The sequence below is a fragment of the Denticeps clupeoides genome, chromosome 3, assembly GCF_900700375.1.
Source record: "Denticeps clupeoides chromosome 3, fDenClu1.1, whole genome shotgun sequence".
NCBI lineage: Eukaryota > Metazoa > Chordata > Actinopteri > Clupeiformes > Denticipitidae > Denticeps > Denticeps clupeoides.
The window spans coordinates 32,096,014-32,215,346 of NC_041709.1; the positions used below are offsets into that span (position 1 = coordinate 32,096,014).

The 119,333-nt window shown below is 47.4% G+C and overlaps 10 protein-coding genes and 2 long non-coding RNA genes across 26 annotated transcripts in view; 2 read left to right on the forward strand and 10 right to left on the reverse strand.

Moving 5' to 3' along the window:
* The window catches only part of LOC114785660 (axin-1-like), a 12,028-nt gene extending 216 nt beyond the window's left edge, over nt 1–11,812 (forward strand). Inside the window, exons 1-12 of one of the 6 annotated variants that reach the window (XM_028972133.1) lie at nt 1–702; nt 3,306–3,426; nt 3,533–3,637; nt 5,026–5,937; nt 6,466–6,609; nt 7,285–7,381; nt 7,741–7,878; nt 8,481–8,908; nt 8,999–9,178; nt 9,280–9,534; nt 11,217–11,366; nt 11,482–11,812. The exon at nt 1–702 is cut by the window's left edge and continues 216 nt beyond it. In XM_028972133.1, coding sequence (XP_028827966.1) covers nt 5,054–5,937; nt 6,466–6,609; nt 7,285–7,381; nt 7,741–7,878; nt 8,481–8,908; nt 8,999–9,178; nt 9,280–9,534; nt 11,217–11,366; nt 11,482–11,608 — 2,403 coding nt within the window. In that variant the 5' untranslated portion in view covers nt 1–702; nt 3,306–3,426; nt 3,533–3,637; nt 5,026–5,053 and the 3' untranslated portion in view covers nt 11,609–11,812. Of the gene's footprint in view, nt 703–3,305; nt 3,427–3,532; nt 3,638–3,664; nt 4,244–4,285; nt 4,431–4,557; nt 4,754–5,025; nt 5,938–6,465; nt 6,610–7,284; nt 7,382–7,740; nt 7,879–8,480; nt 8,909–8,998; nt 9,179–9,279; nt 9,535–11,216; nt 11,367–11,481 lie in introns of those variants that run through there. The other 5 variants (XM_028972138.1, XM_028972132.1, XM_028972137.1 and 2 more) reach the window with 5 other exon arrangements.
* A 1,665-nt stretch (nt 11,813–13,477) lies between these two features.
* On the forward strand, nt 13,478–33,502 carry gtf3c1 (general transcription factor IIIC subunit 1). 2 transcript variants are annotated; one of them, XM_028971965.1, is made up of 37 exons: nt 13,478–13,754; nt 16,197–16,418; nt 16,916–17,092; nt 17,226–17,369; nt 17,969–18,065; nt 18,151–18,274; nt 18,393–18,551; nt 18,627–18,742; nt 18,839–19,178; nt 19,250–19,434; nt 19,510–19,622; nt 20,301–20,454; nt 20,678–20,781; nt 20,865–20,998; nt 21,095–21,310; nt 21,401–21,546; nt 21,659–21,756; nt 22,062–22,158; nt 22,346–22,523; nt 22,686–22,794; nt 22,877–23,006; nt 23,341–23,422; nt 23,520–23,681; nt 23,773–23,915; nt 24,306–24,448; nt 25,158–25,239; nt 25,361–25,473; nt 25,572–25,631; nt 27,721–27,814; nt 27,988–28,157; nt 28,837–29,196; nt 30,272–30,516; nt 31,378–31,655; nt 31,745–32,135; nt 32,567–32,600; nt 32,703–32,895; nt 33,084–33,502. In XM_028971965.1, exons 1-37 carry the CDS (start codon nt 13,534–13,536, stop codon nt 33,330–33,332), a joined length of 6,063 nt encoding a protein of 2,020 aa, XP_028827798.1. In that variant the 5' UTR covers nt 13,478–13,533; the 3' UTR covers nt 33,333–33,502. The 2 variants fall into 2 exon arrangements, with proteins under 2 accessions (XP_028827798.1, XP_028827799.1); XM_028971966.1 differs by having other exon boundaries at nt 31,378–31,520; nt 31,970–32,135.
* A 62-nt stretch (nt 33,503–33,564) lies between these two features.
* Nucleotides 33,565–48,351, reverse strand: LOC114785678 (SEC14-like protein 5). Of its 3 annotated transcripts, none has more exons than XM_028972191.1 (15): nt 48,100–48,351; nt 44,485–44,634; nt 44,279–44,410; nt 43,882–44,010; nt 42,178–42,415; nt 40,961–41,073; nt 40,224–40,253; nt 38,895–39,173; nt 38,736–38,806; nt 38,420–38,591; nt 37,728–37,862; nt 37,533–37,643; nt 37,010–37,249; nt 35,842–36,002; nt 33,565–35,194 (listed from the first exon to the last, which is right to left on the reverse strand). In XM_028972191.1, exons 1-15 carry the CDS (start codon nt 48,160–48,162, stop codon nt 35,089–35,091), a joined length of 2,130 nt encoding a protein of 709 aa, XP_028828024.1. In that variant the 5' UTR covers nt 48,163–48,351; the 3' UTR covers nt 33,565–35,088. The 3 variants fall into 3 exon arrangements, with proteins under 3 accessions (XP_028828024.1, XP_028828023.1, XP_028828025.1); XM_028972190.1 differs by having other exon boundaries at nt 37,509–37,643; XM_028972192.1 differs by lacking the exon at nt 40,224–40,253 and having other exon boundaries at nt 37,509–37,643.
* A 4,326-nt stretch (nt 48,352–52,677) lies between these two features.
* Nucleotides 52,678–56,079, reverse strand: LOC114785911 (uncharacterized). The gene is made up of 5 exons (XR_003749109.1): nt 55,559–56,079; nt 55,382–55,457; nt 55,161–55,305; nt 54,912–55,064; nt 52,678–53,559 (listed from the first exon to the last, which is right to left on the reverse strand). It is a non-coding gene; the product is annotated as an uncharacterized LOC114785911 (long non-coding RNA).
* Nucleotides 56,080–58,715: 2,636 nt separating this feature from the next.
* Nucleotides 58,716–62,391, reverse strand: LOC114785910 (uncharacterized). 3 transcript variants are annotated; one of them, XR_003749107.1, is made up of 6 exons: nt 61,764–62,391; nt 61,184–61,510; nt 61,007–61,082; nt 60,798–60,930; nt 60,537–60,689; nt 58,716–59,184 (listed from the first exon to the last, which is right to left on the reverse strand). It is a non-coding gene; the product is annotated as an uncharacterized LOC114785910 (long non-coding RNA). The 3 variants fall into 3 exon arrangements; XR_003749106.1 differs by having other exon boundaries at nt 60,786–60,930; XR_003749108.1 differs by having other exon boundaries at nt 60,786–60,930; nt 61,184–61,534.
* Nucleotides 62,392–68,526: 6,135 nt separating this feature from the next.
* LOC114785702 (zinc finger BED domain-containing protein DAYSLEEPER-like) lies at nt 68,527–72,018 on the reverse strand. 2 transcript variants are annotated; one of them, XM_028972222.1, is made up of 4 exons: nt 71,879–72,018; nt 71,316–71,551; nt 70,002–70,663; nt 68,527–69,805 (listed from the first exon to the last, which is right to left on the reverse strand). In XM_028972222.1, the coding sequence occupies exons 2-4, from the start codon at nt 71,487–71,489 to the stop codon at nt 68,710–68,712; spliced, it is 1,932 nt and encodes a 643-aa protein (XP_028828055.1). In that variant the 5' UTR covers nt 71,490–71,551; nt 71,879–72,018; the 3' UTR covers nt 68,527–68,709. The 2 variants fall into 2 exon arrangements, with proteins under 2 accessions (XP_028828055.1, XP_028828056.1); XM_028972223.1 differs by having other exon boundaries at nt 71,316–71,510; nt 71,879–72,000.
* Nucleotides 72,019–73,567: 1,549 nt separating this feature from the next.
* LOC114785651 (uncharacterized) lies at nt 73,568–82,342 on the reverse strand. The gene is made up of 8 exons (XM_028972115.1): nt 82,132–82,342; nt 81,142–81,300; nt 80,969–81,051; nt 80,808–80,883; nt 80,540–80,714; nt 79,752–79,840; nt 76,814–77,014; nt 73,568–76,560 (listed from the first exon to the last, which is right to left on the reverse strand). Exons 1-8 carry the CDS (start codon nt 82,150–82,152, stop codon nt 74,854–74,856), a joined length of 2,511 nt encoding a protein of 836 aa, XP_028827948.1. The 5' UTR covers nt 82,153–82,342; the 3' UTR covers nt 73,568–74,853.
* Nucleotides 82,343–82,897: 555 nt separating this feature from the next.
* On the reverse strand, nt 82,898–88,127 carry LOC114785724 (cytochrome P450 3A56-like). Of its 2 annotated transcripts, XM_028972260.1 has the most exons (13): nt 87,959–88,127; nt 87,747–87,840; nt 87,602–87,654; nt 87,394–87,493; nt 86,388–86,501; nt 86,220–86,308; nt 85,987–86,135; nt 85,769–85,896; nt 84,875–84,950; nt 84,616–84,776; nt 84,303–84,529; nt 84,038–84,200; nt 82,898–83,127 (listed from the first exon to the last, which is right to left on the reverse strand). In XM_028972260.1, the coding sequence occupies exons 1-13, from the start codon at nt 88,024–88,026 to the stop codon at nt 83,044–83,046; spliced, it is 1,506 nt and encodes a 501-aa protein (XP_028828093.1). In that variant the 5' UTR covers nt 88,027–88,127; the 3' UTR covers nt 82,898–83,043. The 2 variants fall into 2 exon arrangements, with proteins under 2 accessions (XP_028828093.1, XP_028828092.1); XM_028972259.1 differs by having other exon boundaries at nt 85,769–86,135.
* Nucleotides 88,128–91,924: 3,797 nt separating this feature from the next.
* Nucleotides 91,925–95,244, reverse strand: LOC114785835 (uncharacterized). 2 transcript variants are annotated; one of them, XM_028972469.1, is made up of 6 exons: nt 95,052–95,244; nt 94,052–94,228; nt 93,861–93,958; nt 92,808–92,877; nt 92,562–92,721; nt 91,925–92,422 (listed from the first exon to the last, which is right to left on the reverse strand). In XM_028972469.1, the coding sequence occupies exons 1-6, from the start codon at nt 95,058–95,060 to the stop codon at nt 92,100–92,102; spliced, it is 837 nt and encodes a 278-aa protein (XP_028828302.1). In that variant the 5' UTR covers nt 95,061–95,244; the 3' UTR covers nt 91,925–92,099. The 2 variants fall into 2 exon arrangements, with proteins under 2 accessions (XP_028828302.1, XP_028828301.1); XM_028972468.1 differs by having other exon boundaries at nt 94,052–94,231.
* A 1,877-nt stretch (nt 95,245–97,121) lies between these two features.
* On the reverse strand, nt 97,122–102,734 carry LOC114785728 (cytochrome P450 3A30-like). The gene is made up of 13 exons (XM_028972267.1): nt 102,650–102,734; nt 102,322–102,415; nt 102,177–102,229; nt 101,807–101,906; nt 101,609–101,722; nt 101,443–101,531; nt 101,182–101,330; nt 100,927–101,054; nt 99,513–99,579; nt 99,223–99,383; nt 98,911–99,137; nt 98,668–98,830; nt 97,122–98,521 (listed from the first exon to the last, which is right to left on the reverse strand). Exons 1-13 carry the CDS (start codon nt 102,715–102,717, stop codon nt 98,396–98,398), a joined length of 1,539 nt encoding a protein of 512 aa, XP_028828100.1. The 5' UTR covers nt 102,718–102,734; the 3' UTR covers nt 97,122–98,395.
* A 2,651-nt stretch (nt 102,735–105,385) lies between these two features.
* On the reverse strand, nt 105,386–109,869 carry LOC114785731 (cytochrome P450 3A30-like). The gene is made up of 13 exons (XM_028972273.1): nt 109,646–109,869; nt 109,432–109,525; nt 108,396–108,448; nt 108,074–108,173; nt 107,782–107,895; nt 107,608–107,696; nt 107,373–107,521; nt 107,135–107,262; nt 106,979–107,054; nt 106,591–106,751; nt 106,271–106,497; nt 106,028–106,190; nt 105,386–105,886 (listed from the first exon to the last, which is right to left on the reverse strand). Exons 1-13 carry the CDS (start codon nt 109,711–109,713, stop codon nt 105,803–105,805), a joined length of 1,506 nt encoding a protein of 501 aa, XP_028828106.1. The 5' UTR covers nt 109,714–109,869; the 3' UTR covers nt 105,386–105,802.
* A 2,073-nt stretch (nt 109,870–111,942) lies between these two features.
* gpank1 (G patch domain and ankyrin repeats 1) lies at nt 111,943–115,545 on the reverse strand. Of its 2 annotated transcripts, none has more exons than XM_028972421.1 (3): nt 115,408–115,545; nt 113,175–113,774; nt 111,943–112,527 (listed from the first exon to the last, which is right to left on the reverse strand). In XM_028972421.1, the coding sequence occupies exons 2-3, from the start codon at nt 113,750–113,752 to the stop codon at nt 112,071–112,073; spliced, it is 1,035 nt and encodes a 344-aa protein (XP_028828254.1). In that variant the 5' UTR covers nt 113,753–113,774; nt 115,408–115,545; the 3' UTR covers nt 111,943–112,070. The 2 variants fall into 2 exon arrangements, with proteins under 2 accessions (XP_028828254.1, XP_028828255.1); XM_028972422.1 differs by lacking the exon at nt 115,408–115,545 and adding an exon at nt 115,231–115,393.
* Between the last annotated feature and the right edge of the window lie 3,788 nt (nt 115,546–119,333).

Here is a 119,333-nt window from a genome sequence, read left to right on the forward strand (position 1 = left end):
CGTATCGCCACCTCCGGAGCCAGGTGAGGCGTCGGCCATTTTAACTTGTCGCGGCTGCTGGCTGTGGGCTTTGGAACAAAAAGAGCGGAGCGTGAACGGGATTAGCATTGATGCTAGCAAGGACGAAGAGGAGGGAGGACGAAGGTAGGAGGCCGAGATGGAACAGCGGCCACTGGAAGGGGGTAAGAACGACCCTGTCGTCCATTTGGGACACAAAGAGAGCGGCGTCACTGAGAGGACGTCCAGCTGTGCCCTTCTGTAGCCCCAAAGCAAGTGGGATACAAATTTTCATTTTTCGGGGGGGCGGGGGCGCTAAGCGGCGTCTCCTTTTTTGTGTCCTGTATACAAAAAGCTGCGTCAAAATGAATCATACCACCCTAAATCCTATTAATCGGAACATCGGGGAGGGGGGCAACGTACTCTATATAACATACCCCGTCCGTCCCCCCCCCCGCGATACAACATGACGGGGAGTCGCCGACGCTCTCAACTCGACCGCCTAATGACGTCCTTGGGTCGAGGAACTCGGCGGAGGGACGAGGAGCGGAGACAGAGAAGCAGCGACGAGAACAAGAGGGAGAAGGCGCCGGAGGAGGCCGGCGACGATCAAAGATGGCCGCCCAGCCCGGCGCGGGACGCCCATCGGCGTCCATGGCTGGACGGTCGGCGGGACGCAAGATGTATCCGAGCCGAGTCCCCCGGGTAGGTGCACCGTCGTCATTGTTCTTCGGACGGGGGGGGGGAAGAGGGACCGCGGCGGGGCTTCCTTTCTTCCTTTTATTTCGCGGCGGGCCTGGTTTCGGCGCGTAGGCCCCTTTTCATTTCAAAAGCAGCACATCAATTGCTTTGACTGCCTCGAGGAGCGGAGGCTTAATGTATCAAAGAAAACGACGAGCGCTCCGTGCTCGCTTCAAGATGCCGGTTCTCGCCTTGAACTTTCGATTCCCTGACCACGGAATGCCGTCGCCGTTGCCATATCTCGCCAGTTCCCACTCCTGAATAGAAACGCTTGGATTCAGGATTTTTTTTTTTTTTTTTTTTGTTTCTGCCCCCGACCCGGGCCGAGGGGAGGAAAAAAGAGAGCAGTTTTTTATAATAATAATAATAGCAAAACAATATTCAAATAAACCGCAGGAGGTAAACCCTCTTAATCCACTGAGACTAATCCACTCTGGATTCAGGGTTTATTAGCAGGCAGATATTCAGGCACCTCAATGGACATCAGCGGGACACCAGCGCACGTTTTGTGACAGTCTTTCAGTTGGCTACAGCAAAAAAAAAAAAAAAAAAGCAGCCCTCCATTTTCAGTTTTTCCTTACTTTGAATCTAAAAGACTGAATATTACATCTTCAAATTCCAACCACAAAAGAGGTTCTGGGAGAGCGCTGCGGTAATAAACATATTCCGATGACCGTATTGGATGCATTGTAAGAAGAAGATAGAAGAAGAAGAAAAAAAAAAACCCATCTGAACCCAGAAGACTGTTTCGGCCAGACAGAAACGCCGCCATTGTCTACCTCGCTCGCCCAGGCTTAATGAAGATTTCACTCCCCCCCGAGCATCTAAATGGCCTTTTGTCGGCGCGTACACCGCGCCGCAGATAAGCCTATTTCAGGGCCTGGCCGTGTGACGCTGGAAATCAGTGCTGGCAGGTGTGACCGGTGTCCATTTTTTTTCCCTACAACATCTTACCTGAACTAGTTTAGTGCTCTTGGGTCTGTAGTTCCCTGTTAATGACAAGGACAAATACTGGACATTGAACAGTCAAGTCGGCTTTATTTCTAGAGCAAACCGGGGAGGGCTGAAGAGAACGTCAGAAAAAGATGAAGAGTACAGATGGGTTTTAAGAATGAATAGATAGTGGAAAAAAAGGCTGATTTTGCAACACATGATTTTTGTAGTTGGGAACATTAATTCTGTCATTTAATGACAGAATGACATTTTATTTCCCCCTGAGTATATTTGTATACGGGTTATATTTACACCCTTATCCAGAGCGGCTTACAATCAGTAGTTACAGGGACAGTCCCCCCCTGGAGACACTCAGGGTTAAGTGTCCTGCTCAGGGACACAATGGTAGTAAGTGGGGTTCGAACCTGGATCTCCTGGTTCATAGAGTGTCTTGCCCGCCATTTCACATGTTTCAAATTGGTTGTGTATGTTAAATGACATTTCACCAGATTTACAATCGGATCTGATTAAAAAAAAAAGTGCAATTAATCTTTTAAGAGTCCACTTGATTTCCAAATCTCCATATTGTGTGTTTTTTTATTTTTTTTTGCACAAACGCCACCACGATGATCCTCACATTACTTGTCATTATTCTTTTTGAGTATTTTTGATATCCTCGTGCGGCCATGCTTGATTAGGGGAATGTGTATTGTGTGGCAATAGGTGTATTATATGTGTGTATATTTGGGGTGTTGTCTAGTATTTGTGTTAATGTCTGCTCGGCTGGAGCCGAGGCGCCACTGCAGAGCTTCTCAGCACTCCCCAAGTCATTGACCTTTGCGCCCCCCCTGCACACCCCACCTCCCCAAGGATCCCTCCAAGTCCCCCACCCACCTAGCATCCTCTCCCCGACAGATGGACACAACTCGCTCACTAACCGCCGTCATATTTCATTCATGAGCGCGAAGTTGCTAGATTCCCCTGCTGGAGTGGCAAAGGTCAGGCTCATTGTTTTACCGTCAGCCACATTCGGGCTTGTGGATATTGGTGGAATTTCAATGACTCTGCAGCAAATCTGGTGGCTGTTGATGTACAAGTATGTATGTACACACACACACACACACACACACACACCTATTTTATATATATATATACACACACACAAAAACGTACATATATATGCATCTAATAGTATATGCTGTCTGCGCAGCCGTTACAGATAAATAAAGTGTGTTTTAATAGCGCATATATATATATATATATATATATATATATATATATATATATATATATATATATATATATATATATGTACGTTTTTGTGTCCCTTTCTGTCTCTTTAGCCTTTAGTCTCATGTCAAATTATGTTATAATTATGTTACAATTATGTTATAACATAATTATAATAATGTGCTTTTTGGATTTAACAGTTTCCAGCCATTTATGTCTGCAGACAATTCTTTTTTAAATTGGGCAAGAGAACATACAAAAATATAATAATATATATGATTTAATATATGTAATTTATATTAAGCGTCGTTCTGAACGTTTTGTTGTAAGGGTTGTAATAATCCCTCCAGGCAGAGGCCAACATGCAGGTCCAATAAAGTCTTTTTTTTTTCTCGGTCTCTCAGAAGAGACATGCAGAGCGGAGCGGGGCAGAGAGCTGACCGTGGCGAGGAAGAGGAGGAAGAGGAGGAGGAGGATGAGGAGGAGGAGGAGGGTGCAGGAGCCAGCACCTTCAGCTTTCAGCAGGTATGAAAAGCTCACGACGAACAGCAGACCGCAGGCATCTCGCCCGAAAATAAAAAAAATAATAATAATAATAAAAAAATTTTTTACTTCTGCTGTGAATTTCCAGGGAAATGGCGAGCCTGCCCTGGAAGCGGATTGACGAGCGTTCTCTCTCCACGCAGGCGGTGAAGGTGGAGCCTCGCGTCATTCTGGAAATGGACGAGGAGCGGAGGTGAGAGACAAAAAAAATCCATTATTTATCTTTAGTATAAATGCGTGGCGAGATCGGGGTGCAATATTGCACCGTTTAATAAAAAACTGAAACAAAAGGGGCTTATGTCTACAGACATTACTTCTGAACAAATGTGGAATATGGACCGACAGAACAGAGTTCAAGAAGTATTTTAAAATATTCTGGAAAAACGAATGACGGTGTTTAACCATTTTCACTCATTTTTCCCGTCCCGTGTTTTGGCTGTAGTGGTGAACGTGAAGGATATTAGTTATTAGAATAATATCGCCTCTCATCGAGCCAACCGGCATCGTGGCGAATGTAAACGGAGAATGCGCACACTGCGCGGTTTCCACGCGTGAAACCCGGCGTCCCGTCGGCGCAGTTCCAGCCTTGGCCGCGGGGGGGCGCCGCCGGACGGCCCGCCGCGATCCGCTCTCGCTCGACCAGCGTACAAGTGTTGGTAAGACGCGACCATGGCGAGAGCTGGAGGCGGCCGTCGGCTCGCCGCCCTTCGCCGCTGCCCCGCGGCCCCGAGCGCACACCCGGGATGCGATTCGCCGAAGGCGGCCTGACGCAGCGGCCCCGGGAGACGGGCCCCCGCGGGTAAGAACTTTCCCCCCCCCGCGCCGCGCCGCGGAAGTCGCGCCCCGGAACCGCGCCGGCCTGCGGGCCGGAGAGGCCCCCCAGTCTGGAGTTTGTTGTGGGCGTCCCCTCCCCCCCCGGCCGCGATGAATGAGCGAGGGTCCCGCTCCGAGGCGCCTTTCCTGGGAGGGCGCCGCGCCGCGCCGCGGTAACTTTTCACGGAGCCCGGCCGGGGCGCCGAGCAAATCTCGCCGCCGCCGACCAACAAAAGGCAGTTCTCGCGTTGTTTGGCGCTGGCTCGCCGTCGCCAACTCGCCAGCGTTTCGTTGTTAGCGCTTTTTAGTGTGTGTGTGTTCTGCTGCTGGTGCTAAGCTAGCCGCGGGGCACGGCGGCTCTGGCCGCCGACGTCGGCCTCCACCCCTCCCGGCTTCCGCGCAACTTTCCGGCGCTCTTTTTCGAAGTCCGGTTAGCATTAGCCGCGGTGGAACCAGGACTAGGCCCGTGGCCGCCGAGGGGTCTCCGCCCGCACAGGTAGCTGCGAGAAGCCGCCGCGACAGCGTGCGCCCCGGGGCGGCATTTTTCTTGGTGATTTTGCACTTTGCGGCCAACGTTGACCGACCCGGAGCAAAGACGGCGTTTTATACTCGCGCGTTTTAACACTTTTTAAGCGACTCTGGCGTTTTGCACGCAAGCCTTTGTTGTGGATTTTAAGGACTGTCGCGATAATGTTATTGTGTCCTGCGCATGCGCGTTGTTGTTCGGTGGGGGGCTTGAACCTTCACTTTCTCTCTCTTCCCATCCAGGATGTGCCACTTTGCAGCCTGAGCGAGGATGAGTGTCAGAATAAGGAGCCGCCATGCTGACCTGGGCGGTCGCTTCGACGAGGACGCCCCCCGGCCGCCGGTCCCAGGGATGGAAGGGGACCTGGCGGTGGCCGACCACGGGAGGCCGTGCCACCACGGCTTGTACGCAACCAAAGGGGACTCTTTTAGGGCAGAGGGGTCGGTGGCCACCCCCCGACGCTCGGACCTCGACCTGGGCTACGAGCCCGAGGGCAGTGCCTCCCCCACGCCCCCTTACTTAAAGTGGGCGGAGTCGCTGCACTCGCTCCTGGACGACCAGGATGGCATCCAGCTCTTCCGGTCGTTCCTACAGCAGGAGGACTGCGGCGACCTCTTGGACTTTTGGTTCGCCTGTGTGGGCTTCCGGAAGCTTCCAGGCGGCTCGGGGGACGAGGAGAAGCGACTGAAGCTGGCCAAGGTCATCTACAGGAAGTACGTCGTGGACGGTAGCGGGATCGTGTCGCGCAAAATTAAGCCGGCCACCAAAAGCTTCATCCGCGACTGCGTGATGAGGCTGCACCTGGACGCCGCCATGTTCGACCAGGCCCAAACGGAGATCCAGGCGCTGATGGAGGAGAACACCTACCCGCTGTTCCTCAAATCCGACGTGTACCTGGAATACGCCCGCGCGGGCGGGGAGAGCCCCATGCACTGCGGCGGCGGCAGCGGCGGCGCCGAACACGGCTCGGCGTCGCCCAGCAACCTGAAAACCCTGCCCGGCTACCTGCCCACGCTGATGGAGGACAAGGAGTGGAGGGAGGAGTCGGAGCAAGACCACGCCCCCGCCAGCCGCCTCACCCAGCAGCTGCTCATGGAGACGGCCCCTCACCGGGCCACTGCCAACAGGAAGTACCCAGAGAGCTTCGAGTTCAGGTGCGTTATGTCACTTCCTGTTTTTCAAGTAAATTACGCTTTAAATTTGTAATTTTTTTCCCCAAAAAGTCGCATTTGGCCGTTTAACGAGGTCCGTCTCCGTCTCTTATTTAATGAGCTTGTTTGCTTCGGCCGAATTTGCTGCATCTGACCCGTCACCTCGGCGCTGGAAACACACCTGCACTCGCACCCAGTCCGCCGCTGATCCCAGACCTGCCGGCGCCTCGATGGAAATGGACCTGACCGGTAGGCCCGGCAGGCGCCCCGGCGTTTCCCCAACAAGGGCCATAAATAAGTAAAGGTGTTTACGGAAGGGGGCGGGGCCCGCAGCCCCTCTCCGGGATCTCGGGGCTCACCTTGGCTCGTGGCGAAAACGCCGAATAACACGTCGTGGTTAAAAAAAACGCGTGTACGGTCCGACTCTGATTACAGCGTAATCGCTGCGAGGAAATTCCTCCGCCGCCACGTTGCTGGATTCGTGCCGTATTGATTGTTCTGATTCGTATCCGTTTCTCCCCGCACCCTCAGCAGGCATGGCCCGTGGAGGGAGCCGGTGAACCCGTACTACGTCAACATGGGCTACGCCCGCGCGCCGGCCACCAGCGCCAATGACTCGGAGCAGCAGAGCATGTCCAGCGACGCGGACACCATCTCGCTGACGGACAGCAGCGTGTACGTCCTGCCGCCGTCCCGTCTAGGACACGACGAAGATGAACTGTTGATGAACCTGTCGTGATTTCACGTAATGGTGAAAGTGACGTGATTGTCATTGTGAGACACTGCAGCACAGCACACGGTGACACAACGAAATGTGTCCTCTGCTTTTAACCATCACTCACCCTTGGTGAGCAGTGGGCGGCCATGACAGGCGCCCGGGGAGCAGTGTGTGGGGACAGATCGGGATTCGAACCGGCAACCTTAAGATTACGGGGCCACTTCCTTAACCGCTAGCCGGGGTCCCCACACACTGCCATTAAGTGTGATGTGTTAAATGCAGAGAACACACTTCGTAATGTGACACCATGTGTCTCAACATCACTATCATAGTCCAGTCGCCATACCTGTCCCTCCTGGATGGCTCCTCTCACGCATAGATGGACGTTTTTTCCAAATTTACATTTCCAGCATTTACCAGACGCCCTTATCCAGAGCGACTTACAACCAGTAGTTACAGGGACAGTCCCCCCCTGGAGACACTCAGGGTTAAGTGTCCTGCTCAGGGACACGATGTTAGTAAGTGGGGTTTGAACCTGGGTCTTCTGGTTCACAGGCGAGCGTGTTACCCACTAGGCTACAACAGAATTACGTCACACTCGCTCATTTGCGCCCTGTGCCTGTGTCCCGCAGTGATGGCGTCCCCCCGTACCGCTTCCGGAAGCAGCATCGGCGAGATATGCAGGAAAGTGCCAACGCCAATGGGCGCGTGCCCCTACCTCATATTCCGGTGAGTACACGCCCGTATCTTTTTAACGGCGAGGCAGGAATGTGTGTGTATGTATTTACTTATTTATTAATATCGGTCCCCGTGGAGCCGTCTTCCCGTCGTGCCGACAACAGTCCGGAGTAAAACCCACTCCGGGATAAAAGGGCGCATTTAATTTGAAGAAGCAGCAGAAAACGCACGCAGTCCCTCCGTTGGGAGCGAGTCCTGGAGCGGTTAATTGGGGCGAGGACGAGGCGCGTTGCCCCGGGCGACACTCTCCTCCCTGCATCGTCAGCGTGTCCGAGCGCGAGGGGAAGAGGGCCGACTTTCGTCCGCGCCGCATTTACGAGGTGTTCCGCTCTCTGTGCCGTCCCTCGCAGCGCACGCACCGCTTGCCGAAGGACGTCCACGTGGAGCCGCAGAAGTTCGCCGCCGAGCTCATCAGCCGCCTGGAGGCCGTGCAGAGAGAGCGGGAGGCGCAGGAGCGGCTGGAGGAGCGGCTGAAGAGGGTTCGAATGGTGCGGACGCCGTTCCGTCGCGGAACTTCTCGCGCTTTATTCATATAGACACCGCACAGCCACGTAAACGCGGAACTCCTTATATATTTGTAATATCTGTCAATAGATCGCACACCCCACATTTCTATATTCTTTGCCCAACGTCTACAATCATGATTCACGAGTCAAGTGTAGCTGCCGGTAACGGGGCGGCGGTGGCCTAGCGGTCAAGGAAGCAGCCCCGTAATCAGAAGGTTGCCGGTTCGAGTCCCACTGAGCAAAGCACCGTCCCCACACACTGCTACCCGGACGCCTGAGTGAACAGTCATGGCTGCTCACTCAGGGTGATGGGTTAAATGCAGAGGACACATTTCATTGTGTGCACCGTGCGCTGTGCTGCGGTGTATCACAATGATGATCACTTCACTTTAAATGGGGGAAGAAAAAAAAAAAGGTCGTCATGTGAGCACTATCCGGGATAAACCCCGTTTTGGTCGTGTTGTTTCTGTTTATCCGTTATGTTTGTTTTCAAGAACACACACACACACACACACACACACACAGTTCTGCTACCAACTTATTCAGTACCAGTCAAGATTGTGACCTGATCTGATGAGCTGCAGGAGGAAGAGGGTGACGACGCAGACGTCTCCATGGCTACCACCGTCTCCAGCAACCACAAGCTGCCGCCGGCGCCCGCCCACTACGCCCCCCGCTACCCGGAGGCGGCCTACAACGGCATCCCGTCTCGAGACGTTCACGACGAGGACCCCGAGAGCATCCTGGACGAGCATGTGCAGCGCGTGATGAAGACCCCCGGCTGCCAGTCGCCCCGGTCCCCGCCCAACAACGCCAGCGCCTACGGCCACAAGCACGCGTACCACCCGCACCACGCCGGCCGCGAGCCGCTGGAGGCGGACGCCGCGCCGCGCCTGCAGAGCAGCTACCCCTGGAACGGGGAGGGGCATCACTACGGCGGCAAGGGCCGCAGCTACGGAGACGGGCACGGGACGGCGCCGGGGGCGGGAGCTGTGGACGCGCTCGGATACGGGTAAGAAGCGCCCGTTCCGCCTTCCATGAGCGAACCGTGCACAGATAGGCGTGTGTTTTGAGATGGGAAGGGCGTGTCTCGTCTCTACAGCAGCAAAGGCAGCACGCTGTCCCGGCGCGGCCTAAAAGCAAAAGACGTGGCGAGGAGCGAGGAGGGGCGTGGCCTGGACAGCCCAGTTTCGCTGGAGGACTCGGACCAGAAACTGAAGATCTTGCAGTGGATGATGGAGGGAGAGAAAGAGAGCGGACGGCACAAGAAGAGTTCCCACGGGTACCCCCCACACACACACACACACACACACACACACACTTTAATATCGTGGTAATAGAGATCATTTCATGACTCCTCCCCTTTTCTTTCCTTCGCGGCAGGTTGGGCGTCTTTAAACGGGGCCAGGCGACGGAGGCAGGCCGGCCAGGCTCAGGGGCCAACGAGCGAGGAGGGGCCGGCGCTCATCAGTGGGCGGGGCCAGGTCTGCGCGGCGGCCACCAGCCCTCCCACCTCTTCATCCAGGACCCCAGCATGCCCCCCAACCCCGCCCCCAACCCCCTCACCCAACTGGAGGAGGCCAAGCGTCGGCTGGAGGAGGAGCGGAGGAGGAACGCCGCGCTGCAGAGCAAATCGAGGTGCTTTTTATTATTATTATTATTATTATTATTATTACAATTTTTATAATATACGTTCTCTGACGTCTTCACAGAGGCCAGGCCTGCCGATATGTATTTTCATACTTATTACTTTATTTAGAAGTGTTGGTCCAACCGTAGAGCTGCCTGTACCGCCATTTCTGTTTACTGGTAACCAGAGGAATTTCCATGTTGCCAGATGTTTGGCTTTTCACTCGCTCACCTCAAATACCCTTTTTGTTGCAACCTCGTCGGTAGTTCCTCATCGGTAGGGGTGTTGGAACATATTGATTCAGCAATGTATAACTAAACCTTACGTGGTGACATCGTATTGATACAGGCACATCAAATATCAATGTTGTTTTATACAGATTTTGTCCACCGGGCATTTTCTTTTGTGAGGTCAGCAGAGGCGAGAATCGGCTCCACTCCTGTAGATGGCGCTGTACAGCCGGATACTCTGAACTACTGCCTGGCAGAGTGAAATAGCAAAACATGACAGGCCGACCGCAGCAAGTTGTATTTCTGCTCTGCTTTTACTGTAGAATATCGTAGGATGTACAGTATCACAATATACCGTGATTCGTATTGGAATCGTTTACAGTTATCGCATTTACCAGACGCCCTTATCCAGAGCGACTTACAATCAGTAGTTACAGGGACAGTCCCCCCCTGGAGACACTCAGGGTTAAGTGTCTTGCTCAGGGACACGATGGTAGTAAGTGGGGTTTGAACCTGGGACTTCTGGTTCATAGGCGAGTGTGTTACCCACTAGGCCACTACCCCCCTTTCGTGAGATTTAAAACCCGTACCGGTCGACATTGTGAGTTTTGAAGTGATCACTCTCGAGTTAACCAGCGCTTGAGTTCTGGCTTATGATCAGTTCCTTCATTCCGGTTTCCGTGACCGCGACCGTCGTTCCAGGCCACCGTTTTCCTGTCTTTTAATCAGGAGCGTTGCATTAACGAGTGCGCAGGCGATAAATAATATAATAATTCTGCCCCATGCCGAGGCTCCCCGCTGTCCCGCTGGGTGCGCTCTGATGGGAACGATCCGGAACGCCGCCCTGTGACTGGCAGCCGCTTTTTTCCTCTGGGGGGGGACGCCGTCATCGTCTACGTCTGCGTGTGATGTCGGCGTGGGTGGCTTTTGTAACGAGGATAAAAGGCCATGTGATCCTCCTTTGGGTGGGGGCTTGTCTTGTCTGATGTGTGTGTGTGTGTGTGTGTTGTATAGCTGAGCGACTGACTTCTTCTTTGAAGACGTCTCAAAGCCCAGATTTCCTCAGCCGGGCGTGCGGTTGGAGGGAAAAGGTCCCGAACAGCAGGGGGGAGGGGGAGTTGTGTGTTGTTGGGCCGAATATGGGATTTGTGGAAGATACTCGATCATAATTCATTGAAATCCAGTTGCTTATAAGTGAAAGTGAAGTGATTGTCATTGCGGTGCACTCAGTGAAATTTGTCCTCTGCATTTAACCCATCACCCTTGGTGGGCAGTGGGCGGCCATGACAGGCGCCCGGGGAGCAGTGTGTGTGGGGACGGTGCTTTGCTCAGTGGCACCTTGGCGGATCGGGATTCGGGCGAGCTTCCTTAACCGCTAGGCCACCACCGCACTTCTTCTGTGGAACCCACTGGTCTTACTGGATTTAAATTTATATATATTTTTCTGTTCTTCTCCGCAGACACAAGCCGACTAAAAAGCCGCCATCAGAGAACCTGACAGTTGCCTACTACTTCTGCGGCGAGCCAATCCCATACCGGACGTCGGTCAAGGGAAGGGTCGTGACCTTAGGCCAGTTCAAGGAGCTGCTGACCAAGAAAGGAATGTACAGGTGAGAGAAAGAAATCCCAGAAAAACACGGTGAATGTGGCCTATCAAGCCTGAAATTCCATGTACAGATCTCTTAATGACCTTTTAAAATATATATATATATATATCTGTTGCAGGTTTTATTTCAAGAAAGTGAGCGACGAGTTCGACTGCGGCGTGGTGTTTGAGGAGGTGCGGGAAGACGACGCCATTCTGCCCATCTTCGAGGAGAGGATCATTGGAAAAGTGGAGAAAATAGACTGAAGACGAGTTTTGAATGCCTGCTGAGGACGTGAAACGCACACGAAACGAGAAGTCGGGGGGGCGACGTGAGAACGACCGCGTCTTCCATCTGTTCCTGAGGGGGACGGCCCTGCGCTCCAGCTGCTACGTCGAACTGCGGTGCTGAACCCTGGAGACCGTCGTCCTGGCGTGGAGGCTTGAGGACAAAAAAAAAAAAAAAAAAAACGTTTACTGTACTCAAGCTCATATTTTATACCACCTATTAATAGGGGGATAAAAACATATTTTTTTTTCTCCTAAAACAATACATTTCTAATCTACAGCTGTTTCCCATTTTCCCTTCCTACAGGTACGCGTGTGTATTGGTAAAAAAAACCCAACATTATTTTATTACTTGTAAACTGGGTTTTTGGCCTCGGCGGCGTGTTGCCATGTCTGATTTGAAGATTAAGGGCTCGCTTCTCTCGTGGCGTTCATGCAAATTTGCTCATTTGCATTTTAACAGCATCGAGCTCCGCCTGCTTGCCACGTTCCCCGCTGCGTTCGTCAGTCATGTCGCCCAGACGTCCTGAAGATGCGATGGGGATGTAAAAAAAAAAAAAAAAAAGGGAGATGCTTTGGCAGATTTTTTTTTTGTTCCTCCCTGTCTGTCCGATCTTTGTCACCTACATTCAGTACAAACATGAATGGGACCATTCAACACCAAAGAGTACCGATTTTTATTTGAATGTCGGCATCACCGCAGATTTCGGGTGATTTTTTTTTTTTTTTTTTTTTTTAATAAATGTCTTCGCCAGGGAAAATACTCGAAACGACGGCTTTTAGGAAAGGGCATCTGGTATAGAAAAGCGGGCTGGGTGCCCTGTTCTCGCTGCGCTTCACGGGTCTCCTGCCGCATCCTGGACAGTGCCTTGTTTTAAGCTTCGGACAGCTTCTCTATCTGCTAGCCATTATTTTACCCCCTTTTTATCGCTCCACTCTGTCTTTCTCTGTGTGTAATTGCTGTATATTCCTCTGTCTGTAAATATGTATAAATTTCCGTAAAGTCCTGTGTCTTATCGGATTTTTTTATTTTTATTTTTTTTTTGGTCAAACCACGCTGTGTGAAAGTGACTGAATCTGTACAGGGCTGTTTTTTTTTTTTTTTTAAGTAAAAGGTACTTTGGTCAATAAAGAAATAAATAACGTTAAAGTCTTGTCTTCATTTGATAATGTCAGATAACACGAGGGTGGTGGTAGGCTCTTGGGAAGACCCAGGTTCAAACCCCACTTAAGACCACTGTGTCCCAGAGCAAGACACTTAACCCTGAGTATCGCCGGGGGGGACTGTCCCTGTCACTACTGATTGTAAGGCGCTCTGGATGAGGGCGTCTGGTCAATGACTTAAATGTAATTTAACATTACACACAACTTGGCTAGCCATGACAAGTGTCCGGGGAGCAGTGTGTGGGGACGGTGCTTTGCTCAGTGGCACCTTGGCGGATCGGGATTCGAACCGGCAACATTCTGATGACTAGGCCGCTTCCTTAACCACTAGGCCACATATACTGTATTATAGTAAATGATCCTCAAGCCTGACCTCTGGGTTTTATCCAATTGGAATTGTTTTCCAGTCTCAGTCTAATTAGTATTTAAGAGAGTGCTGGTGCCAAGAGTGAAATTTGTCAATTATGCAAGTGTCCTGTGGCAAAAAGGATCATTTGAGATCAGCTAAATGTTTTTATATAATTAAGTACATCTGAAGGAAAATACTTTTTTCTGTTTTTCATCTGTAAACTGGAACTCATGATGGAGAAATATCCGCGTTCAACTCCACTCCGCCAGGTGACGCTACTGCGCCGTCGACGGTGGACGTATGACGTCAGGACGCGTGTCAGAGGTCATATTTCTGGGCTTGTTGACATGGCAGCGGACCGTGGCTTGTAAGAAGCCGGCGTAGGGACGCTATGGACGCGCTGGAGGTCGCCGCGGACGAGGTGGCGCTGGAGGGCCTGGACGGCATCACCGCGTCGGGGCTGTGGACCCGGCTGGAGAACCGCGTCCCCGAGTTTTTACTCAGCCTGGACGGCGCGACCAAGGAGCATCTGTGGAGGTCCCTGGTGTGCAACCCGGAGATGAGCTTCTACGAGAACCCGCGGGCTCGGCGCCCGGTCGTGCTGTTTGACCGGTGAGTGGGAGTCTCTGGGTCAGCGGTGGGTTCACGCACAGAACGTCGCTGTATTTTCTAGTTGTACGAAAACCTACAACTACATCTTCAGGAAGTCGTGTACGTCTGTCAGAGTACTTCTCACTCTCTCACTCACACACACACCCTCACTCTCTCACTCACTCACTCACTCACTCACTCACTCACTCACTCACTCACTCACTCACTCACCCACACTCACTCACCCACACTCACTCACCCACTCACTCACTCACCCACTCACTCACTCACCCACTCACTCACTCACCCACTCACTCACCTCACGCCACGCACGCACCCACGCACTCGCACCCGACCGCACGCAGCACCCGCACGCACGCACCCGCACGCACGCACCCGCAGCAGCACCCGCACGCACGCACGCACGCACGCACGCACGCACGCACGCACGCACGCACACAAACACCCACACGCACGCACGCACCCACACTCACGCACGCACCCACACGCACCCACGCACGCACCCACGCCACCCACCCCACCACCCGCACGCACGCCCCGCACGCCACGCACGCAAGCACGAACGCACACGCACGCACCCACGCACCCACACTCACGCACGCACCAACGCACGCACCCACACGCACGCACACCACACGCACGCACGCACGCACCCACACACTCACCCACACGCACCACGCACGCAGTCACCGCACCCAACGCACGCACGCACCCACTCACTCACTCACCCACTCACTCACTCACCCACTCACTCACTCACCCCACATCACTCACTCACCCTCACTCACTCACTCACCCTCACTCACTCACTCACCCTCACTCACTCACCCTCACACACCCTCACTCTCTCAATTTGTGCAGCTGATAAATTGCCGAAAATGCGAAGTAATGCAGCCACTGTTCCGCCCTTTTTTTGCTGTCTTGCCAGAATTTGCTACCGTAGCAGAAATGTTCAGTTACATCTGTTTGTTTTTGCAACGTTTCCAAAATTTCTTACCCACACTCCTGAATGGTCATCTGTATAAGGATTTATGCTGTAATAATAACTTTCCTGTACTTTATAGGGCGTAGCAGTTTTTTTTACGTAGTTTTATGCTGCCAGAAACTGCTTCCTATTGTTTTTAGTGTTTCTTGTGCAGATGAATGTGCTTTTGACACTTTTTGTAAAAAAATTTTTTGCAGTTTCCTCCCCAAAATGTTGTTTTTTTTTAAAAGAACAATTAAACATTTGTCTTTTTTTTTTTTTTTTTTTTTTTATTAAAATAGATTCGGCTCAAAACAGCTTATCTTCCACTGTATTGAAAATATTGATCATGGAGGCTGATGCTGAATAGAATTGTATTACATCTCATTGACTGTTGAAACATCGGCAGACATCGAATCGCTGCCTCGCAAAATCGAAATCAGTCCAATCAAGTCGTAGTAGTATAAGTGCGGAATAGCGACGTTCTTTCACCAACAAAAACAACTCGGCCTTTCTCGACCCGTACGACGCGGACACGCAGACCTAGATGCTTTTGTGTCGAACATATGTAATTCTAGGCTAAACAACGAGGATTTACTTTTCTAACTAAAGCCAAACCCACAGTTTAAAGTAGTCCCATCAAGCAAATGAAATAAACGAGTACAACGAAGTTTAATGGTAGAATTTCATCCCATGCGCACAGAATTCGAAGTGCGTAAGAACGTAAACAGTATAATAACAGGCCCCTCGATTGTGTCTAATGCACGAAATAAACACAAATATAACATTTACCACATCTACCAGACGCCCTTATCCAGAGCGACTTACAATCAGTAGTTACAGGGACAGTCCCCCCCTGGAGACACTCAGGGTGAAGTGTCCTGCTCAGGGACACGATGGTAGTAAGTGGGGTTTGAACCTGGGTCTTCTGGTTCATTGGCGAGTGTCTAACCCACTAGGCTACTACCACCCTACAACAAATATAACAAATCATTAGTAATGTTTAAGATAAACCAGGTATACATACGCTTTTGGCGTTTGGAGATTTACGGCGTGACGTGGACGCGCGCAAGTGCTGCAGCGCTTGGAAGCGGTTTTTGGCGGGTAGCAAAAAAGGGCAGAACACCGGCTTGACTCTTCGCAAGGTTTCAAAGCGACGGCAAATTAAACCGTTTCCTGTCTTTACATTTGGAACTAGCGAATGGAAGAGCGGCTGAATTAAGACGCGCCTTAGTCAGTAGTGACAGGGACGGTCCCCGTGGAGACACTCAGGGTTAAGTGTCCTGCTCAGGGACACAGTGGTAGTAAGTGGGGTTCGAACCCGGGTCTTCTGGTTCAAGGGCGAGTGTGTTGCCCGCTAGGCGGCCACCATCCCTCTTTTCCTACAATTTACGGGCTGTAGCAGCTGAAAGTTGACGGACGTATTTGACTTCGTGAAAGTGGACATTTCTGGAGATTTCTTGTTTTATTTCTTCTAGGTTCGCAGAGATCGACCCCGACACGGGAATCCAGGAGATCCGGCGGGTGTCCGTGGACCCGGCAGCCAGCGAGGACGTGTACCCGGTCCACATCGTCCACGACCAGAAGGACGGAACGCAGGGGTCGTGCCTTTATTTCGAGCAACGGAAAGACGTGAGCGCGGAAATCCGGCGTGACCTGGACCTGGAGCCACGCGTCACACTGGAGGACGCGACGGAACGGTGAGACATCAGTTGACCTGTGACCTGTCAGGCTAGGATGTCGGCCATGCTTTGGGTAACGCAAAAAAATGGCCACAATGTAAGCTATATGTCATATGGACATTGTGGGACAAAATATCCACAGAAAGATGTCCACATTTGTCCACAAAAGTAATTTCTTTATTTAGTTCAGTAGGTTTGTAGTAACCTGGTGGGTGAGACACTCACCTATGAAGCAGAAAACCTTTAAGTCCCAGGTTCAAATCCCGCTTACTACCATTGTGTCCCAGAGCAAGACACTTAACCCTGAGTGTCTCCAGGGGGACTGTCCCTTTAACTACTGATTGTAAGGCGCTCTGGAATAGATTTGTCATTATATAATTCATTTTGTGACCCAGAAAGAACGTTGTGCAGCTGGCGCCCCCGTACTCGCCCCAGGTTTTCACCTTATTGTTTGTGTCCATTGTACTTCCTGATGTGTCTGTGTGCATTTCTGCCCCCCCACCCGTCTCACTCAGGTGGGGAGAGAAGCTGACCATCGTGGCGTCTCAGCGGCTCCGCTACCGCACTCTGATTGGTCCAGAAGGGGACCCCGACCTGAAGCTTTCGGACCCTTCCTACTGCATCCTGGAGAGGCTGGGCCGGGCGCGGTGGCAGGGCGAGCTGCAGAGGGACTTGCACACGAACATCTTTAAGTGTGTACTCATCCCCGCTCCGTCTGACCATATACTCCCGGGAAATGGGGTTTTGCAGTATTTCAGATTGGAATATATATATATATATATATGGGGTGAACGTCCCTCCATCTTGCTTGTGCTTTCCGCTCAGGACCGATGCGGGGAAGCTGCATTACCTGAGGAAGTCGCTGAGCGACAACGGCCTGATCACCATGCAGACGCACCTCATCCGCCTGCCCACCGGGGGGCACCAGTGCTCCATCCTGCTGCTGCTCAGGCGCTTCCATGTGGACAGGTGAGGTTAACCCTGCTCCTTCAGGAGATGTCAGGCAGCCTCTGCACACTGTCATAACCGACCAGCGGAGTCCAGAACCAACAGACTTCCAAGCTCTTTTGTCCCACGTTCCGTCAAACTCGTCACTGGGGGTCAGGACTGGGAACTGAATGAGAGACGAGGACAGGGAGGAGCCGGAACAATCAGGCTAATTAAACTTGCACAAATTGCACAATCAAACATTACTGACTGTGCAGTAAGACACATGATCATTCAGTTAACCTGTGCAATAAGGATTTAGTTATTACTTGTATCCCACCACTAGTTTATTGCTCAGTGTCTCTGTGTGATTGCTGCTTTTATACTTTTAATCAAAATTTTATTTTATTGGGTTTCCTATGTCGTACATATCTTCTTATATTTTATGGCACTGTAATACTAATTGGAAGAGCCATCCCAAGGTATTAATGAAGTTCTACCTACCTACATGCAGAGTAATTTTTTTATATATGTATGTGTATGTGTATGTGTATGTATATGTGTGTGTGTCATAATGTCGTAAATTTTATATAAATTATTTATTATAAAATCATTCTAAAAAAAAAAAAATTCCTTTCCAGGAGGAGCAAGTATGATATTCTGATGGAGATGACGTCCAACATCCTGTCCTCCCTGCCGAACAACACTGGCATCGTGCTCAGACTCCGAGACCAGCTTGTGAGAGCCACACTCTTATTATTATTTTTTGTTCTTGTGTGTGTGTGTGTGTGTCTGCTACTTCCTCCTGTCCCCGTGTTTGCAGCACATCTCAGATCGTACCTTTAAGCGTGTCTACCAGTACATGCTGGCCTCCAAGCTGATCCAGCTGGTGAACCTTCCCCTCCATGACCTGACCCCGGAGGCGGGGCCTTGTAAAACCCAGAAAGGTGTGTCAGTCTGTCCCAGTCCTGCAGCTCGGGGGATATTATATTTTGTTCACTTCCAACAGGCATTTACAGGCATCTGTAAAAATGATTCACTTTTGGAAATGCTGCTGTGCAACAGGAACGGACATCATTGTGCGCTGCATCAAGCTTCTGAAACCCTACGGGAGAAAGGAGGACGATGAAGATGATGATGAAGATGCAAGCTCCAGGATGGGGGGCATCGTCTCAGAGGGGCGGGACGTAGAACGAGATCTCATGCACCATGCCTATGAGATTGGTCCGTTTTTTTTGGCTATTATTCATTTGAACACTTGATGTTCGTTGTTGTGTAACGTCTGATTGGTTGGTGCAGTGGTGAGGGCGGGGACGAGAGGCATCTCCCAGACAGACCTGAGGGGTCGCCTGAATGTCGGCAAGCTGGAGAGCAGGATGATCTGCAGGGTCCTCGAGAGGAACAACATGATTAAGGTGTGCAGAAGGTTTCATGAACCCCTTTTTTTTTTTATCCAAAACAATTATCAAATGGAAAAGTCGTTAGACAGGGATTAAATGAATGATCTGTAGGGCTTCATGGAGGACGAGGGGCGTCAGAGGACCACCAAGTACATAAGTAAAATGTTTGTGGAGAAGAGCGATCTTAACCACCTTCTGATGAAAGAGAAGGCAAAGAGCGAGAAGCTTCGCGTCGGAAAAGAATCCATCGCCATGGAGACAGCACTCACCGAAGCGGCTTCTCAGTCGCATGCCGCGGCCCAGTCCGTGGAGGACCAGGCAGACGGGGCTGAGGAACATATGGTGCAAGAAGAAAAGAAAAAGGGTAAAGGCAAGGGCGGTGGGAAGAAGGGGAAGAAGGCGGCGAAGGTCGGCACGGGGCCTCTGATGAAGCACTCCACGCCTCTGAAAAGTGAGTAGCGCAACGTTCCTCAAACGTTCCATAAACGTTCTTTCTCCTGATGTTGTTCTCCTGCTGTGCAGCAAAGTCCCTCCCGCCTCTCGACGTGACTGGCGACACGACGTTCCGAGGGACGGAGCCCAGCGAAAAGGATGTTGAGGAGGAGCCAGACCTCACTCTGGACATCTCCGCCACCCCCGCCTCCACCTCCACATGTCACGCCGAGGACGAGAAACCTGTAGTAGAGGAGGTGCTGGACCCAAGAGAGGTAGGTCTCCCGCTCTTCATGAGCGATGCTGCTTTGCGCTGCGGGTTTTAATTTCGATATATGTCTGTCTGTCAGAAACTGCCTCTGCCCAAAGGTCGTCTGAAGCACCAGACCTACAGACTGCTGAAGCGTAAGAACCTGATCATCGAGGCAGTGAGGAACCTGAAGATCATCGAGAGCGTCTACACGTGTGTGGCACCTCTTTAAAAACATGTGTACTGAAGTAGACAGAAGTCTTATGCTCTTTACGTGCGTTGAGAGTAGGAACTGGATTTTAGATTGAAGCTGAACATTTGTGCGTGTAAACAATTTCCATCAGTCACATGGTGTCTAAGCGTGTAGCATGGTAGAGCTGTAATTGGACTTAAACGGTTAGGCCCAACCTGGTCTGAGCGCCATCTGACAAGTCAATTTTTTATGTACAAACCCGGCATCAAGCTTCTGAAACCCTACGGGAGAAAGGAGGACGAAGAAGATGAAGATGCAAGCTCCAGGATGGGGGGGCATCGTCTCAGAGGGGCGGGACGTAGAACGAGATCTCATGCACCATGCCTATGAGATTGGTCCGTTAGTTTTTTTGGGCTATTATTCATTTGAAGACTTGATCTTCTTGATCTTCTGACAAGTCCATTTTTTATGTACAAACCCGGCTTTCTTTGCGTGCTCCGGGTTTAAAATATAACCAGCAGAAGTCCTCCACATCCATTCTCGCATCTCTCTCGCCATAATTCAAACGCATCACCTGATGAATAAAACAAATTTACAAGCAGAAAACCATACGGAAAGGACCGGTACCATAGACCGGAAATTTGCTGTAGAATCAGCGATTGTGCAAGTGTGCGATATGAGAATATTTTTGTTTTCAGATTGCAGAAGATGTTGATCGACGAAGAGCGCACGGACGGCGTCAACACGAGGGTGTGTAAGAAAAGCATTATCCGACTCATCCACACCCTGTCCAAAGAGGGACTGCTCCGCCTCTACAGAACTACAGTTATACAGGACGGTGTACAAAAAAAGGTATATTTTTCTGTTTGTACTGATATGTCATTTCCACCATGTAAACTAAAAATGTAACCTCAGAAATTGTCCAAAAAAATAATCAGAATAATATTTCCCTGTAACGTGAGGAGATTTTACTCCCCATTGTAAGTACATGGACACACGTGCACTAGTTTGTATGTGTAACTACCGCCATGTAAGCTTATATTCTACAAGTAAATGAACACTCTCCCCGTCTCAGGTGGAATTTGTGGTCCATCCCTCAATCACTCCAGATGATCCTCTGGTGAAAAGTGCAATAGAACAGGTCCGCTTCCGCATCTCTGGTTCTTACTCTGTCGTCAGGTAAGAGAGAACCATGTGTGTTTACACGGGCATAAGCCGATCGCTCTGTCACAGTGCCCACAATGCTCTCGCTTTCATCTCAGGATGAAGGCATTGGAAGAGCGGAAGTTAAAAGAGAAGGAGAAGCGCGTCGTCAGTCCCAGCCATCCCAAAAATGCAAACAAAATAGAAAAGAAGATGGGAGTTCAGCCCCTCAAAGACTTCCGCCCCACCATCGGTCAGATATTAATGAATTTATTTCTATTCTCTTGATTTCTGAGACGTACACAGCGTGTAGTAATATTGGGCTGTGGTTATATATGTTTCTTCTCAGTGCCGGGCTACGGACGATCGCTGGGCTACCAGCCCAAGATGCCTCGTCTGCAGCTGGTTCACATCTTCCTGTGGTACATTATCCACGGCCACCCACTCAAGCAGGGTGGTCCCAGTCAGACCGATGACTCCGAGCCGCAGGCGAGCACCAGCTCGCAGGAAGTGAGAAATGAAGCCTCGGCTGCTGTGGATGGCACTCCAGCCGACCAGATGAAAGGTATGCTCCTTTTTTTTCCCCTCCGTGTAGGAACAGAGCAAGTGCATGTGTATTGTTCACAATGAGAACATTTATGTGTGTGTCTCCCAGTCTATGCAGATGAGATTAGCTGGAAACGCTACGTACCCCCCACTCCTGTACACACAGAGTACACCAGTGACTGGGCCCTGACCAGTGACATCCTCATCGCCCTGCCGCTCTCTCTGTTCATCCAGATCGTACACATCAGCTTCAAGGTACACACACACACACACACACACACACACACACACACACACACACCCATTTCACACTCGTTTCAGACACAAAAGTAAATGCTTCTCACTCTCCTTCCTCTCTCCAACCCAGGTTGAGGGGCTGGAGGAGTATCTGAATGACCCTGTAAAGAAGCACTACTTAATCCGATATCTTCCCTCCAACATGAAGAGACAGCTGCTGTACAAACGGTACACACACACACACACACACACACACTCACACTCTGTATGGGGTTCCTCATGGATCCATTCTTGGCCCCTTTTTTTTTTTTTTTTTTTTTTTTTTTACTCAATATGTTACCACATTTTATGCAGGTGACACCCAAGTTGTACCCCTTCGTAATAATTCTCTACAATCTATCTTGGTTGTGGATGTCCTTAACGTTTTATATATATATATATGAGTGTGATTTCTGATAAGTCTTATGTTTAGCAAACAAATAAGCTTTGTTATCTCTAAATTCTATTACATAAAGTTAACTTTACTTTTTCAGGAAGTACGTCTTCAGCTTCAGTCAGTGCCTGGAGCGCTTGTGCTTCATGGGGCTGCTGCAGTTTGGGCCCATGGAGAAGTTCCAGGAAAAAGATCAAGTACGAGACCACTAGCATGTATCAGAAATACATTTAGTATATATTTAAAAAATGTTTTCACAGATTTATTTATAGTAAAAATAAATCTGTAAACCGTGACCAACCGATTTCTGTCAAGTATAGAAAAATCACTTTGTTTAGTTTGTCTGTTTTGTTTCCCCCCTTTTTAATTTTTTTTTTCTTTAAGACATTTGTGTACATGAGAAAGCACGCCACCATTGTGGACACCACACTGTGTGAGCCGCACTACAAAATGGCATATGAGATGCGGCCTTTTGAGCGCCGCCGCTACGCGTTCAACACGGCGCACGACCTCGACAACTTCTGGTTCGACCTTATGTGCGTGTGCCTCAACACGCCGCTGGGTAAGGGAGCCGTGCTTTCTGTGCTTAGCTCGTGTGACTTAACTCATGGCTTGCAAGGGGTTCTTTCAGGGTTGAAAAGACGAACGCACGCACATACACACACACACACACACACACACACACACACACACTTGTTGTATATTCACTTATTCTTTTGTCCAGGTGTGGTGAGACAACGACTTCAGACCGGTGAGGAGCAGGAGTCAGAGGATGCTCCAGACAAAGAGCAGCAAGGTCATCACAGATACAGCAGACTGCATTATACAATCAAGTGGGTACACACACACACGGTTATTTAGCTTTGTGGGGACCTATGATACAGCATTTAAGGAGTCCCCTCTTGTGCCTTACAGGGGCAGCGTTGAAATCATTGATGATATGGGCATCCCTGGCGATGGGCTGGGGGCAGGAGGCCTGGATTCAGACTTTTATGCCCATTTGAAGCGCAACTGGATCTGGAACTACCAGATAAACGGGCCGCAGGTAGCGATTTACACACGTGCACACACAAACTTGCTTGTAATCAGTTTCAACTGTTTTTGCTACTTTCTTTTACATGACATTTGTAAAATTTGTTTGACCATGTATGTTGCATTGTATGGAATAGGTTAGCAAGGCTAACATTTTTATTCTAGTGTTTGCTCAGGTGATCTTTTGAAAGTGTCCAAATCAATCCAAATTCAAAGGCTACATGGGACTCCAGGCTGTAGTCCCGGGCTTTACATGGGACTCCACCACGAGGAGGACAAAAATGGTCATTTTAGGAAAGTGACCAATAACCGTCGCCTTAAAGATTTCTTATGTTTGATCTTTACAGGGATCCTTCAGCATTGAAACCAAATCCATAAGACTGCGGAATCTCCTGTCCACACACAAGCTGTCCAAATCTGTGCCACCGGGTGAGGCATAAAACTGAAGTGTCTGTGTTCTTTGGGATTACGGAAATGAAAGCGTGCGTTTCTGAGACTCGTTATTCTTTTCCAATTTTCCTACAAGGCACTGAGAAGGTGAATCCACCCGTACTGCAGGAAGAGGACGTGCGTGTTGCCATAGAGCCCAGCTCTCAGATACAACAGAACCATGGTGGGAAGAAGCAGAAACGAAAACGGCTGAAAAAAGACGTGGGAACCAACAAACCGCCCAAGAAAAAGAGACGAGGTGGGGGCGCACCCTCACATGGAACCTTGCCCTGTAGATAACGGACCATCCATTGGCTCAGCGTCAACCGGGGTTTCTCTTCTTGCTGCAGCCACAGCGCGACAGAGGCAGTTCCTGGACGAGACGGACAAGCAGGCGCTGCAGATGATGACCCGTAAACGCGTCACCTGGACAAAGCAGGAGGACAGCATGATTATGCTCTGCAGAGTAGCCAGCCACTTCCTCAATCGCAAGGCAAGGACGTTTAACCAAATGCAGGACGAGGCGAACTCTCTCCATGTGCCTGACCACGTTAGAGTAGCTTTTGGACGCCGTTCCTTTATTTCAGTAAGATATCGCTTAAAATGCAACTCTTTCGCAGAGCCACAGTGTTGCAATAGAATCACAGTTTGCTTAGAGCAACAAAAGCTGCCCTCAAAACGTCCACTTGGGTTTGCATGTTCACGGTCACGCAGCGCCATCTAGTGGTGCTTCCTTAAATCACACAGAGCACTGAAATGATCAAATCTGATGATCCTCTTATAGAAATGTTCTGGTTTTGAATGCGCGAAAAAGACATCAGGAACATGCTGCTCTGTGAGTGAAGATACCAAAAGCATATTTTTTGGTTGCTGTCTCCTGCAGATTAAGAAGCCCTTTGTGCCGTGGCAGGTGGTGCGGGATTTGCTCCGTGCTGAGTTTCATGCGTCTGTAGACAAGACGTCGCTTTCTGTGGGACGGCGCTCCCGTTACATCATGAAGAACCCTCAGACCTGCCTTAACTTCAAGTTGGTTCCTCATCCTTTGCGATGTCTGCTTCTTCATTTCATTAGTGACTGGGTGCATAAAAGCATGTACCTCAGTAAACAGAACTTTGTTAAATGTTTTCCTACATTTTATTGAATTTGTTTTATAAAAATGATTGTTTATAATGTTTGCCTCAGTGTGAAAGGGTTTGTGTGGTATGCATTTGCTTTCTGTGTAATATGTGTGTTCTTTATTTTCATGACCATTTACGTTTGGTAGATTCTCACTGAAGGATTCTCACATGAACACATGTGGAGTTATGTACTTAACAAAAAAAGGTGAAATAACTGAAAACGCTCTGATTTCTGCTTTGCTCACTCTTGGCATTCTCTCCATGAGCTTCAAGGGGTCGTCACCTGAAATGGTTCTCCAACAGTCTTGAAGGAGTTCCCAGAGGTGTTTAGCACTTGTTGGCCCCTTTGCCTTCACTCTGCGGTCCAGCTCACCCCAAACCATCTGGATTGGGTTCAGGTCCGGTGACTGTGGAAGTCAGGTCTCCACTTTTTGTTAAGTACAGAACTCCACATGTGTTCATTCATAGTTTTGATGCCTTCAGTGAGAATCTACCAACGTAAATGGTCATGAAAATAAAGAAAACATATTGAATGAGAAGGTGTGTCCAAACGTTTGGCCTGTACTGTATATGTGCGTGTTATGTGTTTCATATGCTGTTTGTGTGTCCTGTTGTAGGATTTGTCTAGCAGAGGTGTATCAGGATAAGCATCTTGTGGCCGAGTTCCAGAACAGGCAATGCAATTATGATGACCAGCAGGTAAGTGATCTCTTCACTCGAGCCTGTGTGTTTTTGCCAGGGTGCTATCTGTGTTGTGTTGAATGAAAATCATGCCTTGTGGTTAATCTGTGTGTGTGTGTGTGTGTGTGTGTGTGTGTAGGTGTGCAGTGATGAATTTAGGGAGTTTATAGGGGTGTTGAGGCAGAAGTTTAGCTCTGCAGCAGGATCCTGCAGCATTGACATCCCGGACAGCAAAGAGGAGCTCTTCCAGAAGTAAGCTTCTTCCTCTCACACACACACACACACACACACACACTCACACACATCAAGAAATGTTTGCCTCTGTTTTAAACATGCTTTGTTCTTTTCAGGTTTAGGGTCTATGTCATCGGAGACGAAACACTAGTGGACACCCAGGATGTGCTTACAAAGTACGAACACCAGTCACTTCTGTCTGTGTTTGTGTGACACAACTGTTCTTCTGATTGTATCGGTGTGTGAAGTGGTTGTCATTATGATGCACAGCAATCACAGCACACGGTGACACAAGGAATTGTGTCCTCTGCATTTACTCCATCACCTTAGTGAGCAGTGGGCAGCCATGACAGGCGCCTGGGGAGCAGTGTGGGGGGTCCAGAGATGGCCAGTAATGTGCCAAAAATAACACGGTATTGTAATCCAGTAATGAGTAAAGTAAGGCATTATCATTAAATTACTGTAATTATGTTCCTGTTACCTTCCTGTAAGAAGGTTGTGTAATGCGTTACTAAACCGTGATTTTGTTTGTTAGTGTCTCGTGACAATGACATATGAGTGCGCAAGGTCCGTGGTAGTTTGACGTTTGACTCTGTTCTACAAAAAAAAAAAATATTAGGGTCCGCTAGGGGTGTTTTAAATTAATCGTACAATCGATGCAGACGTGGACGATCCTGCGTCGATGCAGTGCAGAACATAATCGATTACATCATAATGACGTTGCTTGGTGGTTGTCTGGTGGCGGTATAAAAATTCTTGTTAAAAAGCAGTGCCAGTAGCGACTGTGATCTGCGTATAGTGCTGCTCCGGGTAGGAGTTTCACGCGCCGTGCCAATTGGCGGCCTTGTCCTCGCACCACAGTCATTCCTTGAACTTTGACCGCTGCGCGCCGTGACGTAAACGGTAGAATCAAACCGGGTGAGTTTTCTTTCTCCCACTTCGAAATACACCCGTGAAGCGGGAATGGAGGAAAAGCTGATCTTAACAGTCTCTGAGTGGCCAGAGATCTACAACACGACACTGTCGTCTGTCGCGCTGAGCCCTGCGGCACGTGCAGCACGTTCGGTCTGAAAGCGGCCTTCAGATTGCCTTCAATGTGCAAAAAAAACTTGACTCACCTGATTTTGAAAAATCAGTCCTGTGACTTGGTGTCTGAATCTGAAATGTGATGACGAGGAACCGACTTACTACTGGTGTCATAGAAGCTTTTTCAACTGCATCTGGTGATGGACCGTTTAGCCTCCCTCCACACTACAGATGTGCATCGCACCGTAAACCGGATTTCAACAAGCGACATTAACTAACATTCAAATGACTGTACAGACACCAAGGCTGTATATAGTAGCGTTGGAAAAACGATCGACGATAGCGTCTGAACAGGTGGAGGAAGCCAATGGTACCCACACCCACATCGTGGAATTCCCTGCACGAGGCCATTTCCAGAATCATCACAGTTCTTTTAATCCCCTGTGTGTAAAAAGTGGAATCAAATGCCTTAATGAACAGGGGGTACCAATTCTTGAAGGAGTTCTGCACTGCGATGAAGACCCTGTTTTTTTTTTTTTTTTTTTTTTTTTTTTTTTAAATGCTGGATGGAATATGCAGAAATATAGGTTAAGAGAAGAAAGACTTGCTTTATTTTCTCAAAACAGGTTTAAGCAGATTTCTTAAATTCAGAGACTTTCATTTAATTTTTTTTATTAATGAAATGATGTAATATGCAAAAAGTTGATTCCATTTTAATTCCTTTTGAAAGTAATTGGTCAGGAATTTGAACCGGCTTCCTTTCCCGATACACCACTGTCCCTTTCCATGATTAACATAAATATATGGTCCATCCTTTATGGAGTTTGTTACAAGAGGTGTCGCCCAGGGCAGTGGCGAATAAGGAAGTGGACCCATAATCAGAAGGTTGCCTGCTGGCTAATGTGATTGGTTAATGCAACGGACACATTTTGTTGTCACTGTGTGCTGCACTGCAGTGTTTCACAATGTCAATCGCTTGACTTTCACTTAGCTTTCCAAAATACATACACCCTAATCGTGGTACTTCGTGGGGACCGAGCACCTCAACAGGGCGCTATTAACAGTCATCTACAGGCACAGTCAGTCTAGGGGTGCTTGATTATGTGACCGTGAATATTTAGAAATCCAGATGATCTGCAAACATTTGATTGTTATTGATGGATGAAAAAGGCATCAATCTCTGTCCTTGTTGTAACCCTGTGTGTGTGTGTATGTTTGTGTGTGGTCGGGGACCTATAGTCAGGAGGACATTCACGCCCTGGTTCTGAATAACCTCATCCAGAGCACACTGGCCCTGTCCAACTACCAGATGAAGACCTGCCGCTCCTTTCAGGTAATTATTGACTGTGTATTGACCATTGACACTCTAAACAGAGCGATGGGATTCTAGTTAGTAGTATGAGACTTCGTTTATTCATCTCATGGCGTTTCTGAGCAAGACTCTTAACCCTGACTTGCTGCTGAAAGACTGTGAAATGTGACCCTAAATCTGTCTCTCCACCTTAGACCTTCCACATGTACAGTAAGTACAAGCAGCCTGTCCTGTTCAAGGCCTTTGAAAGATGTCAGAGCAGAGGCCTGGTCAACCGCAGGAGGAACGGGAAGCACGAGCCGAGGAAGGACCGCTCTCTCCCCATCCTGCCCATGTCCTATCAACTGTCCCAGGGCTACTACAGGTGCCCGTATTGTCCGGTCTGTCCTTAAACATGGCATCCTGGCATATATGATTTTAAAACATTGGTGTTGGTTATTAGTGCACACAGTTCAGTAGACTAGGACCACCAGCACAAATGTGACCGTTGTCACGGCATAGCAAGCAGTTGGAGCATTTTTCTGCACTTCTGCATGTCACACACAGATTGCGGACACACAGGGCACATTGATTTTTTTTTATTTTTTTTTTTTTTTACATCAATTCTGCCATCAAACCCTGCCTGCAGCAGGCCAGCATTTTCAAGGGCCGTTTTTACTGTTCAAGTCCTACCATGACTCTTTTAGTCTAGTTTTAGTCTAGTTGGGAGACACCAGAAACGGAAATACTGCATAGAAACAATAGCGTTATTAAATTAGAGGAAATAACGTCAATAAAAATTAAGAGACTTTTTAGTATAGTTTGTTTTTATTAGTCAACAATATTACATGATATATTTCGTCATGGTTATAGTTATTGACCTGCATTGACGTTGCGTCACGTCTCATTTCAGTCACATCATAAAGGTTTGAAGATGTTTGGTCATATATTCAATTCATCTGCTAAATCGATGGTACTCGCGTGGCCTAGAAATGTTCTTTTCACTTCCAGCGAACTGGTGTATCGTGGACAGGCTTTTTCAGAACCTCCCCTCTCTCCCTCAGGCGCTTCTTGTGGCGCTTCCCTGCCACTATGTGCAACGAAGTGTTTGACTTCCACAAGGAATTGATTGCGGCGGGCAGGGAGGACCGATCCAGCACCTTCCACTTCCAGGTCCCGGAGAACAAGAACCAGAAGACCCCAGTGAAGACAGGCCAGCCTGGGCATTCATCAAATCCCTCTGAAGCCTCTGAGGTCCTGGAAAAGCTGGAGGGGATGGTGCAGGTCCCCATAGATGCCTCAGGGGGCGCGTGCTTGACTGGCCTGACACTCATGTCACTGGGGTTTCTGTCCTTTGACGTGACAATTCCTGATCAGATTGTGGTGGTGGACAGCGCAATGACCGACAACGAGGTGGTAAGGAGGTGGGTAGAAGCACACAGGCGCACAAACGTCTGCATAAATGCACTCGCTCACTCGCTGCCCGTAGCGCCGCGGTACAGCTTGTAATAGGGCCCGACCCAACAAGTACAGCTTTTTAAAAGCCCTCTTTCGGTTTCAGCTCCTCAGCATTTTTTGTGAATAATTTGTGAATTATTCAATCACCTGATTACTGTGACCAAGAATTGCAAATCAAATGAACATTTTATTTAAAAATGAACAACATTTTAATAAAACTAATTTACAACATGTGAAACCCTTTTACCAATCACCAAAACAGATGTCTATTAGTGGCTTGCTGCAGTACAGGTAACATGAGTCTGTTAGCATTGACAAAGGCCAAAAACTAATAGAATGTGGAAGGAAATTTTAATATATCAATAAGATCAAATTAAAATTGTATTTTCGAAGCGCGTCTGTGTGCTGAGGAAAAACTCTGGCCCTTGAACAAATGTAGTTGACCACCCCTGGCCTTAAAAGGTAAATCGGGCTTCCTTAAACCTGGATACTCTGATAGCTGCTCCGTCCTGTTAATCGCAGGGATTAAAGTTCCCTGTCTCTGTGACTGATTTCCTGGTAACAGACCAAAAGCAAGGTGCTGCGGCCTGAATCCCATTTTTTTGCGGCATGTGCGCTCGAAAAGTGCCTTTCGCTGCACCCAACAACATCTGACCGCAGTGTCTGCAGAGGCTCGAGTCCAATATTGTTGAATTTTGACCTCTGCCAAAAAACACAATTATTTTTCCTTGTTTTACTCTGTGTACTTGGTCACGCTGCCCGAGCCCATATCGGGACACTGGGTGCAGGGCGGGCTACCAGCCCACCACACACCATACATTCACACACTCACACCTACGAACAGTTCGGAGTCGCCTATCCAACTAGTCGGAGGAGACCCGCACCAACATGGGGAGAGCATGCAGGCTCCACCCACACAAACGAACCGGCTCGCCACCGCGCAGACTCATTCAAACACATACAAACCATAATAATAGTAAAATAGTAACTGTATAGCATATGAATTGAACAGATTATTGTGACCAACTTGTGGCCTGTTAGTCTGACTAAGGAGGTGTTGGAAGACGAGGATGAGGACGAGGACGGGGAGTCCAGGAGGAAATTCGAGGTGAGGGCACCCCAGGCGTCCCACACCACCTACTTACTGATGAGGGGCTTTTACATCCCTGGGATCCTCAGCACTAGGAACAACAAACTGAACTCCAACGACAACATTGTGGTCAACTCGTGCACTCTGCATGTCAAACTTCGTGACACGCCCAGCCACAAGCTGTTCTACACAGATGGTGAGGATCTACACACACACACACACACACACACACACTCCAATAAACTTGCATAAAGACTTGTGTATCGATGAACAACCCGAATGCTGAGTTGCGAACGCTTGTCAGTGTGAAATGAGGAGGCACTGCTAGGTTGCAAGTCGATCCAGCCAACTTGGTTTACGAAGCCTAGATGTTATGTGGTCTCCAAAGGAAGTTATTCCTGACTCGTTAAAATGGAAGGCCAAATGAATGAAATTTTTTACGTGTCCAAAATAAGTTCATGTGCTTTGGTTGGACCGAAACCTCAAGCCACGGTCATCAAGGTCCAAGTAACACTGATTTCTCAGCCCTCATTTACCTTTGTGGCAGAGAAATTGAAAATTCTGCAAAATGTTTAGACTAACATTGGGTTGTAGGAGCCCAGTGGTCACACTCGCCTATGAACCAGAAGAACACAGTCAGAGGTTCGAACCCCACTTATAACCATTGTGTCCCTGAGCAAGACACTTAACCCAGAGTGTCTAACTACTGATTGTAAGGCGCTCTGGACAATAAAGTGACGTGATTGTCATTGTGAGACACTGCAGCACAGCACACGGTGACACAACGAAATGTGTCCTCTGCTTTTAACCTTCACCCTTGGTGAGCAGTGGGCAGCCATGACAGGCACCTGGGGAGCAGTGTGTGGGGACGGTGCTTTGCTCAGTGGCACCTTGGCGGATCGGGATTCGAACCGGCAACCTTCTGATTACGGGGCCGCTTCCACCACTGCCCCACAAACCAGCGTTTTAAATGCTGTAAATGTACATTTAAATCCCGTTCCCAGGCGTACTTCTGATTTAAAAACGCACAGCATCGTTTGTCATTTCTCACGGTCAGATGTGGAGACCGTGGTCTTCCAGTCGGCTCTCGTCCCTCTGCCCTCGCACTTTTCCCGTCTCTTCCACTCCGAGGGGACCGAGATGGAGGCGCTGGCCCGGCGGTGCGAGACGGAGCTGGGATACGCCGCCACCGACCTGCAGGCCTGCCTGGCCGTCATGGCTGAGGTGGAGGGAAGGAAGGAGTTCGGGGTGGACCGCAGGGAGCTCTGCAGGGCCTTCAGCTCCCTGCGGCAGCCTGAGCAGGGCCGTAGCCGAGGCCTAGAGAACTACCTACAGGTTAGAGGGAGCAAGACCGGTTGGGAAGTGGACGTTGGGTGTGTTTTGCGTCTCTTTTGTGCGTCTGGTGACACGTCTTCTGCCTGCAGGACTTGTTGGCTATGGAGGAGCTGGTGGAGGTGGGCGGTCTCTCGGCGCGTCTGGTCAGCATGAAGCACGCGGCGCCATGGCTGCTGCACTCAGTGGAGCTGAGGGAGCACCAAACCCACACGACCCGCGCCCTCCGCACCCTGCAGGCCCTGCGTCCGCCTCAAACCGGGCAGACCGACCCGGCTCCCCGCAGCAGCAAGAGGCCGCTGGGGCTGGACGGCCAGGCCCAGGACCCGCAGTGTGACCAGGAGGAGGGTCCGGCAAAAAAGAGGCCTGCAACGGAACCGCTTGATGAAGAGGCCAGAACGGCACCAAGCCCAGTTACTGCAGGGGATGATGTCAGGGATGCTGAGAAGCACAGACTACAGGACCAATTGTCAAGTGATCAAGGTAACCTTTCATACATCCAAAAGGAAGATTAGTAAGTGGTTCCATATAATATCCCCTGTGTCATTTTTTACAATTATCTTTGCAGTGGAATTGTAAATGCAACTACCTTTACGGTTGCTCAATTTCTACAATATTGACTAACTCTACATGGGAATACTATCTTTCTAAAAAAGGGACTCTGGACCTGCCCCCTGTCTTGTCATTGCCTGCGTTATAATTGTCATGATCCGGTGCAACGAGACACCAGCCTTAATTATTCATGGACTTAAACACGGTTGAAAAGTTGCAAATGACGTTCTAATCAGTAGCAGTAGTACGTTACGCTATTATAATTACAACAATATCACCGGATTAATGCCCATATCACTATGACAATAAGTTGAGTGCTAGGTTTTGTTACAGAAAAGTAATAATTTGTGTGTATCTTTCAGAAACCTGTAAGCCATCGTTAGATGTGAGTAAGGGGTAAGTGTCGCTTTTTACTAGATCATTCATTTTGGTTGCTATCCCATTATTTGAATTGATGTCCACCTCTCTCTCTCTCTCTCTCTCGCTCTCTCTGTGCAGAGACTTTCAGAAGTTCAGCTTTGTGAGCCGTCCGTGGCGCACTGTGGACGGCTCTTTGAACCTGCCTGTGTGTAAGGGGATGATCGAGGGCGTGCTGGCCCACATCATGAGCCAGCCGGGTCTGACCGAGAGACATCTGGTGCAGCATTACATCCACCTGCTGCAGCCCACGGTGACGCTGGACCTGGTGCAGGTAAACCTTTTTTTTTTTTTTAAATGCCTTAATCACTTTAAGAAATGAACGAATATCCCATTTTTAATGCTACTATTATTTTTAATGCACATACAGTTTCAATATGAATGGCTTAAAGGCTCACACTAGGAAATGCCAAAAAAAAAAAAAAGTGCAACAAATGAAATTTTTTAAATTCCCTTTCTCAGGTTTTGGTAGAGTTGGGTTGTGTGAAGAGGCGGTTTCTGTTGTCGCGGCCACAGACCCTTCTGTTTTCGGAGCCCCGCTGTAGTGAAGTGAGCGGGTACGACGTGGGCCCGAACGCCTGCCACGATGCCACCGCCTTCTACGAGCCGACAATGGACGCCGCGCTGCGCCTGGCCAAGGTCTTCCCCCACGAGCGCAACTGGAACAAGTGGGGCTACACCCAGCACCCCCACTCTACACAGACGCTCTAGAGACGGGTTGTCTGTTCAGGATTTTGAATGTGAAGATTCACCCAGACATAGAATAGCAGAGACTGTGCGAGATTTACATTTTAGGGAGTTTTGGAGGAACTTTCGCTTTGCTTGGTTTTGTTAATTTGTTCATTGTATTAAAATGTTTGTGTAAAGACTTTCAGTAAAGACTCTTGTCTCAGTATTTCTGACTGTAATATAAATACGACAAGAATTGAATAGAAAATACAGGTTTCTTTTCAGATAAGATTTATTTAAAAAAAAAAAATTAATAATAATAATCAGACAGCATAAAGTATAATTTTGTCAGTTTGTGCTGTTGACAGTTTTCACTACTTCTCTTCTACTTTCAAGGTCTCACATCACTTATATCACTTATATATCATTCTGTTTTTATATTCAAAAATACTCAGACATAAATATACAGTTCTCAGCTTCGTCTGTTCCATTTCAGTCAAGTCCATCACGATGCATCAAGTGCTGAATTCACTGTGCTTCTGTAATTCACTGTCAAGCACCAAGTACTTTATTTTTTTATTTTTATTTTTTTTTATCATTTTCTTAACTTAAATATCCAGTTTGCAGTCATCGGAAAAATTCAAAAATCGCATCTTCCGCCATCGTTGCGCCCACAGTATTTAGAGCCCTTTGGAAATCGTGATATCCGCCATGAATCGTTTTGTCTGTGCACAACAATAAATGTGAAGTGACGTACATCGCTAAGCTACACTGTTATTATATGGCTTCCATTTCCTGAAGAGGTTTAAGTGAGCTGCGGGGGGTGGGGACACCCTTCATCCTGGAGAAAAAAAATGACAAGGAACCATAGAGTTTGTCCAAGTTCGTCAAGTTCCCCAGGTTACAAACATTAGGGATGTGTGGATTGATCCTAAATATCGATACTATCGATACCGAGCTGGCATCAGTATTGGATCGATGCTGGCACAATGGTATCCTCACACTGAGTCAACGTGACTCAGCGGTGTGACAGAAAGGGGCGGCCCCAGCACCAGCCCCGCCCCCCAGCAGCACAGTACCCAAGAGAAACAACCCCCCACCCTCGGAAAATCTCATGCCGCCGCAGGACACACACTTTTTACTTTGACTTTCCAATCGATTTATGTATGAGGTCTCACTATCTGATCAGTATGGCCGATACCGACCTGATTTGTACCTGGCATCGGAGCGAAAAAGGAAATCAGTGGTACCGCACATCCCCAGTAACCTCCACGACCAGGATGGCCAGACCATGCAGAACCCGCCTCTCGGGCGTGTTAGGGAGGGTCCAGACGTGCATGTCTTTTTATTTTCTGGAAGGTTTTACAGATGCTACTGGCTACAGTGATGGAGAGGGCAGGCGGGTGTTGTCTTCAGATGAACCCTCGCCAGATGCTCACGGGGTTCCTGTTTAACGTTATAACTTGCTGAAAAGCCGACACAGACAGCGAAGGACGCATGTTTGTCAAGCTGAGGGGTCGAGTTGAGTAGAAATGCCTTACTGATTGCTGCATGAGGTCGGCTGTTTGTAGATCCATTTTGTCTCTTAACACCAAACATCGAGGACATGCATTTGTAGAAACCCTGGACGTCTGTAAAGTGACCACGATTGTTGATTCATTTAGCCCTTGAGTTACGTGCATGTTGTATGGACGCAGGTCTTGAGTGCTCGTGTGTGTTTGTGTTGCATGCTTGCTGGTTATGACCGTGTTGCATAATAATTGGAGTGACGTGTGTGTGTGTGTGCTGGTTCGTGAGATTATCTGGATATCAGAGAGCCGTCCTGTGATTGGCTAGAGGAGGTAGTTGTGACGCTGATTTGAGAAAATCTGCTGTGGCACGACTCCAGGCTGGTCATGGAGCCCCTGGGGAAAAAAAACAAAAAAAAACTAAATTAAATATCGACGTCTGTGACCAAATTATTCCTCATGATTTTGCATATTATTGACTGTGCTTTCACACATATGTAGTATATCAAAATTATAAATCAAAAAGAGGAAACTGGGAATCTTTACTGACCCCACCATTCTTAATCGATAGGCCTTAATGTGGAGTCGGGCCGCCCCTTTGCTGCTATAACAGTTTCAACTGTTCTGGGAAGGCTTTCCACAAATATTAGGAGCGCGCTTATGGGAAGTGTTGACATTTGTTTGAGAAGAGCATTTCTGATGTTGGATGAGAAGGCCTGTTCTGTGGGATTGAGGTCAAGAGTTCTGTGCAGGCAGGCCAGGTTCCTCCACACCAAACTCACTCATCCAGGCCTTCATAAACCTTTCTTTGTTCACTGGTGGGCAGTCATGTAGGAACAGACTTTTCCCACAAAGTTGGAAGCACAAAATTGTCCTAAATGTCTTTCACTGGAACTAAGGGACCAAGCCCCTAAAGAACATCCCCCACACTAAACTTTATTTCCAATTCTTTTGGCAATATAATGTAAGCATATACTGAAAATAGAAAATACGTGTATATTTGCTGTGACCCGTAAGACAATATTGACACTGCACAGTCTCACCTGAAGTCATGTGATGCCAGCACTTCAGTGTAGTACATGACCTTACATTTGGGGGCGGAGCCTTGTAGAGAAGACAGCACCTCGTCTACCCGGGCATGGGTGGGGCCACAGGCCCGCCACTGCAGGATGTAGATTCCGGGCCAGCGGGTGATATGGGAGCCCTGAGGGAGGCAGGGATGGACAGCATTAACTGGACGCTTGAACGTCATACATCTCAGATTTTACCCACATCACCTCACCTGACCTTAAATCATAGAATGTTTTTTTGCACACTACAAACTAAAAAACAGTATTGCACCCAGCACTTTAATCTCTCACTACCTCACACTGTGCTGCTGCCTTATCATTATTATTATCATCATACTATCATATCATGTCATATCACTACTATCATTATTATCATAGTATATAATGTACTATATACACTATATATACTAAATATATCCAGACATTGATATATTATTATATTGCTCATATAATATATTATATATACTAAATATATCCATATACTGATATATTATCATACTGCTCATATAATATACTATATATACCAAATATATCCATACACTGATATATTATCATACTGCTCATATAATATACTATATATACTAAATATATCCATATACTGATATATTATCATATTGCTCATATAATATACTATATATACTAAATATATCCATACACTGATAAATTATCATATTGCTGCTACTTGTCCGTCTGGTTTGACTAGTTTGTCTCAACCTGCACTATATTTACAGCATTTACTATATTATGTGTCGTGCACAATGTCCTTTGTCATGTTTTTGTGATGTGTGTTATTTTCATTTGCACTGTCTTTTTGCACAATCTGAATCCCCGAAGCTTTGCAATCTCATCTCTCTGTGTACTCGTAAAAGGTGAGATGGCAATAAAGTTCACTTTGACTTTTGACTTCGACTCTACAGCCGTCAAGCTGACGTGAGCAATTATGCCAGGTATAATACGTACAGGTTTTGTGTGCTAAGATATCCTCATACCTCCAAGTGGTGCTTCCTTATAGACATTGAATAACAATAAGTGACCAGCAAGCACATCTGGAAAGCTTACACTTGTTTAACTTCATGTATTCCTTCCACTTGTTCCTTCCTGTCACTTGCATACTGCATATGCAGGTGTATATTGAGCATACCTGGATACTCTCCCCTTCCCGGCATGTGAGCGGTGACTCCACGATGCTGTAGTCAACACCAAGCACCCAGGACCTGTCGATCAACTGCTCATTATTAACAGCAGGCACCGAGCTGGACACCTCTCTCTTCACAGCCTGGGGCGTCCTCTTGGAGTGGAAGATGTTGAAGACCATGTCGCCTTTCAGGATGTCGAAATCCCAAGTGATGACAGAGGAGCTCTCCACAATTTCAATCATAATCTGAAAAGCAAAAATACAATACTGATTTCCTTGGTAGGAAATGTGTCTTCTTCAACTCTCATTTACTTCAGCTCTGCTGACTGACACCCTGATATTGGCGGCCAGTGCACTGCCGGTAATTATGGAGCGGTGCCGTTTGGACCCGTTGCTTTGTGGTTCGTAGGTGTCTCACCCACCGGGCCACTGCCACCCTGTCCAGCTGTTACTCTTTCGCCCCCCCCAACGTTCACACTCCTCGCGATGCCCCGTTCATAATGACCTCGTGCGGCGCTCCTTTGGACACCTGTGCTGACTGATAGATGGTTTCCGCCCACAGGCGGATGTGGTCCAGGTTCTCCAGCTCCTCAGTCAGGTAGTAGGACTTTGGCACCTGGCCTCCCTCAGGAACCTGACACTGAGAGACAATATTTTTTTTTTTAACTAAAGAAATGACAGTAATTGATCTGTGAGAATAGTCTTAACCGTAAAACTGCTTTACCAGACAGTCTCCGCCGAGGAAGTCTGGAATGATCTCCTTATCAATGTAATCGATCAGACCACCTGAGCCCTGATAATTGTTGCCACTGTAGACCAGAAATTTCTGCCGAGTGTTCTCATTGATGAAGGGGCTCACCTACAACAAAACAAAGACAAGAAATCGTGGCACTAAAAGGTTGAAAATGCAAGTTCCGGAAGGTTCACATAAACTCCGCTGTGTTTTAAGGACCTCATTGTAGGGGATTAACAGAAAAGCTGATGTGTCGCCGTCAACACCCCTGAGAGGGTTGGAGGATACCAGATCAGGATTCGAACCGGCAACCATCTGATTACGGGAACGCTTTCTTAACCGCTAGGCCACCACTGCCACAGTTATTCACTGCGGTGAAGTTGGCAGGGATGTAGGAGCACTCGGCTGATGATGCGGGGCGCGCGGAGGCTAAACACATTTTCCGTTTCCTCCGTCTGCCGCAGGGACCTGGCCAGAGGTGATTATTTCACCAAACTCATACTAAATAAAAGAAAACTACAACCAGAGATGTTGGTGTTTTTAAAAAAAAAATTTTTTTTTTTTTTGGAGGGGACGTACGAAGGACATGCGAAAATGACGTCATCAAATGACTTTATTGATGGGTGAGTCGATCTGAAGAAATCTGAAGTCGGTTTCAGGATCTCTCAGCTTCACATTCTCACCAGAGTCCAGAGGACAGGGAAGACCCGTGGTGCACGGACGATCAGTAGCCTGCCCAGTGTCTCAGGGTAGTTGGCCTCCACCACCTCGATGATGCGCAGGAGAGCCTTCACACCTGGTCGCCACAGGTGACGCATGTTCAGCCCTTCCAGGTCCACCAAACACGTCCATGACCTGATTACAAAACGTTATTGGCATGTTTTTTGCTGATGTAGTGAATGTAACCATGTAACAAATTAACCAACGCATGGTACAACTGCACGTAAATCTGCAAGGTTCTCGTTACGCAAGTTAACGAGGAAAACGGACGTTACTCACGTGATTGGTCTCCCAAATATCTTGGTGTTCTCCTCACACCTTTTCTGACCTTCCTCATTGATTGACAAAACCTGTAAGATGGAAGCTGAATGAATAATATTTTGAAAAACTGGAAGAAAAGGGCCCAGATAAGAACACCGAATACATGAATAAACACACCTGTCTGAGCAGCGCCTCCTCCCCAAGGGCTTTAACCAGGCCCTTGGTGTCCATCTGGCCCAGCCGGAGGACGTAGAGTGGCCTGCCCTCCCGGTCGTGGTGGTGCCAGCCGCCAGCGTAGTACTCCTCCAGGCCACTGGGGGGCTTCCACGTCTCCAGGATGTAGTCCACCTGGAACTGCTTCCTCCAGGTGAGTGACTGGCACAGCATCTCCTTGGCCTTCTCGATGTGGAAGTCACGTGCTCTTAGAAATCGCAGTATGTGCTCATCTTTGGGGATCTGGGGGGGGGGGTTACAGAGTTACAGAGTTCACAATCCCATCATCCACAGTCTGCCCGTTGTCATGGTTACCAGAGAGTTAAATTTGCGGACGAGGGTCTGCTGGCAGCCATTGAAAGCAGCTGATAATTTTGCCAGGGCCGTCCAAATTTCATGTTCACTGTGTGTCCACACATGCACTTATGGGTGACAAGGGACAACGCAGCCGCTCATCCTGCACATTTGGGAAAATGGCATCACTTGATTGGCTGGTTGAACTTTGATCACACTTTCTGCCACAAGCAAAGCAAGCAACACCAAGCAACAAACTCCCAATTCCCGTGATGCCACCCCTTTCAACGTAAAAGCGCCTCTGCCATATATTCATTTGGGGCCTAAATAAATAAATGACGTCCATGTGGGGCCATTCAGGGCGCTCACGCAAGGATCCAGTTCACCCCGGGAAATATTAATGAGACGGGTTTGTTCAGAGAGTCGGAAAAACAGGATAACATTACGAACGGGCCGCAGAAAACAGGGGAGCGTGGCTCCGTGCAGGTGCAAGCCCCGCCCGCTGGAACATGGCCAAGCGCGATGTATTAATAACGTACGGCGGTATATTAATATACACACACCCATCATCATAAATATCCCAGCGTGTGGTCTCGGGGGGGGAGAGAGACTGCTCATAGAACGATAAATCATCCCTCCACCCTCCTTTACACATACAAACACACGAAAAACAAGTACGTCCTGCATTGGACTAGCTTTGGACAAGGGTAAAGATTCCTATTTTTTTTTTATAGAAAACACTTCACACTGTTCTGAGATCAGTCTATCAGCCCCATCTCAGAAAGAACCTTTACCTCGATGAGGACAAGCTTGACCGAGGCCGCCATGCCAGATCCCATGCCGAGATGTGCACGCTGTAACAGTTCACCTTATATCGAGTGAAACAAAATGTGTCTGAAACCGTCTCGAAGTGCAGCTGAATATCAGGTGAAGCGTTACATCTCGCCAGCCACTCTCCCAAACACGCGCCTCACTCCGCTTTCTTTTCTTTTTTTTTACCTTCTCTGCTTTCCACTCTCCAGTCTCTGACTACGGGAGAGAGATCAGGCCAAAGGATTACACACTCATCACAAGATGCACACTCCGGTTATGTGAGGTTATGATAAAACCCTATTATTGCAAGAAAGCAAAAAAAAAAAAAAAAAAAAAAGAAAAAGAGTTCGGCGTAGTTTTACATATTTGTGATTGAAGATATACTACTTAGAGTTTGTTTCGAATCTGGTCCAGTTCCAGTTTCAGGCCTGGTCCAGGTGCATTGCTGCAGACTGTAAAGCTAAATTTGTTTCTTATAGTAACACAACAGCCATTTATTTTTTTGCTCTTTCCAAAGAAAAGACTACGTTGTCGCAGTAAACTCCCTAAATAAGGTATTAAGTACCATTCACTGATTGAGATATTTTAAGCCTATCAGACCTTTCTATGCATTGCATAGGTCTGTTGGCGCTTCTCTCTCGGAAAATGAAACCAATAAAAAACATTGCCGTGGCCAGGCAGGCCTGTGCCGTCTCGTAAAAAATGTGTGTTCACTGTGACAATAAGAAAGAACACGGGTGGTTAACACATGTCACGGGTCAAACGCCACGATTCTGATTTCCAAGAAGTGCGCAACCCGCAGGGTTCGTTATCCAGGTCAGTACACAGGATACTAAACAAGAAGTGTACTATTGTACGACCGTGATTTGAGACACTGCGCAACTCGATACGCTGCGTAATGTGGGTGGGACGGGGGAGGCAACCTTCACTTTGTGGGTCTCCTGCAGCCAGCCTCTTAACTGGATCAGGCAGCTCTCCTGCATGGGGGTCAGCCGCCCGAGGTAGCGTTCGATGTAGTCCGCGTCCAGCTTATCGGCTGCGAGATAAAATTCACTCCGTTACTGTCTGCGGGAATGGGCACAAACCCATAGAAAATAAAATTAAATCTCCGCACTTTTGCACACTCATCTCCTGTTCACAATCTGGCAACGCATATGACATTATGACTTTAAACACTGACAAGCTACCTGACAATGACGTCTTTGATGTCTTTTTAGTCTTCATTAGTGCTAGTCACGTCTAGACTCATTTTAGTCTTATTTTAGTCCGAATTATCATTACAATTTGTCTAGTTTTAGTAAATGAAATTGTATTTTTTAGTAATCTGTAAATCATGTATCTAGTAGAACAGACGAAAACAAACATTTATTTTATATAAACCCATTTCACAATTAAAATCTTATTATTACATTGTTGTTACCTTGAGACTCAAAAAATACTCTACATCCATTTCAGTGGCTTCTGCTTTCTTTTCCACTTCATTGTAAAGAAAGTGTCCAAAGGTTCAACTTTTTCTCCCAGCCATCTGCTCGCCCACCACAAATCTAAATCTGAAATCTAAATGGAGCGATGTGGAGGATGGAGGATGTGACGTCATATAAATACTGCATTTAATGAGATGAAATAACGTCCTGTCTAGTTTTAGTACATTTGTATAGTTCCAGTCCCATGACCAGCAATTACGTTGCGTCTCTAGTTTTCGTCAGATCGTAAAGGTCCACTGATATTTCGTCAAACATTTTGTAATATCAAAGGCTGATACTTGTTGATAATAACTCAATAAATCAGTAGTTCTTTGTACAACTATGCCTTACATTCAGAACCAGTGCTCACGGCCCCTCAGCCGAAAGGTGACGATGAAATAGGTCACTTAGAATATATGTTCCTGAATGGCCATTACGGTACATATTTTGCTTAGTTGGTTTGCCGCGCCGAGACATGCTTAATGTGTCACCGGCTCAGAGCTACTGACTCAGCTCCTGCTAAAACAAAAGGCAGAGGTCCCTGCGGTGCAGTGCTGCCTGCCGGACCCTCATTCTCCTCGTCTCTCCTCCCCGCCCCTCTTCTTGACATGAAAAGCTTAATTGCACTCTCCACTCCTCTTTTCCTGTCGCGTCAGCGTTTCGCGTCCCCAGCTCACCATCTGGAGTCGAGGGCTCTGATGTGCCAAGGCTGCAGCTGGCATCTCGGCTGGCAGAGTCTGCCGCGGGGAGGTCGAGGCGCAGCTCTGCGCGGGCCGCAGGGCAACAGGACGGAGCAGCGGGCGGAGAGGCGGCCTTGGAGGGCGAGGATCTCTCGGCGGGCGGCACCCAGCGCGGGATCTCGGTGATGCCCTCTGACATCAGCTCAGACAGGTAGTACTCAATCACCTCCTTGCCCTGACAGGGAAAGGGAACACAAGGACTTCACTCCGATGCGGCCTACTTACATTAAAACAAGAGTCTGGTTGCCGACATCTGCTGAATTCAGGTTGGAGGGGGCGGGGTTTAGGTGGCCTGTTGCCATGACTTGACTGATTAACACTAAGGGCTGGCACGAGCCCTGCAGAGAGATTCATCTCGACCACACTGAGGTGGACTCACGCATCAGCAAAAAAAAAAAAAAAAAAAAACAGCAGCAAATTGCAACTTCAAATATAAAAACTCTCAGACATAAACTGTACTGTGTATGGGATTAAAAACTGATCAAATGCATACAATTAACAGACCTGGCAACACCACAAGCCCAGAACATCAACCCCGTACACTGTCCAGAGCTCTTCTAGACATTTCTTCCAGAAAGAAAGCTTAATGAACATCCACACTAAGCAAAATTACATTACAGGGAACTTGCTGTGGATGCTGTATTTTAAAAGTTGGCCACATGAAATACCCGGATGGACCCACTCAAGCCGTAGACAATAATGCCAGACTGAAAATAGCACCGCTTTATTTACCACTGATTTACGACTTTTTGATTCAAACAGTGATGTCACTCCCCTCCTACTCCGTAGGTTTCACTATTGCAAAATTCCACTCAGCCCATTTCTAAATTATACATGTAAGATATACAATATATACGGAATTCTGAGCATTTTTTTTTTGTTTGTTTCACCCTGAATTCTTTGTCCAGGCCATCTATCTATCTATCTTTCTGTCCCACCAGCTCCATTTTTCTCAGTTTCTCTCTTCTCGCTCCCAGCGTGAAACCAACAGACGTGTCCTTCAATCAACGTTCCTCCCTGTTCTCTTCCATCCCTCACACTGTCACGCAACACAAATTGCTTGGGTCTGGCTCAACCTGGAAAAAAAGGTTATTTCTATGGATGGTAGCAGCCTAAAGTCCCAATAACCCGTTCACTTTTTCAAGTTCAGCTGAGAACAGCCTTGCTTTGGTCTTTTAAAGAGGTGTCGGTATAAAGCGTTTCTATATTTAGTAGAGTGTATTGCACGTGCATCATAAATCCTACTCCAGTCATCGACACGTCTGTCCGGAACCGCTGGTGGGAAAAAATGCATCCGTGTGAATGAACTACCGTCCCTGGAAGGCCACATGGCAGCACGCACTCAACTTAAGTGAAGTGAGGCAGCGCAGCACACACAGTGAAATTTGTCCTCTGCATTTAACCCATCAGCAGTGGGCAGCCATGACAGGCGCTCGGGGAGCAGTGTGTGGGGACGGTGCTTTGCTCAGTGTCGCCTTGGCGGATCGGGATTCGAAGCGGCAACCTTCTGATTACGGGGCCGCTTCCTTAACCGCTAGGCCACCATTGCCCCAAAAGTAGGTCCCTTTGGATCACTGGAAGCCCTAACTGGGACTTTACGTTTGTGTGGGTGGGCCTGCTTGACTGTGCACACAGACTGACCCGTTTGATGTTGGCCGTGTACTGCTTCATGGCAATTTTCTCCACCGTGTTCTCGAAGCCAAAGAAGGATTTGATGTCCAGCGAGGCGCACTGCTCGAAACACGTCCAGCTCTCGTTGTCAGGGTGGACCTGCGGGGCGGAAAAGGCGGAGCGTCACGCGACGGGGCAACGCGTCCGGGGGCAAACAGTGCAAAGCATTACATTTTACATTCACAGCATTTACCAGACGCCCTTATCCAGAGCGACTTACAATCAGTAGTTACAGGGACAGCCCCCCCCCCCCCCCCCCCGGAGAAACTCAGGGTTAAGTGTCTTGCTCAGGGACACCATGGTAGTAAGTGGGGTTTGAACCTGGGCCTTCTGTTACCCGCTAGGCCGCCACCACCCACGCGCTTACACTGTAGCTGCAGGTCTCCAGCACCGTCACCCTGCTGGCGAAGGTCTCGTTGTGAGCCTCGATCAGGAGCGTCCGGTCCCTCCAGCTCAGCGTGTTCTTCTGGATGAAGAACACACACTCCACCCCGGCGATCTGCACACACGCGCGGCCAGGTAAGCACGGCGGACCTCGAGCCGTGTGAGACGGGCGGCGGGGACAGGAGGGACCTTTTTGAGGAGGCGCGGCGCGTCGACGCTGAGCTTGCAGCTGCGCTCGATGACGTGCGTGGAGCCGTCGGCGCTGGCGGACTCGCTCAGGACCTCGCTGCCCAGGAACACCGGGATCAGGGGGCAGGTGGGGAAGCGCTTCTCATAGGCCTGCATTGGGACACTCGCACATGTTCACGCCGCTACGAAGATTTTACTACAAACGTCTACTCCTTACATATAAACATACATTTGTAATATTTGCAATATTTGAGGACAACAGCATGTCACTGCACGTGACAAATAAAAACACCGTTCGCTCAGTGGGGAAAAAACGAGTTTTCCACGTCTTATTAGACCTTTTAGACCGTTCCCATGAATTAAGTCCCTTTTGACATCCTGAAAATCTGTCCCTCCGTCGGCGTGTCCACCAAATCTGACTGGTTACTATGGATTTCCGAAATGATTACTAAGTAACTGAATCCCAACCACCCCACTAGAAAAAGAAAAGACGCGATAGGATGATCCTGTATTAGGACATTTTAGGAACGTGGCCGTTCTCAGCGCCTGGTACCAGGAACGCGAGTGACGGTAACATTCGCGACCTTCTGACCCGGAACTCAGCCTCACTCTGTCTCTCTCGTACACACCCGTACAGGCAGGTAAATCATATGTCCTGGATTTCCATGTCCCCGTTCCCAGCACCACCATCCTCGAGGGACAATCATTCTCATTTCACCACCCTGCCACCCCGTATCTGTCTCTCGCTCTCTATCTCACACACACACACACACACACACTCACACACATTCTAGTCCTTGGTGGTGATGGATTTGGGTCGCTGAGAAAAAAAATGAAGGCGACGTTCCCACTGTAGAACGTTGGGTTTAAAGGAGGAGTTTATGTCCTGCGTCCTCCTTCCTCCTCTCCAGAAGAGAAAATGTAATGACGGTGATGATGGCGCGTCGCAACAACGCAATTTTTCATTCCCGGCGCGCAAATCTATGATACAATCTGAAAAGGTCAAGATGTCAGTGCAATGCATGAAATTACCGAAGGAGCCGATTTAACACTCAGGATCCGGAGCCATTAGTGTCCCCAGCAGAGGGGTCTCCACGGCAACCGCAGCCGCCCGTAACCATGGCTGTGGCCCCCAGAGCTGGTGGGATCTGGCGCAATTCCTACAGACGCCGTAACCGAGCCGCCAAAGCCGCCAGAAGAGCAACACGAGACCCGCCCTCAAGGGCACACACACAAACCGTAAACCGTATAGTATTCCGAAAAACTTCAGACCGGTGGCAGATCTGGCACGTCACGCCGCGCCCCAGTTAAACCCAGGTAAGGCGATACGCACACGCCGGACGGGTCTCTGAGGGCAGGTCCCGCGGCCTCCCGTCTCCACTCGAGGGAGGCCCAACGCAGGCGAGGGGCCCGCCATTTCCGCGGCTCAATTCGCCCGAGACACGTTTTTACGTTTGTTGCGCGCTGTCACGCGTCAGCCGCTCCTTTGGGGACGATAGTGTAGTTCTGGGGTTGCGCCTCTGGGGGTAAAATCATTCATAATTGGACGAGGCTGTTTGTTGCCCATTCATTCCGTTTGTCCCGTACGTTTCAACTCGAGGCGAATACGACGCAAAAAAAAGAATATTACATTTCTGCTGGTGAATTTCGGACAACGTATTCACGCCCTCACCGCCGCCTGGCAGGATTACTGCGGTTGTCAGTGTGTCGCTGTCATTTTTGCAAAGCCAACTGTGGTCAACTGTGCTGTTTTCAACCGGCTACAGGAACAACCGGGGCGAGACCCTAAAGCCTCGTATTAACAATATTTACATTTATCGGCGTTTACCAGACGCCCTTATCCGGATCAGTGGTTACAGGGACTGCCCCCCCCCCCTTAACTCAGGGTTAAGTGTCTTGCTCAGGGACACGATAGTAGTCGAATCTCTTTATTTCGAATCTCTTTATTTCTAACATGGGTGGTAGTAGCCTAGTGGGTAACACACTTGCCCATGAACCAGAAGACCCAGGTTCAAATCCTGAGCAAGACACTTAACCTTAAGTTGCTCCAGGGAGACTGTCCCTGTAACTACTGATTGTAAGTCGCTCTGGGTAAGGTGCAGTAAGTGGTAGTAAGTGGGGTTTGAACCTGGCTCTTCTGGTTCACAGGCGAGTGTGTTACCCGCTAGGCTACTACCACCCACGTTAGAAATAAAGAGATTCGAAATAAAGAGATTCGAAATAAAGAGATTCGAAATAAAGAGGTCGGGTAAGTGAGCAGTGCAGTTGGTCCTAGTGAGGTGGTAGCATGAACAGTTGGGTAAAACTCACTGTTATATTTCATGTTATTTATCAGTTTAATATCGCTTCTCAGCTCACTTGGAGATTAGGTCAGGAGTTACATTTACAGCATTTATCAGACGTGAGTGACTTAGACTGAGTAGTTACAGGGACGGTCCCCCCCTGGAGACGCTCAGGGTTAAGTGTCTTGCTCAGGGACGTATGGTAGTAGGTGGGGTTTGAACCCGGGTCTTCTGGTTCATTGGCGAGTGTGTTACCCCACTAGGCTACTACCACCACAATAATATGAATATTATGCTTTTTTTTTTATATACCTCCTCCACACACACACTCCATGCGTCCACCCCGCATTAATGAGGCTGGTCGCGGTGACAAGTGTCGTCAGGAAGCCTGTCTTCTGTCATAAACAGCGCGCCATCTGACCCTGGATCTGTCCTGGCAGATGGGCCCTGACAACCGACACTCGGCTCAATTAAATCGGGGTCTCAGCACGCTACGGTTGGGTGTCACGGGTCGAAAAAAAAGGCAGGAAAAAAGATTAGAGAATTAGAGGGGACGCGTTTGAGGACGTGCCGACTGGTGGGAACTTGGAAAAATGTGGCCACCGAATCGGCCGAGCTGGTCAAATTCTGCAAAGCGGGGGCTGATCTATAAACGTGTCCCACAAAAGCCACCGCTGATCCTGCCTGGCACCAGCATGCCGCCCTTCACCCGCACCAGTTGCCACCCCGGTCTGTCCGGCCCGCGTCTGCCAGTCACCGGGACACGAGGGGGACGAGCGGGGCACACAGGCAGTGGGCGAGCAAATACTTGTCATTTCATGCATTGCTGGGTGGCCCACGGCATACCAGGGCATCTGAAAATACCCCCCACACTCACACACACACACACACACACACACAGCACCCCACTCACACACACTCACAAACACACACACACACACACACAGCACCCCACTCACACACACTGACAAAAACACACATACTCACAAACACACACAGCACCCCACTCACACACACTGACAAAAACACACACTCACAAACACACACACACACACAACCCCACTCACACACACTCACAAACACACACAGCACCCCACTCACACACACTGACAAAAACACACATACTCACAAACACACACAGTACCCCACTCACACACACTGACAAAAACACACACTCACAAACACACACACACACACACACAACCCCACTCACACACACTCACACACGTGACAAAAACACACACACTCACAAACACACACAGCACCCCACTCACACACATACACACACAGCACCCCACTCTTCCAGCAACTTTTTCTTTCCGACGGTACTCACCGCCATCACCATCTCGAACGGGAATTTGTAGACCCGGACCGGTGACTGGTACTTCTGCACCATGTCGCCCCTGCGCGAAAAAAACGAGAATTTCACGGGCGGCTGCGCGACATGTCGCGCCGAGTAAATGACGGAAGAGGGGCCGAGTCGCCGCGCATCTGGAGGGCGGACCGCCGCAGTCCGCCGCGACGTCGTTCTAGCGACGACTCTTCACCCTCCTCCTCCTCCTCCTCCTCGCACTACCTGCCTCGGTACCCGCGTGCGCGGAGACTCCGCCCCGTCCGTAAACCCCGCCCCTCATTTCCCGCAAACCCCGCCCACCCGCTTAATCTTGTCATCCTGCAGCGACAGTCACCGAGATGGAAGGGAGCGGAGTGAACACGAGTGTAAAAGTTATCGCGCGTGAGACGAAACTGCAGCTTTTTTTTTTTTAAACAAACGTCATTTGGTGCCACCTTGCGGAGCTGACGTCGGTCCGTCTGGATGGCCGCAGGGGACCAGGGGGACGGGGACGCCTCTCGTGCCCAGGTGAAATCATGGAAAAGTTGGCCGAAAACCGAGACGTGGGAGACGAAGAGAGGCGGCAGATAGGGTGACGTGTGGTGACAATGTGGCCAGGGCAGGATTGGGTGACACTGCTCAGGGCGCGGTGGAAGGGCGTCCACACAGACTGGAGTGTAGGGTGGTAGTAGCCTAGTGGGTAACACACTCGCCTGTGATCCAGAAGACCCAGGTTCAAATCCCACTTACTACCACTGTGTCCCTGAGCAAGACACTTAACCCTGAGTGTCTCCAGGGGGGGACTGTCAACTGATTGAAGGGGCGTCTGGTAAATGCTGTAAACTTAAATGAGTAGAGGGCCCATCGCTTGGCTGGACACCCTGGACAATCGGATGCTAATTTAGGTGATAGGAGGTTTTCACTAAAATCCCATCAGGTTGACAAAGATAAATACATTTGATTATGGATGCGGAAAAAAACTGCCCACTGTTAAACTCCTAATTAAAGAAAATACCCCACATTTACAGCATTTACCAGATGCCCTTATCCAGAGCGACTTACAATCAGCAATTACAGGGACAGTCCCCCCTGGGGACACTCAGGGTTAAGTGTCTTGCTCAGGGACACAATGGTAGTAAGTGGGATTTGAACCTGGGTCTTCTGGTTCATAGGCGAGTGTGTTACCCGATAGGCTACTACCACCTTACTACCACCCCACATCCCATCTCCACCAGCAATAATTCCACAGAGACAGTTTGAACTTTGTATTTTGTGTTTTTTTTTATTCTGCACGGTCATAAAAAAAATGAAAAACTATTTGGACAGTTGTAATGAGACACACTGGACTTTCATGAGATCATTTTTTGACCACGTCCATCTCGTTTTCTGAGACGGCGGGTTTTATTTTTGGATGGAAACGGTGGACCTGTGAAGAACTTGTCCTGAAGACATTCTAGTACGGTTGTGTGAAGCTGGTTTCACAGTCCAGGCGGTAACCCTCGTCCTGTCCCCGGAGTGAACTCGGAGGTGCGTCCACAAGTTGTCCGCCCGGGCGAAGCTCTTGCCGCGGCACAGGCAGGCGTGGGGCCTTTCGGCCGTGTGGATCCTCTGGTGGAGCTTCATGTGGTTCTGGTTGCCGAAGCACTTGCCGCAGTAGGAGCACCAGTACTGCTTCTCGCCGGTGTGCGTCCTCAGGTCCGCGGGAAGAGCTTCGCTGTCCCTGTAACTACTGATTGTAAGGAGCTCTGGATAAGGGTGTCTGATAAATGCTGTAAATGTAAATGTCGTACCCGACTCTGGTGGAAATGCCTGCATCTGTGTAGAGAGCGAACTCAACTCGTCCAATTGCACCATTCTGTCTTCACTAATGCAACGTCTGTCACTTTGAAAGCCTGAGAATGTGGTGCGTCTGACCGCAGCATTACTTAACGACTAGGTTGTCATTAAAGCCATCAAAGCTGCAAGTGAATACAAGCTCTTCTGAAAATGTACGCTGAACAGGTCCTGACTCCTGATCTGGCCACCTGATTGGCCGTGGCGAGTCGGCTGTCCCTGTCCTCCAGCTGGAGCTTCAGGAGCCTGTTGGTCTCCGTCTGGACGGTCAGCATTCGGCCCGACTCTGCATCTCCTTCCTTCAGCTTCAGCACCAAACTCTGCAGGATCTGGAACTGGTGCAACTCACACTGACCACACAGAGTCAACGTGAGCTTTTATTTCATTTATTATACTTGACATAAATAAATTAGACGTGTTGTGTGGTTTTAATGCGACAACACACAACTTTACATCTGTCACAATAATATTTCTGTAATAAAAATGCATTTATGAAGCATTCACGTTTGATGACATCACGTTGCATTTCAAACGGACTAATTAGCACAAAAAAGCTCAGCAATTCTAGTCAGTAGAAGGTGATGAACTAATTGTGAAGAATACCAGAATCTGCAGCCCCTCCGTCCATCCTGATCACTGTTCTGTCAGGAATTCACCGGCTGCTAGAAATTTCATAAGCAAAATTATAAACGACAAAGAGCAGATTTTTCTGCTTCTGCAGATACAAAAGATAAGGCGGTTCGTACGGAGAGCGCCACCCCGAGGCGGGAGAATAGAAAAGCAACTACGCCTCATTTTCAATTACAAAGTCGGTTAGTCCCGCCCACTCATTCCTGATTGGTCAAAAACTTCCTCCTCTCCTGATTTTATTGGCTGAGCAAAGAATGACTTCCTTAATAGCCAATCACATGGAAGCAGTTCATAGACCGGCGCTTTGTCAGAAGTATTCGCTCCTGACTAATTTCCTGAGGGATTAATAACGTTTTCTGATTCTAATTCTTACGTTTTCTGATTATGATTCATTTCTGATTCTTACTCTATAGTTGGGCCGCATGGCGGCGTGGCATTTAGCAGCAGATCGTAAGTGTGACAGCGTAACAGGACTAAAAGATTCAGGATAATGAGAAAGGGAGTGACTATATAGTAATGGTTATTTTGACATTTATATAGATGAATATACAGTGAACGAGTGAATTTTTCATTTCTATGCCGTACAGGCTCCGCATCCCCAAATCCCGCACTAGCATCCTCACAACAACAACAACAAAAAAACGAAATGTGATGGCTGGATGAAATCACAATGTTTCTGAGCTCTTGTGCTTTAGCATAATCAGCTGAATGAAACCAGCCAATCACATTCTTTCTGAGCTCTAGTTGTTTAGTGTGACTCACACAATGAAATCAGCCATTCACATTGTTCCTAAGGTCTTGTTCCTTAATCTGATTGGCTGTAAAAAAAGAATGACGTCATCAACATTTCTATATTTAAGTGGCGAACTGACAAGAAACAAATCATTTCAGATTTTAGAGAGTTAAGTACAGAGCTACAGAAATGAAGCAGTGGAAGAAGTTTGTTAGATTGATCAAGCGTCCCTTCTGCAAAAAGAAGGTTCCTGTTGAGCCCAACATGACCGGCCTGAAATCAGTTCAGAATGGTCAGATGGAGGGATTGACAGAACAGATCCACAACCTCGAGGAGGTGATGGAGACGTTCCAGGACAAGGATAACTATGCAGAAAAGGAGCAGATGCTGAGGGCCTCTAATGATAAACTGAAGATGGCTCTTCATGAGGCGCGTGAGAACAATCTGGCTCTTGTTGGAGACCTGAAGCGCCTGAAAGATAGAGACCTTTCCATTCAGGTCCTTCGGCGAGAAAAAATAGCAGAACTGGAAGCGGCAAGAGACCGCGAACGTCTGCGATATGAGGATCTCCAAAGACAGCTGAGCATGGAGAGACAAGACAGAGAAGAAGCAGAAAGGCGTTTCTCTGATGAAGCAGAGACTAGTAAGCAGATGGAGAAGAAGAGTGAAGAGGCTCTTTATGAAGAAATGCTGCAGAAGGAGAATAAGGAGAAGGACCAGTTAAGAAGGGAAATGGAAGATGAGCAGAGGAGAAGAGAGGAAGTTGAAAGAGAACTTGAAGCAGAAAAAGAACACATGGAAGAGGCAGAGAGGCTTCTCCTGGAGACCAAGAAAAAGTTCCACGAACAGCTGGAGATCAAAGAAAGTCTCAACGAAGAGACACTCCAGCCAATAAAACAGGAACTTGAAATGATGAGAGCCGTAAGAGACTATGAGCGCGAAGGACGAGAAGAACTTCTCAAAGAAACGGCTACCAGGAACGAACTGGAAAAACGTTGCCTGGACATAAATCAAACAACTGGGAGTAATGAGATTGAGGAAATTCTGGAGATCCTCCTCAAAAGGGAGAAGGAACTGTCTGGGGAACAGGAGAAGACAACAGAAAGGAAAAGAGAACTAGAGCGTCTTCTAGAAGCTTCACAAAAAAACGCGAAGAAAGGAAATAAATACAAGCCCAGGCCTGGGCAGCGACAGAGAAGAATGATGGATGGAGGAAACAGCAAAGAAACAAACATGTTTTACATGCGAGGAGGGGTCGGGTGTGGATTAAAAAATGTGTCTTTCGAGATGAATCTAAAAAAATTGTTTAAATAAAAAATATACAAATAAAAAAGAATGAAGTCTGTCTGACTGTCTTAAGCACCACACATCTGAAACACCTGGTCTTACATAAGAGAACCATTACAAATCATTTAATAATCCAGTACAAATGGTCATATAATAAAATGTATAAACAATAAACAAACTTGCACTGGTGTCCAATTGGCCCATTTGTATAGGGGGCGTGGCAGCCAGTGTGCTTTAGGTTACATTTACATTTACAGCATTTACCAGACGCACTTATCCAGAGCGACTTACAATCAGTAGTTACAGGGACAGTCCCCCCGGAGACACTCATGGGTTAAGTGTCTTGCTCAGGGACACGATGGTAGTAAGTGGGATTTGAACCTGGGCGAGTGTGTTACCCGCTAGGCTACTACCACCCCACATCCCATCCCATAAAAAACAAACAACTTTTTTGACAGTTGTAAAGTCTCAAAATTGTTTTGATTGATCGTATCTGAGAAGCACTGGATTGTCATGAGATCATTTTTTTATTGAGTGACGGAAACAAATGACCACGTCCACCTCGTTTTCTGAGACGGCGGGTTTTATCGTTGGATGGAAACGGTGGACCTGTGAAGAACTTGTCCTGAAGACGTTCTAGTACGGTTGTGTGAAGCTGGTTTCACAGTACAGGCGGTAACCCTGACGCCGGCTCCCCGCTCGTCCTGTCCCCGGAGTGAACTCGGAGGTGCGTCCGCAGGTTGTCCGCCCGGGCGAAGCTCTTGCTGCGACACAGGCAGGTGTGGGGCCTTTCGGCCGTGTGGATCCTCTGGTGGAGCTTCATGTGGCATGGATCTGGATCTCGTGGACCTGCAGGAGCCTCGTCTGGCCGCGCCTGGAGCACCTCCGGTGCGTTGTGAGGTTTTCCCGCGTCGTGTAGCGGATGTACGATTCCTCGGGGACGTTCCCGTCATCAGAGCTGGCCCTGCCGGTCTCCCCTGGACAACAAACACATCAACACATGGGTTCAGTCGCTATAACCTTCCACGAACTACTGCTCAAAAGTCCTGTCCAGACAACATGATCCTGTTCGTTCATGTTTAGAACGTTCTGGAGTCGCTGCTATCCAGAGCCGGTTCATGTCAAGGGGCGGTAGTAGCCTAGTGGCTAACACACTTGCCTATGAACCAGAAGACTACAGAGTCACAGGTTCAAACCCCACTTACTACCATTGAGTCCCTGAGCAAGACACTTAACCCTGAGTGTCTCCAGGGGGGGACTGTCCCTGTAACTACTGATTGTAAGGAGCTCTGGATAAGGGCGTCTGATAAATGCTGTAAATGTAAAATGTAAATGACTACTAATTACTCATTTTCAGCATAAATATTTGACATTTCTGCCATTAATCAGACGCCCTTATACAGAGCGCCTTACAGTATTTACAGATACAGTCCCCCTGAAAACACAATGGTAGTAAGTGGGGTTCGAGCCCTAGCGGTTAAGGAAGCGGCCCCGTAATCAGAAGGTTGCCGGTTCGAATCCCGATCCGCCAAGGCGACACTGAGCAAAGCACCGTCTCCACGCGCTTATTGTCCTGGGTCGAGGGGGATATACAGGGCTGTGGGGGCAGGGTGAGGGGTCGATTTGGGAGGTCGAAGGGAGCAGGCAGGTTATTCGGGCAAGAGGTCAAAGATCAGGAAGGCCAGCATCAAAGAAACGATCTCAAAGGGCGGGCGGAGATGGCTGCCCGGTTTTATGTTGAACCCCATTCTCCTTCGTTTACGGATCGCGGTCGTTGTCGTCTGCCCCCTGGGGGCCAGGCGGTGGGACGGCGGCCATGACAATTACAGATACGTGGTTACAACGATAGTGAAGCCGTTTCTGATGGAAGACCAGGAACGAATGATCTGTCTGGAATGATACGAGCGAGCGTTGGACGCAATGTTTTTTGTGCAAGTTAGCGGTGAGTTCATACTCATACACATTCAGACTCATTAAACAAAAACCTAGAAATCTTCACTTTCACCAAGTCATGTATGCCTGTGGTTGGGTTTTCAGTTGTTGCAGTCAATAAAATGTGAAAATGCGAAGTGATTCTTCTGATTTAAGGCACTCGCTGTGCTTTTGACGGTTGTGCAGGGCTTCAAAATAAAAGTTCCAAATGGAACGACAGGAGATGATTTAATTTACATCGATTATAGTGCCTTTCAGCTTGTAACATCCATGTAAATCATGCACTTTCAGACTCGTGAAAGTCATAAATAATAAAGTTAGTAAGTAAATTAGTAGTAAATAAAGTTTCTAGGTTTTTGTTTAATGAGTGTGAATGTCTGTCGAATACAGAACTCACTGCTAACGTCGCTGAGGTCCCGTGGTCCTGGATTTCTCCTTTAGCATTCCCACACAGGAGACTTCAACCGCTTCCTAGGTGGAGTAATCCCACTGTTGGTTGTGCCTGCGATGTTGGGGAAGTCTGCAGCCCCAACGCTTGCGGTGTGCATTTCTGATGACGTGACCAAACAGACACAGAAGATGCACGTAGTTAAATGCGAGTGAATGGTTCTTATGGTAGAACTGTGGCTTACCGAGACAAGCTTACAATCAACGTCACCTTCCTCGTTGTCCTCCCTTTTCACTTCCTCCACATTTAGTCCCTCTTTGTGGTGGAACTCATCCAGAAGCTCTGATAGCTTTGCACAGACTTCACCAGAGTCGCTGTGGACTGCAGGTGGATCCTGGTGAATCTGGAAAAAGGTCAAGACTGGAAGCGGTCGGGACAAATAGATGTGACTGAGTGAGTCGGGTTGGAGAGTAAAATACCTTGAGTTCAGGACATGTCTTGATTTCTGTTTGAGTACTCTGATGAATCCACCGCCTACTGTGGGAATGGTCCTTCCTTCAGGCGGCGAAAGGTTAAAATAAAATAAAAAAATCAGGTGATTTTTTGTCACAGGTACCATATTTCTGTCTCGTTCAAGAGTTTCTGTGGGTTTCTACCGTCACTGCATTTTAAACTCTTCCTGCAGAGCGATGATCTGAGAGTCCCAGGACTTTAACGCTTCCTTCAAGGCACCGATTGTCTGTAAACAGCCATCAAAGCTGCAAGTGAATACAAGCTCTTCTGAAAATGTACGCTGAACAGGTCCTGACTCCTGATCTGGCCACCCGATTGGCCGTGGCGAGTCGGCTGTCCCTGTCCTCCAGCTGGAGCTTCAGGAGCCTGTTGGTCTCCGTCTGGACGGTCAGCATTCGGCCCGACTCTGCATCTCCTTCCTTCAGCTTCAGCACCAAACTCTGCAGGATCTGGAACTGGTGCAACTCACACTGACCACACAGAGTCAACGTGAGCTTTTATTTCATTTATTTTACTTGACATAAATAAATTAGACGTGTTGTATGGTTTTAATGCGACAACACACAACTTTACATCTGTCACAATAATATTTCTGTAATAAAAATGCATTTATGAAGCATTTACGTTTGATGACATCACGTTGCATTTCAAACGGACTAATTAGCACAAAAAAGCTCAGCAATTCTAGTCAGTAGAAGGTGATGAACTAATTGTGAAGAATACCAGAATCTGCAGCCCCTCCGTCCATCCTGATCACTGTTCTGTCAGGAATTCACCGGCTGCTAGAAATTTCATAAGCAAAATTATAAACGACAAAGAGCAGATTTTTCTGCTTCTGCAGATAAAAAAGATGAGTCCGAAACGTACGGACAGCGCCACCCTGAGGCGGGAGAATAGAAAAGCAACTACGCCTCATTTTCAATTACAAAGTCGGTTAGTCCCGCCCACTCATTCCTGATTGGTCAAAAACTTCCTCCTCTCCTGATTTTATTGGCTGAGCAAAGAATGACTTCCTTAATAGCCAATCACATGGAAGCAGTTCATAGACCGGCGCTTTGTCAGAAGTATTCGCTCCTGACTAATTTCCTGAGGGATTAATAACGTTTTCTGATTCTAATTCTTACGTTTTCTGATTATGATTCATTTCTGATTCTTACTCTATAGTTGGGCCGCATGGCGGCGTGGCATTTAGCAGTAGATCGTAAGTGTGACAGCGTAACAGGACTAAAAGATTCAGGATAATGAGAAAGGGAGTGACTATATAGTAATGGTTATTTTGACATTTATATAGATTAATATACAGTGAACGAGTGAATTTTTCATTTCTATGCCGTACAGGCTCCGCATCCCCAAATCCCGCACTAGCATCCTCACAACAACAACAACAACAAAAAAAAAACGAAATGTGATGGCTGGATGAAATCACAATGTTTCTGAGCTCTTGTTCTTTAGCATAATCAGCTGAATGAAACCAGCCAATCACATTCTTTCTGAGCTCTAGTTGTTTAGTGTGACTCACACAATGAAATCAGCCATTCACATTGTTCCTAAGGTCTTGTTCCTTAATCTGATTGGCTGTAAAAAAGAATGACGTCATCAACATTTCTATATTTAAGTGGCGAACTGACAAGAAACAAATCATTTCAGATTTTAGAGAGTTAAGTACAGAGCTACAGAAATGAAGCAGTGGAAGAAGTTTGTTAGATTGATCAAGCGTCCCTTCTGCAAAAAGAAGGTTCCTGTTGAGCCCAACATGACCGGCCTGAAATCAGTTCAGAATGGTCAGATGGAGGGATTGACAGAACAGATCCACAACCTCGAGGAGGTGATGGAGACGTTCCAGGACAAGGATAACTATGCAGAAAAGGAGCAGATGCTGAGGGCCTCTAATGATAAACTGAAGATGGCTCTTCATGAGGCGCGTGAGAACAATCTGGCTCTTGTTGGAGACCTGAAGCGCCTGAAAGATAGAGACCTTTCCATTCAGGTCCTTCGGCGAGAAAAAATAGCAGAACTGGAAGCGGCAAGAGACCGCGAACGTCTGCGATATGAGGATCTCCAAAGACAGCTGAGCATGGAGAGACAAGACAGAGAAGAAGCAGAAAGGCGTTTCTCTGATGAAGCAGAGACTAGTAAGCAGATGGAGAAGAAGAGTGAAGAGGCTCTTTATGAAGAAATGCTGCAGAAGGAGAATAAGGAGAAGGACCAGTTAAGAAGGGAAATGGAAGATGAGCAGAGGAGAAGAGAGGAAGTTGAAAGAGAACTTGAAGCAGAAAAAGAACACATGGAAGAGGCAGAGAGGCTTCTCCTGGAGACCAAGAAAAAGTTCCACGAACAGCTGGAGATCAAAGAAAGTCTCAACGAAGAGACACTCCAGCCAATAAAACAGGAACTTGAAATGATGAGAGCCGTAAGAGACTATGAGCGCGAAGGACGAGAAGAACTTCTCAAAGAAACGGCTACCAGGAACGAACTGGAAAAACGTTGCCTGGACATAAATCAAACAACTGGGAGTAATGAGATTGAGGAAATTCTGGAGATCCTCCTCAAAAGGGAGAAGGAACTGTCTGGGGAACAGGAGAAGACAACAGAAAGGAAAAGAGAACTAGAGCGTCTTCTAGAAGCTTCACAAAAAAACGCGAAGAAAGGAAATAAATACAAGCCCAGGCCTGGGCAGCGACAGAGAAGAATGATGGATGGAGGAAACAGCAAAGAAACAAACATGTTTTACATGCGAGGAGGGGTCGGGTGTGGATTAAAAAATGTGTCTTTCGAGATGAATCTAAAAAAATTGTTTAAATAAAAAATATACAAATAAAAAAGAATGAAGTCTGTCTGACTGTCTTAAGCACCACACATCTGAAACACCTGGTCTTACATAAGAGAACCATTACAAATCATTTAATAATCCAGTACAAATGGTCATATAATAAAATGTATAAACAATAAACAAACTTGCACTGGTGTCCAATTGGCCCATTTGTATAGGGGGCGTGGCAGCCAGTGTGCTTTAGGTTACATTTACATTTACAGCATTTACCAGACGCCCTTATCCAGAGCGACTTACAATCAGTAGTTACAGGGACAGTCCCCCCGGAGACACTCATGGGTTAAGTGTCTTGCTCAGGGACACGATGGTAGTAAGTGGGATTTGAACCTGGGTCTTCTGGTTTGTAGGCGAGTGTGTTACCCGCTAGGCTACTACCACCCCACATCCCATCCCATAAAAAACAAACAACTTTTTTGACAGTTGTAAAGTCTCAAAATTGTTTTGATTGATCGTATCTGAGAAGCACTGGATTGTCATGAGATCATTTTTTTATTGAGTGACGGAAACAAATGACCACGTCCACCTCGTTTTCTGAGACGGCGGGTTTTATCGTTGGATGGAAACGGTGGACCTGTGAAGAACTTGTCCTGAAGACGTTCTAGTACGGTTGTGTGAAGCTGGTTTCACAGTACAGGCGGTAACCCTGACGCCGGCTCCCCGCTCGTCCTGTCCCCGGAGTGAACTCGGAGGTGCGTCCGCAGGTTGTCCGCCCGGGCGAAGCTCTTGCTGCGACACAGGCAGGTGTGGGGCCTTTCGGCCGTGTGGATCCTCTGGTGGAGCTTCATGTGGCATGGATCTGGATCTCGTGGACCTGCAGGAGCCTCGTCTGGCCGCGCCTGGAGCACCTCCGGTGCGTTGTGAGGTTTTCCCGCGTCGTGTAGCGGATGTACGATTCCTCGGGGACGTTCCCGTCATCAGAGCTGGCCCTGCCGGTCTCCCCTGGACAACAAACACATCAACACATGGGTTCAGTCGCTATAACCTTCCACGAACTACTGCTCAAAAGTCCTGTCCAGACAACATGATCCTGTTCGTTCATGTTTAGAACGTTCTGGAGTCGCTGCTATCCAGAGCCGGTTCATGTCAAGGGGCGGCAGTAGCCTAGTGGCTAACACACTTGCCTATGAACCAGAAGACTACAGAGTCACAGGTTCAAACCCCACTTACTACCATTGAGTCCCTGAGCAAGACACTTAACCCTGAGTGTCTCCAGGGGGGGACTGTCCCTGTAACTACTGATTGTAAGGAGCTCTGGATAAGGGCGTCTGATAAATGCTGTAAATGTAAAATGTAAATGACTACTAATTACTCATTTTCAGCATAAATATTTGACATTTCTGCCATTAATCAGACGCCCTTATACAGAGCGCCTTACAGTATTTACAGATACAGTCCCCCTGAAAACACAATGGTAGTAAGTGGGGTTCGAGCCCTAGCGGTTAAGGAAGCGGCCCCGTAATCAGAAGGTTGCCGGTTCGAATCCCGATCCGCCAAGGCGACACTGAGCAAAGCACCGTCTCCACGCGCTTATTGTCCTGGGTCGAGGGGGATATACAGGGCTGTGGGGGCAGGGTGAGGGGTCGATTTGGGAGGTCGAAGGGAGCAGGCAGGTTATTCGGGCAAGAGGTCAAAGATCAGGAAGGCCAGCATCAAAGAAACGATCTCAAAGGGCGGGCGGAGATGGCTGCCCGGTTTTATGTTGAACCCCATTCTCCTTCGTTTACGGATCGCGGTCGTTGTCGTCTGCCCCCTGGGGGCCAGGCGGTGGGACGGCGGCCATGACAATTACAGATACGTGGTTACAACGATAGTGAAGCCGTTTCTGATGGAAGACCAGGAACGAATGATCTGTCTGGAATGATACGAGCGAGCGTTGGACGCAATGTTTTTTGTGCAAGTTAGCGGTGAGTTCATACTCATACACATTCAGACTCATTAAACAAAAACCTAGAAATCTTCACTTTCACCAAGTCATGTATGCCTGTGGTTGGGTTTTCAGTTGTTGCAGTCAATAAAATGTGAAAATGCGAAGTGATTCTTCTGATTTAAGGCACTCGCTGTGCTTTTGACGGTTGTGCAGGGCTTCAAAATAAAAGTTCCAAATGGAACGACAGGAGATGATTTAATTTACATCGATTATAGTGCCTTTCAGCTTGTAACATCCATGTAAATCATGCACTTTCAGACTCGTGAAAGTCATAAATAATAAAGTTAGTAAGTAAATTAGTAGTAAATAAAGTTTCTAGGTTTTTGTTTAATGAGTGTGAATGTCTGTCGAATACAGAACTCACTGCTAACGTCGCTGAGGTCCCGTGGTCCTGGATTTCTCCTTTAGCATTCCCACACAGGAGACTTCAACCGCTTCCTAGGTGGAGTAATCCCACTGTTGGTTGTGCCTGCGATGTTGGGGAAGTCTGCAGCCCCAACGCTTGCGGTGTGCATTTCTGATGACGTGACCAAACAGACACAGAAGATGCACGTAGTTAAATGCGAGTGAATGGTTCTTATGGTAGAACTGTGGCTTACCGAGACAAGCTTACAATCAACGTCACCTTCCTCGTTGTCCTCCCTTTTCACTTCCTCCACATTTAGTCCCTCTTTGTGGTGGAACTCATCCAGAAGCTCTGATAGCTTTGCACAGACTTCACCAGAGTCGCTGTGGACTGCAGGTGGATCCTGGTGAATCTGGAAAAAGGTCAAGACTGGAAGCGGTCGGGACAAATAGATGTGACTGAGTGAGTCGGGTTGGAGAGTAAAATACCTTGAGTTCAGGACATGTCTTGATTTCTGTTTGAGTACTCTGATGAATCCACCGCCTACTGTGGGAATGGTCCTTCCTTCAGGCGGCGAAAGGTTAAAATAAAATAAAAAAATCAGGTGATTTTTTGTCACAGGTACCATATTTCTGTCTCGTTCAAGAGTTTCTGTGGGTTTCTACCGTCACTGCATTTTAAACTCTTCCTGCAGAGCGATGATCTGAGAGTCCCAGGACTTTAACGCTTCCTTCAAGGCACCGATTGTCTGTAAACAGCCATCAAAGCTGCAAGTGAATACAAGCTCTTCTGAAAATGTACGCTGAACAGGTCCTGACTCCTGATCTGGCCACCCGATTGGCCGTGGCGAGTCGGCTGTCCCTGTCCTCCAGCTGGAGCTTCAGGAGCCTGTTGGTCTCCGTCTGGACGGTCAGCATTCGGCCCGACTCTGCATCTCCTTCCTTCAGCTTCAGCACCAAACTCTGCAGGATCTGGAACTGGTGCAACTCACACTGACCACACAGAGTCAACGTGAGCTTTTATTTCATTTATTTTACTTGACATAAATAAATTAGACGTGTTGTATGGTTTTAATGCGACAACACACAACTTTACATCTGTCACAATAATATTTCTGTAATAAAAATGCATTTATGAAGCATTTACGTTTGATGACATCACGTTGCATTTCAAACGGACTAATTAGCACAAAAAAGCTCAGCAATTCTAGTCAGTAGAAGGTGATGAACTAATTGTGAAGAATACCAGAATCTGCAGCCCCTCCGTCCATCCTGATCACTGTTCTGTCAGGAATTCACCGGCTGCTAGAAATTTCATAAGCAAAATTATAAACGACAAAGAGCAGATTTTTCTGCTTCTGCAGATAAAAAAGATGAGTCCGAAACGTACGGACAGCGCCACCCTGAGGCGGGAGAATAGAAAAGCAACTACGCCTCATTTTCAATTACAAAGTCGGTTAGTCCCGCCCACTCATTCCTGATTGGTCAAAAACTTCCTCCTCTCCTGATTTTATTGGCTGAGCAAAGAATGACTTCCTTAATAGCCAATCACATGGAAGCAGTTCATAGACCGGCGCTTTGTCAGAAGTATTCGCTCCTGACTAATTTCCTGAGGGATTAATAACGTTTTCTGATTCTAATTCTTACGTTTTCTGATTATGATTCATTTCTGATTCTTACTCTATAGTTGGGCCGCATGGCGGCGTGGCATTTAGCAGTAGATCGTAAGTGTGACAGCGTAACAGGACTAAAAGATTCAGGATAATGAGAAAGGGAGTGACTATATAGTAATGGTTATTTTGACATTTATATAGATTAATATACAGTGAACGAGTGAATTTTTCATTTCTATGCCGTACAGGCTCCGCATCCCCAAATCCCGCACTAGCATCCTCACAACAACAACAACAACAAAAAAAAAAACGAAATGTGATGGCTGGATGAAATCACAATGTTTCTGAGCTCTTGTTCTTTAGCATAATCAGCTGAATGAAACCAGCCAATCACATTCTTTCTGAGCTCTAGTTGTTTAGTGTGACTCACACAATGAAATCAGCCATTCACATTGTTCCTAAGGTCTTGTTCCTTAATCTGATTGGCTGTAAAAAAGAATGACGTCATCAACATTTCTATATTTAAGTGGCGAACTGACAAGAAACAAATCATTTCAGATTTTAGAGAGTTAAGTACAGAGCTACAGAAATGAAGCAGTGGAAGAAGTTTGTTAGATTGATCAAGCGTCCCTTCTGCAAAAAGAAGGTTCCTGTTGAGCCCAACATGACCGGCCTGAAATCAGTTCAGAATGGTCAGATGGAGGGATTGACAGAACAGATCCACAACCTCGAGGAGGTGATGGAGACGTTCCAGGACAAGGATAACTATGCAGAAAAGGAGCAGATGCTGAGGGCCTCTAATGATAAACTGAAGATGGCTCTTCATGAGGCGCGTGAGAACAATCTGGCTCTTGTTGGAGACCTGAAGCGCCTGAAAGATAGAGACCTTTCCATTCAGGTCCTTCGGCGAGAAAAAATAGCAGAACTGGAAGCGGCAAGAGACCGCGAACGTCTGCGATATGAGGATCTCCAAAGACAGCTGAGCATGGAGAGACAAGACAGAGAAGAAGCAGAAAGGCGTTTCTCTGATGAAGCAGAGACTAGTAAGCAGATGGAGAAGAAGAGTGAAGAGGCTCTTTATGAAGAAATGCTGCAGAAGGAGAATAAGGAGAAGGACCAGTTAAGAAGGGAAATGGAAGATGAGCAGAGGAGAAGAGAGGAAGTTGAAAGAGAACTTGAAGCAGAAAAAGAACACATGGAAGAGGCAGAGAGGCTTCTCCTGGAGACCAAGAAAAAGTTCCACGAACAGCTGGAGATCAAAGAAAGTCTCAACGAAGAGACACTCCAGCCAATAAAACAGGAACTTGAAATGATGAGAGCCGTAAGAGACTATGAGCGCGAAGGACGAGAAGAACTTCTCAAAGAAACGGCTACCAGGAACGAACTGGAAAAACGTTGCCTGGACATAAATCAAACAACTGGGAGTAATGAGATTGAGGAAATTCTGGAGATCCTCCTCAAAAGGGAGAAGGAACTGTCTGGGGAACAGGAGAAGACAACAGAAAGGAAAAGAGAACTAGAGCGTCTTCTAGAAGCTTCACAAAAAAACGCGAAGAAAGGAAATAAATACAAGCCCAGGCCTGGGCAGCGACAGAGAAGAATGATGGATGGAGGAAACAGCAAAGAAACAAACATGTTTTACATGCGAGGAGGGGTCGGGTGTGGATTAAAAAATGTGTCTTTCGAGATGAATCTAAAAAAATTGTTTAAATAAAAAATATACAAATAAAAAAGAATGAAGTCTGTCTGACTGTCTTAAGCACCACACATCTGAAACACCTGGTCTTACATAAGAGAACCATTACAAATCATTTAATAATCCAGTACAAATGGTCATATAATAAAATGTATAAACAATAAACAAACTTGCACTGGTGTCCAATTGGCCCATTTGTATAGGGGGCGTGGCAGCTCGTGAGGTAGGATTGGTTTTTAAATACCTTTAGCTTAAATGTAGATGACTAGTTTATTGTGTGTTACGTACACTTTCTAAAATAAATGAATAATAATAAAAAAAAGGTTGTATTGTGATTTGTTATGGGAACGGTACGTACAGACCAGGTCTGGATAAGGGTGTCTGTAAAATTGTCACGACTACGGACTTACGGGGGAAGGAAGCGCAGAGGTCTGACATGCTGGGAAGGGTTTTATTATAACAAACAATAAAGAAATACAAATAAACAATGGCGCGGTGGCCGAAAACAATTTAACTTAAATAAAGAACATAAACTAACCCGTAGGCGTGTGGCGATTGCCAGAACTCAAAAACATAAAGACATTCACTCACTGAAGTCAAGTTCATGTCTGAGTTCACGAAAATGCCAGAGACCCAGAAGGGGCGGAAACTTCCGGCATTTATGGGGCGTCAGGATTGGAGTCAGGTGTGGAGCCCAGCTGCAGGCAATCCTGACAAAAATAGTCTTTATAGATTACAGTGTAGTGTTCATGTAGGTGTGGGACCCCACTGCTGCTGTTAGAATGAATGATGGACCTTGATTTTTTCATGCCCTGGAAACGTTTCTCCAGTTTGTTCCTGGTAGCTTTTCGTCAAATTCGTCTTGTCCTCCGCACTCATGGTCTCTTTCGGCTCTCCTCATGTCAAGTTCCTGAGAGAATACGAAATCTGTGCAAATTTAAAAACGCTGGCAAAAAATAACCATAGATTCTCTAGCAAAGCGATTCATGTCGGCGCTAACGACGTCCGGCTACGCCAATCGGAAATAACCAAAGATAATTTTATAGAGATGCTTGAACTGGCTAAAACGATGTCGGATGAAGTAATCTGCTCTGGCCCACTACCGCAGTTTCGGCGCAGCGACGTGTATCCTCGACACAAATTGCTGGTTGTCGCTCGAGTCGTGTCCAAAAAACCAAGTGGCTTTTATTAATAACTGGCCAACAGTTCGGGGGAAGCCTGGTCTTTTTGGGCGAGACGGCATCCACCCCAACTGGGCGGGCGCCACTCAGTTGTCTAAAAACGAATCTGACTCGCCAGAGCCGAGACCAGGCAGCAGACAGACCGGCTAAACCGAGCGTCCGCCATTTGCGTAGAGCCGCCACCCAGCGTGTACAGTAGTGTCTTTACCTCGCGCTATTAAAACAAGAGATCCTACAAGAAACGTTATTAATAAAACTCATAAATATGCTGACACTGTGTCTGTTCCCCGGGCTGGACGGGGTGTCTGTTTCAGCAACTTACTACCCGTTACTATCATTCCTTCTGAACGTACCACCAGCACCCCCGATATAAGAATAGGATTATTAAATGTTAGATCCCTTACACCTAAAACGCTCATTGTCAATGAAATTATTACAGATCAGGGGTTTGATGTACTGTGCCTGACCGAAACTTGGTTAAAACAAAACGAATTTGTAGCATTAAACGAGTCTAGTCCTCCTGGATACAGCTATGTACACCAACCTCGCTTAACTGGAAGAGGAGGTGGCGTTGCAGTAATTTATAATGTGTATAGATACACAGTTGTATCCATCAGCAATGCCAGATGAGAGGCAGCAGCTGAACAGAATAGAGAATTGTCTGAAGGACATTAGACAGTGGATGCTCACCAACTTTCTTCTGTTGAACGCTGATAAGACAGAAGGTCTCGTACTTGGGCCTCAAGCAGCCTGACCACAAGCTGTCTGACCACATCATAACCCTGGATGGCCGTTCTACCTCACCATGTACTGAAGTAAAGGATCTAGGTGTCCTCATTGACACAGGTCTCTCATTAGACTGCAGCTGGGAGCAGATCCTTCTCCTATTGAGCTCCGCAGTTGTGGAACGTCTTGCCGTTCACTCAGACACAGTCTCAGTGTTTAAATCTAACCTGAAAACACATCCCAGACACAGTGTCAATTATTACGTTCACTTTATCACACAGTCACCCTGTTAAGCAGACAGTGTTAAATTCACCCTAGTCAGGCTGTCCTAGTTAGGGTACCGGGCCACTGTAGCACCAATATACCACAATAACCACATATTTCAGTGTCGGTCGTACGATGCTTCTGTTTGTTCTCTCCGAGATACTGAATAAGGCGCCCAGACTACTGGCAGACTCCAGTGACAAATCCTGGTTCCTGGCAACTGCTAAACAAGGACAAACCATGAAACAAACCAGAGGGTCACCACAGCCACCACCACCGTAACACCTAAAGCTTCAGGGATCTTTAAATGGACCAGTAGCATCATAATAGACACATACTTTTCTCTTATTGGACAATCACCAACCCTGCACTGACACCACTTGCAGGCTCACTCTACCCTCTCTGTATCACTCCTTCCCAAGGTTTCTTCCTGTCTGTTTTCTCTCTTCTAGAGTTTTTTTTCATGTGGAGATTTTCCTTGTGTGCAGAAGGGTCAAGTGTGGGGGGTGTCAAAGCCCATTGAGACATACTGTATGGGATTATGGGCTATATAAGAAATAGCTGTTGTTCCATGTGTTCTTTTTCTGCTTCAAGCTCTCTTTCAGCTTCCTCTCTTCTCCTCTGCTCATTTTCCATTTCCCTTCTTAACTCGTCCCTCTCCTTCTTCTCCTTCTGCAGCATTCCTTCCTTCATAAAGAGCCTCTTCACTCTCCTTCTCCATCTGCTCACTAGTCCCTCCTTAATCAGAGAAACGCCTTTCTGCTTCTTCTCTGTTGCATCTCTCCATTCTCAGCTGTTTTTGGAGATCCTCATATTGCAGATGTTCATGGTCTATTGTAGCTTCCAGTTCTGCTGGATATCTCACAATTCTGCATAACGACCGTCAGGAGTCCTCTATACAAGCCCCGTGGGATCCGGAGTCGGGGGTTACGGTCACGGACAGGCAGACCTCGGGCGTGACAAATCTGAATGATTTGTATCTGTACTTTTCCTTGATATGTTGTAACCAAGAGAAACACACTGGACAAAAAACAGTTTATGGATCATTCTCATGCATTCATTGAAGGCCATTTATTTAGAACGTGAACGCACAATTCGACCTGCCGAAATGCAAAAAGTGTTCAGTTTGTGGCTTTTTCCAGTCCAAAGCTGGGTTCTTCCTTGTCCCGCAAACACCCTCCCACTTCGAGGACGTGGCTATGCAGAGGTCTGGCCTCTGAGACGATGATGGAATTGAAGCAGACATGTTTCACCTCGGCCTTGACATGATCCAACGCCTGCTTCACCTGTCTGAACATCAAGCAGGGCACGTGAAGCACGATGTGTCTACAGACTGACACTGTGTGGTCCTGAGAAGAGACATGTTCATGTCCTTCCACTGGAACGCATTATGAGCGACGGAAGAACTTGTCTTTGGTCGAGCTCCTGAAGGATCTCCTTGGCTGAGCAGTAGATGTCTCTAGATGTTCAGTGTCTGCAAAGCGCACCAAAGAAGATGCATATTCAGATCTATACTAAATTACATAATACACCCTCCTCTAATGTGTTCGCTTGAAATTTAAAACGGGATTGTTGTAATGTGAATTTAACATTAAGTGACTGCAACCTTTCATTCCAGATCCGGGTTGATAAAGAAGAGAAGAACGATCACTGATAAATCTCTAACTATGAAAACGCGGTACTTACGCAGTGTTGTTCCCCGTCTGGTCAGTCATCCACACGACACTCCAGATACGACGGTCCTTCAACTGACAAAACACACCTTTTGTTAATAATGTGGAAACCTTTAGAACATGTTCTCAGAGTAAATTAAATATATGAAGTGTGAGGGCATTTTTGATGGTCGACGGCAAATGTGCCAACTAAGGATATGTGGGTGAGTCAAACATCTCTCTGACTTGTGATCTTAACTATAACTTGAATGTTTTTTTTGTTGTTTTTTTTAGGATATGAGAAACGCTGCATCACAGCACACGGTGACACAACGAAATGGGTCCTCTGCATTCAACCACCACCCTTGGTGAGCAGTGAGCAGCCATGACAGCCATTGCTTTCTGTGTGATACATTTCTAAAATTACAAAAAACATACATACACACTCACACACACGCACATATATATGTGCGTCTGTGTGGTGGATGTCAAGGTTCTTACGTGTCTGATAAATAGCCTTTCTAATTTTTAGATTAATTGGTGGCCTTTCTAATTTTTAGTTTTAGTCTAGTCTTTGCGTCACGTCCAGGACCATTTTAGTCTAGTCAAATTTCAGTCGATTATTTTAGTCTAGTTTTAGTCAATAAAAACTTGTGACATTTTTGTCTAATTTTAGTATTTTAGCCTCTTTATTTCAGTAATGCAATTCTTTTTTACCTAGTCAATATAGTACAGGTGCCTAGTAGGAAGAGACGAAAACTAAATTATTTTGGTCACACCCATTTTACAATTAAAACAAGGTTATCTTATTAATATATTATTGTTATGTTATAGACACAAGAATACTCTACATCCATTCCAGACACGGAAGACACTCTGATTTATAACATTTATTTGCCAGCAAGACATGTTTCAACTTAAAAATAGAAAACCACATCAATACAAAGCGCAAATAAATGTAAAATATGTATTTATATTGACATAAAGTCTTCACCCTCAGAGTGTGTATACAGTTAAGTACATGCATGCTTCTTGCTTGTCTGTTCAAGCTGGTCCAAAACTACCATTTAGGCTTGTTCACTTTGAGGAAAGCACTTCTTTCCAAAATGGTCATAGGTCTGTTCCTATGGCCACAAGTGGGGCAACCAGTTAAACTGAAGCCCCTTTCTGTAAAGGTCTGAGAGGCAGGCATTGCCAGGAGGTCCAAGGCCAGAGGTTTCAGTGTTGGAAACACAGTGGAAGAACACTGAGTTAACCAATAATCCTCAGCACTAGTAGCAGCGGTCTGGTGGCACTCGGACAGTCCCTCTTTATACTTCAAAATCTCCTGCATAATGTTTATTGTCTTGGCCGCCTTGGGCCTGGATGGACGATTGGAACTGAAGAGCTTGAATCGACGCCGCTTCGCAGGGGTTGTCGCTGGCTCCTCTGTACCCTCATTTGCAACTTGCTCATCATCTGTCAAATGCTCTTCTCGTGGCACAAGATGAGCAATGTAGTCCTCGGCCCTCCTGACAAGCTTCTGTACTTCATCGTCATCGTTTTCCAGAAGGGTTTCAGCTACGCAAGGGTCCACAAAGCATGCTGCAGCAGGAAGGGGTGAGAAGTTGTCAGCTGCTATGTCAAGAAACACACTAAAGCGGCTATCCATGCTGGAAAGCATCTTCTGAGCCAGGGTAGCGGCATCTTTGTAGGTTCTCCCATGTGCAAGGGAAAACTCTGACAGGTGGTTCTTCAGATCAAGGAGTGCTGGCACAACAAGGGAAAGCGATTGGGTGTCACTTTCAAGTGACTTAGTGTGCTCCGCAAACGGCAGAAGGAGCTCCCTCAGCATCCCGATCTCCTGCCACTCGCTGGGCCGCAGGTCGTCCCAGCCCATGAACTCAGCCACAGCCGCGAGGTGCTCCTTCACTTCAAGACAGCGCGAAATCATAGCAAAGAGACTTGACCACCTGGTGGGACAGTCTTTTGCCAGGACCAGAGCGCACTTCTGCCGCAGCCGCTCGGTGGCGACAGGTGACTTCCTGAACTTGTCCACCAAGCGCCTCACTTTGTCCAACAGCCTTCGGATTGAGGGCTCCTTCTGGACCATGTTCACTACAAGCTGTACTGTGTGAGCCACACATGGGGTCCTCTCTATGGCTCCAAAGTCATATCTACGTGGAAAACATGTAAACATCACATTAGTTCAACTAGTTAACTTACACAAACCTTTCAGATTTTATGTATATGAAAATAAATCATGACCAGTTTCAAACAGAAACATTTTTAACCTTTTACATTTCTACGGATTATTAACTTTTTTGAATCGTAGAAAATATGTCCAGTTGTGTAAATGCTTCATACACAGACCTGTCACCCCCGCCCTCCCGATGCTCATCGTCATCATTGGCATTGTCGTGCTCCTCCACCTCTGATTCCTCTTCAGAAGTCGTGGCCACTCCTGCATATGTTCGGAACGAAGCCACCGCATTGCTGCCATTGCCAGTAATGGTCGTAAGGACCTTCCCTCTAGGGATCCCCCATTCTTGCATTGACTCCTCCACAAGCGCACTAATCGACTCTGCGGCGTGAGGGTGGACCATCTCCTTCAAATTCAGGAGTTTGTGTTCAGCCTTGCTTTCCTCGGGGTTGAAGTAACAGGCACTGACTGCAAGGAAGGATGCGGCGTGCCCCTTTGTAGTCCAAATATCCAGCCCTGTAGTTATTCTGCGTGCTGTGGCCAGATTTTGTTTGACCTTTTCTTTCTCTTCATTGTACATTTTTTCAATCAAGTTTAAAATTTCAAGCTTTGTTGGCACTTTAAACTTTTTGTCCATCATTGCCATCATCGTGATGAACTCCTCATCTTCGACCATGCGTGCTGGGAGTCCTGTGCGGCCTACCCACTGCGCGATCCCCTTCTCTTTGGCATGTTGCTCTGAAGAACTGTCGCTGTATCTCCTCGTGGCAAAGAGATCCTGAGCAGTGGTCGGCTTGTCCGTCTTCTTGCATGGGACTGCTGTTTCTGGAATCTAGCACAGGAGTAGATACCATGTCAGGACAGCTACAATCCAACTGTTGTAGATATTAAGCAGCATAAAGTCCTGCTATTAGGCCTATTGGTTGTAATTTAGCTTTTTCATTTCAGCTACAATTCTTAAAAAAAAAAATAATAATAATAATATAATAACATCCACAAGAACATTATTTCACAACGTGGATTGGAACTAGCCTGGCAAGGATTCAAGACAACTCTGGAGTGACTTGTCATTGTCAATTTACAGTGGTGGCCTAGCCGTGGCGGCCCCGTAATCAGAAGGTGGCCGGTTCAAAGCACCTTCCCCGGGCGCCTGTCATGGCTGCCCACTGCTCACCAAGGGTGATGGGTTAAAAGCAGAGGACACATTCCGTTGTGTCACCGTGTGCTGTGCTGCAGTGTTTCACAATGACAATCACTTCACGTTCACCTAGCTTTAGCTTGCTAAAATGCCCTCATAGTCTTCCCTTTACCCACATATATCTTATAAGACCTCTTCTCATAAAGGATGTTGGTGTCCATGCTTATGGAATATCATTTTCTCCAAAACGTCTAAAGACAGCAGGCTGACATCTATTGCTGATAATGACATGTTAACCACAGTTTTCTAAAATAGAAAGTAACGTTACGGTAATGTCTTTACTTACCTCAATGTCATGGTGGAATGCCTTGAGATGTCTTTTGAGGTTTGTGGTGTTTTTCCCAGATATTTTGTAGCCGCATTTCTCCCCATTGGTTCTGACCACGCACTCGGTTTTCCGTTCCACTTGTCTGTACAGAAAATGTTTCCAGAGGTCGCGTCTTCGTTTTCTCCCAACCATCTGCTTACCCACCACTGAAATCTAAAACATTCCGCGAATATGTATTGAGGAGGTGGCGTGATCTGCGCGACCAGATGGGAGACACAGGAAACAGAAATACTGCATAATAAAAATAGACACGATTAAACGAAGGGAACTAACATCTCGGCTCGTTTTTGTCAACAGAAACAAAGAGACATTTTAGTGTACGTGACATATTTTGTTATGGTCATTGTCACATGACCAGCACGACGGAGATATTCGGCAGTAAATTTCCGCGTCCGGGATCTTTTACTCATCTAGAGGTCTGTTCTCTGTGGCTTACGTTTGGCCTGTGAGACTCTTCCCACTTGTCACGTGATGTAAAGGTGACAACTAAGCCTAGCCCTGAAGGAAGTAGGAGCACTCACCTCTTCCACTGGTGAGGAATGCTCAGCACCGCTATCTGACGTAACCAGAGGACCGTGCAGCCAGTGACATGCTTGGTGTCGCTACCTCGTCGAACGGAAGGATGAACTCCGACAGGACGTACAGCGCGCCCTGCCCGCAGAGCCGGAGGACCTCGGACCCGTTCCACGGCACGTCGTGGGACGTCAGTGTCGTCGTGAGGAAGCGGGACCCAGGCAAACACTACACACAAATGCACAAAAGGCGCGGTCGGGGACACGAACCAGCAGACAAGGCGAGAGCGGCTGAACTTACCTGGAGGAACGTGAACTGCATTTCGTCTCGCAGGCCAAACGCATCTTGGAAGAGGGCGCTGATCTCCGATCGCACACAGTCTGCGGACCACCCGGAGCGTATGTGCAGTTTACCGATCAGCCCCCGCGCGGCAAAATTCTCCCGCTCCCGGCCTCTCGGCACCTTCCACTTTCCTTTATGGGAAGGGGTGTTGTTCGGGAGACAAATCACGTCCTTCGTAACGATACGCTCCTTCATCCGGCACCGCCGGCCCAGGAAAGAAGGTCTTTGACCAATGAAGGCTGAGGAAGAAGTGGGGAATCTCTGTGGGAAAACATGGTTTTGTGGTAAATGATATTTGAAAGACTCCAAGGGATTTGATCAAAATCATTGAAAAAAAATATTAATTTACAACAGGAAGCAAGAATATCTACTGCAAACGGGGGGTCAATAAAAGTTACTAGAGAGGAAACTCAAGTTGTATCCTCTGAATCTACAAAGAATGTGGATGTCTGGCCCTATCGCTGGTACGTCAGGAGGGTTCTCGTCCTTTTTGGAGAACTTGAGCTTGGATGAGTTGAGGTTCCCTGTTTTGAGACTTGGCCCACCCAGAACACTAGAAAGAGGACCGGATCTGATGTGCTTCTTAATCCCATCGCCACATTTGGACAACTGACACTTGTGAGCCGGGACCAGAGATTTGGACCAGGTCTTGAACCCAGATCATCATAGTTGTAACCCAGGGCGTTTCCAAGAGAAAAACATATTATCACCGCAAATGATGTGCAAGTTCCTCAAGATTTATTTTTATTCTAACCTCTCAGGTGATTAACCCAAAGAGCTGGTCCCACGCCTCGCTCAAGCACTTGTGCTCCTTCAAACCCTCCGTTCTTCGCTTCTGTTTGGCTTTACAGGATCTGTATGGTGTGAAGTGATATATGGATTGTCTTTTGGGGGCTGGTCTGTGGTTCTCCCAGCTACTCTACAGCTAAGTGCTTATGCCATGTAGGCATGATTACAAAACATTAATAACCAGTAGGTTCCTGGGTTATCCCTACATGGATGCATCTTGACCAGTGCCATATTGCTGATTTTGAATGACATGGACTTGCAGAGTTTATCAAATGTAGTGACACTTCACTGCCTTAGAAGACGGAGTAGAAGACTGAATGTGAAGTATTCAATTGTGTATTCCATTGATGTTTATAGAAATTATATGTATTCAGAATACAATAAAAACACTGTATCCTTCTTTTCTTTTGAAATATTTCTGGGTGGTGAAAACCGATATGAATGGACAACACATGAAAGACCAGAGTTCTCCAGTGTTCATTTATTTGATATTTTATTGACTTTTATTAACTGAACAGAGAATAATAAAAAAATAACATTGGATATCAAGACAAACACATCGAATACAGGACAAAAAAAAAAACACAGTTAAATGCAAACAATTACAACAGCACTAAAAAAGCACATATATTAGCTAGTGTCCATCAATCGTTCTAACAGAAGCGGTGGGGATCCACACCTTCTACATGAACAGTATACTGTATTCCATACAGTCTTCTGTACAAATAGCTACATGAAAAATGTAATCACATCTGAACATCTTATGGCCAGTCAATATGAAAAAAAAATAAAAAATCACCCCAACGTTACAAACTCGATCAATACTATAGTGATCAACAATCTGTAATTATTCGCATCAAGTAGGAGTAAAGTAAAGAAGGAAATGTAAAAGTGCTACATATGCATGCATCAGAAGACAATGTGCAAGTTGCAAAAAAGTGATTGGGAAAATTTTACAGTAAGATTCATTGTCTTTGTTTCATGACACGATAAACAAGTACAGAATATGGAAGTTACCAAATTACTAAATCTAGTAATCTTGCAATGAAAGGTGCTTTGTGCCAATGTTCTTAGTAAAAAAAGCGCTTTTCTAAATAAAAGATTGTTTGACTAGTTAAATAAGTTCATAAGTGAATTTGTTCCTCCTTATGAATGTGTTACAACAATTTCTCATAAAACCTTCAATATTTAGGGCAATAGCATCCACTGTTTACCCGACAGTGTGCCGATCATATTTCTCCCCATACTCCCCTTTGTCCCGCACCAGATGAGTTGGTGACCTGAAAATCTCTCGTTCTGGTGAGAAGACGAACGAGTGATGAACTCCATAGAAACCTTCGTATATTTGTGGGCGTATGAAACGTTACTGTTCTAAGGATTCAACCCTCCCTGCTCGGCCTTGGTCAGTGCAGGGTGCGTCTAAGGGGGGGGGACAGCTTCCATCATTCCGCTGCCTTTTCAGGCATTTCGTGGATCGGGGTTTTTCTTTAATGTCCATGTTTGCTGTTGTAGATTCACAGCTAGCAGCAGCAAAACCTGCACTTTTTACTTTATGACCTCAAGCTGATGAAAACAAAATTTACATACATTTAATCGTTCTTAAAATCACCCCAAATAAAAAGGGACCTCCAAATCTTCTAAAACAAAACCCTGCGTGACGAACTATGCAATCATTAACAATGACACTGTACGAAAGACAAGCCGTGAATAGGTACCGATCATGATGACCAAACTATGGTTTTAATTTGTTACGTTTTTTTACTATACGTAATATACGTTCACATATACGTAAAAAACGGACAAAGTGGAAAAGCCCCGCAAATACTTTTACTAATTCAATGCTTTTTGGTTGTCATTCTTCTAGCAAAAGGGAGGATATGGGACCGTTGTATCGCAGCAAAAGGACCTGCTCAAAGTGCACATCGCTCAGTCGGCAGCGATTCGGCGTGAAGGGGTCTCCGCCGCGGACGCAGAGGCGCTCGACGGTGGCGCCCGACGGCAGCGCCATGTTGTACTTGAGGAATATCTCTTTCACGGTGGGAAAGTTGGTCAACGAATCCAGGTTTTTGTTGCAGCTCTCCAGGTACCTCGCAAGTTCGTCCTGCGCGTTTCTTTGCGGGCCACTCTTGGAGCCAGGGCCGAAAGAGAAGAAGTCCTCTTCCGGACTCTCCGAGCACGCCGGAGCAGCGGAGTCGTGAGTCCTGGGTGCCATGTGAGAGGCTTCGCTCAACAGGGCTTTACGGACATTTTTCTCATCTTCTCCGGACAGCCACCACAAGCGGAACTGCGGAAGTGTGGCTGTCGCAATTTGGGCATCGTGGCTGGAGAACAGGTCTTTGAACCGAGAGTCGATGGCATCGGTAATAGCGCGGATAACGTTAGCGTGAAAGCGGACGTGGGGCTGCTTTTCGGAAAGCTTTCTCTTCAACGTAAGGAGCGTGGGCAGGACCAGGCCCAGGAAGCACTTCTGCTCATCCTGAAGGAGCTCCAGGGCGACAGCTAGCGGCCTCAGGACGTCGACATGTTCCCTGAGGAACGACATTTCGTGAGGCTGGAATGTTGGAAGGCCGAGACCTTCGCACACCTCCTTCAGCCGCGTCTCGGCGAGGGACGCGATCCTGTGCACGGCGGCGAATTCGGAGCTCCAGCGCGCCGCGGCGGGGACGAAGGGCTTCGTATTCCCAATCCCTTCCCAGATCTGGCCAGACGCGCGAGCCCGGGTCCACACCGCGGAGCACTTGGCCATGGAGCCCAGGTAGAGCTTTCGCGTGGCTTCCTGCGACATCGCCCTCTTCAAGTCCTCGGAGGCAATCAGACTCAGCGTCTGCGAGGCACAGCGCATGTGCGGCGGCAGGAAGAACCGCGGCTCCGGGCGCTCGTCGCCGCCGTTATCAAGCGCCACACCCAGATCCTCAAACGAGAGCGAACCTTCCTCATTGCCGTCCTCCTCGTCACGAGAAAACTCCCCGAACGCCTTGACAAAGGCGCTCCCGTTGTCGGTGAAGGTACACTGCACTTTCCCGCCGATGCTGTACTCCGCGTGGATCTCCTGCAGTTTAGCCGCAACGACGGCGTACGTCAGGGGCCCCTTTATTCTGGCACAGGCGAGGGCTGCGGACCTTCTAACTAGGTCCTCTTCTTCGATCCAGTGGCAGGTGACGGCAAAAAAGCTGCGGCCGCGGGCCGTCCAGACGTCCGCGGTCGTGCAGACGTACTTTACCTCGCTAAGCTTTTCTTTCAAGACCTCTTTCATTTTCTGGAAAGCCTTTTCAACCCTAGCCGCCAAGCCTTTACGGCACATGACCTTCCTCCCGCCACTTATTCCTTCAACCAGGTCCTGAAAAGCAGGCAGCTCCACAACAGAAAAGGACTGCACGTCCTCGACGACAAAACGCAAAATCAGACCGTTCACCTTGTTCTGGGAGCAGGGGTGTGGCGCAGTGTCCATTTTTTGCTGCTTCAGTGGCCTTTCTTCTTGAACTTCCGAGCTGCTTGTGCTTGGATCGTCCAAGAGAATTCTTTTCGGTTGGCTTGTTTTATACACGGCAGCATGTTTTCTCTGGTGGAACGGCAAAAATAAAGAGGAGTTAAACCTATTTTCTTCTTTGTGAAATTCTAAACATATTCACCTACCAAACGAACCAGTACTTTGAGCTTTCACCATCAAATAAAACACTAGAAAATGTTAATTCCACTTGCACAAAGTTGTGTTTAATATGCTGGTCATCAGCGTCTACCAACAAGAGTTAGAAAGCTAGCTGGTCATCTCTAGTTTGATATATATATATATATTACTTGAAAAGGCTGCTTACCTCAAGATGTTTCTTTAAATTAGAAGTTGTGTCCTTTGACGCTGACAATGTCTTTGTTAATGGCAGGCACAACAGGCATTCAACTGTAAACGATTTCCCACTTTTTGGCCGAAAGTTGGAAAAATGATGCTTATATTTCCACGACGCAAAAGCACCATACTCAGTCATGGTTGCGTGTGCTGATCTACTTCCACCGTACCACTAGGGGGGGGGCAGTGTACCAGCAGTGCCCGCAAAAAAAGACAAAACACAACAAACAAAAAAACATGTTTTTTTTTTTTTATACTAGAGCCGAAGTATTCTAAAAGTATTTCATCATTTAAATACTACCTTGTAAAATTCACCACCAAGAAAACTGCAATCAAAAAATGTTCTCTTTGCATTTTTTATTCCTTTAGAACAATAACAAAGTTCAGATTTATTTATTTAAAAAAAACTCCATAGTTTTTTTTAAACACAAGCCTCTACCAAACGGTTGAGATTTCCATTCGAAGTAAAATATTTTTAAAAGCTTAATAAAACAGGTATAAACTTCTGTAACTTAGCAGCAGAATAGACTGAACAGGTACGAGAGAGTTGTGGTGCTACAGAACCAACTACATCTGCAATCTCTTTATTTCTGGTGATATGCAACAAAGCACTGCTGGTGGGCATTCAGACACAGAAACACTTTGCACTTCTGACATTTCCACCTTGACACTCCCTTCGGACAGAGGCTACATCGGCCCCGGTTGTCAGAGTGAAGTGGCAGTTGTCCCAAGTTCTCGTTGTGGATGTGAAGGTCTTGGGGTGTAGCGTTTCTGCTGAGGCAACACTTGAGGTGGAGAAGAAGAGGACGGTCGACCAACCTTTGATACAAGCTTGTTCACCTGCATCAAACTGTGTGCAACTGCGAGACAAAACCTTTTGAGAGAGAGTGGTTTCTCATTCAGTAGAGCACAGTCCCTCTTGTGCACAAGCCAGGCATTTGCGATGCACAGGTCGAGGATGTAGCCAAACAGCGGAAAATACCATCGCCTTGATTTTGCTGGAGTCTTGTACATGTGGACCAGCATGTCTGATAGATCAGTGCCTCCCATATGGTGATTGAATCAGTGATGGGCATGGGACATCGATCTTTGTGCAGGCCTCTTTACTCCATCGTTTGACACATTTTTTGTGGACATGATCCCACGTGCGTTGCTTAGAAGGTTGACACATTTATTGTCAAACCATTTGACAGCAAGAACCCCTTCAGCAGAACTGAAATTAAAGGCTCCACAACCTTTTTTGACCAGTTCTTTGTCTGTGATGAGTGTAGCTCCACCCATTCGATTGGGTCTGACAGTGTCAATGCATTTGACCCCCAGATTTGTATGGAGGTTTTGTATCAGATCAAAACTTGTGAAGTAGTCGTCACAAAAGACAACTGAGAGCTGTGGCTCTGTGATGGTTTTTGATAATGTTGTCACGACTTTGGCTCCAAGAGGTAGCATTTGTTCCTCCTCAGTAAGAGGGACATTGAAGAATGTGGATGCACCTTGGTAGAGCAATAGGTCATGAATGATGCCAGAGGAACTTGCACGGCAGAACAGTTTAAAGCCCCACTTGTCTGGTTTGTTGGCTATGTATTGGCGGAGTGTGCCAGCTCTAGTGCCTTTATAAGCCACCATAACTTCATCCTCACTATGCTTGTGAGTAGATGGAATCTGAAGGCATTGCTTGCGAAGCATCTCAAAAAGGGGGCGGATTTTGTAAAAGCGTCTGGGCTCCTGCATAGGAGCTTGAATCTTTTCCTTGGAATGATATCAGCTATCATGTTGTACCGGGAATCATGGTGCCAGTAATCTTCCATGGCTGGGAAGCTGAAAACCCCCATGAAGAGTCAACTCAGGGCTACAGTTGATTGGATCCCCCAATTCTTGGGCAGAGTAAAGGTTTGTGTGGTTAGAAATATGTTGAATCATCTCATCTGTGAAAAGTGTCTTGAAATACTGCAAAGGTGTCTTCACAGCATCAGGAGCTTCAAATACAGAATCAGGAACATTGAATTCATTGATGTCTTCATGTTTCCAGATTCTGCGAGGAGCTTTCCTTGGGTCTGGAGATGAGCTTTGCTCAAGAGTTTCAACTGGTTTAGTTACTGAAATTTTTTTTCCGTTACGTCTTTTCTTTTGGGGTGGTGGTAGAGACGATGTGCTCGTGGTTTGAATCTCCTCCTCACTCATGGACTCAAAAGAAACTTCATCTTCCTCTTGTGTGGGATGATTATTATCATCGCTCAGATCAGCATCAGAATCTTGTGGCTGTTCTGGTATCAGAGCCTGAGAAGTGTGTGTCCTTGAACCATAAACCATGTGTCCATCTAGCATACGTTGATCAAAATTAAGGAAAATGGGGACATGGTAATAGGTCAATATGGAATGTTTTTATATTAAATCATTAGAATTTACAGTAAAAAGAAAATTTTCAACAATATTAGTTTTGTATCAGTGCCATTATTATAAATGGACAAATCAACCGTTTGGTAACATGTGTTTTAAAAAAAATAATTTAAACCTCATAACATTATCTTTCCTTCATAATATTATTATATAATGTTTAGTTAACCTTTTGACATTGTACAATGTTGAAAAAGTATGCCTACCTCTGATTATTTTGTCAAAAAGAGCTCTCTTTATATAGCAAGCTCAACTCTTTGCTAACATCCTGTGAACCCCTGTCTTAAACAGGTCTATCCTATTAAGTCACAATTTCTTTGGAATTACAGATGTAAACCCATTGGTAGAAAAGACTCAATGAGGTAGGGCGATTTCAGTGAAAGCCTCAGTTACATATAGGGCCTCAAAATGAACTCGACCAATTGGTTGACCAGAACGCTAAAGGGTAAACCCCTAAGGAGCTACAAAATGGAGTAAAAGCTAACTGGTTAGGAGAGACTAACAAGAGCCCTACTTACCATATACAGCTGACCGCTGGTGTTAGGACTGTCCTGGCTGGCCGACCTCTGAACACGCAGCAGAGTGGGGTGTATGATCGCAGCTCCATCTGCAGTTAAAGACACCAGTGATTCCACCGGGATTGGTAAAATGTCTGACCTCTTTGATTAAAAGCAATTCATAGGGGCGTTCTACACACACGATCCAAACCACATTTTACCCTGACACTTGTATCATTTACGATGGCTTGATTTATACAGTAGTAACACCGTAAAAAAAAATTTAAATGCTACGGTACAATGTAAAAATATGGTAATGCACATAAAAGTTAAAAACCATGCGTACCAGTAACTATTGCAAGTGCTGCCAGCTTAGTTCTTCATGACCCTTAAATAAAAGCACCGCAGGTATGGCACTTAAACCAGGAATGGTTAAGTGAGACCAGATTTTGCTCACGACTAAAAAAAAAAAAAACGGTACATAACGGGCTGCATAAATGTCGAAAATGGATGTGTTGTATCGAGAGTAAACAGAGATTTATTAAATATATAACTATGAAAGTGAAGTGATGGTCATTGTGAAACACTGCAGCACAGCACACGGTGACACAACAAAATATGTCCTCTGCTTTTAACCCATCACCCTTGGTAAGCGATGGGCAGCCATGACAGGCGCCCTCAGTGGCACCTCAGACTCGAACTGGCAACCTTCTGATTACGGGGCCGCTGCCTTAACCGCCAGGCCACCACTGCCCCAAACATGAGGGTAATAACCACTAATTCTTTCATTTCAACAGGACATGACCTACCAAGATGGGCATCATCTTCCATTTTTTCCTCCTTCACGGTTCGCTTCAACTGCACATCCGTTTGGTGATGTTCCACCTCTTCGTGGTGAAACATCTCCTGATCCTGTGGCAAGCTGACCGCATGGACGTCAAGTGACTTATTTGTGTCACTACATTCATTAAACTCTGTGTGCTCCTGAAACAGGAGGAAAAGTTACAGAAATTGAGAGACAGATTATTATAAGAGACAGATAGAAAGTTAAAGAAAAATATTTGGAGGAGTTATAACCTTGATTTCAGCGCTGGTTACGACCTCAGTTTTCCTGCTCTGCTGTGAGCAACCCTCATTCTGGAAGTGGTAAGTCCTGCAGACGCCAAAATACACATATGTACATGTGTGTGTGTGTCTATATATCTATCTTGAGGTGCATCCATGCATCTTGTTCCTACCTCAACTGCCACTTCAGCTGTTCCTGGAGCGCCTGGATCTCGGAGTCCCTTATCTTCATGTCTTCCCTCAGAGTACCGATCGCCTGCAAGTTACACACCACGTTGCCTAAATACTAACATACACGCATGCACTGACACGCGTTCATAAGTCCCGAATTCCTCGTTACTGCTACCTGATGGGCCTCGGCGAGCTGGGTTTCCTTCTCCTCCAGCTGCTGTCTCAGGGCCCAGTTTGCGTCCGTCTGCTTGGTCAGCATTCGCAGCAACTCGGCATGCCTCTCCTTAACCTTCGCCACGTGATTCTGGAGAATCTCAAACTGTTCCAGCTCACACTGAGAACAGACACAGAAGCACAGTCACTGTCGTACGTAGCGTTTTAACCTCAAACATCGTTCAAAAGTTAAAGGCCTTTTAGAAAAGCCCTCAGTCTGGATATCGTTCGTGTTGTAAATGACGGAAATGTCTGTAAATGATGAAATACGCAACAATTAATCTTGAGTTCCAATACAACTCTGCTGTGTTCACTAATGGAAGTTTGTCGTTTGATTAATGAGGAAAAAAAAAACATTTTCAAGATGATCTTATTATCTTATAACCTAAACAAGCAACAAAAATGGACAAATTCAGTCTGGTCGAATACACAACCGGAATTTGTAATAAATGTCAATAAATGATTAGTTATACACTAAAAACAGGAACTTCCTTTTTGGGTAAGCCAGCATTTCACGTGGTCTTGTAATAGAGATTTTTTGTCATGTTTGTGGATTATCTGAATTATGGGTGGTGGTAGCCTAGTGGGTGAGACACTCGACTATGGACCAGGAGACCCAGGTTCAAACACCACTTAGTACCATTGTGTCCCTGAGCAAGACACTTAACGTGTCTCCGGGATGGGGACTGTCCCTGTAACTACTGATTGTAAGTCGCTCTGGACAAGGGCGTCTGATAAATGCTGTAAAATGTAAATGATTTGCCACCGGGCGTTGTTTTCCTACATCGCACACGTGACACGTCCCGTGTGACGTCACGCCGCCCAGGGCTTTAGCCAGCGTGCGTCGCCGTTAGTTGGTGTTTCTGTCTCGCCGCAGCCGTGAAAGTTACAATTCTGCGGGGTTTTTTATACATAAAAAGCGGGGCCACGAAGAGAGTGAAACGGTACTGACGTGCAGGGCGACCGCGTCCATCCTGGTATCTTCTTCTACGGCTCAGTGTATTTCGGCGGAACTCTTCATGCCGCCGACGCCCTCTTCGCTCCTCCAGAACCGTGACGCGGGACTCCAAAACAAGACAAATGTCTGCGCAAAGACGATAATTGCTGCCGCTGGGGCCGCCACCACCGTTTCCTTTTCAACGGGAACGGTGACGTGCCACGGTGGCGCGTCGCCACAGCGCCCCCAGCCGGACGGGAGGCGAGAAACAGCAACTGCACCTGCACCGGGGTCCAGGCGAGCGCAGGAACAGAAACACATTTCGTCGGCGGCAGAAACCCAGTGGTGCGAATTCAGAAGCCGAAACGAACAAGTGAGCACCCGCATTAAGCAGCTAGTAAACTCGACAATTTGCTGCATACTTGAAGGTCTTGATCGACTTCACACAACCCCTGCTTGGTGCAACACTTCCTGTGGATTCATCAGGATTTTTGAGGCGCTCATCCTGGTTGCAGCACGTACACTTCTGGAGCCCTTTCCCTCACGTCCCATGCCTTTTACGAGATGAACCCAGCGGTTTTAACCATGTGGCCGCCCTGCGTTTGGACAGCGATTATGGAAAGTGTGTTTACTCTCATCTAATCATTAAACAGAAAATGACACTAAACACTTATCTTTGCCGATCAAAGATTAAACTCAAGAGTTCAATGTTCTGCATGATAAATGGTGCATGCGGTGCGGCCGCAAAGGACCAGAAAGCAGTTACACGTTGCAAAAGAGCTGATTTGTGGGTGGTAATAAAATAGTGAGCTTTATTAGGTACGTAAGAAGTCGAGTCGGGCAATGACAGGAGGACAGTTAACAGGTCAACCCAACTACATCATCAACCAAATGACATCTGTGGTCTACTGCAAAAATGCTCTCCGATTAATTGGATCCTCGGGGGACCATTCTGAGTTTAACAGCTTTTTTGGGTGTCAAGAAAAACTGTCGATCCAGCTCCAGAGGGATCTTGAAAGAAAGAAAGAAAGAAAGAAAATTATAAAAAACATTAGCCAAAAAAAAAAAAAAGGCATACTTGCATTTATTTATCTACTTTTTTTTTTCTCAGCAGGTTTTTTGTTACCACGCAACATTTATAAGATAAATTAAATTTTTTGATGAAATGATGGGAGCAAAAGCTATTGGGTTTAGTTCAGTATTAGTTGGAATATTAGGTTTCTGTTGATATGCACAATTTGTTTTAAAGCAAATTATGGCTCCAGTGCAAAGAAAACTGAGCTCTTCTGAGTCAGACGCGTAAACACCAGATTCTTGACAGCGAGTTTGGTGGTGTATGGCGGTGATTTGTGAAATTCACAAGAGATGGTGCCAAATTAGACCAGCTGGACGTTACTAGTGTGGGGCTACACATACAGAACAGGCCAAAAGTCTGGACACACCTTCTCATTCAACGTGTTTTCTTTATTTTCGTGACCATTTACGTTGGTAGATTCTCACTGAAGGCATCAAAACTATGAATGAACACATGTGGAGTTATGTACTTAACAAAAAGTGGAGACCTGGCCTCCACAGTCACCGGACCTGAACCCAATCCTGATGGTTTGGGGTGAGCTGGACCAACAAGTGCTAAACACTTCTGGGAACTCCTTCAAGACTTTTGGAGAAGCATTTCAGGTGACGACCTCTTGAAGCTCATCGAGAGAATGGCAAGAGTGTGCAAAGCAGTAATCAGAGCAAAGAAACTAGAATATAAAACATGTTTTTTTTTGTTAAGTTCATAACTCCACATGTGTTCATTCAAAGTTTTGATGCCTTCAGTGAGAATCTACCAACGTAAATGGTCATGAAAATAAAGAAAAACATTGAGAAGGTGTCCAAACTTATGGCCTGTACTGTACAACCCTGTGACATCACTCACCTGGGTCTCCTCGCAGGTGACAAAGCTGTATTGCTGCAGCAGCTTTACAACAGCCAGCTTCATGACCATGAGGGCGAAGCGCATGCCGATGCAGTTCCTGGGCCCGGCTCCAAATGGCATGTACGCATGGGGATTAACGCTTTCTTTGTTCTCCTTGCTGAATCTGAGAGAGGGAAACATCAGACACGTAAGGAAACTAGTGACGAACCATCACGCTCAGGACAAAGTTCAGCACAGTTTACCTGGATGTTCTTCCACTTCCTACCTCTCAGGCTTGAAGCTCTCCGGGTCCGACCAGAGGTCCGGGTCTCTGTGGAGGACGTAGGTTGGAACCATGACGGCCATTCCCTTAAGGATGGTGACCCCGTGGATCTCCACAGTTTTCTTGCACTCCCTGTCAATACGTCCCGCAACGGGAAACAGCCTGAGCGTCTCGCTCATTACGCTGTCGAGACAGTCCATCTTCATCAAGTCTTCATACTGCACTGGGGCCTAAGATGCAAGGCGGGCAACAAAAAAATAAGGACAATACGCCCAGTTAACGTGACCGAATGAAGAGAGCGGTGGCGATGGGTCACCGCGTTGGGAAAAACTTCATCAATCTCCTCCTGCAGTTTCTTCATCACGTCTGGATGGGTCGCCAGGTTGTAGAAGAGGAAGGTGAGGGTGCTGCTGGTGGTCTCATAGCCAGCGAAGATGAAGAATATTGACTGTGAGAGGATCTCATGGTCATTCAGCCCTGTGGGGAGCGTGCATGAAACCGTCAGGTCTAAACTCAGTAATAACAACAACAACTCTAGTAATAAGAATAAGAATAAAATAATGTATGGTGGTGACCCTTTAATGCAACATTCCCTTCGCTTTTATCAGCTCCTTGAGAATCCAGCATCAGCTGAAGAAAATCCACACGTTTCTACGCACATACAAAACACGCGTATGTCAGAAGAACACAGCAGTGATGCAGCACGCAAGACACGACCAGCAACCAGCATGCGTTCTTATAATAAACGCAAAACGCGAGCGACCGTCACGTTTAGGCCACCCGACATGGCCATTTTCCTACTGATTCGCAGGGGAGGTTTTCTTTATTTATTCTCAAAATCAAAACCGCTCGAAGGGCTATTATGCAGTGGGTTACACGGGAAGTTTTTTTTACTGTCATAAACAGTCAATCGTACGAATGCTCTCTCACTTCCACGTGTGCAGCAGACATTCTCATTCAATGCGTTTTCTTTATTTTCATGACCATTTACGTTGGTAGATTCTCACTGAAGGCATCAAAACTATGAATGAACACATGTGGAGTTATGTACTTAACAAAAAGTGGAGACCTGACCTCCACAGTCACTGGACCTGAACCCAATCCAGATGGTTTGGGGTGAGCTGGACCCCAACAAGTGCTAAACACCTCTGGGAACTCCTTCAAGACTGTTGGAGAAGCATTTCAGGTGACGACCTCTTGAAGCTAATGGAGAGAATGCCAAGAGTGTGCAAAGCAGTAATCAGAGCAAAGAAACTAGAATATAAAACATGTTTTCAGTTATTTATATATATTTTATATATTATAACTCCACATGTGTTCATTCATAGTTTTGATGCCTTCAGTGAGACCAGGCTTCTAACGCCCATCTTGTTCCATCTGGACTAGATGATTGTCCTCACACGATATATATAATGCACGGTCACCGTTTTGACATTGACATTTCGTTTCTTCCCACGCGCCCTACAGACCTTGTTGGGGCCGGATGTTCTCTCAGATTTGATCTTCTGCAGCGAGGCACAGAAGAACTCGGTCACCGAACTGTTTATTATGGAGATGCCAAAGTGCTTAAAGACTGGAATCAAGAAGGGGAAGAGTCCTACGGGTGGGTGGAGAGGCCAGAAAACACAGTTGAGGAATCGGGGCGTGGTTTGGGGACCAGTTTCGGCACGAAAGGAGAGGTTATTACCGATCGTGACGAAAAACGGGGAGGAAAAGTCAAAGTTGGCCAGCTTCTTGATGTTTGTGACGAACGGGTCTTTGGGGTTGTTGAGGGAGTCGATGTCGACGCTGAAGGCCGTGCTGGCAACCACGTCCACGCTGTACGCGGCGAAAAATCTGGGAGATGACGGACAGGGACGTTCCTTTTATTAATAAGGGTCACAGACGGAATGGACCCCGGCGAGCCCAAGCTGGACTTACTCCTTCATGTCCAACGCCTTGCCCCGGTAGGCGTCCCTCGCCATACTCTTAACCAGAGCCTGGGAGTGCGTCTCCACGATGCCAAACATCTGGTGCAACAGGGAGATAAAGCGTTATCGTACAAGGGTCGCGCGTACAAGCGCGGCGTCACGGCGGGCGAACTCGTGCCTCCTTCAGCCGGCCGCTGGTGAACAGCGGTGACAGCGTGCTGCGGATCCTGCGCCAGGTGTCGTCCCTGGCGACGGTCAGGGCGTCGTGCAGGGGGCCGTTGACGTCCGCGTCCTAGAAAAAAAAAAAAAAAAAACGGCAGAAATTTCACACAGTGAAATTTGTCCTCTGCATTTAACCCATCACATTGGTGAGCAGTGCCGCTGCCCAGGGGCCCAAAACAATTTGCAACGCAAACAGTTTTTTTCACATTGGAGAACTTGCAATGCGTAAAATGATGGGGAGAGACCTATCTTTTCCCACGGTAATAACCAGGCTGCTGAATAGAAATGGGATGATTAGCAAAAGTGCTTTGATTTAGAGCATGAATTGTATGACATTCAAATAATGTGTGTTACGGTACGATCTGGTTGTGCTACGTTGCTGCCTGTCTCTATAAACAGAGATGGCTAACCTGGTGCTAACATTAACGTGAGGTAATGGCATTAGGCTGGACTGATTATAATTTGAGATCCAACTTACTGTATCACCTTCTTTTCACTTTTTCCGAGGTCAACATCATTCTGCTTTTACAACACGGTACACCGCACTAGTTTGGACCCACAAGTGGCACGGTGACGTAGCAACTAGCCATCCCAGACAATGCTGGCTTTTTTTTGTTTTTTTTGAGGGGGGGGGCCCACACGACCCATAATCCGTCCCTGGTGGGCGGCCATGACAGGCGCCCAGGGAGCAGTGTGTGGGGACGGTGCTTCGCTCAGTGGATCGGGATTCGAACCGGCAACCTTCTGATTACAGGGCCGCTTCCTTAACCGCTAGGCCGCCACTGCCGCCAAATGCATGATCCAGAGCGTCAATTATACGTCATCGAAGCCACCGGTTCTGGCTCACTAGGACTCAAATTGGCAAAATGTCCACAAATGTCAACATTTATTGTTTTTTTTGTTGTTGTTTTTTTTAATAACGGTGAATCGAACAGGCAAATGATGATTTAAAGCAAGCGTACCCTTCTGTTGGTGAAGAGGGAGTGGCACTCCTTGATCAGGACCGTTTTGATCATGGCCGGGTCCAGAATGCACAGGACGGGCTGCCGTCCATCGTAGATCCTGGACAGAGGACGTACTCGTTTTTTTTTTTTTTTTTTTTTACCACGATGACGACGGTGCAATAGACATGTTGGGGTTTTTTGTCCCCAAATGCGAACTGCTCCTCACCCCCACAGTTTCCCAAACTTCTTGAAACACTCCAGGTCAAAGTTGTGCAAGCCCTGGGACCAAAACAGCACACCAAACAAACCGATCCCGTTAAAACACGAGGCTCGTCAGGCAATAAGAGGACATGACAACGCGCACGACACACCTTCCTGTATCCAAGAGATGTCCCAAAAAAGGGCGTGGGCTTCGGCCCGGGGATCCCCAACTTTTGGAGGACTCCAAAAGGCCAATAGCCATACCTGCCACAGAAACAGTCCCGCTATTACCATTCGTAAGGAGACCGGACGGGGTGGACGAGGGACTTTTTAATTCTTATGATTTATTCTGATCGCAGAGCCGTGACGGTCCTCCGCTTACGCTGCGATCAGTCCCACCAGACACGCGAGCAGCGTCCACGTCTCCGGCGACAGGTAGAGGCAAGTCATCTCTGGACGTCCCGCGGAAGGAGAGACGGAGTCGTGGGCGACTCACTGGCGCTTTGCACCTAAGACGCCCTTCCGGTGGCCGCGGGACGTTTTCTGCGCTCCCGATGCAAACGGCGGCGTACGAGCGCCCCCTGGTGGCAGTCATCGTGAAACACTGCAGCACAGCACACGGTGACACAACGAAACGTGTGCTTTTAACCATCACCCTTGGTGAGCAGTGTGTGGGGACGGTGCTTTGCTTAGTGGCACCTCAGTGGCACCTCGGGATTCGAACCGGCAACCTTCTCATTACAGGGTTGCTTCCTTAACCGCCACACAAAAATCAGTAAACGCAAAGCAGATAATTTATATTTAAATTGTGGTCTCAGGGCCGGTTCTAGACAGGCATATATGAGGGGGCAGAAAGAAATGTGCAGGGGGAACATGGTGGCAACAGAGGTGGGAAAGGGGTGGGGTCCTCTGGACAACTGTTTTTGTCACGTAACTGGATTGCCCTTTGTCAGGCCTCTGATCTAAGACCAACTTGGGTGTCCCACATGAAGGCTGATCTTGACCACGGCAAAAACAGCGAAAATCTCATTACAGCAACTAAAAACATGACAATTCCCTTGATTAAAATATCCGAACCCAACGATAACTCTTCTCACTATAGCCAGTATTAACCAAACAAAAAGGGTAGGCCAACAAATATATAAAAAGAAAGGGCTATGTGTCGGGGTCCTCCAGTCAGCTCTCTGCAGTGGTGCTTGTGGGATGAAACTGGTCCGATGAGAACTGAAGCTATCTGATGAGGCGCGATGATTTTGCTGCTTCCTCAAAGCCTCCTGCTGTTGTGCAGCTGCTCACCTGAGCCTGACCCGACAAAGTACAGCTTTTTAAAAAGTCTCTGCACAGCAGGGATGTAGAATGGACGTGTGTGTGGCTCCAGAAATCTAGAACATCTGTATTTCTGTAATAGACACAACTACATGAGAATACTTGATGATGAATGTTTATGTGTGTTGCACATCACTGCATCAGCCTGTCAGGATCCGGTCCGAAATGGGGGTTACTCCGGTCCGGGTCAGGATCAGGATCCGGACCGGAGTTTCATTGTTGTCCTGTGTAATGTTCCCTAATCGTTTTCACCTGTGTTAATTGTATAAAGCTGCCCTGTTCGTTTCTGTCCGCTGTCAGGTCTTTGAAGTTATGTTCCGTGTTCACCAGTGTCTACGTCTCGGATGTCTCCCCTGTCCTGTGATTCACCATTAAACCCCTGTTTCGTGATGTCAGGTGAAAGCGTCCTCCATTCCTCGTCATTCCTCGTCACTCTTCGTCCTCCTCTCCGTTCACCCGCCGCGTCATGCCCGCATGGACGTGACAGAAAGACCTGACCGACATTTGGACGCCACCTGACGCAGCCCCGCTGATCGGAGGAGCCGCGACTCGCCGGGAGGACGCCGCCAGCTTCCTTGTCCCTGGCCTTCCATGGCTTCATTCAGCAGGGTCCCGACCCCTGCCTCTCAGTCCCGTGTCTGGCGGCGTTGAAGGTGAGGAGCGGCCGTTCAGCGGGGCGAGCCAGAGACTGACAGGGAGCGGCGGACGCATGCGGACGAGGTGCCGGTACCACACTGGCCCGAAGCCGTCTGCGCTGGACATCCGCCGCTCGTCCATCTGGAATACCGGACCATTCATTCATTCAGTCATTTACCCCTCCTCCCTGTTCATCTTTTCTCTCCTCGAGTCGATTCCGTTCGATTCCTCCTGTCCACTCGAACCATTCAGGCTGTGTATGGACTTTTCCCCCCTCCTTCATGGACTGCTCCGTCTGGCCCGCCAGGTGTCGTGCCATAAAAGGGGGGATTCTGTCAGGATCCGGTCCGAAATGGGGGTTACTCCGGTCCGGGTCAGGATCAGGATCCGGACCGGGGTTTCATTGTTGTCCTGTGTAATGTTCCCTAATCGTTTTTACCTGTGTTAATTGTATAAAGCTGCCCTGTTCGTTTCTGTCCGCTGTCAGGTCTTTGAAGTTATGTTCTATGTTCACCAGTGTCTACGTCTCGGATGTCTCCCCTGTCTTGTGATTCACTAATTAAACCCCTGTTCCGTGATGTCAGGTGAAAGCGTCCTCCATTCCTCGTCACTCTTCGTCCTCCTCTCCGTTCACCCGCCGCGTCATGCCCGCATGGACGTGACACAGCCTATGTTGAAAAATAATTATAAATGAGATACTTTATGTATTTACACTTCTGCTTCCTCTGTTTATGTTCATACAATCGGAAATGAATCTCTAGATCAAATGTAATTCAGTTTGGGGGTAATTTTTTTATTTTCTTTCTCAACTTCATAAGTTTAATTGTAATCTTTGCTATTTCTCTTGCTAATCTGATTACCATCTCATTGGTAATCCTGTCGCGGTGCACTTAATTAATTTACCTGGCCGGTCTGAGAATCTATGTCAGAAAAAGAAAGAAACACATCTATTGGAAAAATAAAAATATTTCCGATACACTTCATTGATCTTATTGGTCCCCTAATACTGTATCTGAAGTCTCTTTCCGAAATTCAGCCTTGGTGCAAATTTACAGCCACTTTTAGCCAGACCCACAATGAGTTTCCATGATGCGCCATTTCGGTAAGACACTCGAATGTAAACCAGAAGACCCAGGTTCAATTACGGCATTTATCAGACACCCTTATCCAGAGTGACTTACGATCACCATTTCTAGCCACTGCATTACCACAGACAGGCTAGGGGAACTCGTATTGTTAAATAATCTCACAAAGTGAAAATTTCATGATATGGGACATTTAACTTTACATTTAAACTATGGCCTCAATAAAATATTTTGATTCATTCTTAATATCTGAAATATTTTGCTACCAACAAACATAAGACAAGCAGAATAAAAAAATCTTTTAATTTACAAACTCCAATCGGTAATAAGACGACATTCATTTATGTCACTGCGATGCAGACGATAAACAGTTATCAGCAATGCCAGAGAAAAGGCAGCAGCTGAACAGAATAGAGAATTGTCTGAAGGACATTAGACAGTGGATGCTCACCAACTTTCTTCTGTTGAACGCTGATAAGACAGAAGGTCTCGTACTTGGGCCTCAAGCAGCCAGTCGTAAGCTGGCTGACTACATCATAACCCTGGATAGCCGTTCTATCTCACCAAGTACTGAAGTGAAGGATCTAGGTGTCCTCATCAACACATGTCTCTCATTCGATTCGTATGTAGATAATGTCACTAGAATAGCATTCTTTCACCTCAGGAATATTGCAAAAACAAGAAACATGATCTCAATGCACAATGCAGAAAAGTTGGTCCATGCCTTTATAACATCAAGGTTAGATTACTGCAACGCATTACTGTCTGGATGCTCTAGTAGGTGCATGAGTAAACTCCAGCTAGTACAGAATGCTGCAGCCAGAGTTCTAACCAGAACCAGGAAATTTGACCACATCACCCCAGTCTTCAAATTTAGGATTGACTTCAAAATCCTACTTTTGACCTATAGAGCTCTAAATGGTCTCGCCCTGCAGTACCTCAGTGAACTTTAAGGTAATTTACAATCGGTCACGCCCCCTGCGTGCGAAGGGTGTGGCTCAGTGTACAGACGGTCACAGCCGGGTGCAGATCCTTCTCTTATAGAGCTCCGCAGCTGTGGAACGATCTGCTTCCGTACCCGCAAGGCTGCCGCTGCCACACAGTGGTTCCATCCGCGCCGTTCACATCAACTACTCAGTCCGATCGGAGGACAAACGCTGCCCTGTGCTGATGAAACACCGTATTCCGGATTTAAACGGACGTGTGGCAGCCCTAACGTATGCGCTAGAACCTAAGTGTTGGTGAGGCTCCTATTTTTCAAGGGTGTGGTGTAAAAAAAGAAAAAAGAAAAACCCCATGCATGAAATCAATGGACAAACGTGCTGTATTTGACCAAAATACGGCTACAGGTACAAAACAGATCCCCTCTCCTCCATTTCTCCCGGCACTATGCCTGCTTCTTAACAGCAATTCCACGGGCAAATGTGACATCGCAGACGGCACGGTTGTGCAGAGAAGCTGGAACCGGCGAGCTGATCAGGCCGTGGGCGCCTGCGATGGCGCAGCTCGGTCTTCCCGTCGGCCTGCGTGCAGGGCTTCTTGCCGCCGTGGAACCTCCTCGTCGCCGTGGGTGCGCAGGTGGAGCTTCATGGCGCCGCGGTGGCTGCCTGAGGTTGCCCAGCTGGGTGAAGGACTTGGCGCAGCGGTAGTGTTTCGGGGGCCAGGCTCGCCCGGGTGGCTCTTCCGATGTCCCGCGAGGCTCTCCAGGGAGCAGATGAGGGAATCCTGCGCCGGCTCTCCCGACGTGCTGCCGCCATCGCCCTGGTCCTCTGCGGGACCAACGTTCAGAATATGGCGACCTATCAGTGAAACGGTGTGATGAGTTGGCTTTCAGAATCTGCTGTGTAACTATTAGTCATTTAGGCTGCCATGACGTTGCATGTCAGATAAACAAGGGTGAGCCAAAACCCTCCGAGACCATCACAAAGCGTCACTTACGCGACTCGGGGTCATGAAAGTCCCTGCCGTCCCCCCGCAGGACCGAAAGTGTCCCGTTTGGCCCCAGGGAGCAGCCACAGTCCACCAGCCTCACTGACAGCCTCCTCAGAGGCGGCCGGGAGTTGGACATCTCTCCTCGGCTTGGTGGCTGACCGGGTCCCTGGAACGATGTCAGAGTCCTCAGAGGAACGTCTTTTGAGAGGGCAGCGGAACAAGAGGTTTAGTGAGAAGCAAAACGGGGCGTACCCTGCGCTTGTAGGCCTCGCTGGTCTTGAAGGCGTGTGCTGTTTGCTTCCGGGTCGCGTCCTGGTTCTGTCTGTGTGGGTTAAAATTGTCAAATGCATTTACATTTTGCAACGTGCTTCCATGTTACCATAGATGAAGTAAGCAATTCTGGTTCACTAGGACCCCCAACTATGAACACAGTCTTTTTATTCACTCTGCTGTAGTTTTTCCTGCATAAAACAGACGAGTAATTGGGCAGTGGTGGCCTAGCGGTTAAAGAAGCGGCCCCGTAATCAGAAGGTTGCCGGTTCGAATCCTGAGCCGCCATGTGCCACTGAGCAAGACCGTCCCCACACACTGCTCCCCGGGCCCCTGTCATTGCTGCCCACTGCTCACCAAGGGTGATGGTTAAATGCAGAGGACACATTTCACCGTGAGCTGTGCTGCTGTGTATCACAATGACAATCACTTCACTATATATATATATATATATATATATATATATATATATATATATATATAGATATATATATATATATATATATATATATATATATATATATATATATATATATATATATATATATATATATATATATATATATATATATATATATATATATATTATAAGAAAGTTACAAGTTAGTCTAAGTATTCTCTAAAGAGGAAGGTAGCTTTCCACTTAGTAGTAGTAGTAGTAGCCTAGTGGGTAACACACTCGCCTATGAACCAGAAGACCCGGGTTCGAATCCCACTTACTACCATCGTGCCCCTGAGCAAGACACTTAACACTGAGACACTTAACTACTGATTGTAAGTCGCTCTGGATAAGGGCGTCTGGTAAATGCTGTAAATGTAAAATGTAAATGTCTTAACGATCTTAAGTGGAGGGAGCGCAGCAGTGGGGTGGTGTGGGAGAATTTGGGAGAGAATTTGCTGCCTTCTGCAGGCCGGATGGCATTCAGAGGTGGACCTGCTAGAAGAGAGTTACAGTAATCCAGTCGTGAGATTACGAGGGACCGAACGAGTATCTGGGTGGCCTGCGTTGATGGATCAAACTTTTTTCCTCCTCACTTGTTCCGCAGCATTCCCTGATCCTTCAGAATCTCGGATTCCTGCCTCTGGAGCTGTAGCCGCATACTGCGCACTTCCTCACCCAGAGTGCCGAGGGTCTGAGTAAAACGAACAGACGTGTGTACGTAAAAGTCACGCCTTCGGCCCTCGACACCCCAATGCCGCTAAACGGGGCGTTCATCCTCTTTTACCTGAACGGCCTCGGTCAGCTTGCTCTCCCGCTGCCCGAGTGTCCTGATCAGCTCGTCGAGTTTACGCCCCAGAATTCCGCTGGCATCGAGTGACTTGGTCGCGGACCCCCGTGACTCCATCTCTCCCTCTCCCGAGTTCAGCAACGCCATCTGCTGGCTCTCCTTCGGCTCCACGGTCCACTCGAGGTAAAGTGGAGATACGGGGTTAACAGGCAACACTTTTCATGGGCAGCAGGATAGTGCTGTAACTCTCGCGCCAGTGTCATGCCAGGGCCTTTAAATAACTATATTTTAATCCTTTTTTTGGTAGTAGCCAATGAACCAGGTGAGCCTGTAAAATGTGCTCTGCTAAATGTGGTCAGTTTTAGGCCAAATGTACACTGCATGCGTTGCGTATACATTGCACGCGTACAGTGCCAAGGGTGTGGTCAAAAGAGACAGAAATAAATAATGGGCAAAAAGAACACATGCGCTATGTACCGTCGATGAATTGATAGGATATTTATTGAGTTTAATCAAAAAGCCCTGATTCTGCACCGATCAAAGATCAACATTATCATGCACCATGAATTTACAATGATTCCACGTTGATAAGATTTAGATGTATATCTGTGTAGGAGTGGTAGTAGCCTAGTGGGTAACACACTCACCTATGAGCCACAAGACCCAGGTTCAAATCCCACTTACTACCATTGTGTCCCTGAGCAAGACACTTAACCCCGACTGTCTCCTGGGGGGTGGACTGTCCCTGTAACTACTGATTGTAAGGCGCTCTGGATAAGGGCGTCTGATAAATGCTGTAAATGTAAATGTAAAACGTATAGCTGCTCCGATCCCGCTGTTGCTCGGCAACGTCAGGCAAGCAGCAGCCGGTCACGTGACGTCTTTTAAAGAGGCGGCATCGTGGGAAATTAATCACCGGACAGGACGGAACACCATCGTTGGGACACCATCCATGTGTTAAAAATCAGTCCTTTTATTCTCCGAGCCGATCACTTACTGTGTTCATGTTGCGTTGCGGACAGAGTGGAGACCAGATCGTGCGATCTCCAGCGATCGGAAACCGCTGGAGATCAGATCGTGTCAGGTCGCATGAAATATGTTTCTAACCGTCTCATTTTGCCAGAGACTGCGAGAAATTTAGTGAATGGCGAACAGCGTTCGGTAAACATGGACCGGTGATGACGCGTTGACGCGATGACGCGTTTCCGGTCACGACGCGATGTTTTGTTTTGTTTGTTTTTTTGTTCTATTCTATTTATGTTCTGAAGGATTTACTGTGAAATTCACATTATATGTGAAATGTGCCTTGTAATTTGTAACACTAAATAAAAAAAAGGTTAAAAAAAAAAAAACTTCATGGAGCTGGTTATTTGTCTCTGAGACGGGATCTGACCAGTCCTCACATCCCAACAAGTAAAGTTGTGACCAACTCTGAAAGACCTGAAATGTGCGAACTTGTGTGTTTCATTTCAAATAAGTAAAGAAAGTGCAAGCATGTGCAGGGGAGATTCAAGATTAAAGATTCAGTATTTTATTTGTCACATGCATAGTTATAATAATACAACACGCGGTGAAATGCACCCTAAACCATAGTTGCATAGTTAAGTAAAATGTGTAGAATTAAATAAAATAGAATAAAATAAAAGGAGAGTAAGCTAGTAAAATTATAAAAAAAAAAAAAGTAGGCAAGCTATAACACAAGCAACACATTATGTAAAATGAGGACATGAGACACATCATGGGTAGTGGCTCTGGATTCTATTTAAGTGAATTGCTTCTAGATTGTGCAGTGACCAGGGTAACAGTAACAACGGTGAACATTCAGATGGTCGGGTGTGAGGTGTGGTGGCCTGTCCTGGTTCAGCATCCCGAGGATCCTGTCCTGAAGACAGAAACTCCTCCTGAGTCTCTCAGTCCTGGCCATGATGCTTCGGAGTCTTTTGCCCGATCTCAGGTGCTGGAACGCGCTGTTATTTGGGTGTGTTTTGTCCTTGATAACTTTGATGGCCCGGGTCCTGCATCTCTTGGATTTAATGTCCTGCAGAGATGGAAAAGGACACCTGCAGCAGCAGCTGTTACCAAACCATAAGGGACACAATTCGATGAAAGACGATCTGAAAAATGCAGACATGTCGGACATGACAGTCTATGGGGCATACAGTATCTGCAGGGCAGTGTGCTGAAACTGTAATGACTGAGACGTAGCGAGGATGTCAGTGACACCTTCAAGACTCCTGTGCCGATTGGTCTTGAGTCATTTCATGTCACATTCGTATCTTTCAATATTTATAGCACACTGTAAATATTTATAACGGCGTGATATGGCGTCTTAGCAGTAGGGTGTGTTTCATTTCCTGAATATAAGTTTCCAGTGTCATCGTACAAATCCCCCAAAGGGGTAGAAAATATTTCAGTTTTTTCATCTTAAGACAGATCAGAGCCAAGTTCCATGGTTGCAGACCCTACCCAATAAGAGAGCATTTTATTGCATCAGTTCAGTTCACCAAAACGGCAGAATGCATCTCAAACTGAATTTAATTCAGCTTTTCGGCAGCTCACACTTCATCCCTTCTATATATTGAAGTAGGACTTAAGTACATATTCAGGCCGCTGTAGATCAACTAGGTCTCTCTGGTAACTGCACGTGCGACCAAAGAGAACAGAATCTTTGTCTGTGTAAACAGGTAAATGCAGGTAGGCGGACAGGCGGATTTGGAAATTTTGCTCCCTGTAGCGCCTGCAGAGGTCGTGCACGGCGCCATTTCCCGAGCTGGGCGGGTAGAAGAAGATTATTACTGGCTGACTCAGGAATATTGCGGGTCCGGGCGTGACAACCAGATCAGCAGGTAGTGTGTGAAAGGTGAGCAGCTTTCCCTCGAGGTGGTTTACAACCCTTTAGTGCCGCTCATGCCCTTTGTACTCGTGCCTTTGTGTGAGTTGTGAAGTACAACGTTGTTCATTTTCATTTGAATGTTTTCCCCCTGAGGTAGGCGGTCACGGCCACTCTCTAATCCTCGCCGAGCAGTTTATGCTATTAGATTGAAGGCCGGTTTCCTTCCACGTTATGAATAAAAAAAGAATTGAAATGACTTTATTGGACAGGTTGGACCATGAAAGATTTGTTGAAGGACCCTCCTAATTGAGACCACCTTATCAGATGATATGAAAAATATAATTTTGGGGGCAGTGGGGGACCCACGATTGAAAGGTTGCCGGTTTGAATCCCAATTTGGTGCCACTGCGCAAAGCGCCGTCCCCACACACTGCTCCCCGGGCACCTGTCATGGCTGCCCACTGCTCACCAAGGATGATGGTTAAAAGCAGAGGACACATTTCACCATGTCACCATGTGCTGTGCTGCAGTAAATAATGTTTTCTCATATTTCACATATACCTGGACACATGTGGACAAAATGTGATTAGTTGTTCCATGCTACACACCTCAGCACAGCACCCAGTGCAAGCAGTGAAATGTGGTCTTAACCATCACCGTTGGTGAGCAGGGGGCAGTCGTGACAGGGAGCAGTTTGTGGGGACGGTGCTTTGCTCAGTGGCACCTTGGCGGCTCGGGATTCGAACCGGCAACCTTCTGATTACGAGTCCACATCCTTACCCACGAGGCCACCACTATCACTGTACCCTGGAGTGAACTACCATAAAATCAGGTCCATAAATATATATACCCGGTATGAAATGCAGTGAAATGCTTGTGATCAAGACAAAACTGAAGGGAAAATGTCCCAAGAACGAGCAGGAACAGAAGAGAGTTACCTTTGGTCCCTTAATAAGGGGGAGTCACACAAACAATCTGTTGCAACTGCTTGACCGTTCACCTGACTTGGATGTAATGAGCTCAATTTGAGGTCTGCAGGTAAAGTGTATGTTGTTTGTTTCATTTGAGTTCCATCGTGATGTTGTATACAGCCAAAAAAAAAAAAAAAAAAAGATTAGCCCTGCACCGATATTTATGGACCTGACTGCACCTGTGGACCTATATCCAGCATCACTAATAAATTCATCATTCTTATAAATTCATTCCCTTCTTGCAGAAAACATTGTTCCGTAACTAAAATTGACTTCGCCCGAGATCCGTGTATACACAGTGCTGCGCGTATAGGGCGAGTGTTTACTCTTATCTAATCATTATACAGACGATTACAGCAAGGGCTAATGACACTAGAACACACTTCGCTAGATAAAAATGAAATTACATAAGCAACAAAAAGTGCAAAGTTGGCATGATGTGGTGTGTACACACACACAAGAATGAAACTGAACATTCATTCAACATCTTGTTGTCATCTGTTCATGTTTTTAAAAAAAAAGACAGAGATCAACCCGTTATGATCCGACATGGTGGCTGTTACTATACAAATTTTCTGATGACTTGGAATCCCGTGGAACCATCTTGAGTTTGACCGGCTTTTTGGGCGTCAGGAGTCCCTGGAAATCCAGCTCCAGCGGAACCTGAACAGAAAAAAAAAAAAAACGAATCATTGAATGTCAGCCAGAGAAGATTGCCTTAATCGTTCCTGCATCGCTGAACTCCGACTTCAGACTACGATCAGAGTAAAACTTTATTACTGATTACTCAACATGTGACTGTGGCTCACCTGGGTCTCCTCGCAGGTGACAAAACTATACCGCTGCAGCAGCTCAACAGCGGCCAGCTTAATAACTACCAGGGCGAAGCGCATGCCGATGCAGTTCCTGGGCCCGGCTCCAAATGGCATGTACACATACGGGTCGATGCTCTCTTTATTCTCCTTGCTGAACCTTTAGAAGACATGGACACAGGCTCACGATAAGCGTGGAATCCTAAAAACATGAAAGCAGGTTCCTTTGTTCCTCTCTACCTCTCAGGCTTGAAGCTCTCTGGGTCCGTCCAGAGGTCTGGGTCTTTGTGGAGGACGTAGGTTGGAACCATGACGATCATTCCCTTGGGGATGGTGACCCCATGGATCTCCACCGTTTTCTTGCAGGCCCTCTCGAGACGTGCTGCGACAGGAAAGAGCCTGAGAGACTCATTCAGCACGCTGTCAAGATACTCCATCTTCATCAAGGCGTCGTACTGCACCGGGGCCTAAACAACAGTACAGAAAGAAAATAATTACACAAATATGAAAGGAGACCATTTTCTAAATTAAAAAAAAAGGTTGAGAGGTCACCTTGTTGGGAAAAACTTCATCAATCTCCTCCTGCAGTTTCTTCATCACGTCTGGATTGGTTGCCAGATTGTAGAAGAGGAAGCTGAGGGTGCTGCTGGTGGTCTCATAGCCAGCGAAGATGAAGATCATCGACTGGGACAGAATCTCATGGTCGCTCAGTCCTGTGGGAATTGTGTGCAAATTAATGCATCTGAACCATGTTTAACGCCATTGTCCATATTCTGCATACAAGTGACCACAATTCGCCTAAGATGTATTTGTCTAAGGTCCTTACATGTAACATAACTGACCTTTTAATGTGTCGTTTCCCTCTCTTCCTTGAGAATCCATCATCAGCTGCAAGAAATCGACTCGACTCTACAGTCAATCAAAAGGACAAAAAGAAGATTCAAAATGAAAGATGTGAGATCATCTTATTTTCTTAAAAATCACTTTGCTGTTGTAGTGGGATGAACAGCAGACAACACGATAAAAGGTTTTACTAGATTATGTTTGATTTTCTGGTAAACTGTCATCACCTTGAAGGTCCCCTATTATAAAAATTTCACTTTGTGAGATTTGTCATTGTGAAACACAGCAGCGCAGCACACGGTGACACAACGGAACGTGTCCTCTGTATTTATCCATCACCCTTGGTGAGCAGTGGGCAGCCATGACAGGCGCCCGGGGAGCAGCGTGTGGGGACGGTGCTTTGTACGGTGGCACCTCAGTGGCACCTTGGCGGCTCAAACTGGTGACCTTGCGATTACGGGGCCGTTTCCTTACTTACTACCACTGCCCCTTCAAAACACTTAATACGAGTTCCCCTATCCTGCCCATGGTCCTGCCGTGGCTACATATGACGATATGTGTAAAGTGAAAGTGAAGTGATTGTCACACGTGATACACAGCACACAGTGAAATTTGTCCTCTGCATTTAACCCATCACCCTGAGTGAGCAGCCATGACAGGCGCCCGGAGAGCAGTGTGTGGGGACGGTGCTTTGCTCAGTGGCACCTCAGTGGTACCTTGGCAGATCGGGATTCGAACCGGCAACCTTCTGATTACGGGGCCGCTTCCATAACCGCTAGGCCACCACTGCCTAGAGTGTTTTGGTCGTTCTGCTTCATCGTTCAGAGAGCGGCAGCTCAGACGAATTTGTTCCCGTATGAACGCTTCTCGTGCTTTTAAAGCCGACCGTCATGGCTTCCATGAATGGATGTAAAAATGAGCACAAATGTATTTTTTCAGTTCCGCCACGTGAGACTCGAAGAACTAGTGAGTAAATGTTGTTTTTCCTGGAAAAATGCCGACATAACGAAACGGCGCGTCCTGGAAAATCTCATTGTGGGACGGGATCAAAGGGGCTGTAATTCTGCACCACGGCTGAATTCCAGAAAGAGACTTCAGATACAGTATTAGGGGACCGACAAGACCGACATAAAAGCAAGAAAATAATAATAATAATAATAATAATAAAGGACCTTTAATGTTTGCATGGACTAAATTATCCTCCATTGGTTTTGTAAAAAAATGTGTATGTGGAGAATATTACATTACAATCAGAATTGAATTTCATGCTAAATTTATTTTGATGCATTTTTTTTTATAAAGCTACACCAAATCATGTGTGTCTTGTTTTCCCTTCTGTCTCTATAAATTAAGGTGGAAACCTCGATTAATAACCAAAGTAAATATAGAACTGATGACTTTTTCCCAACAGACCTTGTGGGGATTGGTGGTTCTTTCAGATTTTATTTTTTTCAGGGCAGCATAGAAGAAATCAGTCACCGATTTCTTGAAAAAGGAGACGCCAAATGTTTTTAGGACTGGGATCATGAAGGGGAAGAGTCCTAGAGATGCGTGAGGAGATCAGAAGTCAGGGTTATGGGTTGAGCCTTCACACACAACACGACCACAATGTGACATTGCACTCCTCCATGATGAAAGTCGTTTGCGGGAATTTTATGAGGGACTTGCCTATGATGAAGAACAGGGGGTCGAGAAAGTCAAACTTGAGCATTTTCTTGATGTTTGTGACAAACGGGTCCTTGGGGTTGTTGAGAGAGTCGATGTCGACGCTGAAAGCTGTGCTGGTCACCACGTCCATGCTGTACGCACCAAAAAATCTAAGAACATAAGATTTAAACCAAATACAATATGAACAATTGCATAAATAATGGAATTCGTTTCTTATTAAGGATAAATTAAACGATGCAGGTGACCCCAAGCTGGACTTACTCCTTCATGTCCAACGCCTTGCCCTGGTTGGCTTCCCTCGCCATACTCTTAACCAGAGCCTGGGAGTGCGTCTCCACGATGCCAAACATCTGGTGCAACAGGGAGAAAAATGTTATGGCACCAAGGCAACATGCGCAAGTGCGGCGTTAGCGATGAAAACACATGCCTCCTTCAGCCGGCCGCTGGTGAACGATGGCGAGAGGACGGCGCGGATTCGCCGCCAGTCTTCATCCTCGGCCACGGACACCGCATCGTAGAGGGGACCGTTAAGGCCGATGTCCTGGGAGGAGCGGGTTTTCACATTTATTCTCGCACCACATTCATCAAATCACTGCCTCGCTGTCGCTGGAATAAAAGGCTTTACCCGTCTGTTGGTGAAGAAGGAGTAGCACTCCTTAACAAGGACAGTCTTGATCATGGCGGGGTCCACGATGCTCATCACCGGCTGCCGTCCATCGTAAAACCTGGAGAAGGGGGGGGGGGGGAATCAGCGTTCTGCTGTCTGTGAAGCATATTCTGCTGGCTTCGCTTCTTAAGTTATTGTATTATACACAAAAAATATTTTTTTTCTATTTATTGTGTCAAATTTAACCAAAAAATAAATCTACTGAACCCAACGTTACTCTGACGTTGATTAATAAAGTCAATAAATGTTATCGTACACTTCTATCAGCTTTAATAATGAACAAATTCAGCAGTGATCAGGGAAAAAAGGTCGGATTTAGGTTTCTTACCCCCATATTTTGCCATACTTCCTGAAACACTCTAAATCAAAGTTGAAAAACCCCTGAAAAAAAAGAACACAACAGGCATGACAAGCCTTCAACAAGTACAAAACATGTCAGTCGAGTCAAAGTACTAATGCACACAAAGACACACCTTTCTGTATTCAAGCGAGGTTCCGAAGACTGGCACGGGCCTCGGCCCGGGGACCCCCAACTTTCGGAAAACGCCGTAAGGCCAATAGCCATACCTGCCGCACAAAAAAAGCAAAACTCATTTACAGTATTTAGTTACGACATTATATCGCATTCAGTGTGTGCCCCCGCAGAGACTCGGGGACACCATGGTGCAAAGTGAGGCCCAAATTTTTACAGAATTTTTTTATTTAAATTTCACCACAACAGAAAAAAAGACACACGTTGTTAAACTGTAATGTGACTGTTACGACGAGCCTGAAATTAACAGGTTTTAAAAAAGCACCTACAGCACCATTAGTCCCAGAAGACACAGAAGAAGCGCCCATGTCTCTGGCGAGAGATAAAAGACAACCATTCGAGCCCGTCTTTTGGTCCCGCGGTCTCTGCTGGCCGGCGGGGACAGGCGCTTTTATACGGGCGCCGCCCGCCGGGGCCACGCCCACACGGGGGCGTTCGCGTGACGTCACGCCAAGGCAGGAAGTGAAGGGGTCCGAAAAGACGATTCTCTGTCGCGCCAAGGAATTGACCCAAAATTGCGTTCGTTACGGTGTCGTTTTGGTCTGGTTTTCCTTTCCAGGTCGGAATGCGGTGTGACGAGTTCCCACTCAGATCTGGTCAGACACTGGACACGCAATGTCACCCGCAGGGACACAGACGCCGAATAACAAACATACGCACACGTTATCACGTTCACACAATACGCGAGGAGCTAAATTTCTGGCTTTCCGGATGTTGTAGCACAGACAATTTATACACACACAATACAGGTCAAAAGTGTGTCATTGTGTTTTCTTTATTTTCATGACCATTTATGTTGGTTGATTCTCACTGAAGGCATCAAAACTATGAATGAACACATGTGGAGTTCTGTACTTAACAAAAAGTGGAGATCTGGCCTCCACAGTCACCGGACCTGAACCCCAATCCAGATGGTTTGGGGTGAGCTGGACCAACAAGTGCTAAACACCTCTGGGAACTCCTTCAAGACTGTTGGAGAAGCATTTCATGTGACGAACTCTTGAAGCTCATGGAGAGAATGCCAAGAGTGTGCAAAGCAGTAATCAGAGCAAAGAAACTACAATATAAAACATATAAAACAGTTATTTCACCTTTTTTATGTTACATACATAACTCCACATGTGTTCATTCATAGTTTTGAAAATAAAGAAAACAGATTGAATGAGAAGGTGTCCAAACATTTGGCCCGTAAATGTCGTTTTTTTTTTTTCTTCTTGTAACACCACCCTGCGTGAGAACACACAAGATCTTCACTCGTGCACTGTACCCTGTATTCAAATTCAAATTTTATTTGTCACATACACAGTCATTCACAGTACGATATGCAGTGAAATGTTTTTTGCGACTATTACAGACCACAGTATTGCAAATGTCGCAAGTATACAATGAACCAATATGCAAATATTGCAAATATAACCAAATATTACACTTTTACGTCTTTAACATAAAATATGTGTAACTGGTAGGGTGAAGGTGTGCAAATGAGTTAAATGTTTAAAGAATGTTTAAAGAAAATGTTTAAAGAAAAGAGAAAAAGAGCAGTAAAGTAAAAAGCGCAGAATGATTTTGTGCAAAGTGATTTTGTGCAAAAGAGTGATTGGAGGTGAAAGTGAAAGTGCTGGAGTTCTATGTTCTGTTGAAGTTGAGAGCTCGGACAGCCTGCGGGAAGAAGCTCCTCCTCATTCTCTCTGTGTTGGACTTCCCTGATCGCAGCAGAGAGAAGAGTCCATTGTTGGGGTGGGTGAGGTCCTTCACTATCTTCCTGGCCCTGGTGCAGCACCGTTTGCTGTAGATAGATTGAAGGTCAGGGAGCTTGGTACGGATGATGCGTTCGTCTGATCGAACCACCCTCTGTAGGGCTCGCCTGTCCTTCATGGTGCTGTTCCCGAACCAGGTTAAGATGTTTCCCATCAGGATGCTCTCTATGGTGCAGGAGTAGAAGTTCCTGAGCATCTTGGAGGGCAGTCTGAAGTCTCTCAAGCGTCTGAGGTGGTAAAGACGCTGCCAGGCCTTTTTCACCACGGTGTTCCGAAGACTGGCACGGGCCTCGGCCCGGGGACAGGTCCTGCGTGATGTTAACACCGAGGTAACGGAAGCTGTCCACTCTCTCCACTGGGCTCCTGTTGATGACAGGGGTCTGGTAGGTCCTCTCCTGCTTGGTACTGAAGTCCACTATTAACTCCTTTGTCTTGCTGACGTTCAGGTGGAGATTGTTCCTCTGGCACCAGTTCACCAGATTTTCAACCTCCTCCAGGTAGGCCGTCTCGTCGTTGTCAGAGATCAGGCCCACCACGACGGTGTCGTCAGCAAACTTGATGATGGTGGTGGAGTTAGTAGTGGCTGTACTACCAACTCCATGTTAGTATATATGATTGTGGCAATTTTTTTTTTATATGTAGGCTCTGTAAGACAGTAAGATAGAGGAGCGCCGATTTGTAAACTCCGGTACACGACACACTAGGCGACATATGTCATGAAGTCCAGGTTAAAAGCGTGAAGCCGGTGAAGTGGAGTCGTTCGTTGTATCAAAATGCATGTTCGCTATGTCGAAAACGTGCTCGTCTCCATGCTCGCTGCCCTCCGTTTGAAATCGCGCGTCATTGCTGCGTGTCTGTGAAGTGATTGTCACATGTGATACACAGCAGCACAGCACACAGTGCACACAGTGAAATTTGTCCTCTGCATTTAACCCATCACCCTGAGTGAGCAGTGGGCAGCCATGACAAGCGCCCGGGGAGCAGTGTGTGGGGACAGTGGCACCTCAGTGGCACCTTGGCGGATCGGGATTCGAACCGGCAACCTTCTGATTACGGGGCCGCTTCCTTAACCGCTAGGCCACTAACCGATTAACCGATTAGAGCTGCAGTGCACTTTTCTTTCTACAGGCGTATACAGATCATTAAATACCGACATAATCAACGTATTGTATGTTTATTTTTTTATTATGAATATATGGAAATATTGCTACTTTAGTCTAATGCAAGGAGAGATAATCATATATCAGTCTGACTTGAGCTTTTTTTGTGTGAGGTTTTTAATAACATTTTTCATTACCAATAGCATGCTTAATCATATAAAAAGGTACATGTAAATGAAGGATTTAAACATGGAAAATTGTCTAATGAATACTAATTTCTCATTAAACAATTCTGTTCTGATGTTGTAGTACCAACATCATATCACATACCTCACAATTCACTTCCAGACCATCTATATTTGGGTTTAGAAAATGAATTTAGTTATAGAATATAAAACATTTATATATTTGATTTCAGTAAGATTATACAACTTACAAATATTTAAAAAGCTACATAAAACTGGCACAAGAGTTTGGTTACACAAACTTCAATGCTGCATATAAAAATATGTCTGAAAAGAAACACTCAGGATCTGACGTGATTGTTATTGCAGACGTTGTCGGGCTATTCTGAATTCCGAGGGACCATCTTGAGTTTGACAGGATTTTTGGGTACCAGGAGGCCCTGAATATCCAGCTCCAGTGGAATCTGATCAGAAAAATACATAAAAGCAGCCATTAAAATATCATGCAGACAAGATTGTGTTCATTTTGTCATGCTTGAAACCTGCATCGCTGTAAAATAATCAGGTCTGGGTGGGATTTATAGGAATGAGTGGCTGTGGCTCACCTGCGTCTCCTCGCAGGTGACAAAACTATACCGCTGCAGCAGCTCAACAGCGGCCAGCTTAATAACTACCAGGGCGAAGCGCATGCCGATGCAGTTCCTGGGCCCGGCTCCAAATGGCATGTACACATACGGGTCGATGCTCTCTTTATTCTCCTTGCTGAACCTTTAGAAGACATGGACACAGGCTCACGATAAGCGTGGAATCCTAAAAACATGAAAGCAGGTTCCTTTGTTCCTCTCTACCTCTCAGGCTTGAAGCTCTCTGGGTCCGTCCAGAAGTCTGGGTCTCTGTGAAGGGCGTAGGTTGGCACCATGACGACCACTCCCTTGGGGATGGTGACCCCATGGATCTCCACCGTTTTCTTGCAGGCCCTCTCGAGACGTGCTGCGACAGGAAAGAGCCTGAGAGACTCATTCAGCACGCTGTCAAGATACTCCATCTTCATCAAGGCGTCGTACTGCACCGGGGCCTAAACAACAGTACAGAAAAAAAAGAATTACACAAATATGAAAGGAGACCATTTTCTAAAAAAAAAAAAAAAAAAAAAAGGTTGAGAGGTCACCTTGTTGGGAAAAACTTCATCAATCTCCTCCTGCAGTTTCTTCATCACGTCTGGATTGGTTGCCAGGTTGTAGAAGAGGAAGTTTAGGGTGCTGCTGGTGGTCTCATAGCCAGCGAAGATGAAGATCATCGACTGGGACAGAATCTCATGGTCGCTCAGTCCTGTGGGAAACACAAACGCACATATGCCGCACACTGAGTGACAGAAAAACACTCTACACACACAATGACGGGATTTAAATTAACAGATAAAATAAGAAAAAAACGTAGTGAACTTATCACCACAGAGGAAGCATAGTGAGAGTTCTGAAGCCTTCGTGGTCCTCGGCATGGCCTATGAAGTAGCTAGCTAGTCGCCATAAGGTGCCAGTTCTCCAGGCTTGGCCTACCTTTCACCACGCCATGGCCACCTTCTTTATCAGATCCTTGAGAGTCCACCATCAGTTGCAAAAAGTCCACCCGATTCTGCACGACAATCATTGCACATCAGTGATACATGAACGCGCCGAGCTTCATTCTGACCCTCAGCGCTCTGTCTCACGGACCTTGTGCGAGTTGACTTTCCTCTCGGACTTGATTTTCTGCAGAGCAGCATAAAAGAAATCAGTCACCGCGGTGGGGAAAAAGGAGACCTCCATTTTGCTGAGGACTGGGCCCAAAAACGGGAAGAAGGCTGGAGATGGACGAAAATGAGTTGAAGGGACTTAAGGCACAACAAAACAGGCACGCTTCGTCCCGACAGACAGCCCGTCAAAGGGCGTGATGGCGGTGAGGCGACGTTACCAATTAACAGAAACAGGGGGTTGAGGAAGTCAAACTTGAGCATCTTCTTGATGTTTGTGACAAACGGGTCCTTGGGGTTGTTGAGAGAGTCGATGTCGACGCTGAAAGCTGTGCTGGTCACCACGTCCATGCTGTAGGCACCGAAACACCTAAAAAAAAAAAAAAAGACATGAAATACATGAAGTAAAAAGCGGCCAATGAACTGATCCACATAACTCGGGAGGTTAAAACATACTCCTTCATGTCTATTGCCTTGCCCTTGTTTGCATCCCTCTCCATGCTTTTGACCAAATTCTGGGAGTGTGTCTTCATGATCCCAAACATCTGGCGGAACAAGGAGACAGGGAAACGTTACCATCTCCCACCGCTGCTGGCCACCATCGGTGCGGGATGGGAAATAAACGCGTGCCTCTTTCAGGCGGCCGCTGGTGAAGGACGGTGACAGGACGGCGCGGATTCGGCGCCAGTCGTCGTCCTCGGCGATGGACACCGCGTCATAGAGGGCGCCGTTCAGCTCAAAATTCTGATTGGAGGTAAAGAAACACTTGTTCCAAATAGCTGCTGTGGCTTCAACATTCGTAACCGTTCCTGCTCTCGGAGATGGTCACATTTGAATGACACATTTGAAGGACATTTGGATAGCTGGTAAATTGACGTGCACGACCACGCGCGTCACGGGATGTCAGAGAAAGCTGCCTGACCCTTCTGTTGGTGAAGAAGGAGTAGCACTCCTTGATGAGGACCGTTTTGATCATCGTCGGGTCCATAATGCTCAGCACAGCCTGGCGGCCGTCGTAAAACCTGGCGGAAGGACAGCACACGTGTGGATCTTATTTCAGCATGGCGTCCCGCACTCTAAAAATCTAATAAGACGGTCGTATCACATGTCCTCAGGATGAGTTGCCCTCTTAATCCGACCAAAGCGTCTACTCCGTCCTTCAAATTAGAGATGTACACCAAGCCAACAAGCTCAAGAGGAGCGTCAAAAGGAGAAAAAGAAAAACGGAAAGACTGGTTTCTTACCCCCATATCTTCCCGTACTTCTTGAAACAGGCTAGGTCAAAGTTGAAGAAACCCTGACGAAACAGGGCATTTGGAGAGACATGTTAACAATGCATGACCGTACACAACTATGTCAAGAATCACTAAGAAATGTAAAAAAAGTTTTTTTTCTGGATTATTTCAACCTGTCAATACGTCACTAAAAAAAAAAAAAAAAAACATACGGCATTATTTACATAAATCACTTCTTTGACTTTACATCGGTCGATAGTCTAGAAATCTACACAACTATTTTTCATGAATCATTTAGAAATGAAATAGTTTTTTCTGGATTATTTCAACCTGTGCCTGTCAAGTTTATTTAAGTTTATTTACAGTTTATCTACATAAATCACTTCTTTGACTTTACATCGGTCGATAGTCCAGAACGCTACACAACTATTTTTCATGAATCATTAAGAAAATAGTTGTTTTTTTTTCTGGATTATTTCAACCTGTGTCTGTCAAGAACTCTACAGAACTATTTGTCAAGTATCACTAAGAAATAATAAAAAAAAAAACTGGATTATTCAACCTGTGCCTGTCAATACGTCACATGCCTATACGGCATTTAAAAAAAGTTTATTTACAGTTTATTTCCATAAATCACTTCTTTGACTTTACATCGTTCGATAGTCCAGAACTCTACACAACTATTTTTCATGAATCATTAAGAAAAATTTTTTTTCTGGATTATTTCAACCTGTGCCTGTCAATACGTCACATGCCTATACGGCATTTAAAAAAAAGTTTATTTAGTTCATTTACATAAATCACTTCTTTGACATTGGTCGATAGTCCTGAACTCTATACAACTATTTTTCATGAATCATTAAGAAATAATAATAAAAAAAAGTTCTGGATTATTTCAACCTGTGCCTGCCAATACGTCACATGCCTAAAAAAAGTTGATTTACAGTTTATTTATATAAATCACTTCTTTGACTTTACATCGGTCGATAGTCCTGAACTTTATACAACTATTTTTTCATGAATCATTAAGCAACCCCTCACACACCTTTCTGTACTCAAGAAGGGTGCCCAGAAATGGCATGGGCCTCGGCCCGGGGATCCCCAACTTCTTGAAAAGTCCATAGGGCCAATAGCCGTACCTGCGACACACACGCCATCGCGAACGCGTTACAAAAATGAACGAAACACTGCGTGCAGTGAAGTGTTGATATTCCTCCACGCGTGATTACGTAACGCGTGGTTAAACGGCGATGGCTTACGAGACAAGAAGTCCTAAAAGACACAGGATCAGGGTCCAGGTCTCTGCCGACAGGTAAAAGAAACCCATCTCGCCAGATCCGCTTCTTCTTCTTCTTCTTCTACTTCTTCCTTGTCGCCTTGTCGCCGATTTAGCGTCGCTCGGCCGAGAACCGACTTTTAAAGCCTCCGGTCAATCATTACCGAGGCGCTGCGTGCGACGGAGGGCGACAGGAACCGCCCCCCCCCCACTCCCCTCTCTCTCTCTCTCTCTCTCTCTCTCTCTCTCTCACTTCCACTCGACCACGATGCCGGTGTCACGCTGTATTCTGCCACGGTCTGCTGGTATACAGTGTGCGGTACTACCTCGGTACTAATAACACCAGGAAATTACGCCACCCCTGTTATTTAAGCTATTATTAATCACTCGGGCACACAATTACACGTGTTATTAATACTGGGGTCCAGAGTTCTTGTATGCCAGTTTTAATAGGGAGAGGAGGGAGGGGGGGCATATATTCTGGGTACCAGGAAAGGTGACCACACGTCAGATAAAATAAGATGATAATTTATTAGTCCCACGAGTTGGAAATGTACATTGTCGGGACAGAAAATGACAGTACAAGAGCAGCAAAACATAAATATCATAGAAAACATGCCAACTATGTAATAGAAGAAGTTCACTATACAATAAATAGTCTGAGAAAAAAAGTGGTTGAGTATTCAAAGTATCTGTATATACATACAATATATTTGCGTGTGTGTGTGTGTTTGTGTGTGTGTATATACCATTCTCCATCCACTAAACTAGATATGTGACATATCTGGACATCACTCGGGTACACAATTACACGGGAATTACAGGAAACGGTCACTCGTAATATACTTTTACAAGTAGACCACCGCGTATCTACTCGGGCGACTTCAATCGTTTCGAATAGTATGTGTAAGAATGAAAGACATTAAAAAGGCAGAGAGCGCGTGTGAATGAGGAGCAGCCGCCTGACTGTGCGGCAGCGTGTGACGTCATGACGCGTAATCAGCGCGCGCGCGCCGCGGGAACCGAATTTCCCGCAACGCCGGCGTTGCGCCATATTCCGTGGCGGTTCTCGTTTCTCAGTCAGACTCACTTCCTTTCTGACAACATGTTTAAACTCGACGCGTTTTCACCAACCACGTAACACGGAAGATAAACGACCGACCCGAAATAACACGGAGAAAAGAACCAAAGGCGCGACAAACACGTCGTATCGCCGTTTAAAACACGCATGTGCGTGTCCACCGCCGCGCAGCACTTTCGTATCAGCTTTATGGAGCAGCGGGTTGGACCACACACGCGGATTCGGATGTGTATTTGCGCGGCCGACGTGCTTACGTAACGCACGCCCCGCCCCTTTCCAGGGTTTCTATCAAGGTCCTTACTTCAGCCGCAAATAACAAGAACAGAGGGCATCGAGAAGAAGAAGAACGATAAAGAGTTATGGCTGCGGCGGCCTCTCCTGTTATAAAGTCCGCTGGCGGTACTGCTGTAAGATTATCGGGCGCAGGCCTCGCCCAGTGTCATTATTCCCCCTTTTGTATTCTGTGAACAGCCACAACGACCTCTTATTCCGCACAAATGAGCATATAATCCATCTGAAAGGCTGCAGCCCTCGCCGTGAACAAAGGCGCTGAAAAACAATGGCCTACGTACTGACCCGGATAAACTGGTAACCCTCCGAAATTACATCCTTAAAATACAGTAAATACGATTTGTTTTGGTGAAATAATACGTTTGGGGCAGTGGTGGCCTAGCGGTTAAAGTGAAGTGATTGTCATTGTGAGACACTGCAGCACAGCACATGGTGACACAACGAAATTTGTCCTCTGCATTTAACCATCACCCTTGGTGAGCAGTGGGCGGCCATGACAGGCGCCCGGGGTGCAGTGGGTGGGGACGGTGCTTTGCTCAGTGGCACCTCAGGGCCGCTTCCTTAACCACTAGGCCACCGCTGTCCCATAAATCTTACAAAGCTTCCCTGAATCAAATCCGGACCACGGCGTTGAGAGTGCCGAATCCTACACTAGACCACCAGGGACCTTTTAAGGAAGCGGCCCCGTAATCACAATCCCGATCCGCCAAGATGCCACTGAGCAAAGCGCCGTCCCCACACACTGCTCCCCGGGCGCCTGTCATGGCTGCCCACTGCTCACCAAGGGTGATGAATTAAAAGCAGAGGACACATTTCACTGTGTCACCATGTGCTGTGCTGCTGTGTCACACAATGACAATCACTTCACTTTCAAGTTGTGACTGATTTGTGACAAATAATGACTGACGTGTGTCAAAACATGTTTTACTCAGATAACACCGACAAACATATGAACATTACAAAAAAACTAATAATAAATATATTTTGAATCAAGATACATTAATACAGTCGTTCTGGGTAGTTTGAGGAGAAAAGGTCAAAGGTCAATGTTAAAGGAGCTGCGGAAGTCTCGTTCCCAGTTCCTGTCCTTCTGCTCCTTTCGTTTCAGAGCCTTGGTGGTCAGGGTGCAGCCCCGTTCCGCTCGGCGTTCCGCTCGGCCCTTCGCCAGCCGCTGCACCGCTCGCGCGTCCCCTGCCGGGAAGTGCGTCACTTTGGCGCTGGGGGCGGCCCCGTAGCCGAGCCCCGCCTGGTCCCTCTTCAGCACGGTGCGCACCGGCTGCTTGCGCCCCTCTCCGCCGGGCCCCAGTCCGGACGCGGGATCCCAGCCGCTGCGCAGCATCATGCGGTATCCGGCGCTGGAGGGGGGCAGGCAGTACTGCGGTGCCGCCGGGGGGCGGGCCAGGCTGAACTGGTGCAGGGTGGAGCTGCGGTGGCACGCCTCGCTCTGGGTGTAGTGGCACTCGCACGCTGGGCACCACTGCCTGTCCGGCACGCTGGGCACACGGATGCAGAGCAATATGAAGTAATACGGGGTAAATATGAGCTTTAATAATTCCGTCGACATTAAAGGTCCCCTGACACGAAAATGTGACTCTGTGAGATTATTTGACATTAATACGAGGTCCCCGGGCCTGTCTATGGTCCTGCGGTGGCTAGAAATGGCGATGGGTGTAAAGAGTGTTTTGGTCGTTCTGCTTCACCATTCAGAGAGCGAAAGTTTAGGGATCTGGAATTTGTCCCCTTATGATGTCATAAGGGGAAAGGTTACCTCCCGTTTCTCATGCTTTTTCCGCTCAAATTTTTTTTTAGTTCTGTCACATGAAGAAGCGGTGGGTTCATTTTATATATTCTGGAAAAACCGCAGACACACAAACATTGTGGTTGGTGAGTGGTGTTGATGACGTTGTTTCCGCGAATGTCCCCTCAACTTCCTCATTGGCATTCAATGCTACAGACACCGAAACGGCGCGTCCTGGGACATCTCACTGTGGGACTGGATCAAAGTGGCTGTAATTCTGCACCACGGCAGAATTTTGGAAAGAGGCTTCAGATACAGGATTAGGGGACCGACAAGACCGACATAAAAAAATCCACGTCAGGGGACCTTTTAAAATAACGACAAAAGACCAACTTCACCAACCTGTGTGCGGCCCGAGACCCCGCGCTCTGCGAGGGGGATCCGTACTCCTCCAGCTCCCTCACCACGGCGTCATGTCCCGCCTGGTCCGCCAGGTCACGCGCGTCCCTTCCCTGGGTGTCGACCACGCCCACCCATGCAGCGCCGCGCCGCAGGAGGACCTTCACTGCGTCCAGGCGGCCCGCGTAGCTCGCGCACATCATCGCTGTCCAATAAAAGCCGTCCCTGAAGTTGACATCGACGTGGCCCTTACCGAGCAGGCCTTCCAGTGTCTTCACGTCTCCGTCCTGGGCGCAGCGGAGCAGTCTGTGGCTGTCCCGCTCGCACGTGACTGACTGCTGCGGGTCGGCAGGCCTCGGCCTCTGAAGGTTTCCGTGTTTTCGCCGCTTCCGTTTCTTCCTCGTCTCGTCCAGGCCCAGCTCCGGCGAAAGCCCCTCGTCCTCGGTAACGGTCAGGTAGAAATTCTTGGCCTCTTCTCCACTAAGGGCACGCGCGCGCTCCCTCTCCGCCTTCGTCTTCTCATCTTCGATCCAGCGCCTGTCGTCCTTCGTCGCTCGGGTGAAGAAGATCGATCGCTTCATTCTTCTTCTGGATTACGGAGACCTGGACAAGGACAATTTCATATTAAACCGGCATTCAAACAATGCCAAGCCCCACCTTCCTGATAAACATCAACGGAAACAACATCTATTTCTTATAGAGGCCAAAATCGAATACATGTCTCAATGGGCTTTGGGGCAGTGGTGGCCTAGCGGGTAAGGAGGCGGACCCGTAATCAGAAGGTTGTGGGTTCGAATCTCGTACAGCCAAGGTGCCACTGAGCAAAGCACCGTCCCCACACACTGCTCCCCGGGCGCCTGTCATGGCTGCCCACTGCTCACCAAGGGTGATGGGTTAAATGCAGCAAAAACATGGAATGAAACCATTCCGGTAGGCAGCAATGCACGGAGAAGGGATAAACTGGTTAAAAAAAAAAAAAAAAGGTAAACGAAGCAACCAGAGGAAGTTTTAATATTTCCAAGTACATACTTACAGTACAGGCCAAACATTTGAAAGCACCTTCTCATTCAATGTGTTTTCTTTATTCTCATGACCATTTACGTTGGTAGATTCTCACTGAAGGCATCAAAACTATGAATGAACTCATGTGGAGTTATGTACTTAACAAAAAGTGGAGTTCTGGCCTCCACAGTCACCGGACCTGAACCCAATCCAGATGGTTTGGGGTGAGCTGGACCAACAAGTGCTAAACACCTCTGGGAACTCGTTCAAGACTGTTGGAGAAGCATTTCAGGTGACGACCTCTTGAAGCTCATCGAGAGAATGCCAAGAGTGTGCAAAGCAGTAATCGGAGCAACGAAACTAGAATATAAAACATGTTTTCACTTATTTATATATATTTTATATATTATAACTCCACATGTGTTCATTCATAGTTTTGATGCCTTCAGTGAGAATCTACCAATGTAAATGGTCATGAAAATAAAGAAAACACAAACTTTTAGCCTGTACTGTATATGTAATGTACTGTTCATTAAACCCTGGTTCATAAAGGACACGAAGGCCTCCCCTGGAAAACGTCCAGCGCGTTTCTCCTGTTTGCATCATACAGTAGTGGATAAAACACCCAAACCAGCCAGTACTCGTCCGCTTCGACGTACACCATTACTTGACTCATTAGGAATGCTGGGCTTTATCGTGGCAGTTGCATAATCCAGTCTTTCGCAATCCACAATCTTTTGCCAGGATGTCAACATTTCCCATATCGTGAAGTACAGTAGAGCGGCAAAGTCCCCACGAGTTGTAATTATGAAGACGGGAACCACGGATAGAAGAAATGGGTAGTAGCCTAGTGGGTAACACACTCGCCTGTGAACCAGAAGACCCAGGTTCAAATCCCACTTATTACCATCGTGGCCCTGAGCAAAACACTGTCCCTGTAACTACTGATTGTAAGTCGCTCTGGATAAGGGCGTAAAATGCTGCTGTAAAAAAAATGTACCGGTGTCAAAAGTTAACGTGGACACCGTCACATGAGCTCTAATAAAGGAGGGTGCACCTCGAAGCGGGCCGCTGAGGAACAGCGCCGACCGCAGACGGACTCGGGTTCTGTCCGCCTAGAACGCGGCCTTCATACAACCCCTTTTATTTCGACCGCTTGTGCTGTGATCAGGCATTAAAACAACAACAAAAAAAAACACGTATTCAGCCGCGTTGTCTCGGTGTCGGATCTTACTGTACAAAGTTATTCTCTTTCAGACTCATTTTTCGTCCCAGGCGCTCAAGTAAACACGCAGAGCGAGAAGAGTGTCTACGAGCCTTCTTCGTCCTCGTTTTTACACGCGGGTGTAGAACCCGCCAGAACACGGCCGCCACCCAGCGGCCGGGAGGAGAACAGGCGGCCGGGGGCGTTACTCCCGTGGGAATAAAGAGAGGTTTACTGTCCGTACACCATGTATTGAAATTCTGTTTCACACAGATCCCCCCATAGTGCAGTCGTAAAAGAATATATATATATTTCACACACTCTAATCTAAACTATACTAACTAAAACTTAAATGCTGTACAGGCTGTAAAAGAAAATTGTAAAACTTTCTGTACACTGAACAAGGACAACCAGGACAACATCGTGTAGGATGCTTGTAAGAGGACATGCTGGATATTTCAAACCGGACACACAAGTCAAGACAAACGTGTGCAAAAAGAGCAGAGGCATGCAAAATGGGCAGGATGGTGGCCTAGCGGTTAAGGAAGCGGCCCCGTTATCAGAAGGTTGCCGGTTCGAATCCCGATCCGCCAAGGTGCCACTGAGGTGCCACTGAGCAAAGCACCGTCCCCACACACTGCTCCCCGGGCGCCTGTCATGGCTGCCCACTGCTCACTCAGGGTGATGGGTTAAATGCAGAGGACAAATTTCACTGTGTGCATCGTGTGCTGTGCTCCTGTGTATCACATGTGACAATCACTTCACTTTACTTTACTTTACTTGGATGTTAGGAAGTGTCATGAGGCTGAAAGTGTATTGTTGAGTTTATCAGATTTTTGGTGATGGCGGAGCATTGAGAGCTCTGACTGCTTGGGGAAAGAAGCTCTTGCAGTGTCTGGCAGTTCTGACGCTGCGGAACAGTCTGCCAGACGGTAGGAGGGGGAACAGGGCACGTGAGGGGTGGTGAGAGTCCTTCATAATGTTCCGAGCTTGACAGATGAGGTGTTAGTATCCTACAGAAGGGTGGTAGTAGCCTAGTGGGTGACACACTCGCATATTAACCTGAAGACCCAGGTTCAAACCCCACTTACTACCATCGTGTCCCTGAGCAAGACACTTAACCCTGAGTGTGTCCAGGGGGACTGACCCTTGTAACTACTGATTGTAAGTCGCTCTAGATAAGGGTGTCTGATAAATGCCATAAATGTACATTTAAATGTACCCTCGCTCCTGGAAGCCCGATGACGCAGTTCCCGTACCAGACAGCGATGTAGCAGCAGAGAACATCTCAATGGTCCCCCGGTAGAACGATGGGAGGATGGGAGGAGAGAGGTTGGCCTTCTTCAGCTTCCTGGGGAAGTGCAGACGTTGCTGGGCTTTCTTGGGGGTGGAGGTGGTGTTGAGGCTGGTGACAGAGGTCGTCTGTCATGTGCACACCCAGGAACTTCACGCTGCTGACGATCTCAACAGCAGATCCATCGATGTGCAGCGAGTATCATTTCACAGTGCAGTCAAGTCACTCTTTTTAGTCTTTTGTCACGCATTGCCGCCTCACACGCTTTACTCATCTCTACTCATTTACTCAGAAGCAGGTGGCCTTTATTTGCACAAACACCAGCAGGTGGAGCCAACAGACAACACCTAATACTTAAGTGAAAGTGACATGATTGTCATCGTGAAACACAGCAGCACAGCACACGGTGACACGGTGAAATGTGTCCTCTGTATTTAACCATCACCCTTGGTGAGCAGTGGGCAGCCATGACAGGTGCCCGGGGAGCAGCGTGTGGGGACGGCGCTGTGCTCGGTGGGCACCTTGGCAGATCAGGATTCGAACCGGCAACCTTCCACTTCCTCAACCGCTAGGCCACCACTGGCCAATGTGAGGTGCCCTATTATGACTATGTAAAGAGCGATTTGGTCATTCTGCTTGACCGTTCAGAGAGTCGCAGCTCAGATCTGGAATTTAGCCCCTTATTACATCATAAGAGGACAGGTTGCCTCCCATTTCTCCCGCTTTGTCCGCCCAGAGAATTTCCCACCTCTACCCTAAATCACGCGAAGCGTCGCAGTTGTTCAGTGATTGGATGCAAAAATAAGCCCTTTTTTTTTTTTTAGTCCAGTCGCAGAACTTAACTTTTCTTTATAGGGGACCTTTAAGATCAACTGAAAGGGGGAATGCTGCACTTCTTACCCCCTGATGTCCCGACTTCCCACACACATCAAATGTAAGTTCCCCTTATTTACATAACCCAACTCACATAGAACACCCACGTAAAAACCACGGTCTTCTGGATGCCTGGCTGATACCTGGCTGGGTGCCGACGCCCAGGCCTGTTTCCGACCCTTTCGCTGCAGCACATTGGCTCTGCTCAAGCTGAGCGTGTTCCAGCATCTCGAGCACATCGGCGCTGTCCACCGCACAGGAGTGACACTGTGCAGCTTCACAGGGACAACTGTCCCCGGCAACGCTGCAAATCAAAACCGTACTCCTGGAGAGCCTCTATCCATCATGCAAGTATGCCTTCTAGGTAACACACTCGCCTGTGAACCAAAAGACCCAGGTCCAAACCCCACTTACTACCATCGTGTCCCTGAGCGAGACACTCAACCCTGAGTGTCTCCAGGGGGGGACTGTCCCTGTAACTACTGATTGTAAGTCGCTCTGGATAAGGGTGTAAATGTAAAATGTAAATGTAGGCGAGCGAGGCGTGGTCCGTCCTGAACCGGAACCGACGGCCAGCTCCACCTAGCAAGTGTCCACTCCACAGGTGGAGGGGGCTGAACCACCAACATAGTCCAGGGTGTCATCAACGCCCGGGTATGTGGGTATGAACCTTTGTGTGCCTGCATGCGAAAACACCAGAAATGGTCTTTCATGGGGATGCTGCTCCGCTGCTTGTCATTTGATCAGCGGCAAAAGATGGGGTCGCATTGGGATTAGGGGTGCACCCCCCGTGTCAATGGGGTGTTGCAGCCATAGTCTCCGTCCCGTATTGTGAACAGGTGGTAGCTCTGCGCCGACCGGGCTTGTAGTTGCTGCCCATTTTTGGGCGTGAAGGTCCCACTGAGCAAAGCACCGTCCTGTCATGGCTGCCCACTGCTCACCAAGGGTGATGGTTAAATGCAGAGGACACGTGTCGACAATCACGTCATTTTCATTTTTTCACTTTCACCGCTGCAGCGCAGCGACCACGTCCATTGCGGAGCACGACAGCGGTTGCGACAATCTCGGCGGTGCTGTGACGAAGCGTCCCGCAGGTACAGCGTTGCCGCCGGCAGGTCCACTCTAGACCACGGGCCCTGGTCGATGTCCTCTGATCTCTGCCATCCCCGTGCGGTGTTGGCCCAGGGTGACGTGCATCGCTGCATGTTCCCCGGTCACCACTGTCACTGCCGTGGCTGCCGTGAGCCGCCGGCGCAACAACTTGTACGACTCCTTCGCCACGAGCCTCAACGTGTCGGCTGGGCCGACCAGGTCGCCCGGCAGTCCCTGGGGCGCAAGTCAGGACCAGCTCCATTATTATCCAGAGCGACTTACAATCAGTAGCTACAGGGACAGTCCCCCCCAGGAGACACTCGGGGTTAAGTGTCTTGCTCAGGGACACGATGGTAGTAAGTGGGGTTTGAACCCGGGTCTTCTGGTTCGTAGGCGAGTGTGCTACCCGCTAGGCTACCACCACCCTGCTCCGGGAGTTCTGCCCGTGGTGCGTGCAGCTGTACAGTGACGACTTAGCAGCGGCAGCCGTGCCGTAGGGGAGGAGGTCACCGGCGAGTGGCCCTGGTCACCGAGCCAGCTTTTCCCTTGTGGCTGCTTCGTTCTGCTGCTGTCCACACCGCCGCTCCAGTGCACCGAGCAGGCTGCCGTAGGTGCGCTGTGCCGGCTTTGGTAGGCCGAGGAGGATCTTAGGCACCTCCCCCTCGAGAGCTAGCGTGACGCACCCATCGTGCCGCAC

Coding starts and splice junctions, on each gene's coding strand:
- LOC114785731 (XM_028972273.1), bottom strand. CDS start 109,713: ATGGGTTTCTTTTACCTGTCGGCAGAGACCTGGACCCTGATCCTGTGT. Junction 107,055..107,134: donor GGAAAGTCAACTCGCACAAG/GTCCGTGAGACA, acceptor ATTGTCGTGCAG/AATCGGGTGGACTTTTTGCA. Junction 106,498..106,590: donor ATGAAGTTTTTCCCAACAAG/GTGACCTCTCAA, acceptor ACTGTTGTTTAG/GCCCCGGTGCAGTACGACGC.
- gtf3c1 (XM_028971965.1), top strand. CDS start 13,534: ATGGACGCGCTGGAGGTCGCCGCGGACGAGGTGGCGCTGGAGGGCCTG. Junction 22,795..22,876: donor AGACTGCATTATACAATCAA/GTGGGTACACAC, acceptor TGTGCCTTACAG/GGGCAGCGTTGAAATCATTG. Junction 31,656..31,744: donor GCCTAGAGAACTACCTACAG/GTTAGAGGGAGC, acceptor TTCTGCCTGCAG/GACTTGTTGGCTATGGAGGA.
- LOC114785724 (XM_028972259.1), bottom strand. CDS start 88,026: ATGACTTGCCTCTACCTGTCGCCGGAGACGTGGACGCTGCTCGCGTGT. Junction 87,841..87,958: donor CTGGTGGGACTGATCGCAGC/GTAAGCGGAGGA, acceptor TTTCTGTGGCAG/GTATGGCTATTGGCCTTTTG. Junction 84,951..85,768: donor GAACATCCGGCCCCAACAAG/GTCTGTAGGGCG, acceptor GTATGTGCGTAG/AAACGTGTGGATTTTCTTCA.
- LOC114785728 (XM_028972267.1), bottom strand. CDS start 102,717: ATGGTTGTCTTTTATCTCTCGCCAGAGACATGGGCGCTTCTTCTGTGT. Junction 101,907..102,176: donor AAGTATGGCAAAATATGGGG/GTAAGAAACCTA, acceptor CCCCTTCTCCAG/GTTTTACGATGGACGGCAGC. Junction 98,522..98,667: donor TCACCTGCGAGGAGACCCAG/GTGAGCCACAGT, acceptor TTTTCTGTTCAG/GTTCCGCTGGAGCTGGATTT.
- gpank1 (XM_028972421.1), bottom strand. CDS start 113,752: ATGAAGCGATCGATCTTCTTCACCCGAGCGACGAAGGACGACAGGCGC. Junction 112,528..113,174: donor GGGTCTCGGGCCGCACACAG/GTTGGTGAAGTT, acceptor CCGTGTGCCCAG/CGTGCCGGACAGGCAGTGGT.
- LOC114785702 (XM_028972222.1), bottom strand. CDS start 71,489: ATGGTTGGGAGAAAACGAAGACGCGACCTCTGGAAACATTTTCTGTAC. Junction 70,664..71,315: donor CATTCCACCATGACATTGAG/GTAAGTAAAGAC, acceptor CTCCTGTGCTAG/ATTCCAGAAACAGCAGTCCC. Junction 69,806..70,001: donor CGGGAGGGCGGGGGTGACAG/GTCTGTGTATGA, acceptor TTTTCCACGTAG/ATATGACTTTGGAGCCATAG.
- LOC114785651 (XM_028972115.1), bottom strand. CDS start 82,152: ATGGACGCGGTCGCCCTGCAC. Junction 81,052..81,141: donor AGCTCGCCGAGGCCCATCAG/GTAGCAGTAACG, acceptor TGTAACTTGCAG/GCGATCGGTACTCTGAGGGA. Junction 76,561..76,813: donor ATTTAAAGAAACATCTTGAG/GTAAGCAGCCTT, acceptor CCGTTCCACCAG/AGAAAACATGCTGCCGTGTA.
- LOC114785835 (XM_028972468.1), bottom strand. Junction 93,959..94,051: donor AGCTGACCGAGGCCGTTCAG/GTAAAAGAGGAT, acceptor CGTTTTACTCAG/ACCCTCGGCACTCTGGGTGA. Junction 92,878..93,860: donor CAGGGAATGCTGCGGAACAA/GTGAGGAGGAAA, acceptor TAACCCACACAG/ACAGAACCAGGACGCGACCC.
- LOC114785678 (XM_028972190.1), bottom strand. CDS start 48,162: ATGGTGCAGAAGTACCAGTCACCGGTCCGGGTCTACAAATTCCCGTTC. Junction 37,863..38,419: donor TCCCTGTCCTCTGGACTCTG/GTGAGAATGTGA, acceptor GTTTTGTTGTAG/GTGAGCCCCTTCATCAATGA. Junction 37,644..37,727: donor TCCTCGGCGGAGACTGTCTG/GTAAAGCAGTTT, acceptor ATTGTCTCTCAG/TGTCAGGTTCCTGAGGGAGG.